This window comes from Tachyglossus aculeatus, chromosome 4 (genome assembly GCF_015852505.1).
Source record: "Tachyglossus aculeatus isolate mTacAcu1 chromosome 4, mTacAcu1.pri, whole genome shotgun sequence".
Taxonomy (NCBI): Eukaryota; Metazoa; Chordata; class Mammalia; order Monotremata; family Tachyglossidae; genus Tachyglossus; species Tachyglossus aculeatus.
The window spans coordinates 80,840,196-80,984,374 of NC_052069.1; the positions used below are offsets into that span (position 1 = coordinate 80,840,196).

Here is a 144,179-nt window from a genome sequence, read left to right on the forward strand (position 1 = left end):
CCATTATTATTATTACTATTATTATAATTATTATGGAGAAATGAGGGTTTGTTAAGACCAGTATTGGAAGAATGACCCACAGCGCCTACAAGGGCCTGGGACCTCAGATGACTGACTCACCTGAAAGCCTTGGTCACCCATGCCTATGTCCTTGTCCTCCCAGACTTACGTACATAGCTGTAATTTTTATTTATATTAATGTCTGTCTCCCCCTCTAGACTGTAAGCTCATTGTGGTCAGGGAATGTGCCTGTTATATTGGCATGTTATACACTCCCAGGCTCTTAATAAAAAAAATAAATGACGGCATTTATTAAGCGCTTACTATGTGCATTGCACTGTTCTAAACGCTGGGGAGGTTACAAGGTGATCAGGTTGTCCCACGTGGGGCTCACGGTCTTAATCCCCATTTTACAGATGAGGTAACTGAGGCACAGAGAAGTTAAGTGACCGAAAAAGTGCTCTGCACATAAGAAGCACTCATTGCTCAGTGCTTAAAACAGTGCTTTGCACATAGTAAGCGCTTAATAAATGACATGATTATTATTATTAACAAATACAATTGACTGACTGACTGACTGTCCATGGATCTCAGATCCATCCATCACCCAGTCCCTGATCTGGATCACCAACACAGTACGCACCCTCCGATCCTATGATCCAGCTGTGGAGAGCCACTGGCTGAAAATCAAGGACCAGGCTGACTGAGCAACTGCAAATTCATCCTGACCTTGAACTCATCCTGCTATAATTCTGCCCTCTCCTCCGCTCAACAAGGCTACTTTCCTCCCTCGTCAACTCGTGCTCATAGTCTCCACTGACTATTCTAAAGGTTTAAACCGTCTCCTCAAATTCCCAGTTCTCCCTCCGACTTAGGCTGGGAGCCCCATGTGGGACAGGGACCGTTTTCATCCTCATTAACTTGTAACTGCCTCAGCACTTAGAGCAGTGTGTGATACATCCACTGTTGGGTAGGGACCATCTCTATATGTTGCCAACTTGTACTTCCCAAGTGCTTAGTACAGCGCTCTGCACACAGTAAGCGCTCAATAAATACGATTGAATGAATGAATGAATACATAGTAAGAGTTTAACGTATACCATCATTATTATTATTACTATTGAGGGTGGGAATCATATATACTAATCCTATTGTATTCTCTCAAGCACTTAGTACAGAGCACTGCATAGAGTGGGCACTTGATAAATTGATCAATCCATCGATCAGATTTATTGAGCGCTTACTGTATGCAGACCACTGTACTAAGTGCTTGGAGAGTACAATATAACAGAGTTGGTAGACACCTTCCCTGGCCACGGTGAGCTTACAGTCTAGAGGGAAGCAGACTGAAAGGAGAAACGTTCATGTAGCCCAAGAATCTCCCAGATTCAAAGAGCCGGGAAGCCTTGGGATTCTTCTCAGATTGGGAGAGACCTGGGACACCGGGAACTTTGCTTCAGAAGCCACAATGGGTCGACCACAGCCATGTTTTGCCGGTTTCTGTATCGAAGCTGTGGGACCGAGGGTGAGGTAAATACAGAGTACAAATCTCTAAATCCAACCCTACCCAAAAATCCAGACTCTTGTTTTCACACATGAGCTCCCTGGGAAAACTCTCTGCCTGTTTCTAGCCTCTGGTTTGGAGTCTTTCTAGTCCAAAGGTCAAAATTTGCCCTGATGATGATGGTGATGATGGTGTGTGGAAAGCACTGTTCTAAGTGCTGGGGAGGTGACAAGGTGATCAGGTTGTCCCCTGGGGGGGCTCACAGTTTTAATCCCCATTTTACAGATGAGGGAACTGAGGCACAGAGAAGTGAAGTGACTTGCCCAAAGTCACACAGCTGACAGTTGGCGGAGCCAGGATTTGAACCCATGACCTCTGACTCCAAAGCCCATGCTCTTTCCACTGAGCCACGCTGCTTCCCTGATCCAGCCCCCTTTCATTCCCACGAGTCCAACCTTCCCTTGTACAAGCCCAGACCTCTTAGGACAGCAAGTTTGCAGGCCTTGTTCACCCAGCTGATTGTAATATTGTACTCCCAAGTGCTTAGTACAGTGCTCTGCACACAGTAAGTGCTCAATAAATACGACTGAAAGAAATGAATGAATGAACCCAGACTCCAGGACTCTCTCTCGACAGACTAGCCCAAAGCTACTGGCCAAGGCCCCAAAACAGTCAATCACCTCAATGTCCTTTAAGGGCAGGCCCCAGCAATCAATCAATTAATCAATAGTATTTGCTGAGTGCCTACTGTGTGCAGAGCACCCACAGCTCTTGTATATATATTTGTACAGATTTATTACTCTATTTATTTTACTTGTACATATTTACTATTCTATTTATTATGTTAATGATGTGCATATAGCTTTAATTCTATTTGTTCTGACGATTTTGACACCTGCCTACATGTTTTGTTTTATGTCCTGTCTCCCCCCACAAGACTGTGAGCCCGTTGTTGGGTAGGGACCGTCGCTATATGTTGCCGACTTGTACTTCCCAAACGCTTAATACAGTGCTCTGCACACAGTGAGTGCTCAATAAATACAGTTGAATGAATGAATATAATATAATATAACAGAGTTGATAAATACATTATCTACCCACAACAAGCTTACAGTCTAGAAGGGGAGATGGACATTAAAATAAATTATAGATATGTACACAAGTGGGGTGGAAGTGATGGTGAGTTAAATAAAGAGTACAAATCCAAGTGCAAGGGTAAGGAAGAAGGGAGAGGGAGTAGGGGAAATGAGGGATTAGTTGGGGAAGGCCTCTTGGAGGAGATGTGATTTTAATAAAGCTTTGAAGGTGGGGAGAGTAATCATCGGTCAAGTATGAAGGGGGAGGGAATTCCAGGCCAAAGGCAGGATAGGGACAAGGGGTTAGCAGTGAGGAAGATGAGATGGAGATACAGTGAATAAGTTGGTGTTAGAGGAGTCAAGTGTGGGGGCTGTTTGCAGAAGGAAATCAGTGAGTTAAAATAGGAGGGGCATGGTGATTGAGTGCTTTGAAACTAATGATAAGGAGTTTCTGTTTGATGTTATTTATTGTTTGTAATTAGACATTATTTGTTCATATTAGTGCCAGTCTACCCCTCTAAACTGTAAGCTCAATAGGGGCAGGGAACATGTCTGCTAATTCGATTGTATTCTGCTCTCCCAAGTGGTTAGTACAGTGATCTGCACATAGTAAGCACCCAATAAATATGATTGATTGATTGATGTGGAGGTAAATGAGCATTCCCTGGAGGAGGTTCTCGAGGACTGGGGAAACATGGGCTGAATGTTTTTTAAGAAAAATGGATCCGGACAGCTGAGTCAAGTATGGACTAGAGTGGGGAGAGAAAGGAGTTAGGGAAGTCAGCAAGGAGGCTGACATAGTAATCATGGCAGGATGGGAAAAATGCTTGGATCAGTGTAGTAGAGGTTTGGATGGAAAGGAAAGGGTAGAGTTTAGTGTTGATATGAAGGTAGATTCGACAGGATTTGGTGACAGGCTGAATATGTGGATTGAATGAGTGAGATGAATTGAGGATAATGGCAAGGTTATTGGCTTGTGAGACAGGAAGGATATTGGTGCTGCCTCCAGTGATGAGAAAGTCAAGGGGAGGTCATGGTTTTGGTGAGAAGACGAGGAGACGAGGAGTTCTTATTTGGACATGTTACATTTGTGTCAGTTGGACATGAGTCGAGATGCCCTGAAGGCAGAAGGAAATGTGAGAATGCAGAGAAGGAGAGATAGATTGGGGAATCATCCAGACAAAGATGGTAGTTGAAGCCATGGGAGTGAATGAGTTCTCCAAGGGAGTGTGTGTAGATGAAGAATAGAAGGGGACCTAGAACTGAGCCTTGAGGGACTCCCATAGTTAGAGGGTGGGAGGCAGAGGAGGAGCCCACAAAAGAGACTGAGAATGATTGGCCAAAGAGAGGAGGAAAAACCAGGAAAGGATAGTGTCAGGGAAGCCAAGGTTGGATAATATTCCCAAGGGAAGGGGGTGGTCTTCAGTGTTGAAAGCAGTTGAGAGGTGGGGGAGGATTAGGATGGAAGAGAGGCTGTTGGATTCTGCAAGAAGAAGACGATTGGTGACCTTTAACAAAGATGGTAGTTGAAGTCATGGGAGCGAATGAGTTCTCCAAGGGAGTGTGTGTAGATGAAGAATAGAAGGGGACCTAGAACTGAGGTCCCCTAGAACTTGAGGGACTCCCATAGTTAGAGGGTGGGAGGCAGAGGAGGAGCACACAGAAGAGACTGAGAATGACTGGCCAAAGAGAGGAGGAAAAACCAGGAAAGGATAGTGTCAGGGAAGCCAAGGTTGGATAATATTTCCAGGGGAAGGGGGTGGTCTTCAGTGTTGAAAGCAGTTGAGAGGTGGGGGAGGATTAGGATGGAATAGAGGCTGTTTGATTCAGCAAAAAGAAGACAATTGGTGACCTTTAAGAGAGCTGTTCTGAACGGTGAAGGGGGCAGAGGCCAGATTGGAAGGGGTCAAGGAGAAAGCTGGAGAGGAAGTAGATGCCGAGGGGTTAGACGACTCCCTCAAGGAGTTTGGAGGGGGTTGGTAGGAGGTAGATGGGGTGATAACTGGATGGAGCTATGGGGCTCAGGTGGGGGGATTTTATTTAGGATAAGGGATAAATGAGCATATTTGAAAGCAGTGGGGAAGAAGCCACTGGAAAATAAGCAGAAGAAAATGGCAATCAGGGAGAGAAGGAGGGAGGAGGTAAGTGTTTTAATAAGGTGTGACGAGACAGGGTCAGAGTATGCCAGCAGCTACCCATCTCCAAACCTGGGATGTTAAACAAATGTATTGCAGGTGAGCCTTCAGCGGTCACTGGCTCCTTCACGTTCAGCTGGGATACTTAGGTCAGGTCCACCACTTTTCTGCTGTTTTGATCTTGGGCCAGTTACTTAACTTCTCTGTACCTCAGTTACCTCATCTGTAAAATGGGGATAATACTTGTGAGCCCCACGAGGGACATGGATTGTGACCAAACTGATTATCTTGTATCTACCCCACTGCTCAGTAATAATAATAGTAATAATGGTGGTATTTGTTAAGCACTTACTATGTGCAAAGCACTGTTCTAAGTGCTGGGGGGGATACAAGGTGATCAAGTTGTCCCACTTGGGGCTCACAGTCTTAATCCCCGTTTTACAGATGAAGTAACTGAGGCACAGAGAATTGAAGTGGCTTGCCCAAGGTCACACAGCTGACAAGTGTCAGAGCTGGGATTCAAACCCATGACCTCTGACTCCCAAGCCCTCGCTCTTTCCACTGAGCCACCTTGCTTCCTCAGTACAGTACCAGGCACATAGTAAGTGCTTAAATGCTTTTTTTTAAAAAAAGATCTTGCTGAATTCAGTCGCAAAACCTGCATGCCAATTCAGAGCGTAACCCTCTCCGGGACAGGTTGTTGGGGATACTTTCGTAATGCAAATTGGTTGTATTTGGAGAAAAGAGGGTAGGTGTAGAATTCACCATGGCTCCTGCCTCTATCTGTGTTGGCTCTGTCCCCTTCTTGGCTTTCTTGGCCTGCACACCCAACAGATTGTTGGCTTGCCCCCATTGTGAACCATCTGTTCGTTCCTGCCCTCCAGAGAAAAAGTTGGACATTTAAATGAGGGGACAGGCAACAGAGCAAGCAGCGTGGCTCAGTGGAAATAGCCCGGGCTTTGGAGTCAGGGGTCATGGGTTCAAATTCCGGCTCTGCCAATTGTCAGCTGTGTAACTTTGGGCAAGTCACTTTATTTCTCTGGGCCTCAGTTCCCTCACCTGTAAAATGGGGATTAAGACTGTGAGCCCCTCGTGGGACAACTTGATCACCTTGTAACCTCCCCAGCGCTAAGAACAGTGCTTTGCACATAGTAAGCGCTTAATAAATGCCATCATTATTATAAACCCGCCCCCCAAAACCCCATCAAGTGTGCTCCCTGAAACATTGATCTACCAAGATGGATGTGCTTGGGACCCAGTGGAATAGCAGAAACAGTAGCAGCAGCAGGAAGAGAAAAGAGTAAGAGACGGTCCCTGATGTAGCAGCCACTGTCACGACTTGTCGCCGCCTTCTCGGGGTTCTCCACCCCAGCTCCCTCTGGGCATCTCCCTGGAAAATTGGAACAGGGACCCAGAGCAGGGGGCAGCAGGGGCGGTTATGGATGCAGAGGCTGTTTTCACGGGACTGGGAGTCAGAAGACCTGGGTTCTAATCCCGACTCCACCACCTGTCTGCTGTGTGACTTGGGGAAGTCACTTCATTTCTCTGGGCCTCAGTTAACTCATCTGTAAATAATAATAATAATAATAATGGCATTTATTAAGCGCTTACTATGTGCAGAGCACTGTTCTAAGCACTAGAGAGGTTACATGATGATCAGGTTGTCCCACGGGGGGGCTCACAGTCTTCATCCCCATTTTACAGATGAGGGAACTGAGGCCCAGAGAAGTTAAGTGACTTGCCCAAAGTCACACAGCTAACTGGCGGAGCTGGGATTTGAACCCATGACCTCTGACTCCAAAGCCCGTGCTCCTTCCCACTGAGCCACGCTGCTTCTCTAATAATAATGATGGCATTTATTAAGCGCTTACTATGTTCAAAGCACTCTTCTAAGCGCTGGTGAGGTTACAAGGTGATCAGGTTTTCCCACAGGGGGCTCACAGTCTTAATCCCCATTTTACAGATGAGGTAACTGAGGCATAGAGAAGTTAAGTGATTTGCCCGAAATCACACAGCTGACAACTGGTGGAGCTGGGATTTGAACCCATAACCTCTAACTCCAAAGCCCGGGCTCTTTCCACTGAGCCACGCTGAGCGCCATGTGGGACAGGGACTGTGTGCAACCTGATTAACTTGTATCTACCCCAGTGCTTAGAACAATGCTTGGCACATAATAAACAGTTAAAAAGTACCATAATTATTTCTATCGTTATCATTATTATCATTATTCATCTGTGGCTGATCCTCTACTTCAGTCAGTCCTATTCATTAAGAATAATCAATCAATCAATCGTATTTATTGAGCGCTTACTGTGTGCAGAGCACCGTACTAAGCGCTTGGGAAGTACAAGTTGGCAACATATAGAGACAGTCCCTACCCAACAGTGAGCTCACAGACTAAAAGATAATAATAATAATAACGATAATAATAATAATTGTGGTATTTGTTAAGCACTTGCTATGTGCCAGGCACGGTACTAAGCGTTGAGGTGGACACAAGTAAATCAGATTGGACACAGTCCCTGTCCCACGCTTACCATGTGCAGAGCACTGTAATAATAAAATAATAATAATAATGATGATGGCAATTGTTCAGCACTTACTATGTGCAAAGCTCTGTTCTAAGCACTGTACTAAGCGCTTGGGAGAGTACAATACAACAATAAGCAGACAAATTCCCTGCCCACAAGGAGTTTATAGTCTACTTCTCCCCCTCTAAACTGTTAGCACCTCGTGGGCAGGGAATGTTCTATTGTACTCTCCCAATCGCTTAGTACAGCCATCTGTGCACCGTAATCTCTTAAACAATGAATTAATGGATAGAGCATGGGCCTGGGAATCAGAAAGTCCTAATCCTCACTCTTTCACTTGTCTGCTGTGTGATCTTGGGCAAGTCACTTCACTTCTTCTTCTAAACTGTGAGTCCGCTGTTGGGTAGGGACCGTCTCTATATGTTGACAACTTGTACTTCCCAAGCGCTTAGTAAAGTGCTCTGCACACAGTAAGCGCTCAATAAATATGATTGATTGATTGACTCTCTGGGCCTCAGTTCCCTCATCTACAGAATGGGGATTGAAACTGGGAGCCCCACGTGAGACAGGGATTGTGGGAGAGGGACAAAGATGGCTACCGACCTGATTTGCTTGTATCCACTGCAGCGCTTAGTAGAGGACTGGCACATAGTAAGTTCTTAACAAATACCACTATTATTATTATTGATTGATTGATTGATTGATTGATTTAGACTGTGAGCCCACTGTTGGGTAGGGACTGTCTCTATGTGTTGCCAATTTGTACTTCCCAAGTGCTTAGTACAGTGCTCTGCACACAGTAAGCGATCAATAAATACGATTGATGATGATTGATTGATACGTACTCTCCCTGGCTACTGCTGTTCCATCATCATCATCAATCGTATTTATTGAGCGCTTACTATGTGCAGAGCACTGTACTAAGCGCTTGGGAAGTACAAATTGAACTTAAAATTTCCTTCCCTGGATGGAGTGGCCCAGGGCTAAGAGCAGGGCTTCTGTGGGTCCCTTGCGCTCTGCCAGGTGGAAAAACCAGAGAGCAAAATGGGTCACGGTCCTGTCTCTTGCAAGGCATTCTGTCCCATTATTCTTCACTGGGGAAAAACTAACTGCTTTTGCCAAACCTGGGGGCTGTTTTACTGACTGGCCCACATTAATTTTTTCAGATACTAACCTGAGGGTACATCCTATTTAATGTCATAACCGAATCCTGGGTTTTATGTTCAGAAGCCCGAGGGCTGAGGTACATGAGACTTGCTAGTTCGTTCGTTGCCACCCCATGTGTGGAATGACCTGAGCCTCTGTTGAGAATGACTCACTTAATGAACCGAAATGATTTGCCGGAACCTATTTTTGCTGATATTTTGCGGATGAGGTGGCCGGCTGAGAGCTCACCTCCTCCAGGAGGCCTTCCCAGACTGAGCCCCTTCCTTCCTCTCCCCCCTCGTCCCCCTCTCCATCCCCCCATCTTACCTCCTTCCCTTCCCCACAGCACCTGTATATATGTATATATGGTTGTACATATTTATTACTCTATTTATTTATTTATTTATTTATTTTACTTGTACATTTCTATCCTATTTATTTTATTTTGTTGGTATGTTTGGTTCTGTTCTCTGTCTCCCCCTTTTAGACTGTGAGCCCACTGTTGGGTAGGGACTGTCTCTATGTGTTGCCAATTTGTACTTCCCAAGCGCTTAGTACAGTGCTCTGCACATAGTAAGCGCTCAATAAATACGATTGATTGATTGATTGATTGATTGATAACTCGGAAACATTGGTGCTAACCATCTCTGGGGAGTCTGTATTCTCCAGAGTTTGAATGAATGCACTCTGCCAATGGAAAACTGCCTTTCAATTTTAATTTTCCTCCTTTGTGGTAGCTCATCCATATCCTATTGATCCATTAAAATATTTATTAAACACATACAGTGGGCAGAGCACTCTATTAGGTGCTTGGGGAGCATACAAGAAGCAAAGAGATGCCATTCCCTGCCTGCTACACAGACACAAAGACAGACAGTTCACATTTAAAGGCTTCTTATTTATCAGGAGGCCAGCACTTTTTGAAACAAGAAGCTTCAGTCTTTGGGACTCTGAGGTTAAAACCTTGGAGGCAGTTATTGTTTGAAACAGGAAGTACCCTTAAGCTATTATCTGATCATACCCAATGGCGTCAAAATCCTGGCTTATTGACAATGATTATCCGATGAAATGTAGATTAAAACAGAACTGCCGTCAGACACCAGCTGCCTGATTTAAAAGGAAAAAAAATAACATTTTCCTAGAACTGCTTTATACTCCCCTGATATTAAATGTTTTCCTCTTTAGCTTGGCCATTATAAAACAGGAGAAGATGTTGCTATTCTCTCTTCCATTAACATTTTTTTAAATGTTGTTTTTTTCAAAAGGCCCTGCAGTCATTTTAAAGGTTAGAATAAAGTTGCCTTTCTTAATAATAATGATAATAATGATGATGGCATTTATTAAGTACTTACTATGTGCAAAGCACTGTTTTAAGCACTGGGGAGGTTACAAGGTGATGAGGTTGTCCCACAGGGGGCTCGCAGTCTTAATCCCCATTTCACAGATGAGCTAAGTGAGGGGCAAAGAAGTTAAGTGACTTGCCCAAAGTCACACAGCTGACAATTGGTGGAGCCGGGATTTGAACCCACGACCTCTGACTCCAAAACCCGGGCTCTTTCCACTGAGCCGTGCTGCTGCTTCTTCCTGGGGGAAGTAAGGTTTAAGGAGCTCTGAAAATATCCTGAAATGTGGCTCAGTGTAGGGTCTATTTTGGAGGGGAAAAGATATTAAATTCCATATATTCTGTTGTAGAACTGTCAACAAGTATGGTGTGGGCGCCTTATCACTTAAACTAATCCATCCTGGGCCAATAATATCTACTGGACAGGCTTCACAAAGGCCACAGAACAGCCTTCTGACAACCGCACTAATTGCTCCCTAGTATACGATGGGTTTGAACAAGTCGTTGAGAGGAATATATCCAAATTACATGACCAGATTGTCATCATCATCATCAGTGGTATTTATTGGGCACTTACTGTGTGCAGAGCACTGTACTAAGAGCTTGGGAGAGTGTAATACAACAGAGTTGGCAGAAACGTTCCCCGCCCGCAATGATTTTACAGTCCAAAGGAGAAGCAGCATGGCTCAGAGGAAACAGCAGGGTCTAGGGAGTCAGAGGTCACGGGTTCTAATTCCGGCTCCGCCACTTATCGGCTGTGTGACTTTGGGCAAGTCATTTAACTTCTCTGTGCCTCAGTTACCTCATCTGCAAAATGGGAATTAAGATTGTAAACCCCACGTGGGACAACCTGATCACCTTGTATCCCCCCAGAGCTTAGAACAGTGCTTTGCACATAGTAAGTGCTTAACGAATACCATTATTATTATTATTATCATTTCCCAATGGTGGCTTATGACTACTCAATAAATCCAGGCAATCGATGGTGTTTATTGAGAACCTACTGAGAGCAAAGCACTGTCCTGTGTGCTTGGTAGAATACAGAGAAGCAGCGTGGCTCAGTGGAAACAGCCCGGGCTTTGGAGTCAGAGGTCATGGGTTCAAATCCCGGCTCCACCAGTTGTCAGCTGTGTGACTTTGGGCAAGTCACTTAACTTCTCTGGGCCTCATTTACCTCATCTGTAAAATGGGGATTAAGACTGTGAGCCCCCTGTGGGACAACCTGATCTCCTTGTAATCTTCCCAGTGCTTAGAACAGTGCTTTGTACATAGTAAGTGCTTAATAAATGCCATTATTATTATTATTATTATTATTACTATTATTACAGCATAGCAAGATATATATATTCTCCCACTCCCTTCTGCATCACCCTGGCACTTGGATTTGCACACTTTATGCACCCACCCTCGACCCCACAGCACTTACAATAATTTAATTATTTATATTAGTGTCTGTCTCCCACTCTAGACTGAAAGCTCATTGTGGGCAGGGAATGTGTCTGTTATATTGTTGTACTGTACTCTTCCAAGTGCTTAGTACAGCGCTTTCCACATAGTAAGCGCTCCATAAATATGATTGATTGATTCTGTTATATCAATATTCTGTCTCCCCCTCTCCATCCCCCCCATCTTACCTCCTTCCCCTCCCTATAGCACCTGTATATATGTATATATGTTTGTACATATTTATTACTCTATTTATTTATTTATTTATTTTACTTGTACATATCTATTCTATTTATTTTATTTTGTTAGTATGTTTGGTTTTGTTCTCTGTCTCCCCCTTTTAGACTGTGAGCCCACTGTTGGGTAGGGACTGTCTCTACATGTTGCCAACTTGTACTTCCCAAGTGCTTAGTACAGTGCTCTGCACACAGTAAGCGCTCAATAAATATGATTGATTGATTGATTGATTATATTGCACTTTCCTAAGTGTTTAGTACAGTGCTTCACAGACAGTAGGTGCTCAAATAAATATGATTGATTTATGTTCCCTACCTTCAAGGAACTTACACTGTTAAGGGCAGGGGGCAGAAAGTAAAAAGAAAAAAAATGATTGCCAAGTAGTGCGACCAGGAGGAAGAATTAAGGAAAGAAACAGGTAATAGTAGTACAGATTAATCGAGATGGAATAGCTGAAAAAAATAATTGAATATAGATATGTATGAAAATGCTGAGAATGGAAATAAAATATGTTGCTGGTACAGAGAAGCAGCGTGGCTCAGTGGAAAGAGCCCGGGCTTTGGAGTCAGAGGTCATGGGTTCAAACCCCGGCTCCGCCAATTGCCAGCTGTGTGACTTTGGGCAAGTCACTTAACTTCTCTGTGCCTCAGTTACCTCATCTGTAAAACGGGGATTACGACTGTGAGCCCCCTGTGGGACATCCTGATCTCCTTGTAACCTCCCCAGCGCTAAGAACAGTGCTTTGCATATAGTAAGTGCTTAATAAATGCCATTATTATTATTATTACAGCATAGCAAGATATATATATTCTCCCCCTCCCTTCTGCATCACCCTGGCACTTTGATTTGCACACTTTATGCACCCCACCCTCAACCCCACAGCACTTACATACATAACAGTAATTTATTTATTTATATTAGTGTCTGTCTCCCACTCTAGACTGAAAGCTCACTGTGGGCAGGGAATGTGTCTGTTATATTGTTATAGTGTACTCTTCCAAGTGCTGAGTACAGTGCTTTCCACATAGTAAGCGCTCCATAAATATGATTGATTGACTCTGTTATATTGCACTTTCCTAAGTGTTTAGTACAGTGCTTCACATACAGTAGGTGCTCAAATAAATATGATTGATTTATGTTCCCTACCTTCAAGAAACTTACATTGTTAAGGGCAGGGGGCAGAAAGTAAAAAAAAAAAAAAAAATGATTGCCAAGTAGTGGGACCAGGAGGAAGAATTAAGGAAAGAAACAGGTAATAGTAGTACAGATTAATTGAGATGGAATAGCTGAAAAAAATAATTGAATATAGATATGTATGAAAATGCTGAGAATGGAAATAAAATATGCTGCTGGTACAGAGAAGCAGCATGGCTCAGTGGAAAGAGCATGGGCTTTGGAGTCAGAGGTCATGGGTTCAAATCCTGGCTCCGCCGCTTGTCAGCTGTGTGACTTTGGGCAAGTCACTTAACTGCTCTGTGCCTCAGTTACCTCATCTGTAAAATGGGGATTAAGACTGTGAGCCTCCCATGGGACAACCTGATCAGCTTGTAATCTCCCCAGTGCTTAGAACAGTGCTTTGCACACAGTAAGCGCTTAATAAATGCCATTATTATATTATTATTATTTTTATCAATGTGATTTGAAGTGGTATGATAGATCATCCAGTACCTGGCTGATGCAACATTTTTAGACTGTGAGCCCACTGTTGGGTAGGGACTGTCTCTATATGTTGCCAACTTGTACTTCCCAAGTGCTTAGTACAGTGCTCTGCGCACAGTAAGCACTCGATAAATACGATTGATTGATTGATTTGGGAGGCAATAAAATTACCAATTTGCTGGGATATAAGTATAAACAAGTCAAAAGAAAATTAGAATGTGGCCAGAAGTTAAAAGTTTGATGCATATTCTTTTCAAATTGATTTTTAATTACACCCTGCCATGTCCAAATTGCTAATGTAAGACGAGCTGCTGTAAGAGAAGCAGTGTGGCTTAGTGGAAAGAGCACGGGTTTGGGAGTCAGAGGTTGTGGGTTTTAATCCCAGCTCCGCCCCTTGTCAAATGTGTGACTTTGGGCAAGTCATTTAACTTCTCGGTGCCTCAGTTATTAGAACAGTGCTTTGCACATAAGTAAGCGCTTAACAAATACCATTATTATTATTATTGTTATGTCATCTGTAAAATGGGGATTAAGACTGTGAGCCCCACGTGGGACAAGCTGATTATCTTATATCTACCCCAGTGCTTAGAACAGTGCTTGGCACGTAGTAAGCACTTAACAAATACCATCATTATTACTATTAATAGAATCTTCGTTTGGATGGAGTTTAACTTTTGGTACGTTAGTTTTCCAAGTTGAAGCATACCGCTTAGCAGCAAAGAAAATCATTAGGAAGGTAATGGTTTCACCCACCTGTCAAGGTAAAGGGCTCTGCTCTTGGCCATCTATCTGGGAAACCCTAGAAAGCAAAGGACTGTGGGAAAGGAGGGAAAAGGGGCAGGATGGAAAAAATATCTTTTGAATCATCATTATTGCACAACTGGATTTCATCCCTGGTGAAAAGCCAGAAGTGTTTCGGGAGGCGTTTTATATCGCATACCTCTGTGCTTGCACACATGGTCCCAGAATTGGGAAATAAATTTGGCCCGTCATTGGAAGTTGAGAAAGTCCCCTTCTTGAACAACTCCTTTTTCTCCCACAGACTGAGGAGGTTGAAAAGACAAGGAGCCCCACCTTTAAAGGAGACAGGCATTCAGCTGGAGATGCTTTCTTTTGCTATTTCTATTTTCCCAGGAGAGAGCTAGAGAAAAATGCCCTCTGAGGTGGTAATAAGAACGTTTTAACAGAAATTCAGATTAACCTGTCATTCGTTTTTAGGTTGCACAGCTTCCCACTGTGTGAACTTCAGCTTCTGAAAACTGCTCTATCTTAGTGGATAGAGCAGGGGCCTGGGACTCAAGAGGACCTTGGTTCTATCCTGCCCTGCCACTTGTCTGCTGTGCGATCTTGATCATGTCACTTCACTTCTCTGTGCCTCATTTCCCACATCTGTAAAATGACAGTGAGCCCCATGTGGGACAGGAACTGTGTCCAGTTATTATTATTATCATCAATCATATTTATTGAGAATTTACTGTGTGCAACGCACTGTACTAAGCACTTGGGAGAGTACAATATAACATCAGACACATTTCCCGCCCAAAATGAGCTCAGGGTAAGGAGGGGGAGATAGACATTAACATAAATAAGTAAATAGATACCTAAATAAATAAATTACAGATATAGACAATCCGAATATCCTATATTTACCCCAGTGCATGGCACATAGTAAAAGCTTAACAAATATCACGATTATTACTAGTCTTAACCCGCGGACCATAAGATCCATGGTCATCCTTGTCTTCAGACTCTACTGAACTTGCTGAAGTGTTTAGTACAGTTCTCTGTACACATTGGACTCTCAATAAGTACCATGGATTAATTGGAATGATGGACCTCGTTAGACAAGGTCGCTACACAAACTCCCTCCACAGTCCCCCGTCTGAGCAGTTCTTTGGCAGTACCTGTAGTGTGACTAGAGCTGAGTTTATCCCCTTGGTCCTCCAGTGTGAACTAGTGGATAGGGCACTGTCCTGGGACGTACAACTGACGTAGGTTGTGGGCTCTAGTCTTGGCTCCACTCCTTGCCCATTATGTGACCTTGGACAAGTCATTTAACTTCTCTGTGCCTCAGTTACCTCATCTGTAAAATGGGGATTAAGACGGTGAGCCCCATGTGGCATAAGGACTATGCCCAAACTGATTAGATCGGGAAGTAGCGTGGCTCAGTGGAAAGAACACGGGCTTGGGGGTCAGAGGTCATGGGTTTGAATCCCGGCACTGCCACTGGTCTGCTGGGTGACTCTGGGGAAGTCACTTCACATCTCTGGGCCTCAGTTCCCTCACCTGGAAAACGGGAATTAAGACTGTGAGCCCCACGTGGGACAACCTGATTACCTTGTATCCCCCTGGCCCCCCAGAGCTTAGAACAGTGCTTGGGACATAGTAAGTGCTTAACAGATACCATCATTATTATTATTATTAACTTGTCTTTACCTCTGCACTTAGAACTGTGCCTCATACGCAGTAAGAGCTTACCAAATACCATTGTTATTGTTATTATCTAGATGGTGAGCTCGCTGTGGGCAGGGATTATCTCTCTTTATTGCTGTATTGTACTTTCCCAAGCACTTGGTAAAGTGCTCTGCACACAGGAAGCACTTGATAAATACGATTGAATGAAAGAATGAATATCGTTACTATTATTATTACTCTCTGCCAAAGTACCCAAAGTCCAAGAGACCTAGGACCCCAGTGCCCAGACCCTGGTGTACTCCGGGGCAAAAAGAAAGTGGACATATGCGCAAGAGCCTGGGGACAAAAGGGACACATGTACCACTCTTGGGATCACGTTTTATCTCCTGTGGTTCACATGAGCATCAACCAGAAAGTCAAGTTGCTCACTTCCTTCTTTGCCCATACCAATCACGGAGTTGGCTTAGTATACCCTGCCATGTTACAAATGCTTGGTATGACCACTGAAATCAGTGCCTCGCTACATAAAAATTGTCATCTTTGCCATTGAGCGTGACTGGTTCATTCATTCATTCAATCAATCGTATTTATTGAGCGCTTATTTTGTGCAGAGCACTGGACTAAGCACTTGGGAAGTACAAGTTGGAGACATATAGAGACGGTTCCTACCCAACAACGGGCTTACAGTCTAGAAGGGGGAGACAGACAACAAAATAAAACACATGGACAGATGTCAAGACGTCAGAATAAATAGAATTAAAGCTAAATGCACGATTAACAAAATAAATAGAATAGTAAATACGTACAAGTAAAATAGAGTAATAAAACTGTACAAACACATATACAGGTGCTGTGGGGAAGGGAAAGAGGAAGGGCTGGGGGGATGGGGAGGAGGAGAGGAAAAAGGGGGCTCAGTCTGGATAAGAGCACAGGTCAGCTAATAATGATGATGATGGCATTTTTTAAGCGCTTACTATGTGCCAAGCACTGTTCTAAGCACTGAGGTGGACAACTCTTCCCCTATTACAGAGGGGCTTCTGTGATATGCCCAGCTTTTGTCATAGAAATGGTGACCCAACGGGGGAAAGAGTATTATTATTATATAATATTATTATATAAAATACATAATTATTAAAACTATAATAATATTTGTTAAGTGCTTACTATGTGCCAAGCACTGTACTAAGAGCTGAGGTAGATACAAAATAATCAGGTCCCACATGGGGCTTATAATCTAAATAGAAGGGAGAACAGATATTGAATCCCCATTTTGCTGATGAGGGAACTGAGGCCCAGAGAAGTGAAGTGATTTGCCCAATGTCACAGAGCAGATGAGTGGCGGAGCCAGGATTAGAACCCAGATCCTCTGGCTCCCAGGCTTATGCTTCATCCACTAGGCCACTCTGCTTCTCAATAATAACGATGGAATTTGTTAAGCGCTTACTATGTGCAAAGCACTGGGGGAATGCAAGGTGATCAGGTTGTCCCATGTGGGGCTCACAGTCGTAATCCCCATTTTACAGATGAGGTAACTGAGGCTCAGAGAAGTTAAGTAACTTGCCCAAGGTCACACAGCAGTCATGTGGCGGAGCCGGGATTCGAACCCATGATCTCTGACTCCCAAGCCCGGGCTCTTTAATAATAATGATGGCATTTGTTAAGCGCTTACTATGTGCAGAGCACTGTTCAAAGCGCTGGGGGGGATACAAGGTGATCAAGTTGCCCCACGTGGGGCTCACGATCTTAATCCCCGTTTTACAGATGAGGTCACTGAGGCTCAGAGAAGTTAAGTGACTTGCCCAAGGTCACACAGCAGTCATGTGGCGGAGTCGGGATTCGAACGCATGACCTCTGACTCCAAAGCCCGGGCTCTTTCCGCTGAGCCACGCCGCTTCTCAAAACTAACGCTTTCTATGCCCAATATACCTATAATAATAATAATAATAATAATGGTATTTGTTAAGCGCTTACTTCCCCTCCACCCGGCCTTTCTATTTGCACTTGGATATCTTTGCTCTGTAAATAGTTACTAAATGCTTTATTAATAGCACTCCTTGAGTATTTTATCAGTAGGCCACTCAGTCAGCAATCCCCTCTGAAGACGTATTATCAAGTCACTCTCTACAGAGTTCGCTGCTTAGTTTTCAGCTTCCTTTTCATTAGCTGGGGCTAATGTTTCAATCGCTTCTCTCCAGAACTAATTCTTGAGGGGATCAAAAGAAATCCGAGAACACAGGAGGGGCCACTTTAGACCTCCAGTAGGCATTTCAAACTGCAGAAAAAGGCAGAGCCATTGACAGACACGATAGCGAAGCTCCTAACTGAAGTCCTTGAAATCAGACATGCGAAGTGGAGCAACTGTAAGGTAACTGGAGGTTTGTGCGGCTTCCCAAGGTTTCACAAATTCGGCACTCTGCCTTTCTAAACAATGCCGGCGTCTAAACGCAAGAAGCGTGTCTAAAGTAAATGTCATCATTAAATCCTTAGTTCACCTTCCTGTACCCAAGTAATGAAACGTGTGTTCCTTTTGCTAAGCGGTCTATGAAGAGGGCTCTTATTTTCTCTGTGTGCAATATGAAAACTGTGACATATAGTCCTTAGCCACAAGGCACTGGAATTCCAGGGCAACAGAGGGATTGTGTTGTGGCAGTTTCATGTGGGACAGAATGACATTAGGCAACATTGCTTGTGTTTTAGCTTATAGAGCACAATTAAGATGTGTGCTTCTTGGGATAGGTTCATTGTGATGAGAGCTTTCAAGTCAGACATGACCTCTTAGTACAGTGCCCAAGGCTTAGTACAGTGCTTTGCACACAGTCAGTGCTCAATAAATAAGTTGGAATGAATAATGATAATAATAATAATCCTGGTATTTAAGTTCCTTCTTTGTGCCAAGCACTGGGGGTAGATCCAAATTAACCATGGATTTCTGACCTCCACCATCTCATCATCAATCATCAATCGTATTTATTGAGCGCTTACTATGTGCAGAGCACTGTACTAAGCGCTTGGGAAGTACAAATTGGCAACATATAGAGACAGTCCCTACCCAACAGTGGGCTCACAGTCTAAAAGGGGGAGACAGAGAACAAAACCAAACATACTAACAAAATAAAATAAATAGAATAGATATGTACAAATAAAATAAATAAATAAATCAATAAATAGAGTAATAAATATGTACAAACATATATACATATATACAGGTGCTGTGGGGAAGGGAAGGAGGTAAGATGGGGGGATGGAGAGGGAGACGAGGGGGAGAGGAAGGAAGGGGCTCAGTCTGGGAAGGCCTCCTCTCGTGCCACAGAACCACATTTCTCCTGAAGGAGGAGGAGAGAAAGTCTGTTTTTGTATGGTATTTGTTAAGCACTTGCTATTCTATTTATTTTATTTTGTTAATATGCTTTGTTTTGTTGTCTGTCTCCCCCTTCTAGACTGTGAGCCCGCTGTTGGGTAGGGACCATCTCTATATGTTGCCAACTTGGACTTCCCAAGCGCTTAGTACAGTGCTCTGCACATAGTAAGCGCTCAACAAATACAATTGAATGAATGAATGAATGAATCCAAATTAACCAGCTTGGACTCCGTCCCTGTCCCACCTGGGGCTCTCAGTCTCAATCCCCATTTCCTAGATGAGGTAACTGAGGCCCAGAGAAGTGAAGTGACTTGCCCAAGGTCACACAGCAGACGAGGGGCAGTGCTGGGATTAGAACCCATGACCTTTTGATTCCCAGGCCCATTCTTTATCCACTATGCCGTGCTGCTTCTCTATGAACGAATGCTGGGCATAATGCGTCCCAACCTCTCTCTGTATCTGTATAACTTTAAACACAGTTAAAAAAAAATGAATGAAAAAAGTGGTGAAAAAGAATGTTCTAATCCATGCAGGAGGTGTAAAGAGAAAGGAGGAAAAGTATTTAAACCCATAATCATTCAAGGATTTGAAGTCTTTAGTTTTGTGCTGAGCTCAGGTGTTACTACTACTATTTCTAATAATAATAATAATAATGGTATTTGTTAAGTGCTTACTATGTGCCAAGCACTGTTCTAAGCACTAGATACAAGGTTGTCCACGTGGGACTCATAGCCTTCATCCCCATTTTACAGATGAGGGAACTGAGGCACAGAGAAGTGAAATGACTTGACCAAGGTCACACAGCAGACAAGTGGCAGAGCAGGGATTAGAACTCATGACCTCTGACTCCCAAGCCCGTGCTCTTTCCACTAAAGCCACGCTGCTTCTCCTCACTAGGTCAGAGGTGGTCCAGGTAGCAGTTAGTTACATCTTGCCCATCTTGCAAATATTAAAACGAATCTTGTTGGCCCTAATAATAATAATAATAATGGTATTTGTTAAACGCTTACTATGTGCAAAGCACTGTTCTAAGTGCTGGGGAGGTTACAAGGTGATCAGGTTGTCCCATGGGGGCTCACAGTTTTAATCCCCATTTTACAGATGAGGGAACTGAGGCCCAGAGAAGTTAAGTGACTTGCCCAAAGTCACCCAGCTGACAGTTGGAGGAGCCGGTATCTGAACCCATAACCTCTGACTCCAAAGCCCGGTCTCTTTCCACTGAGCCATGCTGCTAGTTACTCCCTTACATCCAGACCAGAAATCGTCATCATCATCATCAATCGTATTTATTGAGTGCTTACTGTGTGCAGGGCACTGTACTAAGCGCTTGGGAAGTACAAATTGGCAACATATAGAGACAGTCCCTACCCAACAGTGGGCTCACAGTCTAAAAGGGGGAGACAAAACCAAACATACTAACAAAATAAAATAAATATAATAGATATGTACAAGTAAAATAAATAAATAAATAGAGTAATAAATATGTACAAACATATATACATATATACAGGTGCTGTGGGGAAGGGAAGGAGGTAAGATGGGGGGGGAGAAATGTGTGTGGTAGCAGCTGCAGTGGCTGATGGAGCTACGGTTGGAGATGGAATCACAGAGCACTGAAGTCAGGGTCCCATGGACAGACCAGAGCGTAAACGGGAATGAAAAAAGTTAGGGACCCCTCTCCTCCGGCCCAGCCAAGGGTGTGATTCCCAACATTTTCTCATCCTGCCTGTAAACCACAAAAATGGTGCTCTTGAGAAGCAATGTGGAGGAATGGTTAGAGAACTGCCCTGGGAGTCAGAAGGGCCTGGGTTCTAATCCTAGCTCCGCCACTTGTCTGCTGTGGGATACTGGACAAATCACTTCTTTGCGCCTCAGTTCAGCTGTAAAATGGGGATTAAGACTGTGAACCCCACAAGGGACAGGGACTCCACCCTGATTAACTCGTATCTACCCCAGTGCTTAGTATAGTGCCTGGCACGGACTTCAGTTCAAGTGCCGTCAAGTCATTCCCGACCCATAGAGACACTGTGGACACATCCCATCTCCTGTCATAAAGTCATTGTGGTATGTGTATCCACAGAGTTTTCTAACTTCAAATGCCTGGAACGTAGTAAGGGCTTTACAAAATTCCCTAATAAATAAATAAGGGGCGTGATCTTTTATTTACTTTTATAAATCTGCCTTAGGTAATTAAAAACAGGTTTTTGTTGGTTTTTTCTCAACAAATGGATTCTGAGCAGCAAGGCTGCTTTCAGCAGCAAGAGCAGGAATGGGGAAGATGTCAGGACAGCGGGGCTCGTCGCGGAATGTGCTGTTCCTAGAATCGGCGGTTCTGGGAAACATAGATGACCTCGTCCTCTGGGTCCAAAGCAGGGAAAACAGATGAAAAGCAGGAAGGAAGCGTCTCCAACCCACTTCGCGAACACCCTTCTCTCTCCAGTCCACCTGGATTCTTACAGGGGGTAATGGAGGGCTCCCCCTTTAAACTGGAAGCTCACTGTGGGCAGGGAATGTGCCTGTTTATTGTTATATTGCATTCTCCCAAGTGCTGAGTAAAGTGCTCTGCACACAGTAAGTACTAAATAAATACGATTGGTTGACTGAAGAGCGAGGGCCTGCTGTTGGCTCTCGTAAGCCTGGCAATTCTATAATTGTCCTGGGAAACAGCAAGTTTTCCAGTCTATGCTGTTCAACATGTGTTAGTTCACATATGCTCCTCTCTCCAAGGCAAGCTTGCAGGGAACCAAAATAACCATCGGAAGGTATTGAATGACCTTTCACTGGGACTAGCCAGCTCTGTTTGTATTTCCAAAGTAGAGATAAGTAATCCCACTGGTCCTTAAATCAAAAAAAAAGGAACCCTCTCTCCAACGGACAGGTATTTGCCACTCTCCCAAGCGCTTAGAACAGTGCTCTGCACACAGTAATTGCTCAATAAATATGATTGTCTGACTGCCTGCCACGAGTGATCCTAGCCTCTTGTGCTGATTCCTTTGCTCTGGGGCCCAGGGCAGCTAAGGTTCATCTTCTAAGGCACTGCCTGCCAGTTGGGGTAATAATAATAATAATAATAATAATAATGATGGCATTTATTAAGCGCTTACTATGTGCAAAGCACTGTTCTAAGCGCTGGGGGAGATACAATGTGATCAAGTTGCCCCACATGGGGCTCACAGTCTTAATCCCCATTTTTACAGATGAGGGAACTGAGGCTCAGAGAAGTGAAGTGACTTGCCCAAGGTCACACAGCAGACTTGTGGCGGAGTCGGGATTCGAACCCACGACGTCTGACTCCAAAGCCCGGGCTCTTTCCACTGAGCCACACTGCTTCTGGGTACTGGAGAAGAGCATGGTTTAGTGGATAGAGCGCAGGCCTGGGACTCAGAAGGTTATGGGTTTGAATTCTGGCTCCGCCACTTGTCCAGGAGGCCTTCCCAGACTGAGCCCCCTCCTTCTTCTCCCTCTTTATCCCCCCTGCCTTACCTCCTTCCCTTCCCCACAGCACCTGTATATATGTATATATGTTTGTACATATTTATTACTATATTTATTTATTTATTTTACTTGTACATATCTATTCTATTTATTTTATTTGGTTAATATGTTTGGTTTTGTTCTCTGTCTCCCCCTTCTAGACTGTGAGCCAGGGTAGGGACCGTCTCTATATGTTGCCAACCTGTACTTCCCAATCACTCAGTACAGTGCTCTGCACACAGTAAGCGCTCAATAAATACGATTGATTGATTGATTGATTGATTGTCGCTTGTGACCTTGGGCAAGTCGCTTCACTTCCCTGGGCCTCAGTCACCTCATCCGTAAAATGGGGATCAAGAATGTGAGCCCCACGTGGGACAGGGACTGTATCCAACCTGATGATCTTGAATCTACCCCAGTGCTTAGTACAGTGCCTGGCACACAATAAGCATTTAACAAATTATTATTAAACAATTTAACAATTTAAATTTAAATTTAACAATTATTATCATTATTATCAAGGGGCTGCAGGAGACAGTGGTCGGGCTATTTGCAGTCTCTGTCCCTGCTGTGACTTCCAGGGAAGGCATAGGAGGGGGACAGGCTTCAGACAGTGAACAACAGAGGCAGCTGCCTTCGGGGAAGGGTGGCAGTGGGACAGAGGTGGTTTTAAACTGCTCAGCCTCCTCCGCTTTGGCTTTTCCTTCCATTAGAACAGTGCTTTGCACATAGTAAGCGCTTAACAAATGCCATTATTATTATTATTATTATTATTATTATTATTATTATTAGGAAGCAGTGTGGCTTAGTGGATAGAGCACAAGCCTGTGAGTCAGAAGGACTTGGGCTCTAATTCCAGCTCCACCACATTTCTGCTGGGTGACCTTGGGCAACTTACCTTTTGCCCAAGGCAGGGGCTCAGTCTGGGAAGGCCTCCTGGAGGAGGTGAGCTCATTCATTCATTCATTCATTCAATCATATTTATTGAGCTCTTACTGTGTGTGGAGCACTGTACTAAGTGTTGGGAGAGGAAAATATAACAATAAGGTACTAAAAATAATTAATAATAATTATGGTATTTGCTAAGTGCTTACTATGTGCCACACACTGTTCTAAGCACTGGACTAGATACAAGTTAATAATAATAATAATGATGGCATTTATTAAGCGCTTACTATGTACAAAGCACTGTTCTAAGCGCTGGGGAGGTTCCAAGGTGATCAGGTTGTCCCACTGGGGGCTCACAGTCTTAATCCCCATTTTCCAGACGAGGTCACTGAGGCACAGAGAAGTTAAGCGGCTTGCCCAAAATCACACAGCTGACAACTGGCGGAGCCGGGATTTGAACTCATGACCTGTGACTCCAAAGCCCGGGCTCTTGCCACTGAGCCACGCTGCTTACCTCATCTGCATAATGGGGATAAGAGTGTGAGCCCCATAGGGGACAGAACTGATTACACTGTATCTACCCCAGTGCTTGGAACAGTGCTCGGCACATAGTCAGCACTTAAAAAGTACCATAATTATTATTATTAGGAAACATTACTTGTATTGTAATTTATGGCGCCCAGTTTGGTTTTGATGCATGGGTTGATTTGTTGTGGCAAGCTTTGGAGTCAGACACTGCTGTGTATAATGTTGTCCCAACCTTTTTGTTTTTTGTTTTTCATGGTATTTGTTAAATAAGTGCCTACTATGTGCCAGACCCTTTATAATCACTGCGGTAAATACAAACTAATCAGGTTGGACACAGTGTCCCAAACGGCGCTCAAAGTCTTAATCCGCATTTTACAGATTAAGTAACCGAGGCTTGGAAGAGTTAAGTGACTTACCCAAGGTCATACAGCAGACCAGTGGTGGAACCGGAATTAGAATCCAGACCCTTCTGATTCCCAAATCCTTATGAGAAGCAGCGTGGCTCATTGGAAAGAGCACGGGCTTTGGAGTCAGAGGTCATGGGTTCGAATCCCAATTCCGCCACATGTCTGCTGTGTGACCTTGGACAAGTCACTTAACTTCTCTGAGCCTCAGTTCCCTCATCTGTAAAATGGGGATTAAGACTGTGAGCCCCACGTGGGACAACTTGATCACCTTGCATCCCCCCCAGCGCTTAGAACAATGCTCTGCACATAGTAAGCGCTTAACAAATGCCATTATTTTTTTTTTTTTTAGAGAAGCAGCGTGGCTCAGGGGAAAAGAGCCCGGGCTTTGGAGTCAGAGGTCATGAGTTCAAATCCCGGCTCCGCCACTTGTCAGCTGGGTGACTTTGGGCAAGTCACTTCACTTCTCTGGCCCTCAGTTCCCTCATCTGTAAAATGGGGATGAAGACTGTGAGCCCCCCGTGGGACAACCTGATCACCTTGTAACCTCCCCAGCGCTCAGAACAGTGCTTTGCACATAGTAAGCGCTTAATAAATGCCATTATAAAAATCCATCCACTAGGCCCTGCTGCTTCTCTGATCTCTGTCTGGATCCAATGACTTGACACCTGTTCACATATTTTGTTCTGTTGTCTGTCTCCCCGTTCTAGACTGCGAGCCCGCTGTTGGGTAGGGACTGTCTCTATATGTTGCCGACTTGTACTTCCCAAGCGCTTAGTACGGTGCTCTGCACACAGTAAGCGCTCAATAAATACGATTGAATGAATGAATGAATGAATGAATCCTAGCCTAAAATCCCATATAACTTTAAACACAGTTTAAATTAAAAAATGAACTAAAAGAAGGGGTGAAAAGGGATAGCGAGGATGTGTCAGCCCTCTTCTGCCTTGGCTCCTACTGCAGAGCCTGTGGCTTGAAAATAGTGACTAAAGCACGGGGCTGGGAGTCAGAGGACCTGGGTTCTAATTCCAGCTTTGCCACTTGCCGGCTGTGTGGCCTTGGGCAAGTCACTTCACTTCTCTGTGCCTCAGTTCCCTCACCCGTAAAATGGAGATTAAGACTGCGAGTCCCAAGTGGCTCAATGGAAAGAGCCCGGGCTTTGGAGTCAGAAGGCACGGGTTCAAATCCCGGCACCGCCAATTGTCAGCTGTGTGACTTTGGGCAAGTCACTTAACTTCTCTGGGCCTCACTTACCTCATCTGTAAAATGGGGATTAAGACCGTGAGCCCCCCATGGGATAACCTGATCACCTTGTAACCTCCCCAGCACTTAGAACAGTGCTTTGTACATAGTAAACGCTCAATAAATGCCATCATTATTATTATTATTAACTTGTATCTAGTCCAGTGCTTAGAACAGTGTGTGGCACATAGTAAGCACTTAGCAAATGCCATAATTATTATTAATTATTTTTAGTACCTTATTGTTATATTTTTCTCTCCCAACACTTAGTACAGTGCTCCACACACAGTAAGAGCTCAATAAATATGATTGAATGAATGAATGAATGAGCTCACCTCCTCCAGGAGGCCTTCCCATACTGAGCCCCTTCCTTCCTCTCCCCTTCGTCCCCCTCTCCATCCCCCCATCTTACCTCCTTCCCTTCCCCACAGCATCTATATATATATATATATATTTGTACATATTTATTACTCTATTTATTGATTTATTTATTTTACTTGTACATATCTATCCTATTTATTTTATTTTGTTAGTATGTTTGGTTTTGTTCTCTGTCCCCCTTTTAGACTGTGAGCCCACTGTTGGGTAGGGACTGTCTCTATATGTTGCCAACTTGTACTTCCCAAGAGCTTAGTACAGTGCTCTGCACACAGTAAGTGCTCAATAAACATGATTGATTGATTGATTGAATGAATGAATGAATGAATCTGTTAACAAAGACTCAAGCAGGGAACACCACAGCTCTGCAGCAAGGGAAAGAGAGTCAGGGTCCTGAGTCAGGGTCCTGCCTGGGGAAACTTTCTCGGCTCAGGTGTACTGGTGTGGACTTCCATATGACACCATTAGCTTTCCCAGTCTGCCTGGCGCAAGGCACGCTTACTGTGTTGGGATGTCTGGACAACCTAAAGAGTACCTAATAATAATAATAATAATAGTAATAATAGCATTTGTTAAGCACTTACAATGTGCAAAGCACCGTTCTAAGTGCTGGGAGGATACAAGGTGATCAGGTTCTCCCATCCCAGCTCCACCACATGTCTGCTGTGTGACCCTGAGCAAGTCACTTAACTTCTCGGAGCCTCAGTTACCTCGTCTGTAAAATGGGGATGATGACTGGGAGCCCCACGTGGGACAACCTGATCACCTTGTATCCCCCCAGTGCTTAGAACGGTGCTTTGCACATAGTAAGCGCTTAACAAATGTCATCATTATTATTATTATTATTATGTGGGGCTCACAGTCTGAATCCCCATTTTACAGATGAGCTAACTGAGGCACAGAGAAGTGAAGTGATGTGCCCAAAGTCACACAGCTGATAAGCGGCTGAGCCAGGATTTGAACCCATGACCTCTGACTCCCAAGCCTGGGCTCTTTCCACTGAGCCTTGCTGCTTCTTTGTACATGGCAATTTACCCCCACACCAAGGTGACAAAATGCCTGAACTGGACCATGAGTGTGGACCCGTAACAACTCTGACTTCCCTCACCTGCTCCGGGAACGGCTAGTCGGAATTGTGTGGCCCCATCCAAGCTCAGGGAGGCCAGTGTAATCAATCAATCATATTTACTGAGAGTTTACTAGGTGCAGAACACTGTACTATGCGCTTGGGAGAGTACAATGTAACAGAGTTGGTAGATACGTTCCTTGCCCACAGTGAACTTACAGTCGAGATGAATTAATTAATTAATTTTGGTATTTGTTAAGCGCTTACTATGTGCAAGGCACTGTTTTAAGTGCTGGGGAGGATACAAGGTGATCATGTTGTCCCATGTGGGGTTCACAATCTTAATCCCCATTTTACAGATAAGGTAACTGAGGCACAGAGAAATTAAGTGACTTGCCCAAAGTCACACAGCTGACAAGCGGCGGAGCCGGGATTTGAACCCATGACCTCTGACTCCTAAGCCCATGCTCTTTCCACTGAGCCACGCTGCTTAGAGGAAGGTAGTGGGTTTTGTCTTTCTGAAAAAATAACGTTCTCTGTATGTACATTTAGTGCTCTTCTAAATGGTTTGGTTTTGCATTTTATTCATTTTAAAGGGAAAACAAGAATATTGGGTGGCTGAAATGGATCTACAGTTTCCAGATTTTTTTTAATTTTCATAAATCGGGAACCAAGTATTGAAATTTCACTAATATTTGGAAACATCACGGCCTAGTGGAAAAAGCACAGGCTTGAGAGTCAGAGGACCTGAGTTTTAATCCTGGCCCTGCCAATTGTCTGCTGTGTGTCCTTGGTCAAGTCACTTAACTTCTCTATGCCTCAGTTTCCTCCACTGTAAAATGGAGGTCCAATACCCATTCTCCCTCCTACTCAGACCGTGAGCCTCACATGGGGCCAGGACTGTGTCTGACCTGATTATCTCTAATCTACCCTAGAGCTTAGAATAGTGCTTGACACATAGTAAACTCTAAGAGCATAGAGCAGTGCTCTGCACACAGTAAGCGCTCAATAAATACGATTGAATGGATAAATAAACAAATACCATTATTATTATTATCATTTCTTATGATAATAATAAAATTCAAACATTTTAAAAGTGAAAAAGAAAGCAAGGTATGTATAAAAGCCAAAGTGGAAGAAGTACATAATGAACTGACTTTTAAAGGCCCTAATGAGTTTTTCTATGTTGCCAACTTGTACTTCCCAAGCGCTTAGTACAGTGTGCTCTGCACACAGTAAGCGCTCAATAAATATGATTGATTGATTGATTGATTTTAAATGGTTCAAAAGATCATGATTTTAAGTATTCACAACTTTAATAGATGCTTTTCCATAAATTTACCATAATTTAATTTTTGTTTCTCATTTGGGTCTACAAATCTTTGGGATTTGAAACCTTTAACCTTAGTGAGCTTTGAATTATAAGTAAACAAATAATGGAAAATTTGGGGGCTTTTTTCTCCTTGCATAACCAAAAGAGCTAATCAAATTTTGCTCAAACTTTCCAAAAAATTCACCTTTGGATTGTGACCAACCATGGAAGATTTTGGACTCTTACACGCTTCTGACTCAAATCGAATTTTTTTCTGCAAGAAATCCATTGGGGAACTGGCCCACTGTGTATTTAACCTTCGATAATGTTAGGTAACTGAATAATTTTTATATCATACTAGAAGAAATACCCAGGCTTTACTTTGATTAGAGACTTATTATTTCTCTTTACCTCTATGTGTTCCACCTTGATTGAGGAGGGGTCGTGTGAGTGTGTGTGTGTTTTTACTTTTGGGCATGGAAGAATGGACAAATGTTTGGGATTAAATCTGTGAGCAGAGAATAGTAAGAGGAGAAGGTATAATGATAATAATGATAATTGTGGCATTTGTTAAGCGCTTACTGTATGCCAGGCACTGTACTAAGTGCTGGGGTGGATATAAGCAAATCGGGTTGGATACAGTCATTCATTCATTCATTCATTCAATCATATTTATTGAGCGCTTACTGTGTGCAGAGCACTGTACTAAGCGCTTGGGAAGTAGAAGTTGGCAACAGAGACGGTCCCTACCCAACAACGGGCTCACAGACTACAAGGGGGAGACCGACAACAAAACAAAACATGTAGACAGGTGTCAAAGTCGTCAGAACAAATAGAATTAAAGCTCTATGCACATCATTAACAAAATAAATAGAATAGTAAATATGTATAGGTAAAATAAATAGAGTAATAAATCTGTACAAATATATGTACAAGTGCTGTGGGGAGGGGAAGGAGATAGGGTGGGGGGATGGGGAGGAGGAGAGGAAAAAGGGGGTTCAGTCTCAACATTACCTTCCTTTTTTTGGTTTTTGATTTTTTCTTTTATAGTATTTGCTAAACACTTATTATGTGTCAAACACTGGGAGCTCCATGTGGGACAGGGACGGTGTCCAACCTGATAAACTGGTATCTTCCTCAGCACGTAGAACAATGCTTGACAGAGAGTTTAACAAATACCATGATAATAATAATCTTCATGTGGGAAGCCCACAGGCACTTCAAACTTGGACGTGGGCTGGGGAATCAGAGGATCTGGGTCCTAATTCATTCATTCATTCAATCGTATTTATTGAGCGCTTACTGTGCACAGAACACTGTACTAAGCACTTCAATCAATCAATCAATCATATTTATTGAGCGCTTACTGTGTGCAGAGCACTGTACTAAGTGCTTGGGAAGTACAAGTTGGCAACATATAGAGACAGTCCCTACCCAACAGTGGGCTCACAGTCTAAAAGGGGGAGACAGAGAACAAAATCAAACATACTAACAAAATAAAATAAATAGAATTGATACGTACAAGTAAAATAAATAAATAAATAAATAAGTAGAGTAATAAATGTGTACAAACATATATACATATATACAGGTGCTGTGGGGAAGGGAAGGAGGTAAGATGGGGGGATGAGTGTCTGGCACATAGTAAAGCGCTTAACAAATATCTTAAAAAAAAGAGGAACGTTGCTGGTTAAAGTGCTCACGGTAAGACTACTGCAAGGGAGTTAATCAAATTCTGACATTTGCATTCAAATACAGTTTCAACAGTAAAAGCATTTCACTGGGAAGCACTTGAGAAGCACAAGTTGGCAGCATATAGAGATGGTCCCTACCCAACAACGGGCTCACAGTCTAGAAGGGGGAGACAGACAACAAAACAAAACATGAGGACAGGTGTCAAGTCATTAAAATAAATAGAAATAAAGCTAGATGCACATCATTAACAAAATAAATAGAATAGTAAATATGGACAAGTAAAATAAATAGAGTAATAAATCTGTACAAACATATATTCAGGTGCTGTGGGGAGGGGAAGGAGGTAGGGCTGGGGGGATGGGGAGGAGGAGAGGAAAAAAGGAGCTCAGTTTGGGAAGGCCTCCTGGAGGAGGTGAGCTCTCAGTAGGGCTTTGAAGGGAGGAAGAGAGGAAGCTCTGCCACTTTCCTGCTGTGTGACCTTGGGCAATACAGTCTTATGCATACCGCGTGTGCGGAGATCTGGAGATATTATAGGTAAGGGATATCTTTCGTGTGTTTCAGAAATGCCTAGGTCTATGTGAAAAATGTATGGGAACTGGGTATACATGTGGGTGTGTTTGTGAGAAAGGAAGGGAACGAATGTGTGCACTTGCGCGCGGCGACATGAATGTGCGTGGATGAGGCTGCTCTTCTCACTTGCTGCTTTCCTGCCACACTGCGGAGTCTGGCACAAAAACACCACTGTGCTATTCCCTCACTCCCTTAATGGACCCCACGATCATGGCAGTTTTCCCGGCAGATGGTGGCTCTAGTCAACATAGGAGTGGGCCCGGCCACCACAGAAAACGCCTGCCAGGGAAATGGTTGCCAATGTAGAGCGAGCCATCGCGGCAACCCAAACATCCGGCTGCTTACACGGTTCTGAGCCCGACTGTCCCCCCCCTCCCCAGCCCAGGTTCATTTGAGGCCTTAATGGTGCTTCCGCATGTCCTGGAAACAGCTGGGTTTTGCAATAACTGTGATATTTATTAAGCACTTATTATGTACCAGGCACTGTGCTAAGCGCTGGGGTGATACGAGCAAATCGGGTCGGACGCAGTCCCTATCCCATGTGGGGCTCACAGGTTCAATTCCCATTATCCAGGTGAGGTAACTGAGGCCCAGAGAAGTGGCGTATTTATTGAGCCCTTACCGTGTGCAGAGCACTGGACTAAGCGCATGCCCATCTCTTCCTCCCTTCAAGGCCCTGCTGAGAGCTCACCTCCTCCAGGAGGCCTTCCCAGACTGAGCCCCTTCCTTCCTCTCCCCCTCGTCCCCCTCTCCATCCCCCCCATCTTACCTCCTTCCCTTCCCCACAGCACCTGTATATATGTATATATGTTTGTACATATTTATTACTCTATTTATTTATTTATTTTACTTTTAGACTGTGAGCCCTCTGTTGGGTAGGGACTGTCTCTGTATGTTGCCAACTTGGACTTCCCAAGTGCTTAGTACAGTGCCCTGCACACAGTAAGCACTTAATAAGTACGATTGATTCTCCACAGGACCTGTATATATGTATATATGTTTGTACCTATTTATTCCTCTATTTATTTTACTTGTACATATCTATTCTATTTATTGTATTTTGTTAGTATGTTTGGTTTTGTTCTCTGTCTCCCCCTTTTAGACTGTGAGCCCTCTGTTGGGTAGGGACTGTCTCTGTATGTTGCCAACTTGGACTTCCCAAGTGCTTAGTACAGTGCCCTGCACACAGTAAGCACTTAATAAGTACGATTGATTCTCCACAGGACCTGTATATATGTATATATGTTTGTACCTATTTATTCCTCTATTTATTTTACTTGTACATATCTATTCTATTTATTGTATTTTGTTAGTATGTTTGGTTTTGTTCTCTGTCTCCCCCTTTTAGACTGTGAGCCCTCTGTTGGGTAGGGACTGTCTCTATATGTTGCCAACTTGTACTTCCCAAGTGCTTAGCACAGTGCTCTGCACACAGTAAGCGCTCAATTAATACAATTGATTGATTGATTGATTGATTGATTGATTGGAGTGACTTGCTCTAGGTCACACAGCACACCAGTGGTGGAGCCAGAATTAGAACCCATGACCTTCTGACTCCCAAGTCTGTGCTCTCTCCACTAGGCCATTTAATAATAATAATAATAATAATAATGACATTTATTAAGCACTTACTATGTGCAAAGCACTGTTCTAAGTGCTGGGGAGGTTACAAGGTGATCAGATTGTCCCTCAGGGGGCTCACAGTCTTAATCCCCATTTTACAGATGAGGTAACTGAGGCACAGAGAAGTTAAGTGATTGGCTCAAAGTCACACAGCTGATTTAACGCATAGGTGGGACATGTTCACCGGCGAGGGTTCACGATACAGGCGTGCTTTTGTAAATCTATGGATGAGGGGTCTATGGGGGTTCCTGGGAGACTTTCCAGTTGATAAGGGTTGATTTTAAGGCACACTTCCGGGCCGTGCCCTCCGATGGGTTCCTGCAGACGAGATCTGATGGGCTGGAATATCTGCAGTGTGGCTCAGTGGAAAGAGCAAGGGCATGGGAGTCAGAGGTCATGGGTTCTAATCCCGGCTCTGCCACTTGTCAGCTGTGTGACTTTGGACAAGTCGCTTCACTTCTCTGGGCTTCAGTTTCCTCCTCTATAAAATGGAGATTATGACTGGGAGCCACACGTGAGACAACCTGATTACCTTGCAATCAATCAATCAATCAATCGCATTTATTGAGCGCTTACTGTGTGCAGAGCACTGTACTAAGCGCTTGGGAAGTACAAGTTGGCAACATATAGAGACAGTCCATCGCTTAGAACAGTGCTTGGAACATAGTAAGAGCTTAACAAATGCCATCATTATTATTATTATTCTGATGCAGATAGGAAGAGACAGATCTGAAGGGAAATGGGGCTCACTAGAATGCCTCACTTTCCCTCTTCCCCAGCTCTGCCTCTTCCTCACTAGGCCCTTGACTAATGAAGTGGAAAAGATTTAAACGATGGTTGAGGCAGCAAGGTCCTGTGGCAGTTTAGCAGATTATTTTTTAGGAGTTGGCCAAATAGCAGGGTCATTCATAAAATGGTAATCCTTTGGGGAGCGGATTCCTCTAGGGGTAGAGAGGTAAAGGGAGCTCTGGGCAGTGTCGTCTCCCAGATGGCCTCTCCTTCGAGCAGTGCTGGTGGGAAATTTTATATTCAATTTTTGGGCCTGCTATCAGATAATAATAATGGCATTTTCTAAGTACTGCCTAGGGGAGCAGCCTCACTTTTTAACTTTTTTATGGTATTTGCTAATTTGTTACTACATGTCAGGCACCATACTAAGCGCTGGGATAGATACAAGTGAGGTTCATTCATTCATTCATTCAATCGTATTTATTGAGCACTTACTGTGTGCAAGAGCACTGTACTAAGCGCTTGGGAAGTACAAGTTGGCAACATATAGAGACGGTCCCTACCCAACAGCGGGCTCACAGTCTAGAAGGGGGAGACAGACAACAAAACAAAACGTATTAACAAAAATAAAATAAATAGAATAAATATGTACACGTAAAATAAATAAATAAATAAATAAATAAATAAATAAATAAATAGAGTAATAAACATGTACAAACATATATACACATATACGGGTGCTGTGGGGAGGGGAAGGAGGTAAGGTGGGAGGATGGGGAGGGGGAAAAGGGGGAGAGGAAGGAGGGGGCTCAGTCTGGGAAGGCCTCTTGGAAGAGGTGAGCTCTCAGTAGGGCTTTTGAGGGTTGAACACAGTCCCTTGTCCCATATGGGGCTCATAGTTTCAGATGAGGTAACTGAGGTACAGAGAAGTGAGTGACTTGTCCAGGGTCATACGGAAGACAAGTGGCTGAGCTGGGATTAGAACCCAGGTCCTCTGACTCCAAGGCATGTGGTCTATCCACTAGCCCATGCTGCTTCTCTAGCTTAGTGGAAAGAACATGGGCCCAGGAGGCAGAAGACCTGTGTTCTAATCCTGACTTTGCCCCTCGCTGGCTGTGAGACCTTGGGCAAGTGACTTAACTTCTCTATGCCTCAGTTTCCTCATCTGCCTCTATTTGTTGTGGTATTTTTTAAGCACTTACGATGTGCCGGGCACTGTATTAAACCCTATGGTAGTTACAAGTTAATCAGTTAGGATATAGTGCCTGTCCCACATAGTGTTCACAGTCTTAATCCCCATTTTACAGATGAGGTAACTGAGGCCCAGAGAAGTGAACTGACTTGCCCAAGGTCTCACAGCAGGTGTACATCTCAAGCCCTGGCCCCAGCCGCTGATGCCCAAGGTTTAGGGCCCCTGCTCCAATTTCTTCCCTCTTCAGGGAAGAATTTAAGCCCTTGGTCAAAAACCCTGTTGTCTGTCCTTTATAATAATAATAATGGCATTTATTGAGTGCTTACTATGTGCAAAGCACTGTTCTAAGCGCTGGGGAGGTTACAAGGTGATCAGGTTGTCCCACGGAGGGCTCACGGTCTTAATCCCCAGTGGGATTAATCCCCAGTCTTAATCCCCACTATAAAAATATAATAATCCATTCTGAGGGTCTAGCTCTCCCCCACCCCTGCCCTCCCTGATAAATTGCAGGTCTGGCTCAAGTCCCCAGGCCTTACGTTTCTTCCCTAGAAGGATCCTGGGCCTTTCCAGATGAAAAGAGAAAGAGGAAAGAGGAAACCTTGAAATAGTCCTCAGCTAATACAGACTGGAGTCTCCTTGCCACCACTCAGGGCTGAATTCTTGTGCAGTCGACACTTTGCCTATTTTTAGTCTCCCTGAAGAGTTGACAGGACTGTACTACAACAAAGTAAAAATGATCCTGAGAGAGCACACAAAAGCATGCTTAGCGCACGTTTTCTTAAGTGATTTAAATATTGGAAACAGAAATTAAAGCAAAGACTCAACTTGTCTTTCGGCCTTTTTTGGACGTAAAACCTTGTTGGGTAAAGTTGACTAGGGATGAGGGTGGTGTGTATAATAATAATAATAACAATAATAATAATAATGGCATTTGTTAAGCGCTAACTATGTGCAAAGCACTGTTCTAAGCGCTGGGGAGGTTACAAGGTGATCAGGTTATCCCACGGGGGGCTCACAGTTTTCATCCCCATTTTACAGATGAGGTAACTGAGGCACAGAGAAGTGAAGTGACTTGCCCAAAGTCACACAGCTGACAGTTGGCGGAGCTGGGATAAGTATTTTACAATTATAAGTATATTTTACAATTTTACAATTTGCAAAAATAATACGGCTCTCGTAATAAGGACGTATAACCCAACAAGAAAATAAATGTGGTTGGCTGAAGGATGGGGAGAGTCATAGGACTTCATCTTTTTGTTTAAACTATTGCTTTACAAGGCCTGGTAGCAAAGTTCTAGGAGAATGAATCTCTATGCCAACTTTTAACTGAACATGTTTGAACGAAACTAGTGCTTTTATATTCATACATTTCCTTAAAATGTTTTTCTAAGCGCTTTTCTAAAATAGTTGGTGTATCTAAACCATTTTGACATCTTATCAAAAAGCACTGTCTGAGCTACAACCTTTCCAAAATTATTTCATTTTCCCCATTCCCCCTATGAATCTCAGAAGCACAATTCTGGGTTCTGGGTTCAGATCCCAACTCTAACACTTGTCTGTTGTGTGTACTTGGGCAAGTCATTGAACTTTCTCTGTCTCTCAGTTCCCTCATCTGTAAAATGGGGATTAATACTGTTAGCCCCATGCGGGACATGGACTTTGTCCAAAATGAGTAGCTTGTATCTACCCCTGCACTTAGAACAGTGCCTGGTATGTAATAAATTCTTAACAAATGCCATAAAAAACTACCAAACAGCCCTAAAAATTAAAATGGATTTTGTTACTATCTAGCCCAGTCTTAAAGATCCAGTCAAAAACTTTTCAGAACCCCTGGATCTGTACCATGTTGCCAATCTCTCGGAGCTAGAATAAGGGCCAGGGATGATTATGCAGGTGGCTAAGACTATGAGGGAATCCATTCTCTGTCTCCCAACTGCCTTCAGTGGGACTGGGAATCTTTCCCGGGAAACATTCCTCTACCCTCTAACGAGAGGCTCAAGTTCTTCACCTGACTCTCTCCACTGGAGATCCATTTGGCACCACTATTTGTCTCCCGTTCTTTCATTCATTTAATCATATTTATTGAGTACTTACTGTGTGCTTACTGGAACGGCCAAATAATTTTTTGTCCCCTGAATTTCCCCTTCACCTGCTAAAAAATTGTGAAAAATATAATAACGCTGGACACTATAAAAATATAATAACGCTGGGGAAGCAGCGTGGCTTAGTGAAAAGAGCCCGGGCTTGGGAGTCTGAGGTTGTGGGTTCTAATCCCGGCTCCTCCATTTGTCAGCTGTGTGACTTTGGGCAAGTCACTTAACTTCTCTGTGCCTCAGTCACCTCATCTGTAAAATGGAGAGGAAGACTGTGAGCCCCACATGGGACAACCTGATAATCTTGTATCTACCCCAGCACTTAGAACAGTGCTTGGCACATAGTAAGTGCTTAACAAATACTACTATTATTATTATTATTATTACTATTGATTCTCCGTGTCTCTATAATTCTTAACTATGCTAAGCTCATGGAGATCATCATTGTTATTTTAATGCAGTACTTTTAACTAAGGAATATATTTTCCCTGAATAGAAAGGGAGGAGAGTTACAGAGATTTTTAGTTAACACTACAAAATTATTTTACACCATGGTTTATTCAATACTAACCTTCCCATTAAATTTAAAATGCACAGCCTGGACTGTAAGTTGTAGTCCTCTAGACTCTAAGCTCATTATGGGCAGGAAACGTGACTACTAATTCTCTTGTACTCTCCCAAGCTCTAAATACAGTGCTCTACATATACTAAGTAGTAATAATAATAACAATTATGGCATCGCTCATTAAATACCACTGATTGATAGTCTAGTTTACTATAGAGATTTTAAAGAAGTAGCGTGGCTCAGTGGAAAGAGCATGGACTTTGGAATCAGAGGTCACGGGTTCAAATCCCGGCTCTACCAATTGTCAGCTATGTAACTTGGGGCAAGTCACTTAACTTCTCTGGGCCTCAGTTAGCTCATCTGTAAAATGGGGATTAAGACTGTGAGCCCCCCGTGGGGCAACCTGATCACCTTGTAACCTCCCCAGAGCTTAGAACAGTGCTTTGCACATAGTAAGCACTTAATAAATTCCATTATTATTATTATTATTTTACCTTTAAACTTAGACTTATATACAAACAATATAAGCAGCTTGGATTAGTGGAAAGAGCAGAGAGTTCTGGGAGTCAGAGGATCTGTATTCTAATACCAGCTCTGCCAATTGCCTATTGTGTGACCTTGGGCAAGTCACTTAACTGTTTTGTACCTCAGTTTCCTCTTCTGTAAAATGGGGATGAAATACCTGCTTTCCCTCCTACTTGGACTGTGCGTCCCATGAGGGGTAAGGACCGTGTCCAACTTGATTAGCACGTATCTACCCCAGCATTTAAAACAGTGCTTGACATATAGTAAACACTTAACACGTACCATAATTATTAATATAAACACACTAACTTTAGCTAGTGTGGAAAAGTTAAACACTGCCAGCTGGAAACATTTGAATAACTGTTTCAGTATAATGAACCTGTAATTCAGTCCTTCCTCTTAATATGTCAGATAGAATTTTACATAACCCTTGACACTATGATTTGATCAAATGACCAGGAGTTGAGTATCCACTGGATAGTGGATTTGCATTTTTTTCCCATTCAGTCTTTTCCGAGTCCTATCTTGCTTAAAAGCATAAATCAGCACTATTTTGGTTATGTCACATAAAAGAAAGAATAACAATGTCCTGAAAAATGTAACAATTTCAATAGATAGATCTTATTACAGTGAAACATTTTATAACAATATTTTTATAACAAAAATAGCTCTATAATGAAGTTTCCTAGCAATGTCCACAACTACATAAGACTACCATACAATAAAGACGTCCGCCAAAAAACTGGTCCCTTCAGTTTTCTTACAAAGTGGTTCTACTGAATTCCTTTGAAGGATCGTTCAAAAAACTTTCTAAATATTATTTAATACAACTAAGTACCACTGTAAAAGATTAATCTATGTTTGTTTCTGCTGTTTGGATAAAGGAGATTTCAAAATGTTTAAGCCGGGAGTATCTTTTTTTTATTAAAGTGAGGTGCTCAGATGAATTAAAAACAGGGGTCCCAGTTGGGTGAGAACAGCAAACCTAACCAAAACTACAGACCTATTTTAAAATCCCAATGTGATTGAATCTTTGTGCAGTTTCAAGTTTATATCATCAATTACCACTTAGTAAATATCAATTTATAAAATTAATAAATTTTATCTCCTCCCCTTCCTTTCCAAACTCCTAGAATGAGTCATCTACACTTGCTGCCTCAAATTCCTCAACTCCAACTCTCTCCTCGACCCCCTCCAATCTGGCTTCTACACTCCACCGAAACTGCCCTCTCAAAGGTAACCAATGACCTCCTTCTTGCCAAATCCAATGGCTCCTACTCTTCCTAATCCTCCTCGACCTCTCAGCTGCCTTCGACACTGTAGACCACCCATTTCTCCTCAACACGCTATCCAACCTTGGCTTCACAGACTCCGTCCTCTCCTGGTTCTCCTCTTATCTCTCTGGCCGTTCATTCTCAGTCTCCTTTGCGGGCTCCTCCTCCCCCTCCTATCCCCTTACTGTAGGGGTTCCTCAAGGGTCAGTTCTTGGTCCCCTTCTGTTCTCTATCTACACTCACTCCCTCGGGGAACTCATTCACTTCCACAGCTTCAATTATTGTCTCTACACTGATGACACCCAAATCTACATCTCTGCCCCTGCTCTCTCTCCCTCCCTCCAGGCTCGTATCTCCTCCTGCCTTCAGTACATCTCCATCTGGATGTCTGCCTGCCATCTAATACTCACCATGTCCAAGACTGAGCTCCTTATCTTCTCTCCCAAACCCTGCCCTCTCCCTGACTTTCCCATTTCTGTGGATGGCACTACCATCCTTCCCACCTCACAAGCCCGCAACCTTGGTGTCATCCTTGACTCCGCTCTCCCATTCACCCCACACATCCAATCCGTCACCAAAACCTGCTGGTCTCACCTTCACAACATCACCAAGATCCATCCTTTTCTCTCCATCCAAACCGCTACCTTGCTGGTTCAGTCTCTCATCCTATCCCGACTGGATTACTGCATCAGCCTCCTTTCTGATCTCCCATCCTCCTGTCTCTCCCCGCTTCAGTCTATACTTCATGCTGCTGCCTGGATTATCTTAATACAGAAACACTCTGGGCATTCAAAATTATCCAGTGGTTGTCTATCAACCTTCTAATCAAGCAAAAACTCCTCACTCTTGGCTTCAGGGCTCTCCATCACCTCGCCCCCTCCTACCTCACCTCCCTTCTCTCCTTCTGCAGCCCAGCCTGCACCCTCTGCTCCTCTGCCACTAACCTCCTCACTGTGCCTCGTTCTCGCCTTTCCCGCCATCGATCCCGGGCCCATGTCCTTCCCCTGGCCTGGAATGCCCTCCCTCCACACATCCGCCAAACTAGCTCTCTTTCTCCTTTGAAAGCCCTACTGAAAGCTCATCTTCTCCAGGAGGCCTTCCCAGACTGAGCCCCCTTTTTCTTCTCCTCCTCCCCTTCCCATCGCCCCCCTCCCTCCCTCTGCCCTATCCCCTTCCCCTCACCACAGCGCTTGTATATATTTGTACATATTTATTACTTTATTCATTTTTCTTGTACATATTTACTACTTTATTTTATTAATGATGTGCATATAGCTATAAATCTATTTATTCTGATCATTTTGACACCTGTCTACTTGTTTTGTTTTGTTTTGTTTTCTGTCTCCCACTTCTAGACTGTGAGCCCGTTGTTGGGTAGGGACAGTCTCTATATGTTGCTAACTTGTACTTCCCAAGCGCTTAGTCCATTGCTCTGCACACAGTAAGCGCTGAATAAATATGACTGAATGAACAAATGAAGTAGCCATAGCAGCATATTGCAAATCAGTTACCAAAGCTGGGCAGATTCGTTTTCAAACATCTTATTATTTTGACCTTTCCCCATACTGCTTGGCTCTCCTTTTGACAATTTTGACTTACACACCATAATGAAAAAATAATTTTCAAATTGTATAAAAATTGAAGAAGCAGGAAGACCCATGTTTCATTCAAATGGAGGAGAAGTGAAGGAGTGTACAACAGAGTGGGGAGGCTGGAAGAGTAAGAAGGAGCTGGAGGAATGTCAGGGAGAGATAGGGAGGATAAAGTCAGAGGGAGATCCACAATTAGAGAAAAGAAGCAGCAGAATTAGAGAAGCAGCATAGCTTAGTGGCAAGAGCATGAGCTTGTAAATCAGAAGATGTGGGTTCTAACCCCAGCTCCGCCACTTGTCTGCTGTGTGACCTTGGGCAAGTTTGGGATGAAGACTGTGAGCCCCATACGGGACAACCTGATTACCTTGTCTCTACCCGGGTGCTTAGAACAGTGCACGGCACATAGTAAGTGCTTAACTAATACCATCATTATTATTAATAACACTCAAGACATCACCAGGCCTGGCTGGTTTTAAATAATGATGTTATTTGTTATAATAATAATAATAATGGCATTTGTTAAGTGCTTACTATGTGCAAAGCACTGTTCTAAGCACTGGGGAGGTTACAAGGTGATTAGGTTGTCCCACGGGGGAGCTCACAGTCTTAATCCCCATTTTACAGATGTGGTAACTGAGGCACTGAGAAGTTAAGTGACTTGCCCAAAGTCACACAGCTAATTGGCGGAGCTGAGATTTGAACCCATGACCTCTGACTCCAAAGCCCAGGCTTTTCCCACTGAGCCACGCTGCTTCCCCATTAAGCGCTTAGTTTGTTAAGCACTTTGTATGTGCCAAACACTGTTCTAAGCACTGGGGTAGATACAAGGTAATCAGGTTGTCCCATGTGGGGCTCACAGACTTCATCCCCATTTTACAGATGAAGTACCTGATGCACAGAGAAGTCAAGTGACTTGCCCAAAGTCACACAGCTGATAAATGGCAGAGCCGGGATTAAAACCCACGATCTATTTCTCCCAAGCCCGTGCTCTTTCCACTAGGCCACACTGCTTCGCTGGTTTTTATGTATTGAGCGCTTATTTATGTACCAGCTTCAGGGGTAGATACAATATAATTATTTTAAACACAGTTCCTGTCCTACAGACGTTCACAATCTACTCCAGAACCTTACACCACACATACGCAGGGCTCTCTTGTCTCACACTTTCTCTCTCTCTCTTTCTCTCTTTCTCTCTCTCTCTCTCAGACAGACACACACACACTGTCTCACTCTCTCTCGCAAGCTGGATAGCTACAATTTCAGCCAGTAGATTTAGATTCTGTTTTATCTGAAGTAGTTCTTCAACACAATCCACCCTTAAAGGTTTTTCTTTCCCCTGCCAAGGAGCCAGAGTGAATGTTTTGGGGTTTCTTGTATTCCTAAGATAAGATCTCAATTTCGTGTTTCGGGTTTGCTTATCCTAGAATTCATCCAACTAACACTCATAAACAGAGCTCAAATGTTGGCATGTGTACATTTACACGCAGAAGGAATGAAAGGTGAAAAAGGTGAACGACGATTCAGTAGTCAGAAAAAAAAAAACACCTGGCAGTTCATTGGGGAGAGGTTAATTAACGAGAGTGAAACTGGCAGGTTTACAGTACTGATTGACACTTTCCTTTGGAAAAAAGTGAACCGACAAGACCATTGCCAAAATTGCTTTCTCACCTGAAAGACACTTTGGTGAAAGTAGCATTAAGCAATCAATTAATGGTATTTATAGAGCACTTACTGTGCGCACAACACTGTACTAAAAGCTTGAGAGTACAATGCAATAGCGTTTTGTAGATATAATCCCTGCTACAAGGAATTTAAAGACTACAAGGGGAGATGGAAATTAAATTAATTACAGGTGGGGGAAATGGCAGAATTTAAGGATATGATATAGCTCATAAGGGCTGTTGGGCTGGGGGTAGGCTGAATATCAAAGTGCTTAAAGAGTAACAATAATAACTGTGGTATTTATTAAGTGCTTACTACGTGTCAAGCACTGTATTAAGCACTTGTAGATACGATATAATCAAGCCGTAAGTGGCACTGAGAGTCTAATTAGGAGGTTGAGTCCCCATTTTGCAGATGAAGGAACAGAGGCAAAGAGAAGTGAACTGATTTGCCCAAGGTCACGCAAGAGGTAAGGGGACTAACTGGGATTAGAACCCAGCTCCTCTGACTCCCAGGGCCCTGGTCTCCCCCTTTTAGACTGTGAGACCACTGTTGGGTAGGGACTGTCTCTATGTGTTGCCAACTTGTACTTCCCAAGCGCTTAGTACAGTGCTCTGCACACAGTAAGCGCTCAATAAATACGATTGATGATGATGATGATGATGGTCTTTCCACGAGGCTGTGCTGTTTCCCAAGTGCCCAGGCAACGCAGAAGGGAGGGTCGATAGGGGATGTGAGGGCTTAGTCAGGGAAGGCCTCTTGGAGAAGATGTGATTTTCAGAGGGCTTTGGGGATGGGAGAGAGGGCTGGTCTGTTGCATCTGAAGAGGGAGGGAGTTCTAGATCAGTGGGAGTTCTTCACCACTGAGAAAAGCATCCATGGTAACTGCTGTCTTTCCTACGATCCACGAGGGTCCTCGCTCCCAGCACGCTCCGTGCCCGCCGGGCTGGGGATAAAGCTGCTCTGGTGTGGACCCACAGCATGAAGCCGCCATGAAACCTAGGGGAAAATGGTACCCACCAGTGGGACGCGAACCCCGCGTCCCGACGAGCCTGAAATTCTGTTCCTCTAGCCCAAATCTGCTGTTAATGCACTTCAGATTTCATTCATTCGTTCAGTCATATTAATTGAGTACCTACTGTGTGCAGTGCGCTTGGCAGAGTACAACAGCGTGGCTCAGTGGAAAGAGCCCGGGCTTTGGAGTCAGAGGTCATGGGTTCAAACCCCAGCTCCGCCAATTATCAGCTGTGTGACTTTGGGCAAGTCACTTCATTTCTCTGTGCCTCAGTTCCCTCATCTGTAAAATGGGGATTCATTCATTCGATCGTATTTATTGAGCGCTTACTGTGTGCAGATTAAGACTGTGAGCCCCCCGTGGGACAACCTGATCACCTTGTAACCTCCACAGCACTTGGAACAGTGCTTTGCACATAGTAAGCGCTTAATAAATGCCATTATTATTATTATTATTACAGCATAACATAACTAGAGGGGGAAACGGACATTTATATAAATACATAAATAAATAGATTAAATAAATAAATTACAGATATATACATACGTGCTGTGGGGATGGGAGCGAGGATGAATGAAAGAACAAGTAAGAATGGCTCAGAAGGGAGTGGGAGAAGAGGAGACTGTGAGCCCACTGTTGGATAGGGATTGTCTCTATATGTTGCCAATTTGTACTTCCCAAGCGCTTTGTACAGTGCTCTGCACACAGTAAGCACTCAATAAATATGATTGATTGATTGATTGATTGAGAGGAGGGCTTAGTCAGGGAATTCTTCTTGGAGGAGCTGTGCCTTCAATTTCCCCAATTCACCTAGGTCTGTAGGCTTGTGTGCAAATTACTGCCTGAGAGAAAAGAACTAGAGTAAAAACATGCGGTTAAAAAGGTACTAGTAGATGGTCGGATTAAATTCTCCGTCAATCTGAATCCCTAAATTGGATCTGTGTAGAGGGGGCGAGCGATAGTCTTCAGACTGTGAGCCCACTGTTGGGTAGGGACTGTCTCTATATGTTGCCAACTTGTACTTCCCAAGCGCTTAGTACAGTGCTCTGCACACAGTAAGCGCTCAATAAATACGATTGATGATAACCAATTCCTGCTTTATACCCTATTTCATGTGCATAGTACTGGACCAGCCTATCCAAAGTAATTAAATAGACATGGGCCCTGTGTCCTAGGGGTGAAGATAATATCTGGACAAAATGAAACAGTACAAAATGAAAAGAAAATTTAAAAAGGGAAAAAGCTACTTTCTAGGCAAACTGCAAGGGGCTTTAACACTATGATTAACTGCAGCCTAGTGATAGACTGTTCTGGAACCACAGGTTGCCTTTGTTCTCCCTACTGACCATCATGCAGAGTGTGCTTTTGGCCATAGGGGACCAGGGGCAGAGAATGCGGATGGCTCAGCACAAATCACCACCACTACTGCAAAAAGAGCCACATACATCCTGCTGCCAGCAGGCCAAAGAGCCACAAAGAGTGCACTACTGTATTTCTAAGGATACAGAGCACTCAATGACACTCAAACTGATGAATGCAGGGTTCAAATTCATGAACCCTGGGCTTCAAGGCTGTCTATCACCTCACCCCCTCCTACCTCACCTCCCTTCTCTCCTTCTACAGCCCAGTCCGCACCCTCCGCTCCTCCGCCGCTTATCTCCTCACCGTACCTCACTCTCGCCTGTCCCGCCATCGACCCCCGGCCCACGTCATCCCCCAGGCCTGGAATGCCCTCCCTCTGCCCATCCACCAAGCTAGCTCTCTTCCTCTCTTCAAGGCCCTGCTGAGAGCTCACCTCCTCCAGGAGGCCTTCCCAGACTGAGCCCCTTCCTTCCTCTCCCCCTCGTCCCCCTCTCCATCCCCCCCATCTTACCTCCTTCCCTTTCCCACAGCACCGGTATATATGTATATATGTTTGTACATATTTATTACTCTATTTATTTATTTATTCTACTTGTACATATCTATTCTATTTATTTTATTTTGTTAGTACGCTTGGTTTTGTTCTCTGTCTCCCCCTTTTAGACCGTGAGTCCACTGTTGGGTAGGGACCGTCTCTATATGTTGCCAATTTGTACTTCCCAAGCGCTTAGTACAGTGCTCTGCACATAGTAAGCGCTCTATAAATATGATTGATGATGATGATGATGCAGTGTCACCATCAGCAGGGCCATTTTCAAACCGGACAGCTCTAATGCCAACCTTCTCTCTGTGCCTCAATCGCATCCATCTCGCCGCCAACCTCTCGCCCAGGTCCTGTTTCTGGCGTGAAACTCCCTCCCTCCTTATATCCGACAGGCAAATACTCTCTTCCCTTCAAAGCTTTACTGAAGGCATATCTCCTTCAGGAGGCCTTCCCTGACTAAGCCCTCCTTTCCTTTCTTCCCCTCCCTTCTGCATCACCCTGACTTGCTCCCTTTATTCATCTCCCGTCCAAGCCCCACAGCACTTCTGTATCTATCTGTAATTTATTTATTTATATTAATGTCTGCCTCCCCCTCTAGACTGTAAGCTTGCTGTGGGCAGGGAATGTGTCCGTTTATTGTTGTTCTGTACTCACCCAAGAGTACAGTGCTCTGCACACAGTGGGTGCTCAATAAATCCAATTGACTGACTGACTATTACTTCTTTTATTCTAACCTCTTCTAGTATAATCTCCTGACACGTTTATTGTCTTACGTGATGTTCAAGTTTATATCTATTCTCTCGGTCTGTGAAATGCAGTGTGGCCTAGTGGAAAGAGCATGGGCCTGGGAGCCAGAGGACCCGGGTTCTAATCCTGGCTCCGCCACTTGCCTGCTGTGTGAACTTGGGCAAGTCACTTCACTTCTCTGTGCCTCAGTTTCTTCGATTGTAAAATGAGGATAAAATACTTGTCCTCCCTCCTACTTAGACTACATTCCCCTACATTCCCCTATGTAGCCTCCCCTACATTCCACGGAAACTGCCCTCTCAAAGGTCACCAATGACCTCCTGCTTGCCAAATCCAATGGCTCATACTCTGTCCTAATCCTCCTCGACCTCTCAGCTGCCTTCGACACTGTGGACCACCCCCTTCTCCTCAACACGCTATCTGACCTTGGCTTCACAGACTCCGTCCTCTCCTGGTTCTCCTCTTATCTCTCCGGTCGTTCTTTCTCAGTCTCTTTTGCAGGTTCCTCCTCCCCCTCCCATCCTCTTACTGTGGGGGTTACCCAAGGTTCAGTGCTTGGTCACCTTCTGTTCTCGATCTACACGCACTCCCTTGGTGACCTCATTCGCTCGCACGGCTTCAACTATCATCTCTACGATGATGACACCCAGATCTACATCTCTGCCCCTGCTCTCCCCCCTCTCTCCAGGCTCGCATCTCCTCCTGCCTTCAGGACATCTCCATCTGGATGTCTGCCCGCCACCTAAAACTCAACATGTCCAAGACTGAACTCCTTGTCTTCCCTCCCAAACCCTGCCCTCTCCCTGACTTTCCCATCTCTGTTGACGGCACTACCATCCTTCCCGTCTCACAAGCCCGCAACCTTGGTGTCATCCTCGACTCCGCTCTCTCATTCACCCCTCACATCCAAGCCGTCACCAAAACCTGCTGGTTTCAGCTCCGCAACATTGCCAAGATCCGCCCTTTCCTCTCCATCCATACTGCTACCCTGCTCATTCAAGCTCTCATCCTATCCCGTCTGGACTACTGCATCAGCCTTCTCTCTGATCTCCCGTCCTCGTGTCTCTCCCCACTTCAATCCATACTTCATGCTGCTGCCCGGATTATCTTTGTCCAGAAACGCTCTGGGCATATTACTCCCCTCCTCAAAAATCTCCAGTGGCTACCAATCAATCTGCGCATCAGGCAGAAACTCCTCACCCTGGGCTTCAAGGCTGTCCATCACCTCGCCCCCTCCTACCTCACCTCCCTTCTCTCCTTCTCCAGCCCACCCCACACCCTCTGCTCCTCTGCCGCTAATCTCCTCACCGTACCTCGTTCTTGCCTGTCCCGCCGTCGACCCCCGGCCCACGTCATCCCCCGGGCCTGGAATGCCCTCCCTCTGCCCACCCGCCAAACTAGCTCTCTTCCTCCCTTCAAGGCCCTACTGAGAGCTCACCTCCTCCAGGAGGCCTTCCCAGACTGAGTCCCTTCCTTCCTCTTCCCCTCGTCCCCCTCTCCATCCCACCCATCTTACCTCTTTCCCTTCCCCACAGCACCTGTATATATGTATATATGCTTGTACATATTTATTACTCTATTTATTTATTTATTTTACTTGTACATATCTATTCTATTTATTTTATTTTGTTAGTATGTTTGGTTTTATCTCCCCCTTTTAGACTGTGAGCCCACTGTTGGGTAGGGACTGTCTCTATATGTTGTCAATTTGTACTTCCCAAGAGCTTAGTACAGTGCTCTGCACACAGTAAGCGCTCAATAAGTACGATTGATGATGATGATGATGATAGACTGGGAACCCCATGTGGGACAGGGACTGTGTCCTACTTGATTAACTCGTATCTAAGCCTCAGGGCTTAGAACAGTGCTTGACACATAGTAGGTGTTTAAAAGATACCACAGAAAAATGGGCACTCACATTTGTGGAATACTTAGGAGAAGTGAATGAGTATCAGACGCCTTGCCTATGCTTCTGTGTAGAAGGTGATCCAAGGTGGGACTTTGCCTTTTGATTTTTCATTAAAGAATACTTTGAACTATTTCTATGGATGCTCAATAAACAGATGTTTTTGTGTGGGAATCAAATCAGGTTAGACAGAGCTGATGCTTAATCACTATTATTTCCTAACAACAAATGTGTACCATAGCCAATAGTAACTATTTTGTAGTATTTATTAGCTATACAGATGGAGAGACAGGCCAAGATACTAAATTTCTTGTGAAAGAGCACACAGTGAGTCAGTAGAAAAGCTAAGAACAAGTCTTAATAATGTTGGTATTTGTTAAGTGCTTACTATGTGCCAAGCACTGTTCTAAGCGCTGGGTTAGATACGAGGTCATCAGGTTGTGCCACGTGGGGCTCACAGTCTTAATCCCCATTTTACAGATGAGGGAACTGAGGCACAGGGAAGTTAAGTGACTTGTCCAAGGTCACATCGCTGACAAGTGGCATAGTTGGGATCACGACCCATGACCTCTGATTCCCAAGCCCGGGCTCTTTCCACTGAGCCACGCTGCTTCTCAGTCAATCAATCAATGATATTTATTGAGTGCCTACTGTGTGAAGAGCACTGTTCTAAGCACTTGGGCGAGTACAACACAATAGAGTCAGCAGAAAGGATTCCTGCCCACAAGGAATGGTTTCTCAATGTGTTCAGTCTATTAGGCTAAATTACCTTTGATGGCATAGTGGCTAGAGCACAGGCCTGGTTCCAGAACGGTCTATCACTAGGCTGCAGTTAATCATAGTGTTAGAGCCCCTTGCCGTTTGCCTAGAAAGTAGCTTTTTCCTTTTTTAAATTTTCTTTTTATTTTGTACTGTTTCATTTTGTCCAGATATTATCTTCACTCCTAGGACACAGGGCCCATGTCTATTTAATTACTTTGGCTAGGCTGGTCCAGTAATATGCACATAAAATAGGGTAAAAAGCAGGAATTGGTTATGGTTCTAATCCCAGGTCCGCCACTTGTCTGCTGTGTGACCTTGGGCAAGTCACTTCACTTCTCTACGCCTCCCTTCCCTCATCTGTAAAATGAGGATCGAGACTGTGAGCCCCATGTGGGACAGTGGGTCTCCGCGCCGCTGCCTCGCATCTCTTTCATTCATTCCATCATCTCTATTAATAATAATAATAATAATAATAATACTGATGGCATTTGTTAAGCCCCCCCTCCATCCCCGCATCTTACCTCCTTCCCTTTCTCACAGCACCTGTATATATGTATATATGTTTGTACATATTTATTACTCTATTTATTTATTTATTTTACTTGTACATATCTATTCTATTTATTTTATTTTGTTACTATGTTTGGTTTTGTTCTCTGTCTCCCCCTTTTAGACTGTGAGCCCACTGTTGGGTAGGGACTGTCTCTATATGTTGCCAACTTGTACTTCCCAAGCACTTAGTACAGTGCTCTGCACACAGTAAGTGCTCAATAAATACAATTGATTGATTGATTGATTGACAGGGACTGTGTCCAATCCGATTTATTTATATCCATCCCAGTGCTTTGTACAGTGCCTAGCACACAGTAAGCACTTAACAAATACCACAAATATTATTATTATTATTATCTTAGATGAACCGAGCCTCTTCTGTTGCAATTTTCCTCTCCCTTCTCTTGTATACATTCTTCAAATTTCCCCAGGACTCCTGAGAACTATAGTCAAAGCGCTATATGTTTTGTTTTGTTGTCTGTCTCCCCCTTCCAATCAATCAATCAATCAATCATATTTATTGAGCGCTTACTATGTGCAGAGCACTGTACTAAGCTCTTGGGAAGTACAAGTTGACAACACATAGAGACAGTCCCTACCCAACAGTGGGCTCACAGTCTAAAAGGGGGAGACAGAGAACAAAACCAATCATACCAACAAAATAAAATAAATAGGATAGAAATGTACAAGTAAAATAAATAAATAAATAAATAGAGTAATAAATATGTACAACTATATATATATATATATATATATATATATATATATATGTATATATACATACATATATACATATATATTCCAGACTGTGAGCCCGTTGTTGGGTAGGGACCGTCTCTATATGTTGCCGACTTGTACTTCCCAAGCGCTTAGTACAGTGCTCTGCACACAGTAAGCGCTCAATAAATACAATTGAATGAATGAATGAATAACATTTGGGATTTGATTTTGCTGATTGATGCCTGGGGAAAGAAGCACTGAAAATTCTTTTTCACTGCTTTGATACCTAAAAAGAAGTAAGTTTGGACTGGAAGCTGGATAGATCATTCAAATGTGAGGTTCTAACCTCATTTTAAGTTTAGGTACTGAAGAAATCATTTTCCACAATGCCGAGGGCTTTAGGGCGAGACGGAAGAGGCTGTTCGTCATGTTTGGGTGGCTGACTCCGAAGGCTGGCATCTAGACCACATGTGACATTTCACTGGGGTGGAGCAGGGAGTTGCATGCCTAAGTGGATAAAAAAAGGTTGCATTTGCTGATACTTCAAGGGTTATCTTTAACATTTCCTTCATTAGGCAATTCCAGATGGCGGGGCCTAATTAATCAGCTGATGGATTTTTCTTGCTTCTCAAAATTAATAATAATAATGATAATAAAGATGGTATTTGTTAAGGCTTACTATGTGCAAAGCACTGTTCTAAGCACTGGGGGGATACAGGGTGATCAGGTTGTCCCACGTGGGGCTCACAGTCTTAATCCCCATTTTACAGATGAGGGAACTGAGGCCCAGAGACGTTAAGTGACTTGCCCAAAGCCACACAGCTGACAATTGGCAGAGCCAGGATTTGAACCCATGACCTCTGACTCCAAAGCCCGGGCTGTTTCCACTGAGCCACGTTGCTTCTCTAATACCGAAAATAGTAATGCATATCTATTCTATTTATTTTATTTCGTTAGTATGTTTGGTTTTGTTCTCTGTCTCCCCCCTTTTAGACTGTGAGCCCACTGTTGGGTAGGGACTGTCTCTATAAGTTGCCAATTTGTACTTCCCAAGCGCTTAGTACAGTGCTCTGCACATAGTAAGCGCTCAATAAATACGATTGATGATGATGATGATGATGATAACGATAATTGTGGTATCTGTTAAGCACTTATTATGTGCCAGGCGCTGTTCTAAGCGCCGGGGTAGATATGAGATAATCAGATCTCTGTACCACATGGGGCTCAGTCTTCAGCCCCATTTGACAGATGAGGAAACTGAGGCACAGAGAAGTGAATTGACTTGTTCAAGGTCATTCGGCAGACAAGTTGGCGGACTCCCAGGCTTGTGCTCTGTCCACTGGGCCACACTGCTTCTTGCTGTCTCATTCCTCCTTCTGCCTTTCATTTCACATTCCTATTGTTTCTTAATCGGTGAAAATGGACGGTTATGGCTGACGGATCACAAGGGTTTCTCCGGGGGGCATTCCTGGACTCCTTCCTTGCTTGCTACAGAAGCTTTTTTGTTCCCCTCCCAGGTCGGCGTGGTCTGGCACAGCGTCCCTAACTGCCCGACTTGGCAGTTTACTAAGCGCTTACTGTGTGCTTACTATAATAATAATAATAATAATAATGATGGTATTTGTTAAGCACTTACTATGTGCAAAGCACTGTTCTAAGCGCTGAAGCACTGTTCTAAGCGCTGAAGCACTGTTACTTGTACCTATCTATTCTATTTATTTTATTTTGTTAGTATGTTTGGTTTTGTTCTCTGCCTCCCCCTTTTAGACTGTGAGCCCACTGTTGGGTAGGGACCGTCTCTATATGTTGCCAGCTTGGACTTCCCAAGTGCTTAGTACAGTGTTCTGCACACAGTAAGCGCTCAATAAATACAATTGATTGATTGATTGTGCGCAGAGCACTGTACTAAGCACTTGGAAAGTACAATTCAGCAACAGATAGAGACAATCCCTACCCAACAACGGGCTCACAGTCTAGAAGGGGGAGACAGAGAACAAAACAAAACAAGTAGACAGGCATCAATAGCATCCAAATAGAGAAACAGAATTATAGCTATATAAACATCATTAATAAAATAAATAGAATATAAATATGTACAAATACACACAAGCACTGTGGGGTGGGGAAGGGGGTAGAGCAGAGGGTGGGAGTGGGGGCAATGGGGAGGGGAGCAGGAGGAGGAGAGGAAAAAGGGGGGTCAGTCTGGGGAGGCCTCTTGGAGGAGGTGAGCTCTCAGTAGGGCTTTGAAGTGGGGAGGAGAGCTAGTTTGGCAGATGTGAGGAGGGAGGGCATTCCAGGCCAGAGGGAGGACGTGGGCCGGGGGTTGACAATGGGACAGGCGAGAACAAGGCCCAGTGAGGAGGTTAGTGGCAGAGGAGCCGAGTGTGTTGGTCCTTTGCACATAGGAAGCGCTTGCTTAATAAATGCCATCGTAGATGTCCTCTGAAGATACTACTGGGAAGGATGGGAAAGTAGAGGAGTGGGTCGAGCGAGCGGGGATGGAGAAGGGAGAAGAGTGACTTTGGGGAGCTCAGACCTGGTGGTGTTAATTTTCCTAATGATGTAGGTGGCCAGATCGTTGGGGGTGATGGGTGGAGGAGAGGGAAGAACAGGGGATCTGAGGAGGGAGTTAAATGTCTGGAACAGGGGTGATGGGCATGGGTGTCAATAAGGGAAGAAAAATAGTGTAGCCACCCCAGCACTCAGTACAGTGCCTGGCACGTAGTAAACGCTTAACAAATACCATAGTGATAATAATAATAACATTTGGGGTGCCAGAAATTAATCAGGGGAGGCTTGTGGGGGGAGGTGGGATTTTTAGGAGAGCTTTGAATGTGAAGACTGTAAATTGGCAGGGGTGAGAGAGGGAGAGGGGGTGTGGTGGGGAAGGTGAAGTTTGGGGGTGGGAAAAAATCATGCCAAATACACCCACCCATGGCACCCCGGGAAAGGATAGCTAGATGGCAACAGTTCCAGCGGTGGCCCAGGAGGAGACACAGCAAGCAGCGATGCCTTAGGGTGGTCCACCCACCGCAGGAAGTCATAATTATTAATGTTATTATTATTATTATTATATTTGTTAATCGCTTCCTCTGGGCCAAGCATTGTTCTGAGCGATGGGGTAGATATAAAGTAATCAGGTTGTCTCACGTGGGGCTCCCAGACTTCATCCCCATTTTCCAGATGAGGTCACTGAGGGCCAGAGAAGCGAAGCGACTTGCCCGCGGTCACCCGGCAGCCAAGTGGCGGGGCCGGGATTAGAACTCACGACCTCTAGATTCCCCAGCCCACGCTCTTAACACTAGGCCCCGCTCCTTCTCTAAGTGAGGGATGTGGGAAGGGAAGGGGCACGTCCCTCACTTAGAGAAGGAATGGGGCCCAGTGGCAAGAGCCCAGAGGTTGACCAGATGTCCCCCTTGAGCCATGGGGCCTGCAGGGGACTGACCAGGGGGTGGGTAGGATTCTCCAGGCAGAGAAGCCCCAAATTAATTGCCAGGAGATACCAGGGGGAAGGAGCCGGGTGGAGGAAATACAGGCTCCAAGGCCAGGGGCCTGGGGGGCTGTGAGTGAAGGTGTCAGCGCACATATGGCAGGGCTTGAGAGGGAAGGACAAACAGAAATTGGGGGCGAGGAGAGCCAAGAAGGGAACCATTTAGGGAACCAAACAGGGAGGAGGAGGCAGGAGATGACACCCCACGAGATGTCCCTGGTGGATGCCCTCTTTTAAGGACCAATAAATACGCTAAGGCTTTTAAGGCTCAATAAATACGATTGATGACGACCAACACACGTGTGCCATGGCTTTACAGCCTTGGCCAGATTCTAGCTCCTTTCGCAGGTCGTTCGGTAATTTCCAGATGGTCGGCAACCGTCCTCAGCCCCCCGTCCTCCTCAAAAAAAAAATCAGACATCAAAGCATCTGGAATTGGATCCAAATCAGGCAGAGGCTAGGGCCATTTCCAAATCCGACTGTCCGATGGAAGGCTGGACAGCTGGTCCCCCTCCTTCTCTTCTTGCAGACCTCTGCCAACGGGGCAACCGAATCCAGGCTCCTAGAGGAGGGGAGGGAAGGGAAAGGGAGGGAAAAGGGGAAGGAAAGGAGCTCGAATGATGATGATGAAGATGATGGTATTTGTTAACCACTTACTATGTGCCCCGCACTAAGCAATGGGGTACAGATTGTCTCTATCTGTTGCCAAATTGTGCTTTCTAAGTGCTTAGTACAGTGCTCTGCACACAGTAAGCACTCAATAAGTATGATTGAATGAATGAATGAATATAAGATCATCAGATTGTCTCACATGGGGGCTCACAGTCTTCATCCCCGTTTTACAGACGAGCTAACCGAGACACAGAGAAGTTAAATGACTTGCCCAAGGTCATACAACCGACAGTGATTAGAACCCACGTCCTCAGACTCCCAAACCCATGCTCTTTCCATTAAGCCACCAGCGGCGGATGTAAAAATAATAATCATAATTGTGGTATTAAGCGCTTACTATGTGCCAGGCACTGTACTAAGTGCTGGGGTGGTGGCCTAGTGGAAAGAGCATGGGCTTGGGAGTCAGAGGTCATGGGTTCTAATTCCAGCTCCGCCACTTATCAGCTATGACCTTGGGCAAGTCACTTAACTTCTCTGGGCCTCCGTTCCCTCATCTGTAAAATGGGGATTAAGACTGTGAGCCCCACGTGATTACCTTTTATCTACCCCAGTGCCTAGAACAGCGCTTGGCACATAGTAAGCACTTAATGAATACCATAATTATTATTATTATTAATAATTATTATTTCAAGCAAATCCGTGTAGACACAGCCCCTGTCCCAGATGGGGCTCACAGTCTCAATCCCTATTTTACAGAGTTGTACTGTGCCGCTAAAATCTGATTTCAAATGGGCTGGAGCGGTGGCGTCTGTTTATTGTTGAACTGAATAATAATGGTGGTATTTGTTAAGCACTTACTATGTGCACAGCACTGTTCTAAGCGCTGGGGGGATACAAGGTGATCAGGTTGTCCCACGTGGGGCTCGCAGTCTTAATCCCCATTTTACAGATGAGGGAACTGAGGCCCAGAGAAGTGAAGTCACCTGCCCAAAGTCACACAGCCGACAAGTGGCGGAGCCGGGATTAGAACCCACGACCTCTGACTCCCAAGCCTGGGCTCTTTCCACTGAGCCGCGAACTCTCCCAAGCTCTGAGTTCGGCACTCAGTACACCGTAAGCGCTCAATAAATCCCGGCTCTGCCAAATGTCATCTGGGTGACTTTGGGCAAGTCACTTCACTTCTCTGGGCCTCAGTTCCCTCATCTGTAAAATGGGGTTTAAGACTGTGAGCCCCCCTTGGGGCAACCTGATCACCTAGTAACCTCCCAGCGCTTAGATCAGTGCTTTGCACATAGTAAGCGCTTAATACTAATAATCATAATGATTGTATTTGTTAAGCGCTTACTATGTGCGAAGCACTGTTCTAAGCGTTGGATAAATGCCATCAGCAGCATGGCTGAGTGGAAGGAGCCCGGGCTTTGGAGTCAGAGGTCATGGGTTCAAATCCCCGCTCCGCCACTTGCCAGCTGTGTGACTTTGGGCAAGTCACTTCACTTCTCTGGACCTCAGTTCCCTCACTGTAAAATGGATATTAAGACTGTGAGCCCCCCCCGGGGGCAACCTGATCATCTTGTAACCTCCCCAGCGCTTAGAACAGTGCGTTGCACATAGTAAGTGCTTAATAAATGCTATTATTATTATTATTATTATTATTTGTTATTATTATATTATTCTTTATTCCTCTCTTCAAAGCCCTACTGAGAGCTCACCTCCTCCAGGAGGCCTTCCCAGACTGAGCCCCCTCCTTCCTCTTCCCCTCGTCATTCCCCTGCCTTACCTCCTTCCCCTCCCCACAGCACCTGTATATATGTATATATGTTTGTACGTATTTATTACTCTATTTATTGGACTTGTACATATTTATTCTACTTATTTTACTTTGTTAATATGTTTTGTTTTGTCGTCTGTCTCCCCCCTTCTAGACTGTGAGCCCGCTATTGGGTCGGGACCATCTCTAGATGTTGCCAACTTGGACTTCCCAAGCGCTTAGTCCAGTGCTCTGCACACAGTAAGCGCTCAATAAATACGACTGAATGAATGAATGAATAGTAAGCGCTTAATCAATCAATCAATCAATCGTATTTATTGAGCGCTTACTGTGTGCAGAGCACTGGACTAAGCGCTTGGGAAGTACAAGTTGGCAACATCTAGAGACGGTCCCTACCCAACAGTGGGCTCAAATGCGTCTGCTTATCGTCGTAGCGTCCTCTCTCGAGCGCTTAGTACTTAGTACGGCGCCCGGTAGGCGCTCAATAAATACGATGAATGAATGAGCCTCCTTCCTCTCTCTCTCCTCCCCTTCCCCATCCCCCCCCCCCTTACCTCCTTCCCCTCCCCACAGCACCTGTATATATGTTTGTACAGATTTATTACTCTATTTATGTATTTGCCTTGTACGTGAGCCCACTGTTGGGTAGGGACCGTCTCTATATGTTGCCAACTTGTCCTTCCCAAGCGCTTAGTACAGTGCTCTGCACACAGTAAGCGCTCAATAAATACAACTGATTGATTGATTCTCTTTATTTTATTTTGTTAATTTGTTTTGTCGTCTGTCTCCCCCCTTCCAGACTGTGAGCCCGCTGGTGGGTAGGGACCGTCTCTATATGTTGCCAACTTGTACTTCCCAAGCGCTTAGTACAGTGCTCTGCACACAGTCAGCGCTCAATAAATGCGATTGATTGATTGATTCTATTTATTTTATTTTGTTAATTTGTTTTGTCGTCTGTCTCCCCCTTCTAGACTGTGAGCCCGCTGGTGGGTGGGGACCGTCTCTAGATGTTGCCAACTTGGACTTCCCAAGCGCTTAGTACAGTGCTCTGCACGCAGTAAGCGCTCAATAAATACGATTGATTGATTCTATTTATTTTATTTTGTTAATTTGTTTTGTCGTCTGTCTCCCCCTTCTAGACTGTGAGCCCGCTGGTGGGTCGGGACCGTCTGTAGATGTTGCCAACTTGGACTTCCCAAGCGCTTAGTACAGTGCTCTGCACACAGTCAGCGCTCAATAAATACGATTGACTCTATTTTATTTTGTTAATTTGTTTTGTCGTCTGTCTCCCCCTTCTAGACTGTGAGCCCGCTGGTGGGTGGGGACCGTCTCTAGATGTTGCCAACTTGTCCTTCCCAAGCGCTTAGTACAGTGCTCTGCACAGTCAGCGCTCAATAAATACGATTGATTCTATTTATTTTATTTTGTTAATTTGTTTTGTCGTCTGTCTCCCCCTTCTAGACTGTGAGCCCGCTGGTGGGTGGGGACCGTCTCTAGATGTTGCCAACTTGGACTTCCCAAGCGCTTAGTACAGTGCTCTGCACACAGTAAGCGCTCAATAAATACGATTGATTCTATTTATTTTATTTTGTTAATTTGTTTTGTCGTCTGTCTCCCCCTTCTAGACCGTGAGCCCGCTGGTGGGTCGGGCCCGTCTCTAGGTGTTGCCAACTTGGACTTCCCAAGCGCTTAGTACAGTGCTCTGCACGCAGTAAGCGCTCAGCAAATAGGACTGAATGAATGAAATACGGCTGACTGAATGGGAGGCAGCGACGGCACCCGCTGCGGGCAGGGAGGGCGCCTGTTCATCGTCGTAGCGCCCTCTCCAGAGCGCTTAGTACGGCGCCCGGCAGGCGCTCAATAAGTACGACGAACGAATGAATGAACCTGCCCCACCTCGGCCCCCCGCAGGCCCCGCCCCTCCCGTGACGTCAGCGCCCACCTCGGATTGGCTGCCCGTGCGGTGACGTCAGTATCCACGCCCCTCCGCTATAAAAAAAGAGCCGTCGGGCCCGCCCACTTTCCTCAACGTCATCCCGCCTGCCCCGCCCACTGCGCCGATTGGCTGCCCCTGCTTCTACGTTGTTGGCCCCGCCCCCCCGTCGGGCCCGCCCGCCGTCCGTCACGTCAGCACGTCTGTCCCGCCCACTTCTCCTATTGGCTGTCCCGGCCGTGACGTAGATAGCCACGCCCCTCTACTATAAAAGGAGCGTCGGCGGGCCCCGCCTTCAGTCAGCCCGTCCTTCTTCTCCTCTCTTCCGGTTTTTTCCCCCCCCTTCTGTCGCTTTCTCTCGCCCTTTCGTCCGCCCGCGCTCCTCTTCCTCCTCTCCTGCTTCTTTCTTCTTTTCTTTTCTTTTCTTTTTCTCTCCCCCGTGGCCGCCGCAGCTGGTGCCGGCGCCGCGCTTTCCCCCCCCCGCGTGCCCCCTCAGCCTATGGCCCAGGCCGCCTCGGGTATTTCTGCTGTAGGTAACCACATCCCTCTTTAAAAATTCCGCCTAAAAAGAGAAGACGCTTTACCCGACTCTTTGGGCCGTTATCTCACGTGAGTGGCGCGCGCGCGGGCGCGGTTCGGGGAACATGGCGGCCGCGTGGTGCGCGCGTGCGCGCGCGCGCGCGAGGGGCCCGGGGGAAGGCGCGGCCCCCTCCCTGCCGTTGCCCCCCGCCGGCCACCCCTCGGGCCCCCGACAGGGGGCGCTCGGGGGCGGCCGCCCCGATGTCCCGTGATGCATTGCTCCCTTCCTTTCATTCATTCATTCACTCATTCCATCGCGTTTATTGAGCGCTCCCCGTGTGCGGAGCACTGCGCTGAGCGCTCGGGACAGCCCAGTGTGACAAGGCGGTCCCGGCTCACATTCATTCATTCATTCCGCCGTATTGATTGAGCGCTCACCGTGTGCTGAGCGCTTGGGAGAGTACAGTGTAGCAAGGCACAGTCCCGGCTCACACTAGGCCGTTCATTCATTCATTCATTCCGTCGTATTTATTGAGCGCTCACCCTGTGCTGAGCGCTTGGAGAGCACAGTGTAACAAGACGCAGTCCCGGCTTACACTAGGCCGTTTATTCATTCATTCATTCCGTCGTATTTATTGAGCGCTCACCCTGTGCTGAGCGCTTGGAGAGTCCAGTGTAACACGACAGCCCCGGCTTACACTAGGCTGTTCGTTCATTCATTCATTCCGTCGTATTTATTGAGCGCTCACCGTGTGCTGAGCGCTTGGGAGAGCACAGTGTAACAAGACAGTCTCGGCTTACACTAGGCCGTTTATTCATTCATTCATTCCGTCGTATTTATTGAGCGCTCACCGTGTGCTGAGCGCTTGGGAGAGTACAGTGTAGCAAGATACAGTCCCGACTCACCCTAGGCCGTTCATTCATTCATTCCGTCGTATTTATTGAGCGCTCACCCTGTGCTGAGCGCTTGGAGAGCACAGTGTAACAAGACACAGTCCCGGCTTACACTAGGCCGTTTATTCATTCATTCATTCATTCATTCCGTCGTATTTATTGATGGCTCACCGTGTGCTGAGCGCTCGAGAGAGCACAGTGTAACAAGACAATCCCGGCTTACACTAGGCCGTTCCTTCATTCATTCATTCCGTCGTATTTATTGAGCGCTCACCGTGTGCTGAGCGCTTGGGAGAGTACAGTGTAACAAGACACAGTCCCGGCTCACATTAGGCCGTTCATTCATTTCATCGTATTGAGCGCTCACCGTGTGCTGAGCGCTTGGGAGAGTACAGTGTAACAGGACACAGCCTCGGCTTACACTAGGTCGTTTATTCATTCATTCATTCCGTCGTATTTATTGAGCGCTTACCGTGTGCAGGGCACTGGGCTGAGCGCTTGGGACAGTACATTGTAACAAGACACAGTCCCGGCTTACACTAGGCCGTTTATTCATTCATTCATTCCGTCGTATTTATTAAGCGCTTACTGTGTGCTGAGCGCTTGGGAGAGTACAGTGTAACACGACAGTCCCGGCTTACACTAGGCCGTTCGTCCATTCACTCATTCCGTCGTATATTGAGCGCTCACCGTGTGCTGAACGCTTGGGAGAGTACAGTGTAACAAGATACAGTCCCGGCTCATACTAGGCCGTTCATTCATTCCACCGTATTGAGCGCTCACCGTGTGCTGAGCGCTTGGACAGTACAGTGTAACAAGACGCAGTCCCGGCTTACACTAGGCCGTTTATTCATTCATTCATTCCGTCGTATTTATTGAGCGCTCACCGTGTGCTGAGCGCTTGGAGAGTACAGTGTAGCAAGACAGTGCCGGCTTACACTAGGCCGTTCGTTCATTCATTCATTCCGTCGTATTTATTGAGCGCTCACCGTGTGCTGAGCGCTTGGGAGAGTACAGTGTAGCAAGATACAGTCCCGGCTCATACTAGGCCGTTCATTCATTCCATCGTATTGAGCGCTCACCGTGTGCTGAGCGCTTGGGAAATTACAATATAGCAAGACACAGTCCCGGTTTACATTAGGCCGTTTATTCATTCATTCATTCCGTCGTATTTATTGAGCGCTCACCGTGTGCTGAGTGCTTGGAGAGTACAGTGTAACAAGACAGTCCCGGCTTACACTAGGCCGTTCGTTCATTCATTAATTCCGTCGTATACTGAGCGCCCACCGTGTGCTGAACGCTTGGGAGAGTACAGTGTAACAAGATACAGTCCCGGCTCATACTAGGCCGTTCATTCATTCCATCGTATTGAGCGCTCACCGTGTGCTGAGCGCTTGGACAGTACAGTGTAACAAGACACAGTCCCGGCTTACACTAGGCCGTTTATTCATTCATTCATTCCGTCGTTTTTATTGAGCGCTCACCGTGTGCTGAGCGCCTGGGAGAGCACAATGTAACAAGATGCAGTCCCGGCTCACACTAGGCCGTTCGTTCATTCATTCATTCCGTCGTATTTATTGAGCGCTCACTGTGTGCTGAACGGTTGGGAGAGTACAGTGTAACAAGACAGCCCCTTCTTACAGTAGGCCGTTCGAACGGTTCATTCATTCATTCCGTCGTATTTATTGAGCGCTCACTGTGTGCTGAGCGCTTGGGAGAGTACAGTGTAACAAGACACAGTCCCAGCTCACATTAGGCCGTTCATTCATTCCATCGTATTGAGCGCTTGGGAGAGTACAATGTAACAAGACACAGCCTCGGCTTACAGTAGGCCGTTTATTCATTCATTCATTCCGTCGTATTTATTGAGCGCTCACCGTGTGCTGAGCGCTTGGGAGAGCACAGTGTAACAAGACACAGTCCCGGCTTACACTAGGCCGTTTATTCATTCATTCATTCCATCGTATTTATTGAGCGCTCACTGTGTGCTGAGCACTTGGGAGAGTACAGTGTAACAAGACACAGTCCAGGCTTACACTAGGCCGTTCATTCATTCATTCCGTTGTATTTATTGAGTGCTCACCGTGTGCTGAGCGCTTGGGAGAGTACAATGTAACAAGACACAGCCTCGGCTCACACTAGGCCGTTCATTCATTCCATCGTATTGAGCGCTTACCGTGTGCAGGGCACTGGGCTGAGCGCTTGGGACAGTACAATGTAACAAGACACAGTCCGGGCTTACACTAGGCCGTTCGTTCATTCATTAATTCCGTCGTATATTGAGCGCTCACCGTGTGCTGAACGCTTGGGAGAGTACAGTATAACAAGATACAGTTCCGGCTCACACTAGGCCGTTCATTCATTCCATCGTATTGAGCGCTCACCGTGTGCTGAGCGCTTGGGAAATTACAATATAGCAAGACACAGTCCCGGTTTACACTAGGCCGTTCATTCATTCATTCATTCCGTCGTATTTATTGAGCGCTCACCGTGTGCTGAGCGCTTGGAGAGTACAGTGTAACAAGACAGTCCCGGCTTACACTAGGCCGTTCGTTCGTTCATTAATTCCGTCGTATATTGAGCGCTCACCGTGTGCTGAACGCTTGGGAGAGTACAATGTAACAAGATACAGTCCCGGCTCATACTAGGCCGTTCATTCATTCCACTGTATTGAGCGCTCACCGTGTGCTGAGCGCTTGGACAGTACAGTGTAACAAGACGCAGTCCCGGCTTACACTAGGCCGTTCATTCATTCGATTCCGTCGTATTTATTGAGCGCTCACCATGTGCTGAGCGCTTGGAGAGTACAGTGTAACAAGACAGTGCTGGCTTACACTAGGCCGTTCGTTCATTCATTCATTCCGTCGTATTTATTGAGCGCTCACTGTGTGCTGAACGGTTGGGAGAGTACAGTGTAACAAGACAGCCCCTTCTTACAGTAGGCTGTTCGAACGGTTCATTCATTCATTCCGTCGTATTTATTGAGCGCTCACTGTGTGCTGAGCGCTTGGGAGAGTACAGTGTAACAAGACACAGTCCCGGCTCACATTAGGCCGTTCATTCATTCCATCGTATTTATTGAGCGCTTGGGAGAGTACAATGTAACAAGACACAGCCTCGGCTTACAGTAGGCCGTTTATTCATTCCGTCGTATTTATTGGGCGCTCACCGTGTGCTGAGCGCTTGGGAGAGCACAGTGTAACCAGACACAGTCCCGGCTTACACTAGGCCGTTCATTCATTCATTCCGTCGTATTTATTGAGCGCTCACCGTGTGCTGAGCGCTTGGGAGAGCACAGTGTAACAAGACACAGTCCCGGCTTACACTAGGCCGTTTATTCATTCATTCATTCCGTCGTATTTATTGAGCGCTCACTGTGTGCTGAGCGCTTGGGAGAGTACAGTGTAACAAGACACAGTCCCGGCTTACACTAGGCCGTTCATTCATTCATTCCGTTGTATTTATTGAGTGCTCACCGTGTGCTGAGCGCTTGGGAGAGTACAATGTAACAAGACACGGCCTCGGCTCACACTAGGCCGTTCATTCATTCCATCGTATTGAGCGCTTACCGTGTGCAGGGCACTGGGCTGAGTGCTTGGGACAGTACAATGTAGCAAGACACAGTCCGGGCTTACACAAGGCCGTTTGTTCATTCATTCATTCCGTCGTATTTATTGAGCGCTCACTGTGTGCTGAGCGCTTGGGAGAGTACAGTGTAACAAGACACAGTCCCGGCTCACATTAGGCCGTTCATTCATTTCATCGTATTGAGCGCTCACCGTGTGCTGAGCGCTTGGGAGAGTACAGTGTAACAGGACACAGTCCCGGCTCACACTAGGCCGTTTATTCATTCATTCATTCCATCGTATTTATTGAGCGCTTACCGTGTGCAGGGCACTGGGCTGAGCGCTTGGGACCGTACAATGTAACAGGACACAGTCATGGCTCACACTAAGCCGTTCATGCATTCATTCCATCATATTTATTGAGCGCTTACTTTGCAGAGCACCGGACTAAGCTCTTGGGAAGTGAGCCCTTCTAGACTGTGAGCCCACTGTTGGGTAGGGACCGTCTCTATATGTTGCCAACTTGTACTTCCCAAGCGCTTAGTCCAGTGCTCTGCACACAGTAAGCACTCAGTAAATACAATTGAATGAATGAAGTCCAAGTTGGCAACAGAGAGACGGTCCCTACCCAACAGAGGGCTCATAGGCTAGAAGGGGAGACAGACAACAAAACAATATTAACAAAATAAAATAAAATGAATAAATATATACAAGCAAAATAAGTAGAGTAATAAATGTGTACAAACATATATGCATATATACAGGTGCTGTGGGGACGGGAAGGAGGTAAGGCGGGGGAGGGGGAGAGGAAGGAGGGGGCTCAGTCTGGGAAGGCCTCCCTACCAACTTGTGCTTCCCAAGCACTTAGTCCAGTGCTCTGCATACAGTAAGTTCTCAATAAATACGATGGAATGAATGAATAAGCCCTGGGGAGGTTACTAGGTGGGTAGGGACTGTCTCTATATGTTGTGAACTTGTACTTCCCAAGCGCTTAGTCTGGTGCTCTGCACACAGTAAGCACTCAATAAATACGATTGAATGAATGAATAAGCACTGGGAAGGTTACTAGGTGATCAGGTTGTCCCATGGGGGGCTCACAGTCTTCATCCCCATTTTACAGATGAGGTCCCTGAGGCACGGAGAAATGACTTGCCCAAAGTCACCCAGCTGACAAGTGGCGGAGTTGAGATTTGAACCCATGATCTCTGACTCCAAATAATAATGATGGCATTTGTTAAGTGCTTGCTATGTGTAAGGCACTGTTCTAAGCACTGGGGGAGGTTACAAGGTGATCAGGTTGTCCCACGGGGGGCTCACAGTCTTCATCCCCATTTTACAGATGAAGTCACTGAGTCATAGAGAAGTGACTTGCCCAAAGCCACCCAGCTGACAATTGGTGGAGCTAGGATTTGAACCTGACTCCAGATAATAATAATAATGATGGTAGTTAAGTGCTTACTATGTGCAAGGCACTGTTCTAAGCACTGGAGAGGTTACAGGGTGATCAGGTTGTCCCACGGGGGGCTCACAGTCTTCATCCCCATTTTACAGACGAGGTCCCTGAGGCATGGAGAAATGACTTGCCCAAAGTCACCCAGCTGACAAGTGGCGGAGTTGAGATTTGAACCCATGATCTCTGACTCCAAATAATAATGATGGCATTTAAGTGCTTGCTATGTGTAAGGCACTGTTCTAAGCACTGGGGGAGGTTACAAGGCGATCAGGTTGTCCCACGGGGGGCTCCCAGTCTTCATCCCCATTTTACAGATGAAGTCACTGAGGCATAGAGAAGTGACTTGCCCAGAGTCACACAGCTGACAATTGGCGGAGCTGGGATTTGAACCTCTGACTCCAAATAATAATAATGATGGTATTGTTAAGTGCTTACTATGTGCAAAGCACTGTTCTAAGCGCTGGGGAGGTTACAGGGTGATCAGGCTGTCCCACGGGGGGCTCACAGTCTTCATAATAATAATGATAGCACTTATTAAGTGCTTACTATGTGCAAAGTGCTGTTCTAAGTGCTAGGGAGGTTACAGGGTGATCAGGTTGTCCCACGGGGGGCTCACAGTCTTCATCCCCATTTTACAGATGAGGTAACTGAGGCCCAGAGAAGTGAAGTGACTTGCCCAAAGTCACACAGCTGATAAGTGGTGGAGCTGGGATTTGAACCCATGACCTCTGACTCCAAAGTCTGGGCTCTTTCCCCTAAGCCACACTGCTTCTCATCCCCATTTTACAGATGAGGTAACTGAGGCCCAGTGAAGTGACTTGCCCAAAGTCACACAGCTGACAAGTGGTGGAGCTGGGATTTGAACCCATGACCTGACTCCAAAGCCGGGGCTCTTTCTCCTGAGCCACGCTGCTTCTCATCCCCATTTTACAGATGAGGTCACTGAAGCACAGAGAAGTGACTTGCCCAAAGTCACCCAGCTGACAAGTGGCGGAGCTGGGATTTGAACCCATGACCTCTGACTCCAAATAATAATAATGATGGTATTTGATAAACGTTTACTATGTGCAAGGCACTGTTCTAAGCGCTGGGGGGTTACAAGGTGATCAGGTTGTCCCACGGGGGGGCTCAGTCTTCATCCCCATTTTACAGATGAGGGAACTGAGGCACAGAGAAGTGCCTTGCCCAAAGTCACACAGCTGACAAGTGGCGGAGCTGGGATTTGAACCCATGACCTCTGACTCCAAAGCCCGGGCTCTTTCCACTGAGCCACGCTGCTTCTCTTCCCCCCCTCCCCCCCCCCCCACGCCCCCGCTTATGCTTGGAGGCCCCCACTAAGGGGCCGGGGGCTTCATTCGTCCATTCATTCATTCCATTGTATTGATGGAGCGCTTACTGTGTGTGGAGCAGTGGACTAAATGCTTGGGAAGGACCAATTCATTCATTCATTCCATTGTATTGATGGAGCGCTTAAGGTGTGCACAGCACTGAACTAAGCGCTTGGGAAGGACAATTCATTCATTCCTTCGTATTGATGGAGCGCTTACTGAATAAGCGCTTGGGAAGGACAATTCATTCATTCCTTCGTATTGATGGAGCGCTTACTGTGTGCAGAGCACTGGAATAATAATAATGATAATATTGGTATTTGTTAAGCGCTTACTATGTGCAAAGCACTGTTCTAAGCACTGGGGTAGATACAAGGTAATCAGGTTGTCCCACGTGGGACTCTCAGTCTTCATCCCCATTTTACAGATGAGGGAACTGAGGCCCAGAGAAGTGAAGTGACTTAACCAAAGTCGCACAGCTGACAAGTGGCAGAGCCGGGATTTGAACCCACGACCTCTGACTCCAAAGCCCGGGCTCTTTCCACTGAGCCACGCTGCTTCCCCTCGGGAGGTGCCAGTTCATTCATTCCTTCCATCGTATTTATTGAGCGCTTACTGTGTGCAGAGCACTGGATTAGACGCTTGGGAAGGACAAATGGGTACCAGGTAGAGACGGTCTCTCCCAGCAGCGGGCTCCCAGGCTAGAAGGGGGAGACAAACCCGGGGCCTGAGGAGAGAGGGGGTGGTGAGAAGGGGGACTTTTGGGGTGGGAGGGGGGCTGTCAGTCAAGCCACTGCCCCGGGAAAGTCAGGGGGAGTGAGTCACCGGGGCTTTCCCGGCCCGGCCCGCCCCACGGGGCCTCCGCTCGGGGACACCCGCCTACCTCACGTCACACCACGCTGTCCGTCTCCCGGGAGCTCCTTGGCTCTAGTAATAATCATAATAATGGCATTTAAGTGCTTACTATGTGCATAGCACTATTCTGAGCACTGGGGAGATACAAGGTGATCAGGTTGTCCCGCGTGGGGCTCACAGTCATCATCCCCATGTTACAGATGAGGTAACTGAGGCTCCGAGAATAATAATAATAATGGCATTTGTTAAGCGCTTACTATGTGCAAAGCACTGTTCTAAGCGCTGGGGGGGGATACAGTGTGATCAAGTTGTCCCATGTGGGGCTCACAGTCTTAATCCCCATTTTTACCGATGAGGTAACTGAGGCTCAGAGAAGTGAAGTGACTTGCCCAAGGTCACACAGCAGACTTGTGGTGGAGCCGGGATTCGAACCCATGACCTCTGACTCCAAAAGCCCGGGCTCTTTCCACTGAGCCACGCTTCTTAAGTGACTTGCCCAAAGTCACACAGCAGACATGTGGCGGAGCCGGGGTTCGAGCCCATGGTCTCTGACTCCAGAGCCCGCTGCTTCTCTTATTGGGAAGTACAGTTCGGCAACAGATAATGGTGGTATGTGTTAATAATAATGATGATGATGGCATTTGTTAAGTGCTTACTATGTACCAAGCTCTGTTCTAAGTGCTGGTGGGCTACAAGGTCATCAGGTTGTCCCACGTAGGGCTCACAGTCTTCATCCCCATTTTACAGATAATAATAATAATAATGATGGCATTTGTTAAGCACTTACTATGTGTAGAGCACTGTCCTAAGTGCTGGGGGGGATACAAGGTGATCAAGTTGTCCCACATGGGGCTCACAGTCTTAATCCCCATTTTACAGATGAGATAACAGGCTCAGAGAAGTCAAGTGACTTGCCCAAGGTCACAGCAGAGACATGGCAGAGCCAGAATTAGAACCCATGACCGTGCTCCCAAGCCCGTGCTCTTTCCACTGAGCCACGAATGAATGAATAATAATGTTGGTATTAAGCGCTTACTATGTGCCAAACAGTGTTCTAAGGGCAGGGGGGATACAAGGTAATCAGGCTGTCCCACGTGGGGCTGAATCATCATCCCCATTTTACAGATGAAGGAACTGAGGCACAGAGAAGTGAAGTGACATGCCCAAGGTCATCCAGCTGACAAGCGGCAAAGCTGGGATTAGAACCCGTGACCTCTGACTCTCAAGTCCGGGCTCTTCCTCTGAAGCCACACGGCTTCCAAGCGCTTAGTCCAGGGCCCTGCATACAGTAAGTGCTCAATAAATGATTGAATGAATCAATGACTGACCCGGTGACAGAGCCACATCTGTGACTGGGGTGGCCTCTGCCCGGTCAGAAGGGCCCTGGGCCAATCAATCAATCAATCGTATTTATTGAGCGCTTACTGTGTGCGGAGCACTGTACTAAGCGCTTGGGAAGTCCAAGTTGGCAACATATAGAGACGGCCCCTACCCAACAGTGGGCTCACTCACAGTCTAAAAGTGAGCCACCCTCCAGCGCCCACCCTGAGCCCCTCCCTGGCCGGGGAGGGAGGACCTTTTTTTTAAAAAAAGAAAAATGTCGAATTTGGAAAACCCCACTTCAGCCGTCCTCCGGTGAGGGTTGGAAGGAAGACTTTAGACCTCTAATCCCACTCGTTGCGGTGAAATCCAAGTGGTAATTGCCCAAGAGGGTTAGGAGGCCCTTGAGAAGACAGCTGTTTCCCGCGTGGCTTCACCCACCATCTTTACATCGGTTGCTTTTTCTGCTGCGGGCTTACCAAATTCTGCCCAGGTGGTTTATGTGTTAGAGCGTTTTTTTCTTTTTTGCAGTCGGTAGTTCCCGTTAGGTTCAATGGAGGAAGGTCCCGGTGGGAGAGAGACCCGTTAAAAGATGCGGCGGCTCCCCTACCTCCACTTTTCCCCCCCGCATCTGCCCGTTCCCTTCAGGGCCCGTTAGTCTGGCGAGCAGAAACCCCGAGGAGCATCCTCCCCTCCGGGGCCCTGGCATTTTAGCGGGTTTTTTTGTTTTGAATCCGTTGTGGGTGGCGATGAGGAAGGAGGAGGAGGGGTTTGTTCCGGTCTGGACCGCTCCAATCTAGTTCTCGTCTTCCTGTCACCATGTGAACAATGCTGCTGCAACTGCTGCAGCGGCCTGGGCGGAGGAGCCCTTCCCAGCCCCAGCCTGGAATACTGCCTCGTTTCCCTCTCTTCCCCACCCCCTCTGCCCCCACCGGGATTTTTGCGGTTATAAAGCGTCCCGCTTTTCCTTCCCTCCTCCCTTAGCGCCGCTCACTTGGGCTAGGAAAGGGCCAGGCGCTGGCCCCCTTGTATCTGCAGCCTCCCGGGAAGGACTGCACTCCAATGACACCCTTCTAAATGTTGCAGGTGACATTCTTTTTCCTTATAAGGAGAGATTGACCTTTCGGGTAAAGTAATACCTCCCTCTTATTTATTATTATTATTTTTTTTTTTACATTTTCTTTTGATTAAAAGAAAGGGTGGGTGAAAGAAATCGGCCAGCTGCTTCGAAGTCTTCCCTGCAGACTCGCTTGTCTTTGCTTTCAGAGGAGTAGCAAAAGAAGTAGCTCTCTACTGCGGGTTGGTTACTCACTTGAAAGTTTTGTCCTTTTTGGGGGGTCTGGTCGCGAGGTACCCTATTAAGGACAACTAGCTGGGAGGGAGGGGAGTTGTGCTGACACTTTTAACTCCTCGGCAAATCGGAGCCCAGCCTCGGATTTTCACGCGGTTTTTAAATAGAAATAGTCGACGCAGAGTACGAAAGCTTGTGAAATAATGCCCTGACAAGCCATGTGGTCAACTGCGTGTTTGATTAATGCATTTTTTTCCCCTTCAGTGTTAAAGCACATACTGTTCTAGTTGATGTGTACGGTAGCCTATAGTAAAAATACAGCAACGAGTAGTAGTAGTAATAGTATTGTGTTTACTGTGTATAAAGCATAGTCTTGAATGCTGGGCAAAAGTACCTGGGTGAGAACTAGATACTGTTGCTGGTCTTCAAGGGGCTCCTCACTTAAGAATGAATTTGTGGGAGGTGGGGGGGGGGACTGGTGATGCGCACAGAAAAAAAACTGTTTCAAACACTAAAACAATGTAAGAAAATAGGTGGGTGGTTATGGCTGTGTTAATCAGAATATTAACAGTTTGAAGATGGCTGTCTGGTTCAAAGCCCAATTATCAAATGTTAGAATTTTGGAGAAGTTTGCCGAAATGAAGATGTTTGGTTTTTATTTTATATATGTGTGTATGTATGTGTATATATATATATAGATATATATATAGATATATGTATATATACACATATATGTTATATATGTATATATACTTATATGTGTATATATACATATATGTGTATGTATGTGTGTATGTATATATACATATATGTGTATGTATATATTTTTTTTTGGTCTGAACACATGGCTTGAACTTCAAGTCATTGGCTCCAGTGTGAGCTTGCGTTAATTTTTATTCTAGCATTCGCAATAGAAAGTGGCTAGAAGCATACTTAGGGAAAGACCTTTCCTACATGATTGGTTTTAATTTCTAATTCCTATGCATGGGTACTTAAAGCACTTGTGTCCTTCAAAATGAGCTAGAAAACTGATTACCATTCCATGTTTTTTTGAGCAAACTATGGTCTTGAATGATTAGTAGTGCTCCTTTCGCTCTGTAATACTGAGCTATTAAAGGACTTTTAAGTAAACTAGCTTGAGCTTTCTGGTAGTTTTTTTAATGGCATTTATTAAGCACTTACTATGTGCAAAGCACCGTTCTAAGCGCTGGGGAGGTTACAAGGTGATCTGGTTGTCCCACGGGGCACTCAGAGTCTTCATCCCCATTTTGCAGATGAGGTAACAGGCCCAGAGAAGTTAAGTGAGTTGCCGAAAGTCACACAGCTGACACTTGGTGGAGCTGGGATTTGAACCCATGACCTCTGACTCCAAAGCCCGTGCTCTTTTCCACTGAGCCACGCTGCTTCCATAGTTGAAAAGTGGGCTTCATTATGACTAATAATTACAATATTTCAGCTCTTACTCTGTGCCCGACACTGTACTAAGCATTGAGGTGGATCCAAGCACATTGCGTTGGACACAATCCCCTGTCCCACATGGGGCTCACCTTCTCAATCCCCACTTTCCACATGAGGTAATTTAGGCACCGAGAAGTGAAGTGACTCACCCAGGGTCACACAGCAGACGAGTGGCAGAGCCGGGATTAGAACGCGTGACCGTTTGACCCCCTGGGCCCATGCACTATGCAGTAGACCATGGGTTAAAATTTTCCTGTATTATTTTTTTGGACAATATTAGTCAGAAAGTGCTTTGGTTTGATATGCAGTCTAAGGAAAGGGAAAATTAAATTGTGGGTGCTGCTGCTTGCTGCTTGCTTCTCAAAATGTTTTCTTAGGAGGCTAAAATAAGGTGTCATCCCTTAATAGTCAGTAGTCTTTGCTTCTTAAGAGTGATCTGAAAAGGTTCAAGTTCATATGACTCTTAGTTCACTCAAAATGGTTCTTGTGTTTCTCCAACCACGCATGTTCACCCAAGACTGCTTGTGCAGAGGATGCTGTATATCTGATAGCCAGACTATCTGCAACGCTGCACTTTTTTGGGCAGTGCTGATTCACCAGGATCCCTGCTTTTTAATAATAATAATAATGATGATGATGGCATTTATTAAGCACTTACTATAATAATAATGGCATTTATTAAGCGCTTCCTATGTGCAAAGCACTGTTCTAAGTTCTGGGGAGGTTACAGGGTTATCAGGTTGTCCCATGGGGGGCTCACAGTCTTAATCCCCATTTTCCAGATGAGGTAACTGAGGCCTAGAGAAGTGAAGTGACTTACCCAAAGTCACACACTGACAGGTGGCAGAGCCGGCATTTGAACCCATGACCTCTGGCTCCAAAGACCGGGCTCTTTCCACTGAACCACACTGCTTCTCATGCTACTATGTGCAAAGCACTGTTCTAAGCACTTGGGAGGTTACAAGGTGATCAGTTAATCCTCATCTTCTAGACTGTGAGCCCACTGGGTAGGGACCGTCTCTATATGTTGCCAACTTGTACTTCCCAAGCACTTAGTACAGTGCTCTGCACACAGTAAGCGCTCAATAAATACGATTGAATGAATGAATGAATTTTACAGATGACGGAACTGAGGCACAGATAAATTAAGTGACCTGCCCAAAGTCACACAGCTGGCAATTGGCAGAGCCGGGATTTGAACCCATGACCTCTGACTCCAAAGCCCGGGCTCTTTCCACTGAGCCACGCTGCTTCCCTTTTTCTTTAAAAGGTCTCTCTTTGGGAGGTAATGAGTCTGAAGAACTGCTAACTTAAGAATGACCGTCAAACTTATTCTAGCGTGAATAAATTTGAAACCTTTTAATAAAGGGAAAGTATTCAGGATTAAGGAAGTGTAGCCGCCTTTGAGGTTTGTCTTAAGCCAGAGGCTAAAGTCCTTTAGAATGACATAGCTAACTTTATCTCTCCTACAGCTTTAAAGAACTGGTGAACACTTGCTTATGAGTTGGAGTAAGAAAGGTCAAGGATCTCTTAAGGATTAAAGCTGGAGCTTGTGCATGACCCTTATACTGTGTGGGGTTGGCTTTCATACGGAATGACCGAATAATCTGCAAAACACAGGCTGTTGTGGAACACCTTCTGAATTACTCTACATTTGGTAGAGCATTCACTCTTTGATAGTCATTCATTCATTCAATCGTATTTATTGAGCGCTTACTGTGTGCAGACCACTGTACTAAGCGCTTGGGAAGTACAAATCGGCAACATATAGAGACGCTCCCTACCCAGCAACGGGCTCACAGTGTAGAAGGGGGAGACAGACAACAAAACAAAACATGTAGACAGGTCTCAAAATCGTCAGAACAAATAGTTCATAAACCAGTCTAAGTGGGCTGTGCTCTCCCCCCACCCCCAATTTTTTTATTTCAGAGAAGGTTGTTTCTAATCAGTAGCTAATTTTGTTTCACCTAGAGGTCTTTTTATTATTCTGAGTGGAATCATCTTTATATTGTTTACCAGGAAAGACGTTTTTCTCCTTTTTTTATTTTTTTAAAGAATTAGCAGAGTGTAGGCTTGACATCTGGCATCAAGTTGGTCGGCTTGGCATCAGTTTCAGCAAGGATTTGGGTCTCTCCTGAGTCTTCAAGTGGAAAAGATTTATTCAGGCATCACTTTTCCATTTGCCACGGGCTTCCTCTATCCCTGAAGTTGTTCTTAGTTTTCTTCCTACAATTCATTCGTGTCAATTGAGATTAGGCATTCTCCTCGATTATTCTTTGTAGTTATTTGGCTGTTAATTCAAATGATATCATGAAATTGAATTTCTAGCCACCAGGCTAAAGAATGGTAAGTTATTTTCTGAGTTTACGAAGTTCCCTTGTTTTGAGTTAGTTGAGGTGTGACCACACATTTCTATGAGAGGTCGTGTCCTCACTGAGTTTTTCAACTTGGGGAGATTTTGTTTCAGAGGGGCAACAGTACATTACACTGAAATTTTTCCTGAGAACGAGATTCCATTCTCAAGGGTGATAGTAGAAAAGTTGTGCCTATCTTTGAGGCCCTAGCTGTGTTAGAGTAGCAATATGTTTTTTTCAGCATGGTATTTATTGAGCACTTTACTGTGTCCAGAGCGCTGTACTTAGCACTTGTGGGGAACTTAGCCTCAGGGAACTTAGTCTAAAGGCAGGGACAGATAAATTCAAATTCCTGTGGTTGGTCTCTAGTGTGAGGTTTTTTTTAAAAAAAAAACGTTTTTCCTCTACAGTGCATAGCATAGTCTGCATAGAGGATGTACGGTTTGAGGGTGTGTTTTTTTTTGGAGGGGGGGGTTGGCTGGAGCCCAAAATAAGATTGATTATTTTAACGAGCAGTGAGCTGGTTAGCTGGGGAAATACGAGACTTTACGGAGTATTCTCTTTGCTTAATTTACACAACACTTGAGTAGGGTTTTCATGGCATGGTTTTCCCTAGGGAACTAACACACAGGATCACAACTCACCCACATGCCTAGGTACCAAAGAGAGTGGTAGGCCAATAAATGTAAAGACAACTTCCTACCATATTTGCTGAGAGGAATAAGCCCAAAGCCTCTCTTTATCTTTTTTTTTGTGTGAGCTCTCAAATTCTCCTGGTAGTGGAACGAGAAAGAAAGTGGTATGACCGGGAATTCTCAGGCCTCCCTCTTCCTCCCCTGTTCTCAATGGCAGTATTTGATAGGCACTGTAGAGCAGTTTTTCCTAAAGACAGTCCTGACCATCAGTATTCTCCATTCCTTTTCCCCACCTCCTGTCAATGCATGTCTTCGGGCAGGATACCTGCCCATTGCTATCCCTGATTTATTTTCCTAATGCTTATGTGAGTATGACTACTGGGGAGTCTCCCTAGGAGTGACAGGTGAGCCTAGGTGAATCACCAAAAATCTGTGAAGCGATTGATTTTTGCCCATCAATATAATCAATAGAACTCATTGTGTTCAGAGATAAATGGGTGATCCCTGCCCTCAAGGAACTTACAATCTATCAGGGGAGACTTTTCAATACCATAAAGAGGAAAAAGGGTAGCGAAATGGCTAGGTAAGTGCCCCAGGTGGCTGAGTGTTTAAGTGCTTTGCTCAGTACCACTTATGTCTGTCATCCCTGCCACTTGCCCAGAGGGCTACAAATGAGTAAGCAAGGCTGCAGCACATCGAAGTACACACAGGTGTGTGTTTTTGTTCTGGGTGTTGTTTCTTGTTTTTAATGAGACCCAGCAACGGCCAGAGTGACGGTCTCAACGTTCAAATGTTGTGCCTTGGTGCTCTACCCCAGCAGATGGTTGCCTAGATAGCCACCGTGGTCTTCACCGCCCATGTTAGTCAGCTGTTTTTCAGGATTCCTGCTAGGCCTGTCTACCCTGTAGCATGCCTTGAGTGGTAGTTCTCCAGTCAGAAGGCTTTGTCACTCATGGCTTAGCCCCTGCAGGCATTGCTCTCCTTGAAGAGACAGTGGGAATCCAGGACTCCTATTCTCCAGGCCCATGCTCTTTCCACCAGACCAGCATCAGGACTCACCACTGTTTCCTGGGAATTTCAGGCAGGGAAGGTGTCTGTTATATTGTACGCTCCCAAGTGTGTAGAATAGTGCCCTGCACACAAGCGCTCCATAAAACTTGACTGACTGAAAAACCAATCAGTTTATTCATTCAATCATATTTATTGAGTGCTTACTGTGTGTAGATTGTAGATGTGATTTTCTTTCCATTCATTCAGTCATATTTGATGAGCACTTACTCTGTGCAGAGCACTGTACTAAGCGCTTGGGAAGTACAGATCGGCAACATATAGAGTCGGTCCCTACCCAACAATGGGCTCACAGTCTAGAAGGCGGAGACAGACAACGAAACAAGTGGACAGGTGTCAATACCATCAGAATAAATAGAATTATGCTATATACACATCATTAATAAAATAGTGTATTGTACAAACATAGACAGGTGCTGTGAGGGGAAGGGTATAGGGCAGAAGGGGGAGGGGAGGAGGAGGAGGGGGAGGGGAGGAGGAGGAGAGGAAAAGGGGGGCTTCAGTCTGGGAAGGCCTCCTGGAGGAGGTGAGCTCTCAGTAGGGCTTTGAAGGGAGGAAGAGAGCTAGTTGCGAATCCTGCTAATAGGACTCTCTTCACTCTCATGCCAAACCATAATTGTTTTGTTTTGTGATCTGTCTCCCCCTTCTAGACTGTGAGCCCGCTGTTGGGTAGGGACCGTCTCTATATGTTGCCGACTTGTACTTCCCAAGCGCTTAGTCCAGTGCTCTGCACACAGTAAGCTCTCAGTACAGTTGACTAAATGAGTCCCAGCATTGGTATCTTGGTTGCCGAAGACAGCCAATGCCTTTTGGCAGCACTCTTGATAGCTGCACTATTTATTTAGAAATGCACTGCTCCCCTTGATTGGGCAAGGGGCTTCTGAAGGTGTCTCAATATCTGTGCAAGTAGGTTTTGTGGCCTAGTAGAAAGGACACGGGACTGGAAATCGAGAGAGCTGGGTTCTAATGTCAGCCCTGCTACCAGCCTGCTGTGACCCTTGGACGGGTCATTTTAACCTCTCTGGACCTCAGCTTCATCAGCCGGCCTCCAGGGCCCAATGGCACAGGAGAGAGGCTGTTCTATCTCTGTGCCACCAGGACGTTCAACTTTTAAAATGGTCAGAAGGTCATCGCTGGAACTGGAGGACGGTTGATCTGAGTCATGAGGTGGCTGAAATATGCTGCTGCTTCTCTGTTTTTGTTAGTGTATAATATGATGACAAATGCCTACTGAGGTGCCAGACACTGTACTAAGCTCTGGGGTAGATACACGCAAATTGGGTTGAACACAGCCCCTGTCCCACATCAGGCTCACGGTCTCGGTCCCCATTTTACAGATGAGGTAACAGGCACAGAGAAGTGAAGTGACTTACCAAGTGGTAGAGCTGGGATTAGAACCCACGACCTTTTGAATCCCAGGCCCATACTCTATCCACTATGTCATACTGCTGCTTCTGTGTCTGTCGCCAACTCCCTGCACCCCCTGCCTTATTATTTTTAGATGATGAGCCCCTTGGGGCCAGAGACTGTATCTATTACCTCATCTCATCTGTCACTCTTTCCTAGCACTTAATACAGTGCTTTGCACATAATGGTTACTAAATGTTATTACTGCCGTCATGGGGATAAAATAGACTGTGAGCTCCATGAGGGACAGGGGGTGGGTCCACTCTAACCCTTTGTCTCACTGCTTAGCATATTGTTAGTGCTTAATAAATGCCATAATATCTGTTCAGTGTGGAAAATCTGTCACTGTACACCATACGTGTACACTTAGATGACATGTGATCTGTAGCATCATTGAATACAAAGGACAGCTATATATGCATATACAGTAGAAAATGGGATTATCCCAATTAGCCTTGAAACAGATGTCCATCTGGAATAGTTGGGGAGGTAAATGAACGAGGCCAGACAGTGATGGGATGTGGATTAGCTGACAAATTCTCCCTGGGACAGTGGGCCAAATTCCCCTTAACCTCCTCCGACCTGAGCGTAACCCTTTCTCCCCACCACCCCTACACACACACACTCCGTCTAGCCCAGCAAGGCCGATGGAGACCTGTAATGTTTATTTTTAAATGTTTGGTGTGGGGACATGCTTGCTTGTGCATCTTCTGGTTATTCCTTAATATCCAAGTAAAGGGGCAATTAAGCGCAGGAATGGCCTCTGGAATTATTTGGGCATAAGTGGGAACCGGTGGCTCACAACTTTTCCCCCTGTTCCTCCTTCCCCTGCTGGAGTAGCGAGCCAATGTGGCAGTAGTGTCTAACTTCTTGGGTCACAATAGAAGGCAGTTTTCTCCCCTAGGTTGAGGACAGCAGGATCTAGGGTCTATTCCCCCAAACTCCTGATTCGTTCTTTTAGTTTTATTTATTGAGCACTTACTGTGCGCAGAGCACTGTACTGAGGACTTCGGAGAGTACAATATAACAGACTCGTTCCCTGCCCATGATGAGCTTACAGTCTAGGGCCGGGGGTGAGGGGGAGACAGACATTAATATAAATAAATTAGAGATATGTACATAAGTGCTGTGGAGCTGGGAAGGGGGGGGTGAATAAAGGGAGCAAGTCAAGGTGATGCAGAAGGGAGTGGAAGAGGAAGAAGGTGGGTTTAGTCAGGGAAGACCTCTCGGAAATGTGCCTTCAGTAAGGCTTTGAGTGGTGGTGAGAGTAATTGTTGGCTTTTTTTTCCCCCCTCAAAAAATTCAGTCCATGTCCCCTCACTCCTCAGGAACCTCCAAGTGGTTGCCCATCCACCTCTGCCTCAAACAAACTCCTTATTGCTGTCAGCTCGCCCCCTCCTATCTTAACCTCACTGACTTTCTACTGCAACCCAGTTCCCATGCTTTGCTCTGTAATCAATCAATGATATTAAGTGCTTACTGTGTGCAGAGCACTGTACCAAGGGTTGGGGAGAGCACAAAACAATAAATTTGGTAGACCTGATCCCTAACTACTTACCGTGCCTCAGTTTCATGTATCTCACCGCTGACCCCTTGTTAGTGTCCTGTCTCTGGCCTTGATCTCTATCCCCTCTTCCTGGCCATCAGACCACTACTCTCCCCATTTTCAAAGCCTTTTTAAAACTACATCTCCTCCAAGTGACCACCTCCAATTTAGTCCTCTTTCCCGACTCCCTCTCTCTTCTACGCCACCATTGCGTTGTGCTTGGATCTGTGCCCTTGAAGCAGAGGGCGTTTACCCCACAGCACTTATGTACATATATGTTATCTATTTATATGAATACCTGTACACCCTCTATAGACTGTAAGCTTGTGGACAGGGAATGTGTCTACCAACTCATATTGTACACTCCCAAGAACTTAGTTCAGTGTTCTGCACAGCGCTCAGTGAATACCATTGATTGATTTCAGAAGTGGGCAATTCATTCATTCAATTATATTTATTGAGCTCTTACTATGTGCAGAGCACTGTAAGCACTTGGAAAGTACAATTCAGCAACAGAGACAATCCCTACCCAACAACGGGCTCTCAGTCTAGAAGGGGGAGGGGGAAATGAAGATTGGAGGTGTGGGGAAGTGGCAATTTAGCTTCTTCATCTGGATCTTGCCATTTGGTGACACAATGGAATTGGGGAACCAAGCAATCAAAGAAATAGCCTTTTGGGGGGCTAAACCACTGCTAAACCACCTCCTCTGGGAGGCCTTCCCAGACTGAGCCCCCTTTTTCCTCTCCTCCTCCCCATCCCCCCTGCCCTACCCCCTTCCCCTCCCCACAGCACTTGTATATATTTGTATAGATTTATTACTCTATTTACTTGTACATATTTACTACTCTATTTTGTTGATGATGTGCATATAGCTGTAATTCTGTTTATTCTGACGATTGACACGTGTCTACATGTTTTATTTTGTTGTCTGTCTCCCCCTTCTAGACTGTGAGCCCATTGTTGGGTAGGGACTGTCTCTATCTGTTGCCGACTTGTACTTCCCAAGCAGTTAGTCCGGTGCTCGGCACACAGTAAGCGCTCAATAAATGCGATGGAATGAATGCATAGCTTTGTTTTTTCATGGCTCATTTTAGAGCCTTATTGTGACAGTTGTCAGGGTGCAGTTCTTGAAGGCCCTTGAAGCCTACCACCGTAAGCATCAAGCCTCTGCTGTAATATTACTCAAGAAAAGCATCTGCAAAATGTGTGCTTGGGACTCTCTAATTTTTTCACTCTTTCTGTGCCTTTGACTCTGTTATAGGTAGGATAGACATAGCAGTGGCAGAGATGGCCTAGTATTTCGGGCTCTTTCCGAGATGGACAGATTGCCATCTGGGAGACTGGAAAGAAACTGTAAAGGTTTGAAAAATATGAAGGAGAGGCACTGAAATGATGTGGAGTAGCTGGAGAAGAACAAGACCTAGAAGCTGACCAGTTTATGCCAGTTGTCATAGTAAACATTTTTGGGTGGTTTTATTTTAAAAACTGGATGTTTATCCAACCATATTAGTTTATTTGTATAAAGCATTTTTAAAGGTGAGGCTAGGGATTGCATCAGTCTGAAAGTACACTTTGGTGAAGTGAAATTCCACTCTGACTTGGCATCTTTAGTATTCGGCTACAGTCCAGATCCTTGCCTTCATTGCTTTAACCTGTCTACAGTCAGTCATTTAGGCTGCCATTTTAATGATATGAATTTAAACTTCCTTGAGGTCTTTTCAGAGCCCTGTTGGAGATCTCATCACAATTTACCATATCTCAAAGGTCAACAGTTCCATCTTCCAGATTAAACAAAAACTGTTACTTCAAAGTTCCTAGTTGAACCTTTAAGTTATTTTAACTGCACACTTCGGGGGTAGTTGTTGGGCTAGGAAAATGAGCCCAAGAACGAGTGTTAGGAGACCCAGGCTTCTAGGCTTGAATGCCACCTGCCTGCTGTGTGGCCTTGGATAAGTCACTTAACTTCATGGTGCCTCAATTTCCTCAGCTGTAGAGCACACAGGCTCTTAGATTTTGTCCCACGGGTGGGACAGAGACTATAGCTGGTCTGCTGATCTAATATCTGCCATAGTGCTGGGACAAGTAGTCGCTTAATAAATATGATTACCAACCACTCAGGTGTTTGGCAGAGTTGTGTGGTTTTTATTTTTCCTCCCGTTCCATGTCACATTCTTGAGGTAAGAACACTTTCTAATTTTGTGTTTTTGATTTTTTTTTTCCTCTCTCTCTCTCTAGGGCGAACTTTCTGACCAGGTATACAACTATCCAGAAGGCCTAGGAGAAGTGCTTTATAGAGAGCAGTTCGACTTCAACGCCGAGCCACCTTGGGAACCTAGCTGATGATAGGGGGGTTCCATCTCCTAACTTGTCCATGTAAGTCATCTGACTTTCCGCTACCCCGGGTACATCGGCAAATCCCAGAGCACCGCCGTAAGACCGTTGAGCACCAGAATGGCTTTGTACGGGAAGGGTGTTGCGCTGCTGTCGCGTCTCATTGTGCACCCTGATCTCAAAGGGCGGGTCCCTCCTTTGCTGGGTCTGTCTGTGTTACTTGCCAATTGCCAGCTCACTGCCATAAATAGTTTTATCTGAGATCTTTAGTTCAGTACTGAGCAGACGCTATACCAACTGCAAATGAATTTTTGGGGGTGGAGGGAGTGTTTGAGAAGCACAGTTTACTCTGTTCATATTGCAATGGTATCCTTGAAGGTTGGTAGCGTTACTTAACTCTGTAAAATCAGTGTGCAGTCTTAGAGATTCATTTATGGGCTTTTTAATATCATTGTAATTTTCAGGAGAGGGTGTTACGAGCAAGATCTAAATTGACTGAGGAATGGGATTTAGCGTTTTATTCAAGGGAAATGTTGGCTTATCAGGAAGTAATTATCAAATTGTCTAGTAATGGATATTTTCATTTGAGCCTATTGAATTTATTTAAAAAAAAACCCACCACCTTGCCTTTTTTAAAAGTAACTTTCTAAGTGTCTATTTTAGATGTTATGGGGTGGAGAGATTTTTGTTGTTTTTTTTTCTTCATGGTCTGCGTGATTGTGGAGACCACAGGGAATATTTTGTTAGTCATTGGTAGCAAGACTCTACCAGAAAATTGGGTGTGCCGGTGGGCCTATTGTGTTTGTGGTAGGGTCCTCAGACATTCTGACTTTGTTTTTATTTGATAGGATCTGTTTAACTTTATTCTTGTGCTGTGATGCATGTGTCTCATTTAGAACTTTAACTTGTGTGCAAATTAAATAGACCGTGACCTTTAACTTGATTATTGAGATGTCATTAACCTTACACTAAAGCTAGCCAGCTTTTCAAGCTTTGGGAAGAGAGTGTTTAACGTTGTTGCTTTTACAGTGTTTAGGTTATTCATAAAGGTGGTAATCAGTTGCTGCTCCTAGCGGGTCTCACATATTAAAAATTATTTCCGTAATGCATGCAATTATTTTTAAATCCTGATCACCTAATATGATTTTCTTTTTTTTCTCCCCCAAAATGGACATTCATACTAATTTTTTGGAGACTTGTTTGTGAAGTCTTCCCCCTTCCTTGAGGCTTTCTACCTATTCTGAGATTACCAGGAGCCTGATATTTTTTTAAGGTCTGGTGTCTTTGCTCATGGATCTGATTCAAGGCCAAGATGTTGTGAAGGTTCTTTTGGAATTCTCTCGCCTCTTCATAAAAGGCTATGAATGTCCTTATTAGCTTCCAGTGGGTACCATATTCTGCTTTTTTCATTTGACTGGCATCACAATGGCCAAGACTGGAAAACTAAAAATGCTTTTCCTTCTAGGAAGGGAGTAGGGATGAAATGATAAGATTATTCCTGTTTACAGTGGCCCTTGATTTACTGTGCTCAAACTGAAAGTGAACCCACCCAAGGTGTGAGTGTGTCTCCCAGAGTCTGTGAAAGAGATGTCATTGCAGAACTCTTAGAAATAGTGATTTCTGTCCCTTCTTTCACTTCATAACAATTGATTGTCGACTTTTTGATGAAATGCTATTACTGCAAGCTTTTTTAGCTAGGCCGTACGTTCTTGTGAGGTTATCACGGATTAGTGGTAGTGTACTTTTGAATAGGTCCTTCCCCTCCCTCTCTTCATCCGCCAGGGAATTTCTGTGATACTCATTCATACATTCATTCAGTCGTATTTATTGAGCGCTTACTATGTGTGGAGCACTGTGCTAAGCACTTGGAAAATACAATACAGCAGTGGACACAGTCCCTGTCCCCAAGCTCACAGTCTAGAGGGAATAATTACGGTATTTAAGCGCTTACTATGTGGCAAGCACTGTTCTAGCATTGGGGTAGATACAAGGTAATCAGGTTGTCCCAAGTGGGGTTCAAGTCTTAATCCCCATTTTACAGATGAGGTAACTGAGGCACAGAGAAGTTAAGTGGCTTGCCCAAGGTCACAAAGCAGACAAGTGGCAGAGCCGGGATTAGAACCCCTGTCCTCCCAAGCCTGTGCTCTTTCCACTAAGCCACACTGCTTCTACAGAAAACAGTTAAGCATCCATTCCATGTCCCTTAGTTTTCACCACCTTTCTGTCACTTTGCCTGAGAAGGCTGAGCCATGGGAAATAAGGGTCAGAGCCTCTAGTCACCAGGTCTGCTTAGGGAAAGAGAAGGAACAGAGCCAACATTTGAGAAGGAGCCGGTCATGGAGGCGGCAGGGGTAGTGAGAACACAGACAGGAATGGTTGGGGGAGGGCTGGGACATTCTCCCCACCCCCCCCCCCCCCCATTCTCTCCCCCACTATTTGTGTTTGTATATGTGAATTTCTTAAGTTAGTCTGGTCATAGAAATAACTGATCGGTCTTTCACTTGGGATGAGTGAAAAAACTCCTCTGACCTGACTAAAAATGTAGGTATTGGGGGATCATTTAACAATTAAGGGCAAGTCTTCCCAACTGATGTTAGTGCCACGTCATTAGAACTCTTGGAACTCCATTTGAACTCTGGCATTTTGGATTTCACTCTCCTTACATGGTCCTAAGCTCAGTCAGGAGCATGCCTGTACAGATGTGGAAAAAAACAAGCTAACAGGGTTGACCGGAGCAGTGAGAAGCATCAGCTTCGGCAGCCTGGTTGAACGAAAAGTGTAGGTGGTCAAATGATATATTTTTAAGCAGCGGCTGCCCGTCCCCTGGTGAAAGTAGAGCAGAGGCACTTAATTCCAAGAACTTCAGGTAGTCTTCTCCACGGTAGCTTCTTCCTGCCTCGGGACCAGCTGTGCATCCAGATTGTAACTCTCACACACCATTAGACTCTGGGAGAGTGCTACCTGCATCCGCTGTTGAAAGTAGGAGATGCTACGGATCAAAACAGCTACTTCTGAGCCAACCCAAATCTGGCCTGCATGATGAATTTTGTTCTTGTCTGGGGTAATGGCCACTTCAACCAGCTCCTCCTTTGTATCTTGAGGCCAAAAGAGACAGTGGTCCTTTTAAAGAAACTGAGCTGTAAACTTTGATTTAGGTTTTCCAGTGCTCCTGCTAATGATGCGGCCCAGACAGCTATTTTTACAAATAGCTCTATTTTTAGTCCAGTGACCTGTCATTCCAAGAAGGATCTTCTAACTGCCCCAAGAATTTGCTTTTGAGGGTAAGAGGAATGAGTGCCTGCCCTTCTTTCTTACCCTCTCGTCTGTTAATTCAGCTCGTGGAAATCCTGTCGTAAGACAGGCTGTTTGTTCCCAAGTAGCTTGCCAACCCAACTCAGACTTAGTTGGGATGTGTTCCTTGTGTGTTTCCCCAAAACCAAGGTTAAGTTACATGCGACTTTTGCTCAAATATAAAGCAGAACCACCTGGTGTTTGAATTGTTGGAAGGCATTTTTAGGAAACTGAGAATTCTAGAAGTTGGATTGATCCTCCTTGATTTCAATATTAACAATTTCCCACACGGACCTGAAATGGTAAAAACTAATCCAGATTATCATCGAGTAAATGGTTGCAGTAAAACCTCACATCTTGGACTGTGAGTCCTTATGTGTATGCCCCAACATCTAGCACAGTGCCTGGCAGGCATATCGTAAGTACTTAATGAATGCCATCGATTTATTATCTGACAACAAATTGGCTGAAATGATCTCCTTTGATGGCCCAGACCTCCATGTCTTCCAGGCATTTGGTGTTCCTGGGGAACCCAGGAACCTGGTCTAATAAAGAGATTTCGAAATGTATCTTCTCACAACTTTACTTTTGCTCTAGTGCTTAAAGGTGGAATATTTGAGGTTGAGAAGTCCGGTCCATTGTGCTTTATCTGAAAAGGAGAATGATTGATGTAAAATGTCTGATCTGCAAAATCGGTGCAGCCTCTGATTCAGAGTGCTAGAGAAGATTCAGATACTCAGTTCGTTAAAAAAAAGTAGTATCTCTTGCTTCAGGGAGACTTATGTGATGGCTGGTTTCAAAGATACTCTATAGATCACCCTTTTGAAGCTTGTTGAATTTAGCTGAACATCGTGCTGTAAAAGTACCTCTGCCATTCACTTGGACAAGTGGATGCTTGGTTTCTCCTGACAAGAATGTTCAAAACTGGTGTTTAAGGAAAAATGAAGAATTTGGAAATAGAAACTTGTAAAATCTAATGTTGTGGCAGATAAACACATATTTGCTGGGCACCATGAAGAGTATAGAAAACAAAATAAAGGGCATAATTGTGCCCCTTTGTAAAAACACGGTTTACTCATCTTGTTGTACTGCAGCATCCAGAATGGCACACATCTTAGGAAGGACATATAACGCCGGAGAAGGCACAGCAGAGGATCGTCAAAGTGGTTAGTGGATTGGATCAACTTCTATCTGAGGATCACCTGAAAGATTAGCACCCTAATTGGAAAAGACAATCAGAAAGGTAAAGAGTTAAAGGGAACGTGACTGAAGTTAACAAAAGAGCCTGGAAAGGGCACAAATGGAATTGTGAATTTTATTGATTCACACCACCGGAATTACAAGGAAACAGCGAGTGGGAGAAATGGGGAATTTATCACAAGAAACTGTATAGGCCCGAAATACGCGCCAGGTTTGGATAAATTGATCTAGAGGCTGATAACGAGCTCCTGGCAAGGGAAAGTCTGGGATATTATCTGGCACACCACTAACCATTGAGGTGAGTGTCCACGAGGGCAATCTTCACATGCATCCAACCATTCTTTTGCCGTAACTAGGAAGAGGAAAAACCCAGTTCATACGTTATGCTAGTCAGAGCAGCCCAAACTTCACCCAGTTCGTAACCAAAGAATAATGAGTCATTGATACGGGTCTTCCAAAGGCTTTTCCCAATGCTTGTTTGGAAGCAGACCCCTTTTGGTTCTGTGTATACTTGTATCTTTGGCACTTATTTCCAAGGTACTGAAGATTTCTCTCTTTCTCGCCTCCCCCGCTGGCCTTCAGTTCTCTCGACTCTTAAGCTTGCTGTGGGCAGGAATTGTCTCTGATATATATTCTACTCTCCCAAGCACTAAATTCAGTGCTCTGCACACAATAATTGCTCAATAAATGACTGACACACACCCCTAAAAAAAAAAAAAGACTTGGAATGTTTCTAATTGTGGTTACCAAGTAGATCTTGTTCCAAGTCTATTCTGAATAACCATTTCATAATTTCACGTCACATTCCATAGAGAAATATGTTGTTGTTGTTATTTCTCCAGTTTGCTAAACATCATCTAAATCTGTAACAATGTCAGAGTATTTACTAGTCAGGTCAAACAGTCAAAAAGGGTCTACCTCCTGTTTTTAAGTTTTTCCTCTTGTATAGCCTGCTTTGGGTTTTTCTTTTCCTCCTTAGCCCTTCAGGTAGACTCACGCCCAGACAGAGGACAGTACACAATGTCCTCCTCCCTTCCCCATTAACTGGAAAATGCCCAGATAAGAGGGAAGAGAGTTGGGTGGGCCAATAGGTTACAGATGGGGCTGGGTGATTCCCTTTGCCTCTATTACCACTTTTTAAATTGTCTAGACAGTAAGCGCAGAAGTCTACTAGAAACCTGAGGTGATCAGAAAGTGTAAGCGTTATTTTTTTCCTATTTATATGCAGCACTGCAACACTTTCTAGATATAAATTATTCATCTAAGGAGCCTGAATGATGAACTGTCTTTTTTTTCTTCATTTTAATCATGAAGATATGTCATTCTCAGGGTTGCATTTGATATGGAAGCATTTCTTAACTAAAAGTTCTGTGTTTTTGAAAATCAATGATTTTTTCTTAAAAAACTGTGATATAATACATTGGGAACGTCAGAAGATATCCTTTCAAAATGGGTTGCTCCTAAAAACGAATTGCACTCTTCTCTGTTTAAATTCCTGTTTTGTTTTTCTTCTTAAACAGATTCTCATATTTTTCATAAATTGAAGTCCTTTCAGAGGAGTGATTGGCTTTAAGATTTGGTTTCCTGCCTAGGCGTCTCTGGAACATTATTTATTCCCAGTCTTTCAGCTCTCCCTGTTCTACTTCCAGGGAAGTCTCCTCTTCAGAAATCCAAGACCCATATTCATCCAACTTGGTGTCAAGTGGGCTGTGGTTCCAGGATTGTCTTGTGATTATTTGAGATGTATCAGTTGATTCTGAAGTACAGCCAACTGTAGGAGCCTTTGTAGCAGGTGTGTAATAAGGCAAGTGCTTACCTGCCGTAATCACGAGTACTCTTGGAGCTACTTTCTTGATTGTGAGGTCTCGGCCTCGTGAAACGTCCCAAGGAACAGTATGTGATTCTTTGGTGTCTTGGGTTACTTCGGCAGCTACTAAGGGCCAGAACACTAAATAAAACCCATTAACGGAAATACACAGGCACCAGGAACTCTGGTGCTAATAGGTAACGAAGATATGAACGTCAGTTGGTAAACACAGACAGAAGGTACTCTGAAACATATAGTATTTCAACCGCCAGCAGAAACTAGTTTCCCCACGTAACAAAAGGATGTAGACGAGCCGAACCTAAGTGCTGATCAAACTGCTGTCTCACTCATTTCTCGACCATTTATCTAATTAAGTGAGCATTGGATCATCGGTTCTTCGAAGTGCCAAAATCGAATGGTGGTACAACTAAGCCACTGCCACAGTTTTAAAGACTTGAGTGCAAAGAAGCTTACATCAAAACTTCCAAATGTAACTTTGCTGACCTGGTGTATATCTGCCTGGTTCTGGGAGTTTCTTGGGCCATGAGAAACTAGGAGACCCTAACTGTACCAAAAGGCAGTAGAGCTATTTCTTGGCTCCCCTGATGTCCTAAGACCATTTTTACTTGCCGGCCCCCTGAGAAGGGCGAAGAGCTTCATTTTTTTTAATGCATTCCGTTCTGGATTGTGTGTTTTCATTACCCATTTTGGATGGATACTGTTAGGGACTGTTCTCCCCTCTCTGTAGGTAGTAGAAGTGCACATCTCTGTAGGTAGTAGAAGTGGTTTTGCATTTGACATCAGTTGAAGACACAGGTACTATAGCAGGTTGGAAGGGTTCTTCAACAATACAGCCCCGCAGGTAGTTTGGTTCTTAAAAAAATCCTAAGTGGCATCTTCCACCATCAAAATAGAGAAACTGGGGCAAAGGAACTACCGGGGTTACTAGTTCTCATGCTTGAAAGGGAAGGAGCAGATTTACTATTCTGTGGAATTCTGCATTTACCATGAAGAAAAACCCATCTGGCCCCAAAGCTCTGGTTGATAATGGCCTGGAGATATATGCAGAATGTGGTCATCTTTTGCTATCCAGTGGCAGATCTGGAAGTTGAAGCAGAATCTGCTGCTGGAACTAGTAAACAGAGGGTAGAACAAAATGGCAAAATTCCAGGGAGAATTCCCCCCACCCCACACCTCCATACCCTCCTTGTGAGGCCAGGAAGCTGGGCCTAAATAAGTATGAAACGTTGAGGTAAACTTTGAGCAGGGTTATATTTTATGCATAAAGAATTGAGCTTTTGTTGTTGTTGTTGTTGTTAGACCATCCTGTCATGATCTCTGAAACCTAGGATAGAGTAGCCATTTATGGGTTTAGAGAAGTTGATTCATGAGCATATTGAACACAAGTCTTTGAAGCCAGTGCAGTTCAGATTAAGCAAACCTAGAAAGTTTTGACAATAGGACTCACAGAATAACCTCATGTGCTGCCTTCGTGCAACTATGCTGAAAATTGTTGATTTGCTTTTGAGCAGTTTATAAATTGATCTTGTCCACTCCTGGAGCCTCTCTGCCCATTTCCCAGACTGCTGGCTTACTGGTTCAGCACTCTCCTCCCCCTGACCCCTTTCTGTTGGACACCCCCTCCAGATTGTCCCTCTTCCTGCCTTAGCACTTAGTCTCCATTCTTGGTTCACCCACCTGGAACTGGGACATCTTCTGGCTCTGAGTCGGGTGGGAAGGGATGGGCCTTGGGAGTCAGGGCCTTTGCTGCTGGTTGCCACCAAAGTGGTCATTGGTTTTATTGTAAACCATTGCTCCAAGTGTTCTCTTTGGCAAAGAAAACTGGTGTGTGAACATTCCAGCTCCCAAATCCTTGAAATTCTTAAGACCTTCAGCCACATTGTAATCATCCCAGGCCTGGAAAGAATGAATCAAAGAAGATACTATAGCTTAAAAAAAAATGGAAGTTTATTTTGTACATGTAAAGGATTTTATGAAGATGGTTGAGTTGAAAATATATATGCTAGATGTGGAATGAAAAATGACTTGTGTGTTTTGGATTTGCTTCAGACTTCATTGCCTGTGGGGTATGTACCAATCTTAGTGAAATGCACCACAGTCTGGTGTAACAAACCATATTTCTCGTTTATGTAGATCACTTTTGGTTCCTCTTACAGTTACATTTTCAGGACTGCCAGAATCACAAAGAGCCAAGAAAGCGGGGCCCAAATTAGAAGGGAAGAAAGGCAGGGGACTGCCCCTGGGGGTGGTATAAGGAGTAATCAGTCAATGGTATTTATTGAGCGCTTACTGTGCAGAGCACTGTACTAAGTGCTTGGGAGAGAATAATATAACAAGACACATTCCCTGAGTAACCAAATAGTAATGATTTCAAGCACCTACTGTGTGCAAAACACTAACAAGCATTGGGGGAAACAATACCTGTATAAGAATTACACGGGTTCCCTGGCTCCCCAAGGGACTTGACAGTCTAATGGGGATGGCAGAATTGGTGACAGACCCAAGGAAAAATGAAGATAAAAAATGAGACAAAGACAGCAGTTAATAAGACCGGAGCATTAGTGTCCTGTGGCCAGGGGAGCGGATTTTAAGTTCAGCTCGAGTCAAAATGGTCGGGGCCAGTGCCCCGGCCATGATAAAGTTCTAAAAGTCGAAATACCACCCCACTGACTCATACGTAGCTTAATCCCAGAAGTCTGATGTAAAGGAATACCACTGTTGTGGACTCAGATGGCTGGAAGTTCTTCATCCTACCTACTGGTAGGGGCTGGTGGGTGTCTGTGGTGAGGAGATAGGCAGCCATCACTCCCATGCTACTCTGGGAAAGCACAGGGAGAGAGAAACCTAGGGCAGATCTCTCAATGGATACCTCGTGTTTAAGGGTCTGTTATATACAGAACACTGTACTATGCACTTGACTTGGGAGAGTACAATAGCTGTAAGATCTCTGGCCAAAAGGAGGCTGACGCACACAAAAAACTTATAGAGGAGGAACAATAGGACCCAAAGTGCAGTGGGAATTTGTGAGTATGCTATATCCCCGAAGAACACTGGTGATTCTTAGAGAGAGATAATGATGCTGCAGCAGAGGAGAGAGATGTCTCTCGTGGGAGATCGTTGAAAGTATTAAGCTGTACCAAGTGGGGTGCAGTTACTTAACAGTTAATTTCACCTTTCTGCTCAAGTCAATTGACTTACCATCATGTTTAAATGTAGTAATCTAGTTTTCCAGGCCATCTGTTCTGCTCAGTGCTTCATAATTAAGGAGTCGGGGGAATTTGGAAAGGATTCAGGATAGAAATACCCAACCAAATATTTGAAAGATGGGTCCTCTGGGAATTTAGTTCGAAGAATGTGCTGTGGTATCACTTTACTAATCATAAACTATAGATAGAGGATCGTGACTTTCTGCCTTCCGTACTAGAAAACCAGCTTTCAACAGAAGAAAGGATTCTTTCTTGAGATTATGTGAAAGGAGGAACTCCTTGTTACTAAGCATTAGACTCTGATGAGGGGCAGTGAGTTACTACCTTCCGAAAAGATGTTTGAGAATAGGAGCCAGCCATCTGTGTGGGGTGGCTTAGAAAACACTTGCTTGGAAAACAGTGTGGCTTAGTGGATAGAGCATGGACCTGGGTTCTAATACTGGCCCCACTACTTGTCTGCTGTGTGACCTTGGGCAAGTTGCTTCACTTCTGGGCCTTTTCCCTCATCTGTATAATGGGGATTAAGGATAGGCCCTGTAAGGGGACATGGACTTTGTCCAACATTATTAGCTGGTGTCTACCCCAGTGCTCAGTACAGTATCTGGCACATAGTAAGTGCTTAACAAATACCATTTAAAAAAAAAAAAACAAATGGAGGCAGGGAGTTGGCTAGATGGGCTCTGAGATTTTCTTGGTATCTTATGTTTCTTATACTTTGGGTATGAGGGGGGACTTGGCTGTCCAAGAACCCATTCTTAAAACAATCTGTGGAGAATGCTTTGGGACTTAAGGGAGTGGATTGTGTTGTAACTTGTGTGTTCATTGTGCATTTTGGATAGAATGATATTGAGAAATGTTCTTCCCGTAATGTACAACTGTCAAGTTTTCAGTACAGTGTCAAGAAGAGACAGGCTTGTGTGCATCAGGCTGTCCAAGCAGGAATACTTCAACTTGAGTGGTTTGGGTGTGGTTTTTTTTTTTCCCCTGTTTGGTTTTGTTTTGTTTTTGTTTTTTCATTGCAAGGTTCTTTGGGAACATAACCACTATGTTAAGGGAGAACTGACTGGTTAATAATAAATAACTATCTAAATGGCAGTCACTCTACTAAGGTGCTGGGATAGATACAATATAAGCAATCCCTGTCCTATGTAGCTAGGACTCCGACTAACTCCCAGACCACAGTCGCATAGTGAAAAAATTCACTTAAATATACTGAAGTTGTCAGTTATGTGATCTGGTTCAGCAATTTACCACCATAAGACTTATGTGCAGCATTTAATTCCATAATGTCGGTGTATAATTTTGGAGGGTTGCATCACCAAAATGCATGTGTGACTAGGAATCTCCATAAAAATGGGGCAGGATAAAATGATTCCAGAAGGCAGCTCCCTTTTCCTGCTGTTACTGACCTGCTTTATGCTAAGCTGTGGAGGAGGTGAGCATTCTGAAGAGCTTAGCAAGAAGTAAGCCTTCAGCCCCAAGATCAGGTAAGAAAACAGACGAGTCCCTGTACCTGCGATAGGTGAAAACTGGAGAGGGCTGTGGAGGACGTGAGAGTCTGGGCTCTGCCTTTCAGTTCTTGGGCTTAGTGAGAGTTGCCTGGGTGGATGGGGGTTTTGTGGGGGGAAAGGAGTGTGAAGATGGAAAGGAGGACGTGCTGAGAATCCAAGGCTACTCCTGCCCTCGTATCCCTCGCCCCTGATGAAGTAGAGCAATACTGTTGGCACGCAGCTTTGTCTTAAGGTCGAATAACTTCCAATCCTACTTTCCTGTAACCAGTTCCCTCACCTGCAGACTGAAGTTCACCAAGAAAGGTTAGGGGGTTGCATTTGGTTTAAACTATCATGTGACCGAAGAATAGCTCCCTTACTACTTTCCGTGAAATGTAGCTGTGGATGGCCATCTCACTGGCCGTCCAACTGTAGTCTGTCCTAAGACCCGACTCTTAAATCCATCTCGCCTTCCGTTGCCGGAAGCAGTTGCCGGTAGTGCTCTTTATAGATACCCTTAGATTAAGTGAAAACTACTGGTATGGTACTTGACAAGCCTCCAAGAAAATACTGCAGAGTATTTTTAGAGGTGTTTGTGACTTTATCCTTCCAATATTCCACGGGAAATGCTTAGTACTATATGGCAGAGTTTTATTAAAAAGTAGTGCGTGCTCATCTTTATGAATTGAGCAAACAAAGGATTGGGGTGATCTCATGTGAACCAAGCAGCAGCCTTCAGTTGTGTGCAGAGCACTGTTATAAAAGCTTGAGAAAATAGAACAGAACTTAGTATACTTAATCCCTGCCCTTAACTGTAGATTAGAATGCAGTGGAGAGGAGAGGCACAAAAGTAAATTAACAGTAGGAGGCAGGAATAGGGTAATCAAAGATAGATAAATAGGTGCAATGGGGTAGGAGAGGGAAGCAAGTTACTCATGGACTTAGATGGCCCAGAAGTACTGAAGTGACAGTTGGAGGGTCAGAGATTGGAGAGATTAGAAGTTCATTAGGGAAGGGCTTTTGAAATAAGTATAATTTCAAACTGGTTTGAAGGTTGGGAAGAGCAATTTAAATTGTGTAAGATTTTTCACTGAAAGGTCTTCTGGCCTAGATTAAAATGATAGATTTGAATTATGATGTAAATATTGGTTTTCCTTAATTTAATAATTATCACCACAGCAGGGAGGTAATTATTCAGAACTTTGATATGGTTTTTTCATCAAAAACACATGCATTTAAAAGCTGTTTAATTTTAGTCTTATCAACTGAATTAGTTTAGACTGTGAGCCCACTGTTGGGTAGGGACTGTCTCTATGTGTTGCCAATTTGTACTTCCCAAGCGCTTAGTACAGTGCTCTGCACATAGTAAGCGCTCAATAAATACGATTGATTGATTGATTGATTGATTGAATTATGATTTGGTTATTTTATATCCCAACTATAGTTATAGTAGCATAACTACTATATATACTGTATATAGTATAACTATAGTTATATATAGTGTACGGTTTTATACTATATATAGTGTACGGTTTTATGCTATATATAGTGTACGGTTTTATGCTATATATAGTGTACGGTTTTATGCTATATATAGTGTACGGCTACATGCTATATATAGTGTACGGCTATATGCTATATATAGTGTACGGCTATATCATCAATCATCAATCGTATTTATTGAGCGCTTACTGTGTGCAGAGCACTGTACTAAGCGCCTGGGAAGTACAAGTTGGCAACATATAGAGACGGTCCCTACCCAACAGCAGGCTCACAGTCTAGAAGGGGGAGACAGATAACAAAAATATATTAACAAAATAAAATAAATAGAATGAATATTTACAAGTAAAATAGAGTAATAAATATGTACAAACATATATACCTATATATAGGTGCTGTGGGGAGGGGAAGGAGGTAAGAAGGGGGGATGAGGAGGGGGAGAGGAAGGAGGGGACTCAGTCTGGGAAGGCCTCCTGGAGGAGGTGAGCTCTCAGTAGGGCTTTGAAGGGAGGAAGAGAGCTAGCTTGGCGGATGGGCAGAGGGAGGGCATTCCAGGCCCGGGGGATGATGTGGGCCGGGGGTCGATGGCGGGACAGGTGAGAACGAGGCACAGTGAGGAGGTTAGCGGCAGAGGAGTGGAGGGTGTGGACTGGGCTGTAGAAGGAAAGAAGGGAGGTGAGGTAGGAGGGGGCGAGGAGATGGACAGCCTTGAAGCCGAGAGTTCGGAGTTTCTGCCTGATGCGTAGGTTGATTGGTAGCCACTAGAGACTTCTGAGGATACTATATATATATGAAACTATATAGTTAGTTATATCCTAACTAGTAGAAAGTGGTGTCTTTATTGGGATGAGGCAATTTTCAGTTGACAAGAATCAATCATGGATATTTAGAAGATGTTTTTACTCTTGAAGTAATTCAAAAAAAATTGGTTAATGAAAATATCAAGTTTATATGTTTGGTATTTTGGTACATGTGAAACTATCCACAAATTCCTTCTCCAAGTTCATATCCCTTCCACCCCCAACAATTTTCTGTAAGTGAACAGTTCTAGCATTGAAACAGGCAAAAGTCACTGCATAAGCAGTCTTTAAAGGTCAAGTTGGTAGTACATTGGTTATTTCAGTTTCACTTTGCACTTTTAGGAAGAGGTAAGTACTTGACTATCCACAAACTTGCGGAGAAGCGAGACAATTGAGTAGATAATGGCTTTTTTTCCTCTAAAACGCTGACCCATAGGTGAAAATGCAGCAGTGCACAATTACGCTTATTTGTTGCAGCCGTTGAAAGTTTAGCAGAAAGCACTTAAACACAATCATTTTTAAATTTATGAATGTGGCTCCTTCATACTCAGAAACCGTTTCCTACAATGCCTCTCCCAAAAGCAGTCATATTTTGACCTAGGCAGGGCTCTGTACATTCTGAAACTGAAAGAGTGGACTACTTGTAGTGTCAGATTTTCTGTGGAATCTTACTTGATGGTTCTAAAGTAAAAATAACTTCCGTCAGCTGTGGGGGTGGTGAGGGGGAAAGGAATGGTGTGGCTAATTCCCTTCCTTTTCCCACCCCCAACCCACCTCTTCCAGCTCTGCTACAAATCTCATCATCCCACATTCACACTCTTTCCTCACACTTTTGGCTTCATCTCTCAGGAGAGCTTTCCAGCTGGGAAAGATTTTTGACAAGGCGTGGGAGGTGGGGGAAGGAGGCAGGGTGGGGGTGGCCACTAGGATGGGCATGGAGAAGTTCCATGCTCCAATTAGAAAGGAATTTAGGACCCTCCGTTTGCCTGTGTTTTTGCTTTAAAAATTGCCTTCTCAATATAAGCAAGAATGGACTTGGAAGCAGTTTCCCTGAAGCCTGGGGATGTTTTAGTCTGGCTGCTCTCTTCTGTTAGAGTTGTTATTGACAGCGGATGTTCCTTTTAAAATGGGATATAGACTTTAAGCCCCAACAAAATCCTGGCCTCACAGTTTACAGTTGCTCTTAATGATCCAGATATAAAAGCGGCAGGTCCGTGTTGGTTAACGGTGATCACTTCAAGTAGGTAACCAGTAGCCCAACAAAGCTGGGACAAGTGACCAGAGTAACTGCCCCAGGCTCAGCTGAGAAGGGACATTTGACAATCAGCCTGTGGTTGACTCTTATTCTGTATTCATTCAGTCAGTCATTTTTATTGAGCGCCTATTGTATGCCGAGCACTATACTAAGTGCTTGGGAGAGTACAGTTCAACAATCAACAGACACATTCCCTGCCCACAATGAACTTTCAGTGTAGAGGAGGGGAGACAGACATTAATATAAGTAAATACATTTCCCTAGACTGGCAGCAGTCCAGAAGCACTTGTACCCCTAGCTCTGTGCCACACCTCTAGCTGTCATAGTCATTGCCACTATGGAGCATGTAAATAATCATAATAGTGGAAGTAGGTACTTACTACAAGTCAAGTACGGTTCAAAACCCTGGAGTAGACAAGATAATCAGATTAGACACAGTTCCTGTTCTATCAGTCAATCGTATTTGAGTGCTTACTGTGTGCAGAGCACTGTACTTTCTAGACTGTGAGCCCACTTTCTAGACTGTGAGCCCACTGTTGGGTAGGGACTGTCTCTATATGTTGCCAACTTGTACTTCCCAAGCGCTTAGTACAGTGCTCTGCAAACAGTAAGTGCTCAATAAATGCGATTGATTGATTGTACTAAACACTTGGGAGAGTACAGTATAACAGACACATTCCTTGCCCACAGCTTAGTCTAGAAGACAAAATTACTACGTTGGGGCTAATGGTCTAAGGGGGAAGGAGAACAGGTATTGCACCCCCGTTATACAAATGAGGAAAGTTGAAGTGACTTGCACAAGGTCACACTGCAGGCAAGGGCGGAGCCAACATTAGAATCCTGGTTCTGTCTTCTAGACTGTGATCCCGCTGTTGGGTGGAGACCATCTCTATATGTTGCCAACTTGTACTTCCCAGGCGCTTACTACAGTGCTGTGCACACAGTAAGCGCTCAATAAATATGATTGAATGTCTCCCAGGCCCAATGCTCTTTCCAGTAGGCCACACTGCTTCTCATCTGAAGGGTCACCCTGCATCCGTGGCCACAATAACCAAAAGCTTGATGGAGGGCCAGGCTAGAGTTCTGAGTAGTCTGAGGATCCAGAGTCAGTCGTTTCTCATTTTTACCCTTGTCTCTGGGAATCCTGGAAAGTGGGAGAGGAAAGAGGTCAAGTGTGGCCTGCAGCACCACACCCTAGAATACCCCACTTTTGCCTCCTTTGACCCTAGAGTGGCCCAAGTGTGGGGAGGAGCATGTAACTCGTAGTCCTTCCGCCCCCTCCCCCTTCAGGGGCAAAAATGGGGGCTTGCCTGCTGTTGTGTGGGGAAACCACTGTCAAATATGTAATCTTATATCTTGAACACTTACCACAGAATAGATGTAAAGGAATCAAGTAAGTGCAGTTAAAGAGAGTTGCAGCAGCAGCAGCATCAGGCACTGGTGCTTATTGAGCACTTATAGTGCGCTAAGCACTGTGCTGGGAGAGAACAATAGAGTTGGTAGGCATGTTAACGGGATTTGAGCACTGTAGTAAACATTCTGGAGTATTTAAAAATACGCTTGCCATGAGTTCAATGAAAAGCAGCGTGACCTAGTAGAAAGAGCAGCACAAATCCCGGAATCAGAGAACCTGTGTTCTACTCCCATCTTTGCCACTTGTCTGCTGTGACCTTGGGCAAGTCACTTCTGTGCCTCAGTTTCCTCGCCTGTAAAATGGGGATTAAGACAGTCGACCATATGTGGGACAGGGACTGTGTCCAACCTGACTATCTTGTTTCTACTCTTGTACTTAGAGTGCTTGGCGCATCATAAGCACGTGACAAATCCCATAAAAAATGCTTATAATTTTAATGGGGAAGAATCTGTACTAAACCGTATCGGAAATCCGTGCCACATGCTGTTGGGCAAGGGAAGAAAATTACACCGTATTTCATAAAGGATCTGAGATTAAATACTCAACATCACTTTATGGTCCTTTCACCAGAGGTTACTGACAAGTCTGACGGAACCTGCGGAGGCACCCTCCTGCTGAAAACCACTAGATCATGTTATTAACAAGCAGCTGGGGACCTTGAAAATATTGGAAGCCAGATGAAAGACCTGCTGGCCAGTGGCCATCCCCATGGCTGCCTGCTGAATTTAAGTAGTCCTGGAAGAGACTTGGTGAAGATCTTGGTAGGCATCCGTGTTTCAGGGAGTGGCAGGCTTTGCAGTCAGCGAGGACTCTGTAACCAAGCTCCAACTTGGTCTCATAAGCACCAGCATTTCTAATCCATGCTCTTGGGTGGTCCTTACCCCAGCCAGGGTCACTGTGTGTTTGGGCCAGAATCTCAATGGCCTCGAAGGCCACTGGAGGTCTTCCCCACCCCCGTTGGCTGGTGGTTTTCAGGCGCCTTTCCACCTCACGAAACTCTCTGCACGGGTCTCTGGTCAGAAAGCAAGCTTCAGCCCCAGCAGGCAGAGTCGAGTGCTCTCCGCTGGATGCACGAGTTGCGGTCTGCCGGGGAGCGAGCGAATAAGAGCAGGCAGAGGGAAGGGCCAAGGAACTTATTGTGGGTAGGGAGTGTGTTTTTTGTTGTAGCATACTGTCCTGAGCGCTTTGCACACAGTAAGCACTCAATAAATGTGAATGAGTGAATGAGAAACGGCCACAGCCGCAGCCCAGCGGCCTTTAGGAGGGCCTGCCCGGAGGAGCGTCCCTGCCCACCATTTTCACTTCTGAGTGATGATGATGATGATGATGATGATGATGATGGCGTTTATTAAGCGCTTACTATGTGCAAAGCACTGTTCTAAGCGCTGGGGAGGTTACAAGGTGATCAGGTTGTCCCACGGGGGGCTCACAAGTCTTAATCCCCATTTTACAGATGTGGTAACTGAAGCACAGAAGTTAAGTGACTTGCCCAAAGTCACACAGCTGACAAGTGGCGGATCAGGGATTAGAACCCATGACCTCTGACTCCAAAGCCCATGCTCTTTCCACTGAGCCATGCTGCTACTTATGAATAAGGGTGATGGTTAAAAATGCGTGCCTTACCTGGTTCCTGTGACACTTTGGGGGAGTTTTGGGTCCAAAATTTCTTGTGTCCTTTGCTGCTACTCTATGTGCCTCAAAGGGGGCAGTCCTCAGATGTCTGTGGCCTCTTCTGACATGGTGGAGACACCCGGGGGAAGGGGGAGAGCCTCACTCCCCAGCTCTAATTCCCACTTGCTTTCTTCTTTTCCCAGTGCTTAACATACAGTACTCTGCACCCTCTGTAATATTACTGCAAGCTCTCTGACATTCACTGCACTGAAACATGGTCCTGGGCCTTACACTTGAAGACTAGATCCTGATGGGAGCTATTTTGGCCACTTGGTCCCAAGGCAGGCATTTCTCGAGGAGCCTCAACCTCTCTTCTCATGGCTCCAGACACTGTTCCCCAACAACTCTGGACTGGCCTCTTGAACTTCATCAGGTTTTAAATTGGGAATCTGCATGCATTGGGTTGGGTTTTGGGACATTTAGTTCCCTTGGGTAAAATCCATTGTACTTCCCAAGCACCTAGTACAGTGTTCTGCACACAGTAAGCGCTCAGTAAATACGATTGAATGAGTATCTCTGAGAGGGCAGTCCACTTCCCCAGACATCCCCACATCCTCTGTCTGAGCAAGTTGACACCAGGTGTCAGTGAAAGCCCAAGTATTTAAGTACGGTGCTCAGCACAGAGTAAATGCTCAATAAATTGTAGTGATTGAACGGTATCACTTATAAGTCAAAAGAGAATTGCTTTTTGAATAACGATTAAAGACATCCTGTTGTCCTTCAAGGATTTGTCACTCCTGTATTCACTCCAGAGTTGTGCATCTCTTAGTTTTCTATCAGTTTTTCTTCCCCTTCTCACCTCCCCCAGCCAGGGCCAGGCCAGTGACTTGTGGTACTTGTGGTATTGGGAGTGAAGAATGATAGCCTGAGACATGGTAGTTTATTAAATTTCTGAACAAGGCTGCATCACAGGTCTTGTATGTCCAGATCTTTCATTCATTTACTCATATTTATTGAGCACTTACTGTGTGCAGAGCACTGTACTAAGTGCTTGGGAAGTACAAATCGGAAACATAGAGACGGTCCCTACCCACCAATGGGCTCACAGTGCTTTGCAACCCTCTTCGCATTTTTAGGCCCCACTTCTTGTTTATGAAGAAAGTGCCATGTTGTTTCAGCTAGTGAATCCTAGCACCTGTCTTCTAAATGTTCTCTGAGACTAGGGAAGGTGTAATGGCCAATTGAAAAAGCTACTCTACTCCAGGGTTCATGACTAGACGTCTACTCTGTGTGAGAAGGGCCAACAGGACTGTCAGATCCAGGAAGGAAAGGGGCTAAGACTACAACTGGATTATCAACTCTGAAAGATCCAGTTGAACCAAATGTAAAGAAGTTTTGACTTAAAAAAATGCACCAAAACTTTGATTTCTCTGTCTGAATTCTGTAGCACAAAAATAGAGAGGAAAGAAGAACTGTGAGGAAGGGTTCTAATATCAAGAATTACAGGGATAACTGGACACAGATCATAAACCAATTTATAGAATCCAAATTAGTACATGTCTTTATTTGGAGGGAGATTAAGCAATAGCTTCTCTGTAGTTTTTGCCATGCAATCATATGCATAAATCTCAGCATAAAATTTATGGCTAGAATCCTCAATGGCAAGGCATCCAATTTAGCTTAGACACCGTAAACACAAATTCCTGTCCTTCTGAGTAACTTAGACTTCATGTATAATTCTTTTATTTTGGCAGTTTGTTGCATATTCTAAGGACCCGAACATAAGGCTTGGTGGCCCATCTCTTGTTTTTCTTGGTTTATGACTTTCGGCTTCGCGGAATACGGCTGAGATGAAAGGATTTATTGAAGATGCAAACTACTCCATTGGCTTATTGGATGAAGGAACAAATTTTGGAGATGTTATTGACAACTATGTGTATGAACATACCCTGGTAAGTATCCGATTCAAGACTTGGTAGTTTATCTTGAAGATATTTTAGGTATCTCCTGGCCATCCTGTGGGCTAAGAAACATTATTTGCCTCCCGAAATTGATTTAAAGTACTTAGAAAACAGGGCAGATAATTTACTCAGTTCTCTACTTGTGCAGAATAAACCAGCCTTCAAGTGTGTGTGGGTGTGTATAAGTATTGGGGGGGTGGCGGTTGTTGCCGTGGCCCTTCTGTAGCTGTCAACTAGCCCAGCAATACATAATCTTTCTATCCTTTATCGTTTATAAATCCCTCCATAAATTCCTCCATTTGGAAAATCAGTCAGTTGTATTGAGTGCTTACTGTGTGCAGAGCCCTGTTACTAAACACTTGGAAGAGTACAGTAAAACAGTGTAACAGACACATTCCCTGCCCACGATGCAAATACTCTAGTTTTTACTGTAGAACTGAATTTAATTTAATTCTTAATTGTTTTTTATTCTTGCTTTGCCTTGGCACCTGCCAGTCTGTTCTGTTTATTGCTAGACTGATGTATACTGAATTCAATTAATGTTAAAGCAGGGAATTTCTAAATGCTTCATTATATCAGAATCAAAAATCCACAATTCTTGGTACCGAGAAATATGTGGATTGGGGAGTTTTGATAATTTTGGATTATATAGCCATATTACAGTCTTGACCATGCAAAAATCTTAGCCAGATTTTGCATACTAAGACTTTAAAGCTTATCTCTAGATAAACTAAGTACACTCATGCTAAAAAAAGCCAGATATCCTGAGAAGCAGTGTGGTCTAATGGACAGAGCATGGGCACGGGAGTCAGAAGGACCTGGATTCTAATCCCGACTCGAACATGTCTGCTGGGTGACCTTGGGCTAGTCATTTCACTTCTGTAAAATGGGGACTGTGAACACCATGTGGGACAGGAGCTCTGTCCAACCCAATTTGCTTGTAATCATCCTAGTGCTTAATACAGTCCCTGGTACATAAGAAGTGCTTAACAAATACCACAGGTATTATATCCTGGAGTGAAATTGTAAGTGTACCAAAGTTATACCTCTAATTTTTTTTCTTTTTTTTGATGGGGTGTGGGGGAAGGGGGCTGTGTCAGGGAGAGGAATCCTCTATTCTGAATGGTCTCATTGCTTGTATTTCTGTTTTGAAGATGTGGCTTAACCACTCTTATTAATATTCCCTTTATAACTATGGCATTTAACTGCTTATGTAACTTTGAAGGTTTAAAGTAATTAGTATTTAAGTAGTCATACAGTGGGCAGTCCCATAACTCTCCCATTTCAAATTGACCCTTGAAGGTGCTTGGGCCCTCATGGCATTGTAGCAAAATTAACTTTACTAATCATGAACAGCTCTGCTTTTTGTCTGGCACATAGCATATTTTGACCACACTTAAATCATGTATTCTCCTATAAGGATTTTTTTAGAGAAGGATAGACTTATCTGCTATTGAAATCATCCCCAAATATAACTGCCTCTAAGTCTAGGTGATTCATGAATAATAATAACAATAATAATAATAATAATAATGGTATTTATGTGCTTACTGTATACCAGGCATTGTATTAAGCTCCGGGATCCATACAAGCAAATCGGGTTGGACACAGTCCCTGTGCCATGTAGGGCTCACAGTAATCAATCTAGCATGTAATTCCACCCAGACATTTCCTTTATTATGCACCCCAAATTCACCTGAATGTCAGATAAATCGTTCCATTCTGTTTTTATAATTGGATTTCTAATAAGAGTTCCCTTTGGGTCTCCCTTAGAAACTCCCTCACTATCCTCATCCCTTAGATGTTTGCTGATGTTTTTTTAAAAAAAATCCTTTATATATTTTTGTTTGTTTCCAAGAACGGTAGGGCCAAGCAACGTTAGTTTCCATTTTGGGTATCGTCATCAATGGTATTTATTAAGCACTTACTGTGTGGAAGTGCACCACACTAAGCTCTTGGGAGAGTACAGTATAACAGAGTTGTTAGATAGGATCCCTGCCCACGATGAGCTTACAGTCTAGAGGGATGCCTCCAGAGCCGTCGTGGGTTTGTTGTGTCTTGTCAGGTTTTTAACCCAACTCTAGAATAAAGTGAAGGGTGCCATTATGGCTCCCTTTTGTACAGCCTCAGTTTCCGTTGTTTCTTTCCGAGCAGCGTGGACTAGTGAATTGAGCCAACGCCTGGGCATCAGAGGACCTCGGTTCTAATCTTGGTTCTGCCACTTGCCCACTATGTGTCTTAGGGCAGTTGAACCAAATGTAAAGCATATCTCTTCTCTGCCTCAGTGTCCTCATCTGTAAAATGGGGACTCAATACCTGTTCTCCCTCCTACTTTAGACGGCAAGCCCCATGTGGGAGGGGGACTCTCTGACACGATTAACTTGCATCTAGCCTTGTGCTTGCTTAGGGTGCCTGGCATATCAGTGCTCAACTGATATCATAACTCTCTTTTATTATTAACGAAATAGAAAAATGGGAACCCAACAGTCTTCACTTTTCCTAAAAGGTTCCTTAGAAATTCACACTTTTCCTTAGAGGTTGCAGAGTGTCTGGCTCCACCGTCACACACCAATCAATCGTATTTCTGGAACACTGTGTGCAGAGCACTGTACTAAGCACTTGGGAGAGTACAATACAACAATTAGCAGACACGTTCCCTGTCCACAACGAGCTTGAACTAGAGCATATCTGATATTGGAGAATTAGGTCCTTTTTAAATTGTTCATTGTTCTTAATACTGGTGTACAGCATTCATGAGGGGCTGTTTATTGAGCACCTATTACGCGAAGAGTAGACTTAAATGTGTGGAGAACATATGAAAGGTGTGGGCCATGCCCTTGATTAATCTTCATTCTAATGCAGGAAAGTGATGAACATAAATTTATGATGTTATTTGCTAATAGTGAGAAAATAGATATGATAGGCAGACATGAATATCTAACAGATAAATGGGTGAGTGCTGAGATGGCTGATGACTGGGGAGATTTGGGAACGCCCTGTGGAGAAGGTGCCTTTGAATAATAATTATGGTGTTTATTAAGCACTTACTCTGTGCCAGGCACTGTACTAAGCGCTGGGACAGAGGGCACAAGTTTTGACAAAGTTGAGTGGGGAAGGTGTTTGAGGCAGGGGGAAAGGTGTGAGTAGTGTGTCAGAGGGAAGAGAATGGGTAGGTATTTTTTCCCCTCCTAGTTACTGAACTAGATAAATGTGTTTGTCGTGGTCTATAATGAATAACTTCCTCCTTGTTTTCACTTATAGTTTTGTTTTTATTTTCCTGAATTTTCTTAATAGACAGGAAAAGATGCATTTTTTGTGGGAGATCTTGGAAAGATTATGAAGAAAAACAGTCAATGGCAAAACATAGTGGCTCAGATAAAACCATTCTACACTGTAAAATGCAATTCTACTCCGGCTGTACTTGAGATCCTGGCGGCTCTTGGAACTGGGTTTGCATGTTCCAGTAAGGTAAGTTTTTTTTTATTTGTTTTGTTTTTTCCCCATCTGGAATAGTAGTGGCATCTGATGGTTTCGCAAGTTTTAAGTCGTCTTTTGTGTGCAGATAGATAGGGTTCCCTTGCCATACGCGGAGATTAGGTTCCTGTAAGTATCCGGCGTTGGCAACACCCTGGTTGGTGAGACCATAGCCTTGTGGATTAAAAGGGACTTTGAGCAGTCCCGCTCCTGGCCATTTTGGGAGTGAAATTCAGTTTGTGGGAGGCCAGGACAGAAAACGTTCAAACCCTGTACAAGGAATAATAATAATAATAATGATGGTATTTGTTAAGGGCTTTACTATGTGCCAGGCACTGTATGAAGCGCTGGGGTGGATACTACATCTCCCGACACTGTAGGTTACCATCACACAGATACTGTAATTCCAAATGTTAAAAGTTTCCCATTTCCTTAGGTTTGCTAGTAACAAGAAACATTTAAGTATACCCAGTTCTGCCAGAATGCACGAAGGGAGTGACAGAATTAGGGAACGTACTTCTGAGCTAGTGGTGGTCTGGATCCAGTTTAATGCAGTGGTGGAAGAAATGATTATGTGCATGCCTGAAGTGTCCGGGCTCAGTGAGCACTACTAAAATGAGTCTCCTTTAATCAAACAAAAACATAGCCCCAATGTTAGACGAGAACTAAATGTAGCCCAATTTTACCTGAAAACAAGGCCATCTGCCTCACCCAGCTTCAATCAGTCCATCGTATTTTCAGTCAGTATTGTTTACTGAGCACCTCTGATCCGCTGAACACAGTATGTGACGTAGCAGTGGAAAAAGACACAAATTACTGACAGATAGAAGGAAGGTGGCTTTGAAGGTAAAGTGAAGGCATAAGTTACAGGACGAATACAGAAGTGCTGTAAGTGGTGTGGTTACCTGAGTGTGTGGCAGTTCCCTGGAGTAGTAGTGGCCTTTATGGCCAAAGGAACCCCTGGTTACTTAAAACTATGTCTTGGTAGTCAGCAAATGGAATGTGAGTCCTCGAAACCATAGTTGGGGAAACAAGTTGTAGGTAAACGGATAAAAGAACATAACCCTGAATGCTCCATCAGTGTAATACCTGTAAAATTTTTTGTTTTCAGAGTGAAATAGCATCGGTGCAAGAGCTTGGCGTTCCTCCTGAAAACATCATCTATGTAAGCCCAAGCAAGCAAACTTCTCAGATAAAGTTTGCAGCAAAAGCTGGGGTGAACACCATGACATGTGATAATGAAATGGAACTAAAGAAAATTGCCCGTAACCATCCGAATGCTAAGTAAGTGCATAAGTACTCATGTGCTAAAGTCTCTGTAGTTCTGGATTTACTAAATTCCAGTTACGATGTGGGCCTTCTACTTGATTTGGAGGTAGATAGTAGAAACCTTTGGTTATTAAAGCAGCCCCTAGTAGATAATGCCAGCCATTGGCATTTCAACTGTAAGCACTTTTTCTGGAATGTGCTAACAGTAAATTTTGGCTTTTAGGTCATTCACTCAGAATTCCTTTTTTTTTTTTTTTTTTTTAGTCCATTGACTTAGTCTTGCAAAACTTCTTGGGAGTTTAACTTTTAAAGTGTTAACAAATTTCCTGCAACTGGTGTTTTTTTGTGAGAGGCTGTTATTGCAGTGTATTTCTCAAAGGTGGGTGAGTAGTGCTGTGCACCTGTAACTACTCATATTAATTGAACTGAACTTCAAAAAAGAGTACTTACCGCTGTTTTCCGTCAAAATAATGGTCTAAAATGAAGGTGAGATGGCCTAGTGCTGCCTTTGTGCCTCAACACTGCTGCCTCTCCATCTCCTCCTTCCCTTCCCCCAACCCCTGTTCCTCCTTCCATAATCCAGTCTCTCTATCGAATGTTTCCAGATTGCCCCTGGGCTTGAATTTTTCTTTTTCTTTCTTTCTGGAAGCCCCAGATATTAACTAAGTTGCTCTGGCATTTTAATTTTTCTGCCTTCCCCCCACACCCCCGTCCCCAAATATATTTGCATCTTTCCGGTTAGTCACGCTTTTTCCACCCACCTTTAAGTTTGTCTTTCTCGTATCATGAGCAAGATGTGCAACTCAGTGAGGATTCAAATAAAATATGATTTTTTCCCCACCTCAAGCATTTTTTTTTTGGTTGTGATGTGGCATGAAAAATACTACACCCTCAAAAACAAGCATGTTTGCAAAGTAGGAGCGTTAAACTTGCCAAATACATCCAAATATCTCAAACTAGAAGCCTTGATAGGATAGATGACTAACGGATATTGAGACTGGCAGATGCAGAATACAGAAAATATAAACAACCCACACGACTTACCACTTGATGGTAAGCAGTTAGACTTGTTGATAGGAAACTCTGGCACTTAAGAATAATTTAGACAGGTCATAAGCTTTTGGGGATGGCTTGAAAATGTCTGCTTTAGGGATACCAATGGGTTTGGGGTGGGGTTTTTTTGTTTAAAAAAAAGGCTTATTCAAATGAGCTTTTGGACTGACGCACTTCATTTGAAAGTAACGTCGTCTTTTATTACAGAGCCCAACCGACACTCTTGCTGCTCCAACAGTCTTAACTTGCTGCATTTCCAAATTCCCCATCCCTATTAGCTCCATGCGTTAGGCCCTAATTGCTAGTTTTTTCTCTATACAGGATTGTTTTTCATTAGGTTCACTTGATTCATCCATCGATGGAGCCGGGAATGCTGACAACATAATCAACCTACTTCTGACAGTCTTCAGGCTTCACATGTGCTGATGATGATGTAAACCAACTGCCCCAATCATCTTCCCCTTCTCTTAGGCTCTTACTGCACATTGCAACAGAAGATATTAGTGGAGATGAAGAGATGAGCATGAAGTTCGGCACCACTCTGAAGAACTGTAGGCACCTTTTGGAATGTGCCAAGGAGCTTCAAGTCCAAATAGTTGGTGTCAAGTAAGTATTTTGTAATTTTTAAAAAAATGTATTCACAGTCCTTTCACAACAGTAGCAATTTGTGTAGAGCATTTTGACACTTTGTTTTTCTAAAAATGCAAATTCCTCAGTTTTCTGGTCTGTCACCTTCTATGTGGGTGTCCTTTCAGGACTCCAGGCAAATCCTAAGATTTATCGTAGGCAAAATCTCTGGTGATGTCTCAAGGGGGTTAATTGAACCCTGAGCATGTTTAATTTCTGTTCTGTGTGGTAGAGTGGTTAGCGATGCTGCAAAAATTCCCTTAAAAGATTTGAGAAATCTTTTATCAGTTCCTCCTCCTTACCCCAAAGTACTTTGTTTTTCCCCTTTCTTCCGTGCTATTCTCTAGAATGAAATATAGGAATCAATTGTTTAAGAAAGATGTTCAGGTCCTTGGTACCATAAAAGCTTAACTTGAACCACAATAAAGGCCTTATAACTCCCCTGCTGGAAGTCACCAATAAACTAGTGGGCTAAAGCAGAACACTTCATATTGACTAACAGAATTACTTTGTCATCAATGTGAATTGTGATTAGTGAATTGTGAATTCACTAATGTGAATTTAATCCTATCAGAAAGCACTACTTGAAAGGCCTAAATTTAGAGATCCAACTAATTCTTGCTTTTTAAAACTTTGTCTAGTTTGATGTAATCATGACAAACATTTCCTAAGACTGTAAAATAGTACTCCTCCTATACCAGCTAGTAAAATTGTTCATGCACTTTCTAATATTTGAACTAAAGACAACTTATTTACAGCCACTGAAAGCTGGAGGAAGAATGAGGATGTAGCAGAAAGTAATGCAGCTGTGTCAGGATGAAATTACTAAATAAAATGTACATGTATACTCAGGTGCTGAGGGTAAGAATAAATAAGGGCAATGGATGAGTGTTATGACAGGTATTGTAAAATAACTGAGAAAGCAGTGTGGCCTAATGGGGAGAGAGTATGGGCCTGGGAGCCAAAGGAACTGAGTTCAAATCCCGACTCTGCCACTTGCCTATTGGGTGACCTTAGGCAAACCACATAACTTCTCTGGGCCTCAGTTACCTCATCTGTTCAGTGGGGCTTCGGTACCTGTTCTCTCTCCTACTCCTAGATTGTGAGCCTCATGTGGGACAGGAACTATAGCTGACATGATTATCTTGTACCTGCCCCAGCACTTAGTATGGTGCCTGGCATATATAAAGTGCTTAACATATTATTAGTCCCTTTTTTAGAATTATTATTAGGAGGAGATTAAATATATATAGGTAACTGGGTATTTGTACTTCATATTACTCCACATTTTCAAAACTTACCTCTCTGTGTGACAGAGTGAATAGTGAAGTACAAATATAATATAACAAAAACATTATTCATTGGATTCCTTGGTCTATCAATCTTTGAATCTTTTAGACTTCATGTGAACTTTTTCTTCTCACAAGCAGTTTCTGGATCTTGCTCTCAAGTTTCTTGAATATTACCAAATACCTAGGTGGTGCTTAGTTTTGCTTGAGACTTGGTTCTGTTTTAGATGATAGTTGAACCAAATTCACATCCATAAAAGCATTTCAGTATGTTAAAGGAAGTCTCATCGCATAATTTTAGAAATACTGTTCTTTCTGGGTGTCACAAACTCTCCAAAGTTGATAAAAGAAGCAGCCCTTTTGTCAGTTTCAAACGCAAGTCAGTATTAGACCAGCCCCAATTTTTTCCAGAATCAGCAAATTTTATTGTATAGGATTAGGATAGGAGTAGGAATTGAGACTAATTTGGTTTCCTGCCCTGTTCTCTTTAAATTACTTGCTCATGTTTTTACTTGCATCCTATTCAGGTCCTTTCCCACAGCATATGAGTGTTTTGAAATTTGACTGAGGGATTGAGCTGTAGGGTTAAATCATCCTCCATTTTAGCATTTTCACTGTTCTCTGTTGGAACACAGTTTCTCCAAACATGGGAAGCCACCAGATTCGATCTCTAGAATGCCACATGCTTTTTTGAAACTGTTATTCTATGTAAGCATTGTTTTAGCTCTCTTTTGGTAGGGTAGGTTTTTTTAGATTTGTCTTTTTACGATTTTTTTCTCATAATGTGAATCATCATGTTGTCCTGGGGCTAATGGCCACAAAGGAACAATTGAGAATGACTCCCAATTGTTAACCATCTCTTGTATTGTTAGTAGAATTGCACATTACCCAAACATTTGTTTTTCTGAAAGCTGAAGCTGTTGTTCTGTGCCATTAGACTATTCTAAAGGCTATTATTATAACAACATTTTTTTCTGGGTTTTTTTTTTGCAGCGCTTTGCCTGAATATTGTTGCGAGTCTTAATTTGAATTATTTTTTATGGAAAGGGATGTGGAAGAGTTACTGTGCTGTAGCCCCTGTCTTTAGGATGAAAAATATGCTTTCTGCTATGGCATTTTCCTGTTGTCTTATTTCTTTTTTCTTTTTTTAATCTTTCAGGTTTCATGTTTCAACCTCTTGCAAAGAACCTCAAGTGTATATACATGCTTTATCTGATGCCCGATGTGTGTTTGACATGGCTGTAAGTGGTCTTTGTTTTAGTAGTTCTACTGATATTTTTAAGACATTCAAGACAATGGAAGCTTTGCTTTCTCTACCTGTGGATTCCACTAAAACTGACCAAGAGCATGCCTTCCATAGATTAGAGCCTTATATGCCATTTATACCTTACCGAGAAGTGCAGTTTCATCTTCAACATATTACAGGAGCTGAGTGCAGATTTTATTGAAGCACTCCAGAACATAGCATTTGAAGGAATCCACACTTAATTCTACCCTCCATTTCATTGGAGCTAAGAAGAGCGGTGAAGCTGATTGAATGGAGTTGTGGTCAGGTAAAAGGGCTAACCAAGAGGTTTTAAGAAAGTTGAAGATGAAAAAATACAATGTGTGAGTCCTTAAATATTTTGCTGTCCCAGCTTGAATGTCATGTTGAAGTGCAGTTCTGAAACCCAGAGAGATCCATATGTAAGAAGGTTCTCTTTCTAATTTTGGTGGAAACTGGAGATCATAATCTTGGAAGCTGACTCAACTCTGTGTCAGTTAAAATATTTAGGCCATCTCGAACCAGAGTGTAAATTTCCAGCAGGGTTAATTTATTGTCATCCTCTGGAGTAACTAAATTGGAACCTTATGTTCCAAGGCAGAATTGAAACTGCAGTATAGCTTTGTGAGTAGAGCATGGGCTTGGGATTTAGAAGGACCTGGGTTCTAATCCTGGCTCTGTCACTTGTCTTCTGTGTGAACTTGGGCGAATCACTTAACTTCTCTGTCCCTGTTACCTCATCTGTTAAAATGGGGATTAAGACCATGAGCCCCTTGTGGCACATGAACCGTGTCCAGCCTAATGAGTTTGTATCTATCCCAGCGCATAGTACGTGCTTAAACAAATACCATTTAAAAGAAATTTTAAAAGTGTAGCTCATAAGCCTGTGTGGATAGCTCAGAAGGGAAGCAACTGTAATAATATAGTGAGGTAGATTTTTATTACTGTTATTGAGTACTGCCCATGTAGGGATATCCTCTACACATTCAAATTGGAATTTTTTCTATAACACTTTTGCATATATTTTTTGGTTTACTTTTTCAATCTTGCAGATATTTGAAATGCTGAATTAAATCATTTTCATCCTCTTTAGGGAGAATTTGGCTTCCAAATGAATATATTGGACATTGGCGGAGGTTTCACGGGAAGTGAATATCAATTAGAAGAGGTGAAGTATCACATTTTGTGCTTTGCTCGATGGTGGCACTTAGGTACCGATATCAAAGCAAGGGCGGTATACAAATTCCTTTGCATTAATATCTAGCTAGATCTGGCTAGCAAAGAGGTGTTTACTTTCCAGGGCATCATTTAATGCAGCCTTGTAAATATTTCCAAAGTTTGTTTTACCAGCTCCCCCAGCATTCCTCTCCAATTCATCCCAGGAAATAAATAAGTTGTTTAAAGATAGATATAGATATAACATACATATTATATACTTGTGTATATACATTATATACATATGATGGTATTTGTTAATCTCTTATGTGCCAAGGACTGTACTAAGCACTGGGGTGGATATGAGCAAATCAGATTCATTCATTCATTCAGTCGTATTTATTGAGCGCTTACTGTGTGCAGAGCACTGTACTAAGCGCTTGGGAAGTACAAGTTGGCAACATACAGAGACGGTCCCTACCCAACAGTGGGCTCACAGTCTAGAAGGGGGAGACAGAGAACAAAACATAACAAACTAAAATAAATAGAATATGTACAAGTAAAATAGAGTAATAAATATGTAAAAACATATATACAGGTTGGACACCGTCCCCTGTCCCACGTGGGACTCAGTGTCAATCCCCATTCTCCACTGAAGTAACTGAAGCACAGAGAAGTGAAGTGATTTTTTTCCCCAAGGTCACATAGCAGACAAGTGGCAGTCAGGATTAGAACCCATGACCTTCTGACTCCTAGCCCTGTGCTCTATCCACTACACCATCCTGCTTATATGCAGTTTATCAATGCATGTAAGATTTCCTGGTCTTTCCCAGACTTCACAGTATTCAGATTCCATGAAAATTAGCCAAATACTGTTCTTGAGGCCAGGTAATGTACTGGCTAGGGAGTAAATAAAACTAACTTGTACATAGTAGAGCTAGTCATCCTGGCTAAACAAACCAAAATGGGAGAAGTTGGAACAGGCTCAATGACCCCATCAGTGAATGATTCTCGTCTTCCCCCACTACTTCCCTCCTTCCTATATTCTAGGCTTATCTGCTTGTATCCACTGAAAAATGTTGAATTTTTTTTTTGTATTGCAAATATAGGCACCCCATACTAAGTAGTGTGCATTTACCCTAAGGCATCCCTGTCCCTCACTAAATGATCCCAAAATAGTTTCCATAGCGAATCTTCAGATAGTTATCAGTATATTATTTAATAATAATAATAATGATGGCATTTATTAAGTGCTTACTATGTGCCAAAGCACCATTCTAAGCACTGGGATAGATTCAAGTTAATCACATTGGACGTGTACCTCTCCCTGTCCCACACGGGGTTCACAGTCTAAAGGTTTGGGACACTAAGGCAGTAGGATATTTCAAGTAACAAACAGATTCAATTCATTTAAGGTCAGGATGCATGGTGACCTAGTTTGACGTACATAGTCTCTAGGACAGTTAATCTGTACTGTACTAAAATCGGATTGAATCGTTCCGGAAACTGGTATTGTAAACCTTATCTGGGTTTCCTGATTTCTTAGGTTAATCACGTCATCCGCCCTCTGTTGGATATCTACTTTCCTGAAGGATCCGGCATTAAAGTGATTGCTGAGCCTGGAAGCTACTACGTGTCTTCCGCGTTCACTCTAGCAGTTAATATTATTGCAAAGAAAGTTGTTGAAAATGATCATCTTTCCTCTGGAGGTAATGATACTTTTGTTTCCGCTTGAGTGGGTCTTTTCAAGGTGCACATCATAAATACACAATTATTCCAGCAAATGGTGGTAGTTGGAGATGTGGGAGCAGATGAGCTCCCAGTAATTTAGGGATTCTTTTTTTTTTCTCTTGGATTAAATCTTTTGCAGAGCTTTGCACAATGAATATTTAGTAGTAGTGGTAAAGATGTTTATTGATCACCCACTGGGTGCAATGCACTAAAACATCTGAGAGAGTACAACAATATTTATATTGTCTGTCTGCCCCTCTAGACTCTAAGCTCATTGGCAGGGAATGTGGTATCTGGGATTGTTCGTTTGTACTCTCCCAATCGCTCAGTACAGTGCCCGACATTCAGCGTTCGATAAATACCGTTGATTGACAGAAGCCTGTCATACTCCTTGCCCACTAGGAGCTTCCACAAAAGTATTTACAGACGGAGTAATCAGAATAAATCCATTGTTCATTAGTATATGCCCAAGTGTTATGGGAGAATGCAAGTAAATGTCAAAGTGCTAGAAATGGCTGATGGGGTGTTAGGAGTTAGAAAGCTTTGTTGAAAGAAATGTAATTTTAGGAGGGTTTTAAAGGTGGAGAGAGCTGTGGCCTGGTGGGTTGGCTGAAGAGCAGGGGGAGAGAGAATTCCAGGCTTGTGGAACAAAGTGAGGGGCGAGAGCTGTGAGAGAGTAAAAATTGAGTTTCAGCTGGAAGGTTAGCTTGGGAGGATTGAAGAAAGCAAACTGGAGAATATAAGCTGGGGAGTGTTGGTGGAGAGGCTTAAAATCCCATCGGGAAATTTTTGTGTGATGCATAGGGAAATTGGATGCTACTGGAAGGTTTTGAGATGGGAAAATAAGATGAGTGCCATTTCAAGTTGCTGATCTGTGCTGCATCATAGTATCGATTGGTGCGGGGAGAGGCTGGAGACAGATCAGTGAGGAGGCTGATTAAAGTTGTCTAGCTGCAATACAATAAGAGCTTGGACCAAGGAGCTAGCAGTTTTGGTGAAATGGAATGGGCAGATGTGGGAGAGAGAGAGAGAGTGAAGCAATGTGGTTAGTGCATGGGAGTTGGGACCTGGGTTAGAATCCTAGATCTGACACATTCCTGCTGTTTCATCTTGGGCAAGTCACTTCTCTGTCCCTCATCTGTAAAGTGGAGATCTAATACCTGTTTTCCCTCCTCCTTAAGACTATAAGCCCCAAATGAGACTGGTACCCCCGTATCTTGTATCTACCTTAATACTTAATACAGTGCTTGGTATCAGAGAAAGTTGGAAGGAGGAAAAGGGTTTAGGAGGGAGAATGATAGTCCAATATTGTTAAATTTGAGGTGCCAGCTGGAGGTGTTCTGAGAATGAGAGGAAGTGTGGGTTTGTGGGTTAGTTGAGAGATTAGAGCTGAAGAAAAAGATTTGGAAGTCATCCACCTAGGCCATAACTGCAGTGTTCTTTAAGTGGACAAGTTCTCCGAAGGAGCACATATGAAAGCCAAAGAGAGCCCTGAGTAAAACCTACCGATGTGGGCTGTGAGGCAGCAGAGGAGCCAGTGAATGAGGAGTGGTCAGATGTAGAACTAGGTTAATAGCACATCAGAAAAACCAAGGCCTGGTAATGGTTTCAAAGAGAAGAGAGTGACCCACAATGTCAAAAGCGGCTGAGAAGTCAAGGAGGAATAGAACAGACAGAGCCCATTGGCCTTGGCTATATAAGGAGGTCTTTGGTGGCTTTGTTTTAGTCTTAGTGGAGTGAAAGGGTCCAAAACCTGATTTGTAGTGGGTCAAGAAGAGAGTTGATGGAGAGGAAATGAAGGCAGCTGGTTTAAAAGTAGGAGGGGCAATAAGTGGAGGGTGTTGTAGGATTGAGAGTTGGGAGGATGCGAACATCTGAAGGCAGAAGGGAAGGAACAGTCAGGTTGAAGAGAGCAGGGAGGGAGTGGAGTGTGGAAACAAGTGTTTTTAGCAGGGATAGGTTAAAGAGGCTGAGAAAGATGGAGTGGATTGGATTGGATGTACACAGTAAGTACACAGTGAGACCCTAGAAAATGGGGGGAAGCAGAAGAATGAGGAAATGTGGTGGACTTTGAGGGTTTCATACATGATTGTTGGTAAAATTGATAATGATGAGATCAGTGGGGGAGCTGGGGGCTTCAGAAGGGAGTTAAAGATTTGGAAAAATTGGTGACTGTGGGTGTGGAGGCCAAAGAGGAAGGAATAGTGAGAGAGTTGTGACAGCATGTTATAAAGTGAACTTTCAGTGGGAGAGGTTGAACCAGTGCCAGGATTTCCACCGCCTATGTTCAGTTCCATGGGTGCAGAAGTAGAGGAAGCAGATTTGAGGGGGTGATCCAGGTTTGGGGTGAGAATGGTGGAGGGATTAGGAAGTTGTGGTGGCAAGGTCTGACTTGAAGGAGGGGAGGTTTTGTTGGGAGTCTAGTAAGAGTGACATTTGGGGGGATGACAGATGGAGTGGGTCCAGATTATGGAGATCACCTTGGGAGAGGGGGTGAAGAGGCAGGTTAATGGATTGTGGCTGATAGTGGCAGATTAAGAATTTGTGAGGTTTGAGAGAAGATCTAATGTGTGACTGAGGTGGGGTGAAGCAAGAGATGAACAGAGGTGAAAAGTGAGGGGGATCTGTTTGAGGATCAGAAGGTTCATCATCATCATCTTGGAGTTTGAAGTTCCGATGAATTAGAGAAGAAGAAATAAAAGCAGGAAAGTTGAAGCGTTGATTTTTTTTTTTAAATGTATTTATGCTCTCATCTGTGTCCCAGGCACTGTACTAAGTGCTAATCAGGTTGGACACAGTCCATGTCCCACATGGGGCTCAAGTCTTAATGCCCATTTTACAGATGACATAAGTGAGGCACAGAGAAGTTAAATGACTTGCCCATGGTCACACAATAGAAAAGTGGCAGAGCTGGGATTTGGACCCAGGTCCTTTCTGACTCCCAAGGCCCATGCTTTACCCAATAGGCCACACAGCTTCTCTAATATGTTGCTCTTCTCAATCCATCAGTCAAGTAATGATCTTTACTAAGCACATGCTGTGTGAAGAACAGTGCTAAACGCTTGGGTGAATACAGTACGACAGATTCGGTAGGCATATTCCCTGTCCCCGAGGAGTTTATAATCTAAAGGTTAGTGTTACAGTGTACACCATTAGGAAGATTAATTCCCCAGTTCATTGAGGACTTCCTTGGTATGTAATTATAAAACCCTTAAGAAAAGCCAGCAAAGCTTATAGGGTAAGCCAGTTTCTCTAGCAAAACAAGAAATGGCTGCTTTTGAGAGAGTCTGACATCATACTAAGCAGATCACCAAATATTAACAGCTAGTGTGTGAACTCTATGTTTTTTTCCTAACCTTTCTTTCCTAAACCTGTATTCATTGTTTTGCCGTATCTGTCTTAGTCTTGCTGGGTTAACATGCACTTAACCTTTTTTCTTTCAGTAGAGAAAACCAGGAACAGTGAACCAGCCTTTATGTATTACATGAATGATGGTGTCTATGGGTCTTTCGCAAGTAAATTGGCCGAAAGCTTGAATACCGTCCCGGAGGTTCACAAGGTATATTTTCTTGGGAATTCTGAGAGTGGTAATGTGTTCCGGTGATCTCTGTGTATTGAAGAATCAGCTCACGTTACGCTGAATTGTCCTTGCAGAAATACAAGAAAGATGAGCCTCTGTTTACAAGCAGCCTTTGGGGTCCATCCTGTGATGAGCTTGATCAAATTGTGGAAAGTTGTCTTCTTCCTGAGCTGAATGTGGGAGATTGGCTGGTCTTTGATAATATGGGAGCTGACACCGTGCGTGAACAGTCAACTTTCAACGATTTTCAGAGACCGGCTATTTACTATATGATGTCACTCAGCGACTGGTAAGGGGGTCTTGTTTTTTGGTATTTCACAAGGCGAGGGCGTTTTGGGCGAGCTTTCAGTCTCTAAAACAGTTCTAAATTCACTTGGATCGGTGGACATTTGCAACAGAAGAGAGTTGAAGCTTTCTTTTGCTTTGGGGAGTTAAATCTTTGAAGCAGGGTGAGGGAGGTATCATTTTCTTTAGCTCAAGCAGTCTCTGGGTTCATCGACTTTTTCCATCGTAGGTATGAGATGCAAGATGCCGGAGTAACTTCTGACACATTGATGAAGAACTTCTTCTTTGTGCCTTCTTGCATTCAGCTGACCCAAGATGACAACTTTCCTACCGAAGCTTAAGCAGGCATTAACGCTTCATTTAGACCTGCAGTTGCAAGTCTAGCTTGTCTGGTCAACATTCCAGTATGGAAGAAATGGAACAATCTCAAATTCTATTCATGCTGTAAAACTTGAAAAAAAAAAAATGAATTAGGGAGAGCTAAACGGGACCAGGCAAAACCAGCTTACAACTACAATTCAGTGGGGTGAGGGGGAAATTAGATATTGGTGTCCAGATTAAAAATTTTCCAGTTTGTCCAGCCCCTAAGCGTTTAAAATAAAATATGCAACAAAATGGATGACTTAGTGGAGATGGAAGCCCATCACTTTGGGTTCCCTATTAAACAGTTTACATACAAGTTCGCAGTTTTTATACTAAGGATTCCTGTTAGAAAGTCTTGTAAAGTTATTGTCTTTCGCCCAGATATATCAAATGTCAGTGGAAGACCAGTGTGACTTCATTAGATATGTTTAGTGTATTTAGAATGTGTAAATTTGTGCTTTGAACTGTAGTTTAATAAATGTAAAATTGCATCATAGTATTTGTTGTATTTGACCTGACATAACCCCTGTATGATTGCAATAAAATTTTGTGTAGATTTTACTGGGTTTTTTTTTTTCAGGCTAAAAGTTTGGGAAAGGGGCTAGTTAGCAAAGGTAGTTTTGAAATAGATGTGTAAATGACTGTTTTTGAAAACTATTTTTCTTTGGCCCATTTCAAGGTTAGTTTGGCAGTACATTAATTTTTCAATTATTTAAGTCTTCAATAATTTAAGTAAAATAAGTTTAAGTCAGTGTGAAGTTCAGATTCTTTACTGGAAAGTTGACATTCAGTGTTGAATAAACATATATTTACTTTTAACAATTTTAACACCAAAAATGTCAGACCTACAAGGCTAATAATATGAATTGTTTGTGTAGATAGAATGCACATAGACTCTCTCTGCCCCGCAGTAGATATATGAATTATGTCTGTAATTGACTATTTGAAATTGAAGTGGTTTCTTTTAAATATTTAACAGAAGTGGTAGAAAAAAAATTAACTTGCAGATAAATCTGCAAAGCACTAAATCTAAAACAGAAGGGCTACATCCATCTTCAGAAGTGATGGTGTTTTTGCACGGAATGTTTTAAGTACACAAATTGCAGGAAAGCACACTTTGAATTTTATCTTGATTGATAAGAAAGCATCAAAGCTATTTGATTTCTTGTTACCTTGCATCCATTAGCCTCATGATTTGTGCTTTTGACTTCCACGTGTTACATAGTGGTTCTTTTTGTCACTCACCTACCTGGCAGTATTGAAAGTCAGGATTTTGCAATGTTCTCTGTTGATATATTTAGTCCTTGAACCCAGAATCAAAGCCTAACGGAAATGAATTAGAAAACAAAGCTCTTTATTCCTGACCTATTTGTGCTCTGCTTTGGAATTTCTGCCACCCAAGTGAACATATCACATTGGTGCCAATTGGCAGAAAATCTTAGTTCATACAGAGAGATTAGTAATTCACTTTAGAGCTGAAGGGGTTATTTTCTCCTGTGGTTTTTGGGTGGAAAGAGATTGATCATGAATCTTAAATTTAAACCCTTGAAACCAATAGTAGCACTAAATGTTTAGTGCTTTTCTATTAGATTTTGAATGCTTGTTACCGCTGGATAGTCTACTACTAATAAAACCAGAGTCCTGGGCATGTTATGTCATCTAAATGTACCTGTTGTTGTGGCTTCTTATGCAAAACTACAAGTTTCAAACTACCAGAAAACTTGCTTGGGATTTGGAGAAGGTGAGGGTTTGCTTCCCTAATTCTTTAAATATCATTTTCTGCCCAAAATACCAACCAAATGTGTAGACTGCAGCTTTTAGTCCTTAAAGACGGCCTAGAATCTTCTGAGCTTCACTATCTCTTCTTGGTTTTGCTCCGAAGATTCTAGGAGAACTGTTGGATGTGAAACAGAACCCAGGATTGCAAATATTTTGTAAATGATAATGGTAGTAACTTCAGGAAATGTCTGTATTGTATTTGAAGACTGTTTGACCTAAAAACAATTGAAGTTTGAACCTATGTATTTCATTTGGCTATGCTAAAAAGTACTGAATTAATGTTACTATCCTTTCTGTTTACAATATTGTAATCTCAGTCCAGAATTTAACTGAAAATATAAAAACCTGAATGATTTCTATATAGTAAATTGAACTGTAATGGTAACCTGTGTGTGATTCTGAATACACAGATAAAGTTTTACTCACTGACTCAAGACCCTTCCACTCTAAAGTCTTCAAATGTAAGTAGAGTTTGAGTTTTAAGTTCCAGAATGGTATAAATATTAGTGCTTGGCAGGACCATCTAAGGGACAGGTATAATTTTATTCAAGCAATTAGAAAATAGATAAACAGGATTAAGAACCAGACCTATGGTTTGAAAATACAAGTCATCTGCTTAAAATAAACACGCCATAATTCCCAGACAGACAGGTTCCACTAAGATCATATCTTCTATTCCCAATGAAATACTCAAATATCTGAGAATCAAGGATCCCAGTTATCCTGCAGAAAAGTTAGTTCCAACTCTTGGACTCTAAATGGTTCTGATTGCTTTGGTGTAATTCCCCACAGAACACTCAAATAAAATCATTTATTTCACTTTCATATATTACTTTGGACTTACCTAGGACTCTTTGGTTTAAAATGAGTATCGTAAATGTGGTAGGGGTCCTAGTCCAATGTAAGAACCATTAATCTGAGTTAAATGCTGGGATTCATGGCAAATAGCATTCTCTACTTGTCTGGCATTAATTGTTGATTGTACAGCGTTGACTGATAACTTCTTAAAAAAAATCTATAATTATTCCCAAGCCTGGGTTAGATCTTACTGTATCTTTTGCCTTATGAGAATCTACAGAATCGGGACCAGACAAAGCATCCTGGATCTGGTTCTGCCTTTGATAGGCAAGTCATGTGCCCTATCTTCATTCTGTTCAAAATAATTGCATTTGCTTATCCAAGTTAGCCAGGACTCAGAAATTGGGTGCATTTTAAATCGTTAATTCTGAGGCGTTAAAGTGATGTCTAGGCCAGTAAATATTGGCACTCAAGAGTTTTGCTTACTTTTACAGTGTTAACTAATGTAAGCTATAGAAAGGAGTCCTTTGGGGAAAGTGGAGATTTTTAAGCTGGTGTTGATCATTTTCTTTGTACAGAAAGTGAATGATTCAGAATTAGTACACTAATATATCTTATCCAGCAGGCAAATAGAAGAAACTTCAGCATGCAGCACAGCTCCCCAGATTGGCTTCTGAGTTCGTTTGCAAATATAAGCAGGTCTCCTTTTCAGGAGAATTCAGCTCAGGAAATGCTTAGTCTCAAAGTACAGAAACAAAAGCATGTAGAATACTTCCCTTCAGTCACAAAGTACCTACCATTTTGTATTCAACACTAAAAAGCAAAAAGCATCAACAATTTTGCTTCCATGCACACCAACCCTTTGTTCCGATCCATTTTGGTATAAAAATGAGCCTTTGAGACACCCATTTGGTGACGCATTCAGTTTCAGAAGGGAGGAGTGCAAGCATTGGGTAATTTCAGTAGCATTGCATAGCATTGTTTGCGAATTATAAGCAAATGATGTCTTCCAGCTTCTACTTAATCTCTGCCCGTGTTGTAAACTCCTTGGTAACGCTGATTGGTTTAGTCAGGTAAAAAAAAGAACTTAAGACCCAAAGGCTCTAGTATAATTTGCTGCAGTTAACTTGATTAGTTAGTCAATCCTATTTGAGCACTTACCTTGTGTAAAGCACTGTACTAAGGGCTTGGGAAAACAGAGTCCAAAAGATACATTCCCTGCCTGAAGGCTGTGGGAATAAAGTCATCTCTTTTCAATGATTATTTGGGACTTTAGTCAAGAGTTTGAAGAGCAAAATGTTAGAGATACATGTGGCAAGATGTTTATCTCATACAGAAAAGTTTTAGCCACTGAATAGCTGATTTTGATTGTGCTAAAAGATCAAGCAGGAAATAGTTTTGTAACCTGGAAGTTACATTTCTTAAAAACTTGACGAAAACTTGTACTATTGGTCAACCAATGCATGTGTCCGTCCATTTTCTTGACATCGCATTCTGACGTGCTGTGGGACAAAGAGTGAAAGCGCACATTGTGGGAAGAATGATTATGTAGAAATGTCTTGTGAGAGCAAGCACTGCTACAGATTTACTTTATCCCACTTAGTGGTATGATCCAATTGCCTTGGATAGTGTTGTTTTTGTGGTTCAGGACAAAAGTCAGTCCTCCCCACTGTTTAGTAATGATTTTTTTTTTGAAATCACTTATCCAGGAAGCTAAGCTGAAATGGGCAGACCTCCAGAGCCTCTGGTCTTCAGAGGGTATAATAATAATGATGGTATTTGTTAAGCGCTTACTATGTGCAAAGCACTGTTCTAAGCGCTGGAGTATATGATGGTGCAGAGGGTAGGTATCAGTTTGTTACATCTTTACAGTTGGATCTCCGGTATTTTCTATGATGGTGTCATTTTTACCTTGTCTTCCTTGGACCTACCTGGACAGGCTGAAAGACTGCCTGGACATAAGGGGAAATGGTCGGAAGCATACACACTACATGAGAAGGAACATGGCCTAGTGTGAGCTCGCAGTAACCTTGTCAGCAAAAACCTGCAACCTGTTCTCCCTCCTGCTTAGATTGTGAGCCCTATGTGGGACCTGATTATCTACCCTAATGCTTAGTACAGTGCTTGGCATATGGTAAGCACTTAAAATATATAATTGTTACTTGTTATGATGGACCAGGTGGCAGAATCAGCCTGGGACTTGCCAGAGAGTAAGATAATTTTTTTTTTCAGTTCTCAACAATGCTTGTGGAACAGTACAAATCATTAAAAACCCTTTTTCCCCTTTACTCATTCTTTTTCCATTCAGCAGCGTGGCTCAGGGGAAAGAGCATGGGCTTTGGAGTCAGAGGTCATGGGTTCAAATCCCAGCTCTGCCAATTGCCAGCTGTGTGACTTTGGGCAAGTCACTTAACTTCTCTGTGCCTCAGTTACCTCTGTATCTGTAAAATGGGGATTGACTGTAAGCCCCCCGTGGGACAACCTGATCACCTTGTAGCCTCCCCAGCACTTAGAACTGTGCTTTGCACATAGTAAGCGCTTAATAAATGCCATTATTAGTATTATTATTCTTGTGGCTGCCATAAACATCACAGAGGAGTGAGACAGTATTCTTGGCTATTAGTTGGTCACCATGCCCTGTTCATTATTGGTCATTTGCTACCAAGTATAATTTGCATGTTTACTGGCTCAATCAGTGATATTTACTGAGCACTTGGTTGGTAGTAGACACCTTCCCTGCTCAATGAGCTTACAGTCTAGAGAGGGGGACAGAAGATATAAATAATTGATAATAGATACCATGAAGTTGAATAATTTTATGATTCAACTATCTAGTGGTTACTCATGCTCCATGCCATTTTACCAATACTCCATGAAGCAAGTCTGCATTCACCTTCACCTAATGGCAAAGGTGAAGGGCATGTGAGAGGTTTAGAAGATTTACTAATAGTCCGGTTAAGGAAAGAGAACAAGAAAAAACCTTAAAATTCCAAAACTTCAGGCTCAGAAAATGGAATCAATCTGGTATTTATTGGGGTCTTACTGTGTGCAGAGCTTGGGAGAATATAGTATGCTGAAGTTGATAGACATGATCCCTGCCCTCGAGTTTACAGTCTAGAAGGGTAGACTTTAAAATGAATTCCAGGTAGGTGCAACACCAGGATAAGGACATGCATCTAAGTGCTGTGGGGATGGGGTGAGTATCAAAGCCCCAATTTGTATCCACCCGAGCGCTTAGTACAGTGCCTGGCACATAGGGATTAACAAATGCCACAATTATTAGTAGTAGTGCAAAGCTTGGGAGGGGGTTGAGAACCTGTGCTCCTAGCCCTCAGAGAGAGGCCAAGACGGTTCACAAGCAGTGGGCAAGAAAGTCTCTCCCACCACAGCCCCTAAAAGAGGAGTGAACAAGAGGGGAAAGTGTTAATGGTTCACAAGGGCAGGAATCATGTCTGCCTTCTAGACTGAGACACCGTTGTGGGCAGGGATTGTCTATTTGTTGCTGAATTGTATTTCCCAAGCACTTAGTACAATGCCCAGCGCATGGTAAGTACTCAATAAATACGATTGAATGATTGAACGGCCTAGTTTATACCCCTGTCTCAAAACAGGGTTCTAACCTTGTCTTGACACTTCAAACAAGCATAGATGTGGGAGTACATGACCTCAAGTTCTAGATCCAAGCCACTCTAGTGGACCAAAGTATTTAGGAGCTATTGACCTACACCATTTCAGAGACATTCGTTCATTCAATTGTATTTATTGAGCACTTACCGTGTGAAGAGTACTGTCCTACGCACTTGTGAAAGTACAGTGCAACAAAAAACAGTGACATTCCCTGCCCACAATGAGTTTACAGTGTAGAGGTGGGGGTTGGGAAGGGGAGACGCGTCTTCAAAAACTGTAGCGAAAGATGTTTTGTCACTTCCTGGGTATCCTGAACCAATATTCCTTAAAATGCCATTGATTTCCTTCTGATCAACTTTAAGAGGGCATGAAGAGTGTGAGCAGTTTTGAGTGGTAAGAAGTAATAATCTACAGGGAGAGGTGCAAGAGTTGGCAAGTAATACAAAACTGTTAGACTGTAAGCTCCTTATGGGCAGGGAACACAGCTACTTAACTGTTGTATTCTCCCAAGCGCTTAGAGTACTCTGCACACAGTAAGTGCTCAATAAATACCACTGATTGAAGAGGCAACAGCATTTAGAGACCAGAAAATATTTTTTTAAGATTTGTTTAATTTTTTAAGGGATGGTATCTGGAGAGCTAACTATACAGATAACATAGATGAATTAAAAAGGTGAAAACTAGTAAGAAGGCCAGAGAAAGGGTTGTAGATCACAGAAGGTGATGGTTCCAAAGCTAGCAAGTTGTTGACAAAGAAAACCCAATTTAACTTAGTTATGTTGGAGACTTTTACTCTTTAACAAGTGTCACCACCTTACTGAGTCCTTACTGCTGTTAAGGTTTAAGAGATTTTATCTAAAATGTCCCTTGCTCAATTTGAGCAGTACCTCCAGCACTTAGTGCTTTACACATAGTAAGTGCTTAACAAATGCCATTATTATTATTATTATTATTATTACTTGAGCAGCAAGGAGCATTTTTTCACCCAAACCCACTGGCTAACCTCTTGCACCTTGTCCTTATGGGGAGCACCACAGCATATGTACATACCGGTAACTTATTTATTCCCCCTCTAGACTGTGAACTCGTCAGGGGGGAGGGAACATGTCTACCAACTCTTAATATTGTACTCTGAAGTGCCTAGTGTGGTTCTCTGCACCTAGTAAGCACTCAGTAAGTACCATTTTTTAATGGCATTTATTAAGCGCTTACTATGTGCAAAGCACTGTTCTAAGCGCTGGGGAGGTTACAAGGTGATCAGGTTGTCCCGCAGGGGGCTCACAGTCTTAGTCCCCATTTTACAGATGAGGGAACTGAGGCACAGAGAAGTTAAGTGACTTGACCAAAGTCACATAGCTGACAATTGGCGGAGCTGGGATTCGAACCCACGACCTCTGACTCCAAATCCATGCTCTTTCCACTGAGCCACGCTGCTTCTCTGATTGATTGATTGATTGAGAAGGCGGAAGGATACGGTTAGTCAGGCCATGCCTGAGCATAGTGATGGCAAATGCTATTGCCAGAACTGCCTCAATCTCCGTCGTCTTACGCTTTCATTCATTCGTTCAATTGTGTTTACCGAGCTCTTACTGTGTGCGAAGCATTGTACTAAGCGCTTGTGAGAATGCTATATAGCAATAAAACTAGCCACAACAAGCTTCTGTTACCCCTGGAAGCACCCTAGAAATCTGCATCATGAAAGCAATGTGATGATGATGATGATGGTATTAAGCGCTTACTATGTGCAAAGCACTGTTCTAAGCGCTGGGGAGGTTACAAGGTGATCAGGTTATCCCTCGGGGGGCTCACAGTTTTTAATCCCCATTTTACAGATGAGGTAACGGAGGCACGGAGAAGTGAAGTGACTTGCCCAAAGTCACACAGCTGACAGTTGGCGGAGCCGGAATTTGAACCCATGACCTCTGACCCCAAAGCCCGGGCTCTTTCCACTGAGCCACGCTGCTTCTTCATGTGGGCTTCCCCGCAATCCCCTCCGCACTCATTTCAGGTCTGTGAGACGGGTTCTCTACCTATACGTACATTCATACTTCTGAAGCCTGTGTTCAGGGTAAATCCAAAAGGAACACTACCGACGGGGCACCGTGAAAACATTCTTGAGAATTTTAGAGATGGGGAAATATTAAAGCCAAATGTCCATGGCTATCAAATGGTGGCAAGTAGTTTTTTGGCAGCAGAAGCAGCGTGGCTGAGAAGCAGAGTGGCTTGTGGAAAGAGCCCGGGCTTTTGGGAGTCAGAGGTCACGGGTTCTAATCCCAGCTCTGCCACTTGTCAGCTATGTGACTTGGGGAGAGTCACTTAGCTTCTCTGGGCCTCAGTTCCCTCATCTATAAAATGGGGATTAAGACTGTGAGCCCCATGTGGAACAACCTGATCACCTGGTATCACCCCTAGCGCTTAGAGCAGTGCTTGGCACATAGTAAGTGCTTAACAAATGCCATTATTATTATTATTGCCAGGGTCCTAGAAAATCTCCCAGAATCCTTTAATCAAATAACCAAGCAACAGTGTAAGGGGGACTTAATTACTCATATTCTATAGTACCAATGCAGTGCCATTTTCCATCAAGCAATAAATATTCTGTAGTAGACAGTGACTTCTTCAAAAATGGTGTTGAGGCATCTGGGCCATTATGAATAAACACCTCTTGAAAGCCACAGATAATATCAATCAGTCAATCATCATCATCATCATCAATCGTATTTATTGAGCGCTTACTATGTGCAGAGCACTGTACTAAGTGCTTGGGAAGTACAAATTGGCAACATATAGAGACAGTCCCTACCCAACAGTGGGCTAACAGTCTAAAAGGGGGAGACAGAACAAAACCAAACATACTAACAAAATAAAATAGACATGTACAAGTAAAATAAATAGAGTAATAAGTAAAATAAATAAATAAATATTTATTATATATAATATATATATCTATATATATTATATATAATATTTATCATATGTAATCAATCAATCGTATATATCCTTTTAACAAGCTTTATTGAGGAAACATCTGTTGACACTACCCAATATTTTTTCCTTAAACTCACCCCTTCCAGCCCACCTCTGAAAATGCACCAGGGCATAATAAAGAAAACTATTGAAACCAAAGTGTGGCTTTACTGTCCATAATATCCTTCACCACAGTATCCTTCACCACCATAATATCCTTCACCACAGAGGCTGAAAATGACCGATTCCAAAAGATTTATCTGGGCCCTTAGTTGTCTCTTCCCAGAGTTGCTATCTTTAGTTACGACAAGCATAAAGTTAAATAGCAGGAAGAATTGAAGCACTTATTTAAGCCAGAAAACATTCCCATGAATACTGCATTAGACATGGCTAAACATACACCATACACTGATCCAAACTGCTTCAGTATTTTGTTTTCTAATCAGCATTTCTTGGAAAAAACACAAGTAAAACTCCATGTGGATGATTTCTAACTTCAGTATTATGGTCCACTGGCCAGAGAGTTGGCTCATTTTCAGCAATTCTCTAGTGACTTGGTTCTGTTTAAGAGGCATAAATATACGTTGGTCAAGTTAATAAACATTCATTCATTCATTCAATCGTATTTACTGAGCGCTTACTGTGTGCATTGCACTGTACTAAGCGCTTGGGAAGTACAATTTGGCAACATATAGAGACATTTCCTACCCAACAGTGGGCTTACAGTCTAGAATGGGGAGACAGACAACAAAACAAAACATATTAACAAAATAAAATAAATAGAACATGTACAAATGAAATAGAGTAATAAATACATACAAACATATATTCATTCATTCATTCAATCGTATTTATTGAGTGCTCATTGTGTGCAGAGCTCTGTACCAAACGCTTGGGAAGGACAAGTTGGCAACATCTAGAGACGGTCCCTACCCAACAGTGGGCTCACAGTCTAGAAGAAGGAGGCAGAGAACAAAACATATCAACAAAATAAAATAAATAGAATAGAACCTGATCACCTTGTAACCTCCCCAGCGCTTAGAACAGTGCTTTGCATGTAGTAAGCGCTTAACAAATACCATTATTATTATTTATGATTATTATTCTCTGTGCCTCAGTTCCTTAGGGGTATTTACTGAGTGCACGGCCCTGTACTAAGCCCTTGGGAGAGTCCAATATAACAGAGTCGGGAGATGCATTCCCCGCTATCAAGGAGCGTAGCTCCTTGGAGAAGCAGCGTGGCTCAGTGGAAAGAGCCCGGGCTTTGGAGTCAGAGGTCATGGGTTCAAATCCCAGCTCCACCAATTGTCAGCTGTGTGACTTTGGGCAAGTCACTTCACTTCTCTGTGCCTCAGTTACCTCATCTGTAAAATGGGGATGAAGACTGTGAGCCCCCCGTGGGACAACCCCATCACCTTGTAACCTCCCCAGCGCTTAGAACAGTGCTTTGCACATAGTAAGCACATAATAAATGCCATCATTATTATTAAGGAGCTTACAGTCTAGAAGGGGAGACAGACATCTTGTCAGCTGTGTGACTTTGGGCAAGTCACTTAACTTCTCTGTGCCTCAGTTCCCTCATCTGGGAAATGGGGATTAAGACCGTGAGCCCCACACGGGACAACCTGATCACCTTGTATTCTCCCCAGCGCTTAGAACAGCTGGAAAATGGGGGGACCTTCATTGTCTTACAGTGTTTATTCAGTTTATCCTCTTCAAAATATACAAGATTAAGGACAATTAACAGTGACAAAATAAAACACAAAAGCCGCCCCTGAACCTATTTCAATCCCCCGATCTTGAGGAAATGTTGGCAGCTCGAGATACCGTCGCATCAGAGGGCTTAAAATTAAAACCACCCTTCTCATTTCAAATCTGCAAGAGGCCTCCTCCAGGAGGCCTTCCCAGACTGAGCCCCTTCCTTCCTCTCCCCCTCATCCCCCTCTCCATCCCCCCCTTCTTACCTCCTTCCCTTCCCCACAGCACCTGTATATATGTATATATGTTTGTACATATTTATTACTCTACTTGTACATATCTATTCTTTTTATTTTATTTTGTTAGTATGTTTGGTTTTGTTCTCTGTCTTCCCCTTTTAGACTGTGAGCACACTGTTGGGTAGGGACTGTCTCTAGATGTTGCCAACTTGTACTTCCCAAGCGCTTAGTACAGTGCTCTGCACATAGTAAGCGCTCAATAAATACGATTGATGATGATGACAAACCCTTCACAAATTTATAAACTCACTCACATTCCTGTTGCAGCTTCCTAAACACTTTTACCTTCTCTCTACAACCTGGCTCTCAAGGTGATATTTGAACAAGGGTCCCAGGGGGAATTCACGTCCGCTAGATTGCAACCACCTTGGTTTTCTGAAGGCACAACTGCTCCTGCTCTCCATTCCCAACTCCTCAGGAATCAATAGAAAGGCAGTGGAAAAGTAACCAAACTCCTGGGAAGTTGCAGTTGGCTGAACTTTACTCACCTTCATGAGAAACAGGGTGGACTGGTGGAAAGGGATGGGAAGTCTGGAAAGATCTGGGTTCTAATCGTGACTGCCAGTTGCTTGCTGCGTGACCCTGGGCAAGTCACTTAACTTCTCTGTTGAAACTTCTCTCTTTTAGACTGTGAGCCCGCTGTTGGGTAAGGACTGTCTCTATATGTTGCCAACTTGTACTTCCCAAGCGCTTAGTACAGGTGCTCTGCACACAGTAAGCGCTCAATAAATACGATTGATTGATTCTCTGTGCCTCACAAGAAAAAGGGGAATTAAAATGGGAGCCACATGTGAGATAGGGATGTGTCCCATGTAATTAACTTGTCTCCGCTCCAGGATATAGCCCACTGTTGGGTAGGGACTGTCTCTATGTGTTGCCAACTTGTACTTCCCAAGCGCTTAGTACAGTGCTCTGCACACAGTAAGCGCTCAATAAATACGATTGATTGATTCTCTGTGCCTCACAAGAAAAAGGGGAATTAAAATGTGAGCCGCATGTGGGATAGGGATGTGTCCAACCTAATGAACTTGTCTCTGCTCCAGGACATAGCCCACTGTTGGGTAGGGACCGTCTCTCTATGTTGCCAACTTGTACTTCCCAAGCGCTTAGTACAGTGCTCTGCACACCGTAAGCGCTCAATAAATACGATTGATTGACATAGAACAGTGCTTGATGCATAGTAAGCACTTAACACCATAATAATGACTTCTTAGAGGATATGAGACTGGGGAAGAAAGATCAAAGTGTCTTTGTGTCTCCACCCTTCTCAGGCAGCTGCTGGCCTCTGTGTCCTCATCTGTAAAATGGGGATTAAATATCTCCTACTTAGACTACGAGCCCCATGTGGGACGAGGACTGTGTGTCACCTATCTCACATCAACCCCAGCTCCTAGTACAGTGCTTGGCACAAAGTAAGTGCTTTAAAAATGCCTTTTAAAAAAAGCCTTCCTTGCCTCATGATTATCATGAAAACAGTTACTTATTTCGGGAAGCAGCATGCCTTAGTGGCAAGACCACGGGTTTGGGAGTCAGAGGTCATGGGTTCAAATTCCGACTCCACCGCTTATCAGCTGTGTGGCTTTAGGCAAGTCACTTAACTTCCCTGGGCCTCAGTTACCTCATCTGTAAGATGGGGATGATGACTGTGAGCCCCACGTGGGACAATCTGATTACCTTGTATCTACCCCAGCGCTTAGAACAGTGCTTGGCACATTCAAATCCTTACTCTAAATACAAAACGCTCAAGCGAAAGGACATAGTGGATAGAGCCCGGGCCTGGGAGACAGGAGGGACCTGGGTTCTAATCCCGGCTCTACCACTTGTCTGCTGTGGACAAGTCACTTCACTCCTCTGGGCCTCAGTTACCTCATCTGTAAAATCAATCAGTCGTATTTATTCAGCGCTTACTGTGTGCAGAGCACTGTACTAAGCGCTTGGGAAGTCCAAGTTGGCAACATATAGCGACGGTCCCTACCCAACGGTGGACTCACAGTCTAAAAGATAATAATAATGGTATTTATTAAGCGCTTACTATGTGCAAAGCACTGTTCTGTGAAATGGGGATGAAGACTGTGAGACAGGGACTGTGTCCAACCTGACTAGCTTGTATCTTGCCCAGATCTTAGAACAGCGCCTGGCACGTAGTAAGTGCTTAACAAATTCCCTAAAATTCCCATTTTGGATTAGAGCAGAAAGGGAGATCATCAGGAAGCAGCGAAGTGCAGTTTGTGCCAATGGGCCTCAGGGTCTACCCCCAGGGAAGGAGAGATTTCAGCCAGCATATTTGGGCAGAAAACCACAACTTTGACTGTCATCGAAGGACTGCTGCTCTGAAATCAGCCGTGGTGCCTTTAAATGGCTGTAGCCACACTCTGTAAAAGCTACTATGGGGGAGGATTCACTGCAGAGTTCATTCATTCATTCATTCAATCGTATTTATTGAGCGCTTACTGTGTGCAGAGCACTGGACTAAGCGCTTGGGAAGTACAAGATGGCAACATCTAAAGACGGTCCCTACCCAACAGCGGGCTCACAGTCTAGAAGGGGGAGACAGACAACAAAACATATCAGCAAAATAAAATAGACTAAATATGTACAAGTAAAATAAATGGAGTCATTCATTCATTCATTCATTCAATCGTATTTATTGAGCGCTTACTGTGTGCAGAGCACTGTACTAAGCGCTTGGGAAGTACAGGTTGGCAACACATAGAGACGGTCTCTACCCAACAGCGGGCTCACAGTCTAGAAGGGGGAGACAGACAACAAAACAAAACGTATTAACAAGATAAAATAGAATAATCTGTACAAGTAAAATAAATAGAGTGATAAATAAATACATACAAACATATATACATATATACAGGTGCTGTGGGGAAGGTAAGGAGGTAAGGCGGGGGGATGGAGAGGGGGACGAGGGGGAGAGGAAGGAGAGGGCTCAGTCTGGGAAGGCCTCCTGGAGGGAGACAAACAACCAAACCAAAACATGTGGACAGCTTGAATGATATCAAGGTAACCAGAGATCTATCTGACACGAGAAAACAAAAAATAAAACCATTGAGCAAAAATCAATCTATGAAGATTGATCTATGAATCTATGATATTTATGGAGTGCTCACTGTGTGCAGAGCACTGTACTAAGTACTTGGGAGAGTACAATGCATTGTAATGCCATTTTCTATCATTAGTAATGCTTACTGTGGACAGAGCACTGAACTAAGTGCTTGGGGGAGTACAATAGGGGTAGGGCAAACAATACCTGCCCACAAAAAGCCCAGGAAGCACTTGGATTGCATTAAAGAAAGGATTCCCCCTTCTCCCCTACATTCTTGGCAAACAATGCCTCAAACAAGGGAGCAATGAAGTATTTTCCCTTGTTTTTGGAGAAGCAGCATGGCTTAGTGGGTAGAGCGTGAGAGTCAGAAGGTCACGGGTTCTAATCCTAGCTCTGCCACATGTCTGCTCTGTGACCTTGGGGAAGTCACTTCACTGCTCAGTTTCCTCCTCTGTAAAATGGGGATTAAGACTGTGAGCCCCATGTGGGACAGGGAATGTGTCCAACCCATACTGTTTTGATGTGTATATATCTATGATTCTATTTATTGATATTGATGCCTGTTTACTTGTTTTGATGTGTATGTATCTACAATTCTATTTATTTATATCGATATCTGTTTACTTTCATTCATTCGTTCAATTGTATTTATTGGGCGCTTACTGTGTGCGGAGCACTGTACTACGCGCTTGGAAAATACAATTCAGCAATAAAGAGAGACAATCCCTGCCCACACCGGGCTTATAGTCTAGAAGGGGAGAGACAGACATCAAACCCCCTTTTTCCTCTCCTCCTCCCCATCCCCCCGGCCCTACCTCCTTCCCCTCCCCACAGCACCTTTATATATGTTTGTACAGATCTATTACTCTATTTATTTTACTTGTACATATTTACTATTCTATTTATTTTGTTAATGATGTGCATTTTGCTTTAATTATTTTTGTTCTGATGACTTGACACCTGTCCACATGTTTTCTTTTGTTGCCTATCCCCCCCTTCTAGACTGTGAGCCCGTTGTTGGGTAGGGACCGTGTCTATATGTTGCCAACTTGTACTTCCCAAGCGCTTAGTACAGTGCTCTGCACACAGTAAGCGCTCAATAAATACGATTGAATGAATGAAAGTAAACAGACATCAATATAAATAAATAGAATTGTAGATATATACACATCAAAACAAGTAAACAGGCATCAATATCAATAAATAGAATTATAGATATATACACATCAAAACAGTAAACAGGCATTGATATAAATAGAATTACAGATATGTACACATCTATATATATATACACAAGCGCTGTGGGGTGGGGAGAAGTTCAACCACACCCTTTCCAATATACATATTCACACTTATGGTATTTGTTAAGTGCTTATTATGTGCCAGCAATTATGTGTACTGAATGCTGGGATAGATTCATTCATTCATTCAACCGTATTTATTGAATGCTTACTATGTGCAGAGCACTGTACTAAGCGCTTGGGAAGTACAAGTTGGCAACATATAGATGGTCCCTACCCAACAACGGGCTCACAGTCTAGAGGGGAGGGACAGACAACAAAACAAAACATATTAACAAAATAAAATCAATAGAATAGTAAATATGTACAAGTAAAATAGAGTAATAAATCTGTACAAACATATATACAGGTGCTGTGGGGAGGGGAAGGAGGGAGGGCAGGGGGAGGGGGAGAGGAAAGAGGGGGATCAGTCTGGGAAGGCCTCCTGGAGGAGGTGAGCTCTCAGAAGGGCTTTGAAGGGAGGAAGAGAGTGAGCTAGATTTGGGTGTCATCAGGATAGAGATGATAGTTGAAGCCGTGGGAGTGAATGAGTTCACCAAGAGAGTGAGTGTAGATAGAGAACAGAAGGGGACCAAGAACTAACCCTGGAGGAACCCCTGCATCTTGTACCTACTCCAGCACTCAGAACAGTGCCTGGCACATAGTGTTTCACAAATACCATAATTATTATTATTTTAGTTTTAAGATCCAGCACTTTCTATTGAATTTTTATGAGGTGAACCTGAAAAAACCTCCAAAGCAATTGCAACAGCTACAGTTTCTTTATCGATGAACATTATAATAATAATTAGTGATTGGAGTGTTCATTATGTGCTTACTATATGCCAAGCACTGTGGTAGTTACAGGATAATCAGGTCCCCCATGGGGCTCAGAGCCTAAATAGGATGGGGGGAAAAAGTATTGAATCCCCATTTTGCAGATGAGGGAAATTAAAAGGCCAAAGAAATTAAGTGACTTGTCCAAGGTCACATAGCAGGTATGCAGCTAGAGGCAGAATTAGAACCCAGGGCCTCTGACTCCCAGTCCCATGCTTTCTCCACTAGGCCACACTGCTTCCCTTGATTCCGTTTTAGCCATTCTCATGCTTTTGAGCTCAACCTGGTTATGTTTTCTGACAGTGCAAGTGTTAATTGAGAAAGCATATCAGTATTGGCCAGAAACAGAAAAATGCGCATCAGGAGATTGTTCCAGCAACCCCTGGACCCTTATTTTGCACAACACAAGACAGGCTGCTGGAAATCTTAATAGAAGTGCTCAAAACACCATTCCTGCAAGTAGAAAAGAGGAGTAATTATAATGGTACTTGTTCATCAGTCCATCAATCAATCAATGGTATTTACTGAGCACTTACTATGTGCAGAACACAGTTCTAAGAGCTTGGGAGAGTACAATACCACAGAACTAGCAGACACATTCATTCATTCATTCATTCAAGCGTATTTATTGAGCGCTTACTGTGTGCAGAGCACTGTACTAAGCACTTGGGAAGTACAAGTCGGCAACATATAGAGACGGTCCCTACCCAACAGTGGGCTCACAGTCTAGAAGGAGGAGAGAGAGAGCAAAACAAAACATATTAACAAAATAAAATAAATAGAATATGTACAAGGAAAAAAGAGTAATAAATACGTAAAAACATATATACATATATACAGGTGCTGTGGGGAAGGGAAGGAGGTAAGGTGGGGGGGATGGAGGGGGAGAGGAAGGAGGGGGCTCATTCTGGGAAGGCCTCCTGGAGGAGGTGAGCTCTCAGGGCTTTGAAGGGAGAAAGAGAGCGAGCTTGGCGGATGGGCGGAGGGAGGGCATTCCAGGCCAGGAGGAGGATGTGGGCCGGGGGTCGACGGCGGGACAGGCAAGAACGAGGCCCGGTGAGGAGATTAGTGGTGGCAGAGGAGCGGAGGGTGCGGGCTGGGCTGGAGAAGGAGAGAAGGGAGGAGAGGTAGGAGGGGGCGAGGGGATGGACAGCCTTGAAGCCCAGGGTGAGGAGTTTTTGCCTGATGCGTAGGTTGATTGGTAGCCACTGGAGATTTTTGAGGAGGGGAGTAACATGCCCAGAGCTTTTCTGCACAAAGACGATCTGGGCAGCGGCATGTAGTACGGATTGAAGTGGGGAGAGACAGGAGGATGGAAGATCAGAGAGGAGGCTGATGCAGTAATCCAGTTGGGATAGGATGAGAGCTTGAACGAGCAGGGTAGCGGTTTGGATGGAGAGGAAAGGGCGGATCTTGGCGATGTTGCGGAGCTGAGACCGGCAGGTTTTGGTGACGGCTTGGAAGTGAGGGGTGAACGAGAGAGCGGAGTCGAGGATGACACCAAGGTTGCGGGCTTGTGAGACGAGAAGGATGGTAGTGCCGTCAACAGTGATGGGAAAGTCAGGGAGAGGGCAGGGTTTGGGAGGGAAGACAAGGAGTTCAGTCTTGGACATGTTGAGTTTTAGGTGGCGGGCAGACATCCAGATGGAGATGTCCTGAAGGCAGGAGGAGATGTGAGCCTGGAGGGAGGGAGAGAGAGCAGGAGCAGAGATGTAGATTTGTACATTCCCTGCCCATAGCTGTGTGACCTTGGGCAAGTCACTCAACTTCTCTGTGCCTCAGTTACCTCACCTGTAAAATGGGGATTAAGACTGTGAGCCCCACATGGGACAACCTGATTACCTTGTATCTCCCTCAGAGTCTAGAACAGTGCTTGGCACATAGTAAGCGCTCAACAAATACCATCATCTTATTATTATTATAAGTGCTTACAATGTGCAAAGCACTGTAACATACGCTGGGGTAGAGACAAAATAATCAGGTTGGACACAGCCTTTATCCCTGTTGAAGTAGAGGAGGTCACGTGTGACCAGGAGGCTGTCTCTGCTTCCAGCCAATTTGACAGACTGTTGAATTTCTGGAAACCACTTGCAAGCTACTTTCAGAGTTTAGGTGGCAAAGAGAGCCCTAAAATATGGCAATGCTTTGGGGATTGCTAAAATATACTTCTTCTTTCTCAGCCGTATACTGAAACTATCCAGTGACTGTACGGAAGCTTCAGAGCCCAAGATACCAATCATATTCCTGGGGTGTGAGTTGATGAATGCCGTGGTTAAGAAATGGGAGACTGCTTTTTTAGGTTTATGGTGAATAGCAGACTGAAGCCAATAATAATAATAATAATAATGGCATTTATTAAGCGCTAACTATGTGCAAAGCACTGTTCTAAGCGCTGGGATGTGTGGCAGGAAACCGTGAGATTGACTTTCAAAATGTTCCAAAGAGCCAAGAAGAACGTGAGCTCGTTGTGGGCAGCGACTGTGTCTGATATTCTGCTGTACACTGCCAAGTGTTTAGTACAGTGCTTTGCACAGAGTAAGTGCTCAATAAATACATTTAATAGTAATAATAATAATAACATGAAACAGCATGGTCTAGTAGAAAGAGCACAGATCTGGGAATCAGAGGACCTGGGCTCTAATAATAATAATGATGATGGTATTTGTTAAACACTTACTATGTGCAAAGCACTGTTCTAAGCGCTGGGGAGGATACAAGGTGATCAGCTTGTCCCACGTGGTGCTTACAGACTTAATCCCCATTTTCTAGATGAAGGCACAGAGAAGTGAAGTGATTTGCCCAAAGTCACACAGCTGACAAGTGGTGGAGCCAGGATTAGAACCCATGACTTTGACCCCCAAGCCCGGGCTCTTTCCACTGAGCCACGCCGCTTCTCAATCTTGGCTCCACCAGTTCGAATCTTGGCTCCACCACTTGTCTGCTGTGTAACCTTGGGCAAGTCGCTTCACTTCCCTGTTCCTCAGTTACCTCATCTGCAAAATGGGGATGAAGACTGTGAGCCCCATGAGGGACATGGATTGTGTCCAACCTGATTATTTTGTATGTACCCCAGCACTTAGTACAGTGCCTCTAGACTAAGCTGATCGTGGTCAGGGAATGTCTGTTTATTGTTGTATTGTACTCCCCCAAGCATTTAGCACAGTGCTCTGCACTTGGTAATAATAATAATAATAATAATAATAGTAGCATTTATTAAGCACTTATTATGTGCAAAGCACTGTTCTAAGCACTGGGGAGATTACAAGGTGATCAGGTTGTCCCACGGGGGCCTCACAGTCTTAATCCCCATTTACAGATGAGGTAACTGAGGCCCAGAGAAGTGAAGTGACTTGCCCAAAGTCACACAGCTGACAAGTGGCAGAGCCGGGATTTGAACCCATGACCTCTGACTCCAAAGCCCGGGCTCCTTCCACTGAGCATACTGCTTCTCTGGTAAGCGCTCAATAAAAACGATTGAACGAATGAATGAACATAGCAAGCATTTCATTCATTCATTCAATCGTATTTATTGAGCACTTACCGTGTGCAGAGCACTGTACTAAGCTCTCGGTGAATACTGTTGAGGAAAAAAAAAAGTTGAGTGACATGTGACTCATGGAAACAGCTTTCATCATCATCATCAATCGTATTTATTGAGCGCTTACTATGTGCAGAGCACTGTACTAAGCGCTTGGGAAGTACAATAAAGTGTTCCAGTTGAGTAATAATTGTTAAATCTGGAGCTTTGGAAGAATTGTGTGACCGTTTTCTGGCCCGTAAAGAGACTGGTATGAATGCTACAGTGTGGACAATTTGATGTTGTGAGCAGAGGTGCCTGAAACTTTTCAGCAAAGCCCAGGGAAACTTCAAAAACGTGAAGAAAATCAGCTCCAAATTACACGCAGCAGTGCTCACTCAGAGCAGGTTTTCTCAATGATGAAAGGAAACAAAAAAGGAGACGAACAGGCCAGACGTGAAATAGCCTGAAAGCAGAGCACCCCATGGGCCTGAATTTCTTAGAAAAATGCAAAAATGTGTGCCATGAGGAGCCCTTAAGGAACAAAAACACCTTGTAACTCTCACCACAAATGGGCAGAATTACAAACGATTCATTGCTCCAACAAGGTAAAATTCAGACTGATTTTTATTTTTGATCGCATGGTAGCTATAATTGTTTACTCTCATTTTGTTGTGGCCATGTTTGAGCTATAAGCGCTTTAAAACAACAGAGCTTATTTGCAAGAGAAAAACATTTAGATAAAGATCTGGATGGAATGAGCAAAGAGGGTGTTGAAGGTAGACTGTAAACTCAATTAATTCACTCATTCCATCGTATTTATTGGGCATCTACTTATTTATTGAGAAGCAGCGTGGTTTAGTGGAAAGAGCCCAGGCTTGGGAGACAGAGGTCTTGGGTTCTAATCCCGGCTCTGCCACTTGTCAGCTGTGTGACTTTGGGCAAGTCACTTCACTTCTCTGTGCCTCAGTTCCTTCAGCTGTAAAATGGGGATGAAGACTGTGAGCTCCACGTGGGACAACCTGATCACCTTGTGTCTAACCCAGTGCTTAGAACAGTGCTTGGTACATAGTAAGCGCTTATTACTCTATTTATTTATTTATTTTACTTGTACATATGTATTCTATTTATTTTATTTTGTTAGTATGTTTGGTTTTGTTCTCTTTCTTCCCCTTTTAGACTGTGAGCCCACTGTTGGGTAGGGACTGTCTCTATATGTTGCCAATTTGTACTTCCCAAGCGCTTAGTACAGTGCTCTGCACATAGTAAGTGCTCAATAAATACGATTGATGATGATGAACAAATACCATTATTATTATTTACTGTGTGCAGACCAAACTGTTTGGGGGAGTACAGTATAACAAACAGTCTCATTACTGCCTACAACGAGCTCACAGTCTACATTGGGAGACAGAGCGCCACTTGTCAGCTGCGTGACTTTGGGCAAGTCATTTCACTTCTCTGTGCCTCAGTTCCCTCATCTGTAAAATGAGGGATTAAGACTGTGAGCCCCCCCGTGGGACAACCTGATCACCTTGTAACCTCCCCAGCGCTTAGGAGAGTGCTTTGCACATACTAAGTGCTTAATAAATGCCATCATAAATCGATAAAATAGATAAGTAGATTAAATAAATAATTACAGATATAGACAGAGAAACAGATGCATTTCTGTTTCAAGAGAAGCAGCGTGGCTCAGTGGAAAGAGCACGAGCTCGGGAGCCAGAGGTCATGGGTTCAGTGGAAAAGAGCCCGGGCTTTGGAGTCAGAGGTCATGGGTTCAAATTCCAGCTCTGCCAGTTGTCAGCTATGTGACTTTGGGCAAGTCACTTGACTTCTCTGTGCCTCAGTTTCCTCATCTGTAAAATGGGGATGAAGACTGTGAGCCCCCCATGGGACAACCTGATCACCTTGTAACCTCCCCAGCGCTTAGAACAGTGCTTTGCACATAGTAAGCGCTTAATAAATGCCATTATTATTATTATTATGGGTTCTAATCCCAACTCTGCCACTTGTCAGCTGTGTGACTTTGGGCAAGTCATTTCACTTCTCTGTGCTTGTTACCTCATCTGTAAAATGGGGATGAAGACTGTGAGCCCCACGTGGGACAACCTGATCACCTTGTATTCCCCCAGCGCTTAGAACAGTGCTTCACACATAGTAAGCGCTTAACAAATGCCATCATCATTATTATTATTGGAAAGTACAATTCGGCAACAGATAGAGACAGTCCCAACCCCTCAAGCGGCTCCCAGGATAGAAGGGTCGCGAGCAGCGTGGTGGATGCCGTGGTGTGCACATAGTAAGCGCTTAATAAATGCCATCAACATCATCATAAATAAATAAATAAAATAGATAAGTAGATTCAATAAATAAATTACAGATATAGAGAAAGGAACAGTTATATACAGATACACAAACTCAATGTGGGCAGAGAATGTGCCTGCCAACTCTGCAACACTGTACTTTTCCAAGTGCTCAATAGAGTGCTCAGCACACAGGCAGCGCTTAATAAATGCCATTGATTGATTGACTGTTGGGAGCCTTCAGGGCCCACTGTTGGGTAGGGATTGTCTCTATATGTTGCCAACTTGTACTTCCCAAGCGCTTAGTACAGTGCTCTGCACACAGTAAGTGCTCAATAAATATGACTGATTGATTCAGAGTCCACCCTGTCCATAAGATTGACTTCTAGACTGTGAGCCCACTGTTGGGTAGGGACGGTCTCTATGTGTTGCCGACTTGTCCTTCCCAAGCGCTTAGTCCAGTGCTCTGCACACAGTAAGCGCTCAATAACTACGATTGATTGATTGATTGACGTGCAGCTTATTAGCCAAACTGGCCCAGTGGAGTGATTAGGCGCAGTTCGGTCGCTGGCCAGCAGGTGGCGCCGAATTCCCAGAAAGAATTCCCCGGGAAGCCGGTGGGTTAAATAATAATAATAATAATAATAATAATAATAATAATGGCATTTATTAAACGCTTACTATGTGCAAAGCACTGTTCTAAGCGCTGGGGAGGTTATAAGGTGATCAGGTTGTCCCATAGGAGGCTCACAGTCTTCATCCCCATTTTACAGATGAGGTCACTGAGGCCCAGAGAACTGAAGAGACTTGCCCCAAGTCACACAGCTAAGTGGCAGAGCCGGGATTTGAACCCATGACCTCTGACTCCAAAGCCCACGCTGTTTCCACTGAGCCATGCTGCTTCTCACGTGGAAATGGCTGGCAGCCCACGTGCGTCCCCCACCCCACCCCAGGCTCTAACAAGGTTAGGGGGGTCTCTCATCACCCCCTCTCCCCCTACCCAGCCTGGGTCCCCCTCTTCTTTACCATTTTCTAAGACAGCAGAGCCTCTTGGTAGGGCAGTAAGGAAAGGTAGCAGTGCAGGCATAATAATAATTATAATAATAATAACAACAATAATATTAATAGTGATGATAATGGTAATGGTATTTGTTACCACTGTTGGGTAGGGACTGTCTCTATATGTTGCCAACTTGTACTTCCCAAGTGCATAGTACAGTGCTCTGCACACAGTAAGTGCTCAATAAATACTATTGATTGATTGATTGATTAAGTGCTTACTATGTGCCAAGCACTGTTCTAAGCACCAGGGGAGTTACAAGCAGTGTGGCTCAGTGGAAAGAGCCCAGACTGGGATCATGGGTTCTAATCCCGGCTCTGCCACTTGTCTGTTGGGTGACCTTGGGAAAGTCACTTTACTTCTCTGGGCCTCCTCAGTTCCCTCATCTGGAAAATGGGGGTGAAGACTGGGAGCCCCACGTGGGACAACTTGATCACCTTATACCCCTCCAGTGCCCTGAACAGTGCTTGGCACATAGTAAGCACTTAACAAATAACAACATTATTATGCATGGTGATCAGGTTGTCCCACATGGGGCTCACAGTCTTAATCCCCGTTTTACAGATGAGGTAACTGAGGCACAGAGAAGTGAAATGACTTGCCAAAAGTCACACAGCTGACAAGTGGCGGAGCCGGGATTAGAACCCACGATCTGTGACTCCCAAGCCTGGGCTCTTTCCACTAAACCAAGCTGCTTCTCTAACTGACAGGCCCTCCCTTGCCTTACCCTCCTGCAGCAGTGGCACCTGGGGCTTAAAGGTAAGTGGATTGATAATAATAATAATCATGAATATTAATTGTGCCATTTGTTAAGCACTTACTATATCCAGGCACTGTACTCTGTGCTGGGGTGGATACAAGCAATTCGGGTTGGACACAGTCCCTGTCCCACATGGGGCTTCACGGTCTTAATCCCCATTGTACAGATGAGGGAACTGAGGCCCAGGGAAGTGAAGTGACTTGTGCAAAGGTACACGGCAGGCCGGTGGCAGAGCTGGGATTAGAACTCACGATCTTCCACCCAAGCCCACCCCGGTCACTGGGGCTTGGGTGCCGGCTGGGCAGGTGGAGTGCATGGCAGAAGTGGCCCCTTGTGGGACACCCCCCAGGGTTGCCAGATGCCCTGGATCATTAGTACGGTGCTCAGTACAGTGCTCCGCACATAGCGCTCAATAAATACGATTGAATGAATCAGGATTGTCCTGTATTTCACCGCCTTGTGATGGCCCTGTATCTCAGAAAGGGCCACGGGGTACGTAATTGTTCTGAGTTTGAGTGGCCATTTGTCCAGTTTTATTACCGATACTCTAGTTTCGAGCTTAACTTTCCCCCATCCTATATATATATATACAGCCCTGGATGCTGTCATGTAGGCTATTCTTATTTTCAGCCCCCTTCCACCTCTGCACCAGCCGCTGAGTTCCGCAACGCTCGTCTTCGGAGGGACCTGGGAAGGAAGCACAAAGTCTCCCGCGCAAGTGGAGGGGGCTGAAGGGGAGGGTTAGAATCCTCCCCGGAGCAATCCTCTAGGTCATGTCAGGGGAAATATCTGCAAAATGACGATGCATTACATTGCCTGCCTGGCATAATGCAGCAGCATTGAATGTGGGTTAAATGAAAGAGAGGAGTCAAGGATAATGCCAAGGCTAAAGGCTTGTGAGACAGGAAAGATGATGGTGCCATCCACAGTGATGGGAAAGTCAAGAGAGGACAGGGTTTGAGTGGGAAGATAAGGAGTTCCCTTTTGGACATGTTAAGCTTGAGGTGATGGGAAGACATCCAAGTAGAGATTATCTTGAAGATAAGAGGAAGGCAAGAATGCGCAGAGGGAGAGAGATCGGCTGGAGATGTAAATTATTTGTGTATCATCCGCATAAAGATGGTAGTTAAAGCCATGGGACCAAATGAGTTCTCCAAGGGTGTGGGCGTAAATGGGGGGATCCCCACAGTTAGGGGGTGGGAAGCAGAGAAGGAGCCTGTGAAGGAGATTGAGAAAGAATGGCCAGGGAGATAGGAGGAGGACCAGGCGAGGACAGAGTCAGTGAAGCCAAGGTTGGATAACGTTTCAGGAGAAGGGGGTGGTCCACGGTGTCAAAGGCAGCTGAGAGGTCGAGAAGGATTAGGATGGAGTAGAGGCTGTTGGATTTGACAAGAAGTAGACCATTGGTGACTTTTGGAAGGGCAGTTTCTTTGGAGTGAAGGAGATGGAAGCCAGATCGGAGGGGGTCAAGGAGAGCATTGGAGGAGAGGAATTTGAGACAGCGGGTGCTGACAACTCGCTCAAGGAGCTTGGAGAGGAATGGTAGGAGGGAGATAGGGTGATAACTGGAGGGATCCGTGGGGTCAATGGAGGGTTTTTTTTTAGGATAGGGGCGATGTGGGCATGTTTGAAATCAGTGGGGAAGAAGCCATCGAAGATGGCTATTAGGGAGGGAAGAAGGAAGGGGGCAAGAGTTTTGATAAGGTACGAAGGAATGGGGGAGGATGCACAGGTGGAGGGGATGGCTTTTGAGAGAAAGCAGGAAATTTCCTCTAGAGATACTGCTGGGAAGGATGGGGGAGGGCTGAAGGGGGAGGGACTGAAAAGGGGCAGGGGCGATTTTAGGGAGCTCAGGCCTGGTAGTGTTAATTTTCTTAATAAAGTAGGTGGCCAGCTTATTGGGGGCAAGGGATGGGGGAGGTGGGGGGACAGGGGGCCTGAGGAGGGAGTTAAGTGCGACGAGCATGGGTGTCAATAAGGGAGGAGAAATAATTTTGCCAGGCAGAGGAGAGGACAGAGTTAAAGCATGCAAGGATGAAGTTGAAGTGGACAAAGTTTGGCCCGCTATTTAGATTTCCGCCAGCAGTGCTCTGTGGCTCTAGCACAAAAGCGAAGGAGGTAGACTGTGCAGGTGATCCAGGGCTGTGGGTTCATTCATTCATTCAGTCGTATTTATTGAGCGCTTACTGTGTGCAGAGCACTGTGCTAAGCGCTTGGGAAGTACAAGTCGGCAACATATAGAGACAGTCCCTACCCAACAGCGGGCTCACAGTCTAGAAGGGGGAGACAGACAACAAAACAAAACATATTAACAAAATAAAATCAATAGAATAGTAAATATGTACAAGTAAAATAGAGTAATAAACCTGTACAAACATATATACAGGTGCTGTGGGGAGGGGAAGGAGGGAGGGCGGGGGGATGGGGAGGGGGAGAGGAAAGAGGGGGCTCAGTCTGGGAAGGCCTCCTGGAGGAGGTGAGCTCTCAGTAGGGCTTTGAAGGGAAGAAGAGAGCTAGCTTGGTGGATGTGTGGAGGGAGGACATTCCAGGCCAGTAGTCAATGCTGGGACAGGTGAGAATGAGGCCCGGTGAGGTGGTTAGCAGTAGAGGAGTGGAGTGTGCAGGCTGGGCTGTAGAAGGAGAGAAGGGAGGTGAGGTAGGAGGGGGGGAAGTGATGGAGAGTTTTGAAGCCGAGGGTGAGGAGTTTTTGCTTGATGCGAAGGTTGACTGATAGCCACTGGAGATTTTTGAGGAGGGGGGTAACATGCCCAGAGCCTTTCTAGGTTAATAGGTTGTACAGGATCAATGAAGAGATAGGGGGGCGAATGAGTTGAGTTCAGTACAGAGGGTGGAGTTGAGAGCGACTATTTTGTCATCGAGGGAGGGTGGTTTGGGTCACGATGAGCTGAGAAAATTGGATGGGGTCAAATGGGGATGGTGCAAGGGATGAGGAGGGGTTGGGTGGGGGTGAGATGATGGGGGTCCGTGCAGGGGGAGGGGGACGAAGGATAGGGGCCCGTGCAGGGGGAGGGGGACGAAGGATAGGGGCCCATGCAGGGGGAGGGGACGAGGGGTGGCGCTGGGACAGGATGGCAGGGATAGGGTGGGAAGGAGGCGGGAGAGTTGGGTGGCAGAGGGGGCGGGAGAGGTGTGGTGGGAGGAAAGGACTGGGATGGGCTGACAAGGGGTGGGGGATTGAAGTGCCATGGAGGGGTCGGTGAGGTAAACAACGGCAGTAACAATTTAATTCAGTGATACCCACAGGAGATCGAACTCTGCCCCCCTCCCACTCCCATGGTACGGGAAGGAGACCCAGCGGGTTACCCCTGGAACAGTAACTCATGAAAATCATCAGTGGGCAATGGGACAAATCCGTGTTGAGATTCAATCACACAGCTTGTGGGTGGGATCAAAAAGGAGACTAGGAGTGGATCAATCAATCAATCAATCGTATTTATTGAGCGCTTACTGTGTGCCGAGCACTGTACTAAGCGCTTGGGAAGGACAAGTTGGCAACATATAGAGACGGTCCCTACCCAACAGTGGATGAAATGGCGACTTCTCCCTATGATGCTGCTGTCATCCAATGCTTTCTGGACTGCGATCCCGTTGTTGGGTAGGGACCGTCTCTATAGGTGGCCGATTTGTACTTCCCAAGCGCTTAGGACAGTGCTCTGCACACAGTAAGCGCTCAATAAATACGATTGAGTGAATGAATGAATGAATGAGATGGATTAATTGTCCTTGGGTCATTTAGAGTGAGAAGACCAGGGACTAGGGGAGCCCTGAGGAGATGGTTGAATTGTCCTTGGGACCTTGAAAGTGCAGAGAGTCCAGTGTTTAGGGGAATCCTGAGGGGATGGGTGATTGTCCCTGGGTTCCTTGGGAGTGAAGAGACCAGTGAATAGGAGTAAACAGTCTGGGTTCATTGTTTTTTTTTATCATCTATGGTATTTGTTGAGTGCTTAATACTACTACCACTACTACTACTACTGCTACTACTACTACTAATAATAATAGTGGTATTTGTTAAGTATTTATTATGGACCAAGCAGTGTACTAAACACTGCGGTAATTACAAGATAATCAGGTCCCACATGGGGCTCCCAGTCTAACTAGGATGGATAGTGTATGTCTGGTAATAAGTGCTTGGTGAGAAATACAAGAGTTTTTGCACAGGAGCATTTTGCCCTTTGAATGATTAATTATGCTGAAACTAGACAGATGCTTTTTAATAGTGTATTGTGGAGGGACAGCTAACAGCACACCACAATACACGGTGCTTTCTTCTGTTCCAGAAGGCTCAAAATCCACTATTTGGTTTAAAAAAAATGGCAAGGGGGAATCAGGTTAAAAAAAAAAAAAGCCAATTATGGCAGCTAATTAATAATACGGCTTTTCCTGCTGTGAAGTGACCTTTACTGCTGCTGGAAACCCAAGGGCCACCAGTGACTAAACGTGGCTTTCAGTAACTGAAGACAGTTCTATTCTATTTATTTTATTTTGTTAGTATGTTTGGTTTTGTTCTCTGTCTCCCCCTTTTAGACTGTGAGCCCATGGCTGGGTAGGGACCGTCTCTATATGTTGCCAACTTGTACTTCCCAAGCGCTTAGTACAGTGCTCTGCACACAGTAAGCGCTCAATAAATACGATTGATGATGATGATGATGATGATGATGATGAAGACAGCGTTTTAATATTGTAACATACCTGTGCATGGCTAAAGATGCTCTGTGGGGAAGCAGCGTGGTTTAGTGGAAAGAGGCCGGGCTTGGGAGTCAGAGGTCGTGGGTTCTAATTCTGGCTCGGCCACTTGTCAGCTGGGTGACTTTGGGCAAGTCACTTGACTTCTCTGGGCCTCAGTTGCCTCATCTGTAAAATGGGGATTAAGACTGTGAGCCCCCCCGTGGGACAACCTGATCACCTTGTAACCTCCCCAGCGCTTAGAACAGTGCTTTCCACATAGTAAGCTCTTAACAAATATCATTATTTTGATACACGTGTTCCCTTCGTGGTCATTCATTCTCCCAGTTGTATAAGGTCTACTTGTTTAGTTTTGTTGCCTGTCTCCCCCTTCTAGACTGGGAGCCCGTTGTTGGGGAGGGACCGTCTCTATCTGTTGCCGACTTGTACATTCCAAGCGCTTAGTCCAGTGCTCTGCACACAGGAAACGCTCAATAAATACGATTGAATGAACCCCCATCCCCGCTGCCCTACCTCCTTCACCTCCCCACAACACTGGTATATATGTTTGTACAGATTTATTACTCTATTTATTTTATTTGTACATATTTACTATTCTATTTATTTTATTTTGTTAATATGTTTTGTTGTCTGTCTCCCCCTTCTAGACTGTGAGCCTGCTGTTGGGTAGGGACCGTCTCTACATAGAGACGGTCTCTTAGAGAAGCAGCATGGCTCAGTGGAAAGAGCCTGGGCTTGGGAGCCAGAGGTC

The 144,179-nt window shown here is 44.2% G+C and overlaps 1 protein-coding gene across 4 annotated transcripts; it reads left to right on the forward strand.

The window, feature by feature from the left end:
• The first annotated feature begins 57,374 nt into the window (after positions 1-57,374).
• AZIN1 (antizyme inhibitor 1) lies at positions 57,375-116,952 on the forward strand. 4 transcript variants are annotated; one of them, XM_038744675.1, is made up of 14 exons: positions 57,375-57,681; positions 79,003-79,140; positions 83,484-83,632; positions 85,239-85,381; positions 98,448-98,645; positions 101,949-102,122; positions 103,240-103,412; positions 104,922-105,056; positions 107,526-107,607; positions 108,724-108,798; positions 110,332-110,494; positions 113,960-114,075; positions 114,171-114,385; positions 114,611-116,952. In XM_038744675.1, the coding sequence occupies exons 5-14, from the start codon at positions 98,544-98,546 to the stop codon at positions 114,720-114,722; spliced, it is 1,347 nt and encodes a 448-aa protein (XP_038600603.1). In that variant the 5' UTR covers positions 57,375-57,681; positions 79,003-79,140; positions 83,484-83,632; positions 85,239-85,381; positions 98,448-98,543; the 3' UTR covers positions 114,723-116,952. The 4 variants fall into 4 exon arrangements, with proteins under 4 accessions (XP_038600603.1, XP_038600604.1, XP_038600602.1 ...); XM_038744676.1 differs by lacking the exon at positions 85,239-85,381; XM_038744674.1 differs by lacking the exons at positions 83,484-83,632; positions 85,239-85,381.
• The last annotated feature ends 27,227 nt before the right edge of the window (positions 116,953-144,179 follow it).

What these genes read in the sequence shown, in the direction of transcription:
- AZIN1 (XM_038744675.1), top strand. Translation starts at nt 98,544, where the DNA reads ATGAAAGGATTTATTGAAGATGCAAACTACTCCATTGGCTTATTGGAT. An exon ending in ATGTGTATGAACATACCCTG is followed by an intron (nt 98,646 to 101,948) that starts GTAAGTATCCGA and finishes TTTTCTTAATAG; the next exon opens with ACAGGAAAAGATGCATTTTT. An exon ending in GGTTTGCATGTTCCAGTAAG is followed by an intron (nt 102,123 to 103,239) that starts GTAAGTTTTTTT and finishes TTTTGTTTTCAG; the next exon opens with AGTGAAATAGCATCGGTGCA.